Raw genomic sequence first — 116,072 nt, forward strand, 5'->3', positions numbered from 1 at the left:
ATGGTATAAACAGTAAAGAGGACCTCTTTGGACTGATCTGGTGTGGGAAAAGAACAATATAGAGCAACACAAGAAAGTAAGAATACAGTAATGCCTGCACAAGGGAGAGGAAGATAAGTACCAGGACAAGGGAGAGGGACAAGGGAGAGGAGTGAGACAAGTGCAAGGGAGACAAGTACCAGGACAAGGGAGAGGAAGACAAGTACCAGGACAAGGGAGAGGAAGACAAATACCAGGACAAGGGAGACAAGTACCAGGACAAGAGAGAGGATTGGGGCAAGGGAGAGGAGTTAGAATGTGTGGTGGGCTCAGAGAAGGGCCAGAGCTATAGGATAATACTGTAAATGGAAGCTATAGTCTATTGCATATTTCTTGTCCTGTTGCAAATGACGCCTTTACTGCAGCCATTATGTTTCTGTGTTCTTTTTTTAAATACAGTAACCTATATTCTATGAAGCTACTCTGAGATGGGTCATTCAAAAAACTGTAAACTAGCCTTGCTTCGCCTTCAATTCAAATCAATTATGTTAACAGGGAACTTTGCCATCAAATACGTAACTTATCACTGTATTTATAGGCCAAAAGTAGTTTTTTTCCGCACACTAGGACTACACCACACAATGGCGTAGGCCTATTTATTGCTGCCGCAAAATGTTTCGGAGCGTTCCCTGAGGAGGGAACACATCTTCCTTGACCACACCGATATATTTGAAGAGAGCGACGCGTAAGCTACCTGTTGGAACGATTAGGCTACCAAGAGCAGTCCTCATGGATATTTGTAACAATCAAATGTTGTTTTTTTGCTTAAGAATTCAGATTAAAGTTAAACCATTTCTTTTTTCACTCTCAGTTTTGCGCACTTCTCCAGATACAGCGTTCACTGCATGAGTAATAGCATTCCATACATTGGTTTTATTTACTACTTTGTATCCACAGCTGACGCTATTAAATATGATGTGTCGTTTGTTGCTAACTTCTTGCAGCTGTATCTCCACTTCAGAATTATTATTACGTTTTTCTGTCTTTTGTCGAGCCCTCCATCGTCTTGACCACGTCGTTTAGACATTTCTCTGAGTGTGCACACGGCCCTGCCATATCCTTTTATGGGAAATAACGGGGCGTTTACCTATGCTAAATAGGAGCAACGGGCACAAGCTTTCAATTTACGAAATATTGGGATTCGTCATTCTAAGAACACACCTGCAAACAATTCTGCTGCTTAAGAACGCTTCATGAATCACACGTAGATTTTTCTTAAGAACAAATTTAATAAATAACTTAGGAAGTTATTGGTGAATGAGGCCCATTGAGTGCAGGGGCAGAGTTCGCACAGGTGGGTAGACAGGTAACCCGTCCAATAACTCTTGAAACGAGCTTGATTTGTCATGTTTATTAGTCCCGTGACATATGTTGGGATAGATTTCAAACCTTTAGATGTATTGGTTGCTATCGAGATTTACTTCAACATTGCCTACACCTTCTAAGTTTCAGTCTCTGGATCAACAGGTGAATAACTAGCCTATTCAGGTGAACACTAGCACCGTCTATTGGAAATGTGTCATACCACAGGTCGTGAGGACAGTGTCTGATACAGGTGCCTCGTATTTTCTAACGCGTCCTAATACTGCCACCTTGTGGCAAGCATCAGGAATGACTGATGTAATTGTTCTGCTTTTCTCCACTGAACTGACCATTAAATTGGGTCACTCCATTTTATATGTATGGAAAGCCAACACATTAAAAATCACAATAGTTTATTCAATCAGCACATTCAAGAAAACCTTAGATTCTCAGATGGGAAAAATTAGTCAATGCACTACAAATATTATTTAGTTACATTTTGCACGTTTAAGAGTTATACAGGCCTTAAGCTCTTATGTGGCTTCTAACATCGACTTTGCCCCACCCAAAAACATGACAGTACACAAATGTTACCAGATTCTACACGCCCAACAGCTCAGGGCCCAGATTTAATATCTCCATCCATTCACAATTTCATTAAACTGTAAAACATTTATACCCAAGCCAAACTAAACAAACAAAACGCATATGGATATTAAGGATACAGCACTTTTTACAAAAGGTAAAATGAAATAATACAAATTGTTCAATGTACAATGTGTATCTGAACCAACAGGGACATTTCTTCTATTCACAGCAAACAGGCAGGGTTGCTAGACATTGTTTTACGCCTCTGGAAAAAAGAAAAAAATACGACAGAAATTGACTCAATATGGATATGTGTGGGCGGCTAGGACATCTTGTAGGCACCCCACAAGATGGGAGGGGTGAAGACGAGGGAATATGATGAAAGGGATAGGTTTAAGAGGGTGACGGGACTAAAATGCCCATTATTTATCAATGACGCTTTCTGGAATGTCCAAAAAGGCTCTGAAAAGCGATGAAACCAGAGTCCGTTCAAAAAATAAAATGAACAAAAATAATAGACTTGAGGTTTTAGTCATCAAACTTGATTTTCTTGCCCTGGGGTTTTCCTCCGAAACCACCACCACCACCTCGGCCACCTAAAATTAGAGAAGCAGAATGAGTTGTTAGGATCAAATTAGAAGTTTGGTTAAAACTCCCACAGGCAGGCTACTGTACTGCCAAGTAATCAGTTTTTGACCTCAGGACTTGACTATCTTTGATCGTCATGGGGTATAAGAACAATATCGTTTGCATCATATGGTCGCTGATCACCGTTTATGGAGTCGGGGTTTTCGTTCGGATTTCATTCTTACCGCCAAAGCCGCGTCCACCCCCTCGGTTGCCGCCTCTTCCGCCCCTGAATCCTCCACCACCGCCACCGCCCCGGCCAAACCCGCCCCGGCCGCCTCTTCCTCCTCCCCCGCGGCCGCCGAAACCGCCGCCGAAACCGCCACCTCCACGGCCTCCGCGGAAGCCTCCCTCGCCCTTGGGCTTGGCGTAGTCCAGGGTCACCTTGTTGCCGTCGATCTCGCCGTCCTCCATGGCTTCTTTGGCGGTCTTGCAGTCCTGCTCGTTGTCGAAGTCCACAAAGCCAAAGCTGGAAGGCGGGAGAGGGCACACAGTGAGGGAGAGGTCACTCGGCAGGGAAACAGAACCGGAGATCCGTGATTAAATTAATGCGAAGGTTACAGGAAAAACTACGACAATTAGCAAAGCATTTATGTATCACAGCAGACATAGGCAACTCCCACAGATGCAGGTGCCGGTTTGACTGTGAACGTGACTCTGCTTCTCGTGCGAATCCATACAACGTCACTGTCTGGACAGAGAGGAGCTCATGAGAAGCTGGGGGGACCCGCCCGCGTACACCAGGAGAGGAAACCACCGAGGCCTACCCTTTAGACGAGCCCGTGTCGCGGTCTGTGACTATCCTGGCGGCGACGGCGCCCTCGAACGAGTCCCTGAGCGTGCCGTCTGTGGTGTCCTCGGAGAGGCCGCGGACAAACAGTGTTTTTGTGGGGCCTGGCGAGGGAAAGAGGTCAATGTGTCAACAACATGGCGAAAAAAAACAAAAAAACACAACAGCAAAGAGTAAGAAATCCACTGCCGTGTACTAACAACAAAAGACAAACTGCCTGTACCTGAGCCCCCCCTGCCTCCGTCCTGCTTGCCTCCGCTGTTCTGGCTGTACTCCAGCCGGATTGCCCGGCCTTCGATCTCAGAGCCGTTCAGACTGTCCATGGCCTCCTTGGCTTCCTCCGCGCTTTCAAACTCCACAAAGGCAAACCTGCGCAGAAGAATGAAGAGCAGGAATTGAGAACAAAGGCCGCTAGAAAGGGATGTCCCAAAGGCCATGGAAGGCCTTGTTCCACAGCAGACATGGGCACCATCCAAACGAGTGGGCGTGCCTGTTCTACTATGATTTTGACTCTGCTTCTCGTGCGAATCCGTACAACGCCACTGATCGGGACAGAGAGGAGCTCATGAGAAGGCCTTTTGGGGGAGGCATGTTGATGAGTCAACCGAGAATTCAACAACCAATCCAAATGATCGGGAACCATAACGGGCATCGAGGAAAGCCAGTGGACCACTCACCCTTTGGGCCTGCCGTTGTTCTGTGGTACTCTGACGGCAACTGCCTTCTCAAACAAACTTTGGAGGGAGTCTTCTGTTGCGTTGTAGGAGAGGTTGTTCACCACCAGGGTCTTGCTGGCAGCTCCTGGGGCAGCTAGAAATGGGAGGATAAGAGGAGTTAGGCGTTTGAGTTACATCCACAACTTGGTTATTGAGGGTAAGGTCCAGTTCAGTACTTGACTATCTGAGATTCCTCACAGAGGTTCAGGGAGTTATGTGTTTGCATCATTTCTGGTCCTGCCAAGTGGGCCAGACTCAATTTCGGTTCAAAGACCCTTTGACGCTTCCACAACTCTTACAACAAGGATAACCCAGTGAGGTGTAGGCACACATCCTTTCCTGAAAGCGACCAGCGTCAAAAGGTGCTTGGAAAACCGAATGAAACTGGGGATTTCGAAGAGCGAAGAAAGGGGGTTTACCCGCAGGTCTGCCTCCCTTCTGGCTCTTGTCTCCTGTGTAGTCCACGATGATGGAGCGTCCCTGCACTTCCGCTCCCTGGGCCTCCTCCAGCATCTTGTCGGCAACGGCTTCCGTCTTGAACTCCACGTAGGCAATGCTGTCCAAACAAACACACACACGGAGCCCACTCAATATACAGCACAGGAACTTGACGCGGAATTTAAAGAAATACACACGTAAGCGGTGCACCGTTTATGGAAAAAAAGAATGCATACCCTCTGTTGGAGCCATTCTGTCCAGGGGGTAATCTGATATCCACTGCGTTTTCAAACACTTCTTTGAGGTCGTCGGCCGTAGCTGAAAACGGGAGGTTTTTCACGAACAGCGTCCGCGCATCCCTCTCTGTCGGGAGAGAAACGTTTGTGAGCACAGACGGCCACTGCTGCTCCAAGGCACATTGGGAGGACAAAGGGACCGGTCTCTGTGCCTTTCGTCCAGACAACTCACCTTTTTTCCCCTCCTGGGAGCTTTCTTTGCTGCGGGCCCTGTCCAGTTTCAGCTCCTGCCCCATGAATTTCTTGCCGCTCAACTCGATGGCTTTCTGCAGGTCCTCTTCAGTGGCAAAGTCGACATAGCCAAATTTCCTATAGGAGCAAGCCCAGTCAGGAATGGAGGACTGCAGTTTTTACAGTTTTGAAGAAAAAACAATGGGTTTGATAGTTGTGCCAGCGATTGAGGATAGAACCAGCAGACGATAACACACACTGGTACCGAAGACATAGCATTGGCTTTGTTCTACCTCCGTACATTCCACACATGAGTACTGAGCAACTGCATGTATGCCAAGAAATGGAGGGGGGGGGGGGGGATCGAATGACTCGAGCACGAGTTTGACACCACACCTGTCCTGGTGTCGCACATGTGGCTGACTAACCTTGACGCCCCCAGGCGGACCTCCTGGACATCCAGGTTCTTCTTGGAGAAAAAGGCACCGAGGGCCTCTTTGATCTCGTCGAAATCTTTGCTTTCGCCGTTCAAGTTTCCGACGAACAGACAGAAGCCCCCTGTGAAGATTTGTTTTGCAGGTTGAGTTTTATGGGGCTGTACATGACCGGCGAGCACTCATGAAATCTCGACAGTGTCAGATTGTATTCAAAGGTGACATCACATGAAATCAGTATTAAGTCCCTTTGTGGTCATCATACATACTGCAGTGCTGGCTACGGGCTTTGTAAAGAAGAAATTCCAGGCTTACCTTCGCCATCAGATTTGGCCTTCTTTGCGGGTGGGGTCTCCTTGTTCTCTGCCTTCCTCTTTGCAGGGGTGACCGGGGCATCTGATGAGAGAAATACTTAGGTTTCAGAACAGCACTTAACTGTACATGGCTGGTCATATTCTCAAATTGAGAGATACTGGTGTTCCAGTCTAGAAACAGATGGTTCGTTTGGCATTAACCACTAGTCTACTTGGGACACTAATCCTTGATTATCCAAAATACACTACATGCACATTACATGTTATGTGGTGTAACCTACAGCCTAGGCCGAAACATGGTGTCAACAAATTGTAAGTGTGCCAGCGATTGAGGATAGAACCAGCAGACGATAACACACTGGTACCGAAGACATAGCACTGGCTTTGTTCTACCTCCGTACATTCCACACACGAGTACTGAGCAACTGCAAGTATGGCAAGAAATGGAGGATTTGGCAACATACTGTCGACATTTCTCATTCGCAGACAACCTGACGAGGAGCAGGTCGAGTCCCGATGATGACTCACCCTCTTCCTCCTCGTCGTCATCCTCATCGTCCTCTTCGTCGTCATCCTCATCGTCGTCCTCCTCCTCTGACTCCTCCTTCGCTTTCACCATCCCGGCCTTCTTGGCCTTTGCGGCTGGCGGAGCCGGGGCGGTGTCCATCTCTTCTTCGGAATCTAGAAGGGGCACGCCAGAAGGTCAAACCACAAACCAGATCGCCGCATCGTTCCGTTTGCCGGGCCAGGCATCAGACCAATACGGTGACATCAAACTCATTCAGTATTAAGTCCCTTTTTTGTCATCACACACACGAAAAACAGACCACTGACACCATTTCAATGAAAAGGCATAATTACCCTCATCATCATCCTCTTCGTCGTCAGACTCCTCCTTGGCCGGAGTTACCTTCACGGCAGGTTTAGCAGGAGTGGCTTTTTTAGGAGGGGGGGCTTTCTCCTCTTCTGATTCATCTGCATGTGAACAAAGGCGAAAGGTCAAATCAGGCTTGGTGTGGCCACTGGAAGTATGCGTTTGTGTGTGTAGCTGGTTACACTAAAACCCCTGATCCGATTTACACCACCAAACGTTTAGTTGTGCCAGCGATTGAGGATAGAACCAGCAGACGATAACACACACTGGTACCGAAGACATAGCACTGGCTTTGTTCTACCTCCGTACATTCCACACGTGAGTACTGAGCAACTGCACGTATGCCAAGAAATGGAGGCGCCCCTGTTGGGAATATGGGTGACTTGATATGCGCAACGGATTATGCTACGGCTGCGTTCTTCACGTACCATCTTCATCGTCGTCATCCTCTTCGTCGTCAGACTCCTCCGCGGCTTTGGCGGGTGCTGCCTTAGCAGGGGTTGCCTTGGCGGGGGTCTTTTTGGCAGGGGGAGCTTCCTCTTCGGACTCTTCCTCTAAAAAGGGTGGTGTGTGGGATGGTTAAACGCCTTTGAATGCACAGTGGGGAAATGACAAAGCAGCTGAAGTGCAAAGGCACGTTTCGTCCGTCTTACCCGAATCGCCGTCGCTTTCTTCATCATCTTCGCTCTCCGCTTTCTTGGCGGCTTTTCCATTTTTGGCAGCTTTGACAGGGGTGGGCTTGGCTTTCGCTGCCGCCTTCTTGACTGCCTTTGGAGGAGGGGCCTATACGACGACAGGTGCAAAGACGCCATTTAGTCACACAAGTCTATGCTTAAGTCGGCATCATTTAAATAATGCGATACGCATGTTCATGCTTTATGAGCCTGGCTTCATTCTGTTGATGCCATGTCGTGTCTTACCACTTCCTCCTCCTCACTCTCCTCTTCGCTTGAGTCCTCTTCAACTTCCTTCGGTGGCGGTGGGGCCTTCTTTTTGGGATTTGCCTGTTTCTTCGCTGCCTGTGAGGTACAGAAAATTAGACATGTGAAATGATCCATGTGAATTCAAAAGGATACAGTGCTAAAAACCATGGCCTTAAATGGAGGAGTTTATGATAACGGTTAAGTAAAGTTATTCAGTAAAGTTTCTTAAGTTAAATTCATTTATCGTGTGTAGTTCATTTAGCAGTAGTTCTTGTACGTTTTCATGCAATCAGATACTGTATGAATAATTACGAATCAAAGACTCATCGCTGCACCTCGTGTGTGGCACGGAGCAGGCGCACAACCCACGTGGAGACCATATTGGGCCTTGTTTGCTAGCTAGCTTTCTGTCTGAATAACGACGTTAGCCAACATACTGATACAGTTACCACAAATCCTTAGGACAAACTAATTAAAGAACAAAATAATCAAAGGCGAATATTCACTAGACAACAACCTCATTGCTAACATGCTAACCGGATTAAGATTGCATTGAAGCTGGTTAGCTTGCTAGGGAAGCAAATCCTTCACTAGCATCATTACGCAATTTAGGTTCAAAATGTAATTAAACATACTAAACTACATATACAGTAAAGACAGTTAACAGGGTAAACAAAACACCCATTTAAATGTTTGCGTAGATACAGTACGCTAGGAGCTACGTAACCCTAACAGGATTAGATAGCTGGCTAGCCGACCAAGAACATGCTTGATTTGCGAACGCGCAGCATGGCCATTTTGGTCAGAACAGGATTGCAAAAGGAGGAAACATGGCTGATCAAATCTGGGTCGTGAAGAAACGATTGCGTGCATTTTCTACAGAAAATTCAAACCGTTTCACTTCAAAATTGACACAATACCGTGGGAAACTAATTCGTACAGTCTTAACTCGTAATTAGAAATAATTATACCAGGCACAAATGCATTTTTTAGCGCTTTGATCCGTATTTTGCTGCTAGCATGCGCAATGGACGAACTTAACGTGAACTTCAGATGAAAAAGACAGGATTGTAAAAACAGAACAAAGACAACGCAAACAAATACAATTCTTACCTTCGCTAATTTAACCATGATTTTTCTGTGTGGTGTTGGACGAGTAGAATAGGGTAAAAAAAAAGTATACTACGGGGATCTGCACGTGGCCCAGTCTACTCCGTGGGACACTGAGAAAGAAAGACAGATACGTAGGAGACGCGCGGGTTACTTTGCTGTCCTGCGCGTTCACGGTTCCCCGCCCACAATCATGCTCCTCCATTCACGGCACTTGCATTATCACATCGTACCCGCGCATTGGTTTCCGGCGGGTGCACGAGGAGGATATGTACTGACTGGATGTATTTAACCCGTGTACAACTGTACATATTAGTAGTAGTTAGCTTGGTAACTAGTGTTGTATATTTTGTGTTTTACCGCTGTATTCCAAGGGATGTTTACTGCACTGACTAAATCATTGATGTGAGGGTGATACGAGAATGGGGATATGTATAAACACACTGAAAGTAATCATAGCCATAGCCTACACTTAATATCTAATAATAATATCTAACTGTTTAAAGTGTCGAACTGTTCTAATATTAAAATAGTTCCGTTGTATTCAACCGTATTCTCGCATGACCCAGCTTCTTGATCACACCTATTTGAAACTTTGTAATATCCATGATGAACTGTGCGCAGCTGTTATTTTATCCACGTGGTACAGTTGAGCCGCGTGTTTATACCACCACGTGTTAATTTGACGGAGGCGCTTCAATTTGCGTCTTAACTCATGTTTTTTTTGTCATATCTATCGATATTGTGATAGAATGTCATAGATTAGATACGATTGCATGAAATTATTATTTTTTCTTTGAGGGGGGGGGGGTGTAGTAAGCCTATGTTACAATTTAAACAGTGCTGATAATAATAGACTGTTGATGAATTAGGTAAGTGCAATGCCCATGGTGTTACCTATATTTCTGACTGACTGGTAGCTAGTTTTTCGAGTTTAACAGACAAAATTAGCTTTATCTTGTTCATTCATTCATACATTAATAACAATGATCTGAATAGTGTAATTCCTAGAATTATGCCTATATTAGTTGTCTGATCACTTTTCAATGCACAGCTGTTATCACATACTGTTACAAAACAGCATGCTGTAGATGAGAATACTTAATCTTTTCATCTTGTACTATCAACAAATCAGCATAATTAAAATAACTAAAATGCAACCCATGTGGCCCCACGAGGGCGGCATTCACTCACAGATAATATGGGAGCCAACAATGCTCTCAGATTACCCACAGCCATTGAGACATATATACAAATGTAACTTTTCCTATGTCTAACCTCATACAAGCCTATTAGGAAACAAATACCATAGTTACAGTAAATGTAACCGACCTCTTATATTACAGGGCTTAATTTTGTACATTGTTTAATATGTTAGGATGTTATTTGATTAGCATAAGAATGACAGGCCTGTATCTTGATGGTTATAGTAGGCCTTCCTCTCCTCTTCCAAGCAGACACTTGTGAACTCCCTGAAACTTGGACAAGTTCAGAATGTTGTTTTTTGTAGTTGTGGAAAATGAAGATGTCCTTTTAAACGTTTGACACAACAGGCATACACAACAGTTTTTATTGTAATTATTCAAGATTAATCTGGGGCTCACAGGTCAAGCGTGTTTACCCAGGTTCAAATCATCCTGCATGTTCCTTTTCTCTTTCCCTTACATTTCCTATATCTGTCCCAGAAATATCCCTAAAATTATCTTTCAGAAAGATGTACGCTGTCTGGTTGCCTCTGGTTGATTCTTTTCATAGAGATATTTATTAGATATTTAAAATCCCCAACTTCTGCCCACCAACCCCCTCCACACCAGCAGAGCTATGCTGCAGCCCCTTGTCCCCCTCCACACCCACAGCAGCAGAGCTATGCTGCAGCTGTAGCCCAGGCTGCTGCCACAGCCCCTTCCCCTGCTACCTCTGAGCTGGGAGACATCAGGGAGATGCTACACACCTTGTGCACCAGGCTTCTATCCAGCTAAGATGTACTGTACACCTTCCCAGTTGAGAAACGGAACAACATACAGAACTATACTGTTTGTGGTAGCACTAATAGAAATAGTAGTAACCCATACAGCAGTAATATTTGCGAAAACAGTACACCTCCATAAAATACATATACATTTATTATATAGTGTTTGAATTTTTGTCTCACTATCCAGGTTCATTTTTATTGTTTTTAAATGCGTTCATTTCAGGTAAGTTGCTGGAATATACAGATTCTTCACTCCTCAACCTTTGAGCTGAAGAGTGGAAACCCTGAATTCATTAACTCTATCAAAGATATTGATTTAATTGTGCTGACAGAAACATGGTGTCAAAATAATCTGCTCACTCACTGTCTCCCAGGATACAATGAAGTCATGGTGCCCTCTATAAAACTAACTAACATACGCAAGGGCAGAACATCAGGGGGGATTTTGGTGTGGTATAAAGAAGGTCTTTGCCATCATACTTCAACAGTTAAACAGGGTAAATCCTATATCTGGTTACATTTATGCATTTAGCAGACGCTTTTATTCAAAGCGACTTCCAAGAGCGCTTTACAAAAGTGCATAGGTCACTTATCTAAACAACGAGATAGCCCCGAACATTGCGAGCAGCCAAAACAAAGCATATATTGTGAAGACCAAATAAGTGCCAAAGAGAAGAACCATAAGAGCATGCAGTTGTAGGCTGTGAATCGAAAGGCCAGAGACGCGCTTGGTGTTTGTCCCTGGCTTGGGAACCACAATTCACCTTTGGTTAGATTCTCAGGGAGATAATTGACTCGTTAATATCTGACTCAAATTTTTGACAATGTGCACAAGTAACCTGCAACCTTGAGCGCTAAACAGTTAGCCTAATGACATGAAACTCTGACGTAGGTAAAAATCGTCTGCTTGATCAGAGCACCGACCCTAAAGTATGCGTGTTCACTAATCAGTCGTTTATCTCTACTATAATATGTATTTTAACCATAGTAGACCTAGTAGGATATGTAATCGATCACTCAGAGGCTCCGGTAAATTCCTTCGGAGCGTGAAGATCCACTGTAAGTGACTCAGAGGCCTTAACTTAAAACCTACTCCAAAGTCTATGTTTATAATCAGTTACCCGCATCAACCAGACTAGATCGAAGTTTTCACCGCCGCAGCTTGATAGATACGTTTCAAGGAGAACAAGTAACTTTAAAATGCACACATTAATAGTTTATTATCTAAATAGCAAGATAATCAATACAATGATAATGAAATATCATCCAATACAAAACATACCTTCAGAGCAATGGTTAACAAAGGTATTCACAATGAGGACTAGGCGCCTAACGCACCGGAGCTGTATCGTAAACAGAACTCGAAGTGATTGGTAAAAACTTCTTCCTATATACACCCAAACCTGACTAAAAGAGGGACACTGGTCATGTGACTGAAAAGTTGTCTAATGCATACAAATTCAAATTGGATCATTAATCAAGGCTGCAGTAGACTAAGTGGTGCCCTTGCAAGACAAGGGAATATGTTAAACACATGTTGGTCTGCTGCAAGCACAAACTCTGTAAACCCCTGTACATGTACATGTTACAGTATTAAAATTATTACTAGCATGTACTACATAAAATAAGAAACAAAAGCATATCAAACATGACATTTAAAGCTGTTTAGAACCTTATTTTCAAGAACACAATTTTAATTTTAATGATAATTTCAGTCTTCCTCTGTCCACCTTCCTCTTCAACTGTTGAGACCACCTCTCCAGAGGTGTGTCATTAAGGTGTGATTGTCATTTTAGCATTCATGCGAATCAACAACTGTCCCAGACGAGTGTTTGGGTGACCAGTGACAAAGGGGCTGCCAAAACAGCCCTACACAGTTAAACAAGTTGCAATTAAACCACATGAAACTCAAAAAGTGCAAGTGTACCTGTAGAAAAACAATCAACAGTAAAAAATAGTTCACACCGAGTACAATAATTTAAATCTGTTACAACCAACCAACAAGAGCAACAAGTCTCTCAATAAGAGTCAATAAGAGGGAGAACAACGGCACTTAGGAATGCTTGCTTGACTGGACCTGATGTTAGTTTCCTCCAGGATCACAATGACTCTTATTGAGAGACTTGTTGCTCTTGTAGGTTAGTTATAACAAAGTTAACTCTTGACTCTTTGTACTCGCTGTGAAATATTTTACTGCTGATTGTTCTTCTACAGGTACAGTCTTGCATTTTTTGGGGTTCATGTTGTTTCAATTTGTAACTTGTATGACTGCATGCTCTTATGGGTCTTCCCTTTGGCACTTGTTTAGTTTTTTCACAATGTATGCTTCATGTTTTGGCTGCTTGCAGTGTTTGGGACAACCTCGTTGTTATGATCAGTGACCAATGCTCTTTTTTAGAGCTCTCTCTTGGAAGTCGCTTTGGATAAAAGCGTCTGCTAAATGCGTAAATGTTAATATAAAGAGTCATTGTGATCCTGGAAGAAACTAACAGGTTAAGGTTTGATCAAACCCTGGGCATCACTGATGGAGATCTATCTCTGTGCTATTTATATACCCCCAATAGATTCTCCTCACTTTGAAGAAGACATTTTTTGAAACTCTCCATTCTGAAATCACATATTCCCAGACCCAGGGAAACGTGCTACTAATTGGAGATCTGAATGGACGGACAGGAATCAAAAATTCGCGTCACTCATTTTGGTAGGAGTTTACATGGCGCCGGGTCCACAGGTTAAAGAGGCCCAACGCACGCTCGCCGACCAGATTCTGAGTGTGGAGCGAGCAAACCCGGATTCCCTTGTTATTGTACTCGGCGACTTTAACAAAGGTACCGTCAGCCACGAACTCCCTAAATACAGACAATTCATCAAATGCCCAACCAGAGACACCAACACTCTGGATCACTGCTACACTACAGTCAGTGGAGCCTACCACGCCGTCCCTCGCGCAGCACTGGGCCACTCTGACCATACCATGGTCCATCTGATTCCTGCATACAGGCAGAAATTAAAGCTCTGTAAACCTGTTGTGAGGACATCAAAACAGTGGACCAGTGAAGCTATGGAGGATCTGCGGGCGTGCTTGGACTGTACTGAATGGGATGTTCACGACTGCTACCAATAGTCTGGATGAACTCACTGAGGCTGTGACATCATACATCAGCTTCTGTGAGGACTGCTGTATACCAATACGCACCAGGGTGAGCCTCAACAACGACGAGCCCTGGTTCTCAGCAGAGCTGAGAAGGTTGAGGTCAGAGAAGGAGGAAGCTTTTAGGAGTGGAGATAGAGATAGATTCAAGAAGAACAGGTTTAGCAAGGCGGTGAGAGAGGCTAAACGACTGTACTCGACTGAAGCGTCAATTCTCTGCTAACGACTCTGCTTCTGCCTGGAGTGGGCTCAGGCAAATCACCAACTACAAGCCCAGAGCCCCCCACTCCACCAACGACTCCCGCCTGGCCAACGACCTGAACAAGTTCTACTGCAGATTTGAAAGACAATTGGACAGCCCTGAACTACCCCTTCCCATCCATGTGCCCCCCCCCCCCCCCACAGTGACGACTCTCTCCATTCAGGAGGTGAAGTTAACAGATTTTTCAAGAGGCAGAACCCCCGCAAAGCAGCTGGGCCAGACTCTGTCTCTCCTGCCACCCTCAAGCACTGCGCTGACCAGCTGTCTCCTGTGTTTACAAACATCTTTAACATCTCCCTGGAGACATGCCATGTGCCAGCCTGTCTCAAGTCCTCCACCATCATCCCTGTGCCCAAAAAGCCAAGGCCAACAGGACTTAATGACTACAGACCTGTCGCCCTGACCTCTGTGGTAATGAAGTCTTTTGAGCGCCTTGTGCTGGCACACCTCAAATCCTTCACAGACCCCTTTCTGGACCTACTGCAGTTTGCCTACAGAGCCAACAGGTCGGTGGATGATGCCGTTAACATGGCCTTCCATTTCACCCTACAGCATCTGGACTCCCCAGTATCCTACGCCAGGATCCTGTTTGTGGACTTCAGCTCTGCCTTCAACACCATCATCCCCGCCCTGCTACAGGACAAGGAGTTTTTCCCTGTCTTCCTTGAGGGTTTAGGTTGGTTGAGGGGCAGTTCTATGGGCGTATGTGAAGCCCTCTGTGACATACTTGCGTGTAAAAAGGGCTATACAAATACATTTGATTTGATTTGACAAGCTCTCCCAGCTGAATGTGCCCGACTCCACCTGCAGGTGGATCACAGACTTCCTGGCTGACAGGAAGCAGTGCGTTAAGCTGGGAACACAAGTCTCTGACTCCCGGTCCATCAGCACCGGATCTCCTCGGCTGGGTCCTTTCTCCTCTGCTCTTCTCCCTGCACACCAACAGCTGCACCTCGAGTCATCCGTCTGTCAAACTCTTGAAGTTTGCGGACGACACCACTCTCATTGGGCTCATCTATGACAGGGACGAGTCTGACTACAGGTGGGAAGCTGACAACCTGGTGACCTGGTGAAGCCAGAACAACTTAGAGCTCAATGCTCTTAAGACAGTGGAGATGGTTGTGGACTTCAGGAAGAATACAGCCCCACTCACCCCCATCACCCTGAGTGACTCCCCAGTCAGCACTGTGGAGTCCTTCTGCTTCCTGGGCACCATCCTCTCCCAGGACCTCAAGTGGGAACTGAACATCAGCTCCCTCACCAAAAAAGCACAACAGAGGATGTACTTCCTACGGCAGCTGAAGAAATTCAACCTGCCAAAGACAATGATGGTGCACTTCTACACAGCCATCATTGAGTCCATCCTCACTTCTTCTATCACCATCTGGTATGCTGCTGCCACTGCCAAGGACAAGAGCAGACTGCAGCGTATCATCCGTACTCATCAATCAAATGAATTCAGATCAATGTGTTATAAAAGAAAAACTCCAAACATTAGTAAGAAACAATCAAAAACAACCAAAACCCCATTGATCTCCCAATTACTTTGGAAGAATTGACCCAACAAACAAAATCTCTCAAGTCAAGGAAAGCTTGTGGTCCAGACAGCATTACTAATGAAATGCTTAAATGCAGCACCCCAGAGATGCAGGGTTCAATATTGTTTTACAGTCAGATATACAGACAATATCTGTATAAAATGCGCCTGTCATGGCTAGATGTTAGGACAAGCATCAGGCAGTAGTGACAGGATTGCATTCTACACTCTGCTTGGCCCTGTGTGAAAACAGAAATGGGTTAACAGGACCTTGTGTCAACCCACAGGAGAAAACAAAAATGAGGATTTTAGACTAGAGAATTTTTGTATTCTTGCTTTGCGCTTGACCATTTTAAAATGTAGCCTACCAATCTCTTGCATGAGATCATAAACCTTAAATTGTATTTTCTATTCAGGTGAATTTTGAGAAAGGGCTTGTCACATCAAGCACCCTTCAGCACAATTACAGCACATTATTGACTGAGTTGGGTCTTACTAGTAATCTCAACTACCTCCTGTTACAGGGTGGTGGTGGTGGACCCAAGTGCACAACACAGACATGAAAAAACAGAGGGATGGTCCAGAGGGGTTTAATGTTGGGGTGAGTGCAGAGGGGAATGATGGTGTTGGAAAACAGACAGGACGGCAGGGTAAGCTGTGCAGGTTTTGGCTGGGAGGCAAGGTTGGTGATCCTGGAAGCACAGGCAAAAAGGTCAATACAGAATATCTCCCACAAAAATTACTAGTCTTACTGTAACTGGGAGTGTACTACCGAGGGTATATTAAACTATTATCTGGCGATGAATGATGTGAAAACCAGGGTTGATAAACTGCAGGGCTGATGAGTTGATGGGAGACAGGTGTGGAGACTGAGGCAGAGGAGTGGGTGATTGGAACTGGAGAACATGGCCACACCCACAACCGGGAAACACAAACAACAATCCACCACTAGGGGGCAGAGGGCATGACACCTCCATTACCCCATTAGACCAGGGCAGCGACATTTCTGCAGAGAGGACATGGCCTACACTGTACATCTCTCCCTACATATGTAAGAGATGTGAGATGATGACCATAATCTGTTTTCTTGAGTTATTTGCTGTTCAAAGTTCTATATAATGAAATGCTTTTTGTTAGGGTACATCTATCCATCCATCCATCCATCCATCCATCATCTGCCGCTTGTCCGGGGATCGGGTCGCGGGAGCAGCGACCTAAGCAGGGAGGCCCAGACTTCCCTCTCCCCAGCCACTTCCACCAGCTCTTCCTGGGGGACCCCGATGCGTTCCCAGGCCAGCCGAGAGACATAGTCCCTCCAGCATGTCCTGGGTCTTCCCCGGGGCCTCTTCCCAGTGGGACGTGCCCGGAACACCTCACCAGGGAGGCGTCCAGGAGGCATCCTAATCAGATGCCCGAGCCACTTCAGCTGGCTCCTCTCGACGCGGAGGAGCAGCGGTTCTACTCTGAGCCCCTCCCGGATGACCGAGCTTCTCACCCTATCTCTAAGGGAGAGCCCGGACACCCTGCGGAGAAAGCTCATTTCGGCCGCTTGTATTCGCGATCTCGTTCTTTCGGTCACTACCCATAGTTCGTGACCATAGGTGAGGGTAGTAACGTAGGGTACATCTATTGTCATAATAAAGTTACAAAGTTAGGGTATATTTTTGTAAACCTACCCTCGAAGGTGCAATGATGTGGGCTACATATTAGTCCAAGGTCACATTTTGCAATGGAAAAGGTGAATTATATATTGCTGAAAGGTAAATATCTCTCAAAATTCTCAACATGTCTAATTGTTTTGGGAGATGTTTGTACATACACTAGTCGTTTTCTATTTTGCACTGCAATGTGTTTATTGTATTATTGTTTCTTAGTCCCATGTCTTACACTGACTATTCACTTATGTTCTGTGATGTGACCTCTAAGAATGGTGTTCTTCTAAAAGTAGGTTACTGCAACCTGGTGTAGACCATCACTATATGACGAAGGCTTATATAACCAATTGCAGGGGGCACATGTTTTAAAAACTGTTCATTCATCCATAAGAAAATATGTCTGGAGAACATTCTATATTTTCTTGATATAAAGAAGGCTGGAAATGGTGTAGATGTAGACCTATGTCCAATGAATCATTGTCTTGTACTGTGTGCATACGTGAACAATCTCCCATAATTTACCACAACGTCCATTCATCTGTTTTTCAAAGACATGTCTAAAATTAACTCTAAGCTGCTCTAATGGAATTCATAAATGTTATGGCTGCAGTAAATTGCTGTAATTGCAGAGGTGCGCACCTTTGGCGATAAAAACATTTGGCACGGCTTCAAAAGTGAGGCAAAGAAGAGTATTGTCAAATATTGGGCCACTAGGGGCATTGTCCTCCCTACTCTCTTCCCTACCGATGACTGATACTGTCTGCCATTCTCGGCAACATTGAGATCAATATAATACAGTCAGTGAAGTGAACAGTAGAGAGCACTGTTTAAGAATGAGCGCAATTTCAATTAATTATTTAGGCATAATCCAGAGTGTCTGCCATTTAGACAATTTCTCCAACAACTCCATAAATACATACGGTTGGGCCATTCATACTTTATCATCATTGGCCTTTAGTCTACACAGTAACAAAAAATATAGAATCAGACAGTCAATATTAACTTTTGGAATTCGCCTTTCCATGGAGGACCTAACCTGCCAGTGTCACAAAGGTCATTTTCTACATACGGGCTGATAAACGTTTGACCCCAAGTAATTGTATTTGCTGTAATTTTTGGGCTGACTGTTGTGATGAACTTAAGAGTTCAGTATATAGACAGGCTTATAAAGAGCTGACATTCTACTTGGAATAGACTACCCTCCTTGACAAGCATGAGCCCTCAGTTTCCATTTACATTAGGTCTGTTGGGCTGCAAGTGTTTCCTAGCACAGTTGCTGCCCTCTTGTGTTTCAGGGACACATTGCTAGTCTTCAAAGGTAGAGGTTTGCTGTTGATCTCTAATATATTCAGGACCTTGTGATTATTAGACCTTATCTCAAAGTGTGACTCTCAGTCTTGGGATATCCAAAAATGTTGACGGACAGATTACACTTCATTCCAGCAGGTGGTAGGTGTTTGACTGAGTCCCAGGAGTACTAATGAACATGGACAGATTATTTTACGATACATTTCTGTATGATAGCCAAGATTAGAAACCTTCCAGATGCCTGAACGTTATATTGTACTGCACTATAATTTAGCAGTCTTCACGTAAGTGGCTAGAAGGCAATTGTATTAGCACCTACTAGCAGAGAGTATAAGCCTACCACAGTTGGTCTGTCCTTCCATATTTTACTCTTAATCATAGCATATCTATCCCAATAAATAAGAACTGGGAAGAGGTCCATAAGTGCACATGGAATGTTTTTTTTTTTTTATCATTTTGAAAACATTTACAACTATTTAAGACAAAAAAAAAAGTTACAAACGGATTGACCTGCAGTTTTCATCCATTTTCCAAATGTTACATAAATAAAACTCATATTTATAAATATCTCTTTTATAAACATATAAATAGTTGTTTGTTTTTTAACATAAATACATTTATGCAGGAATGAAGTACATGAATGTACAGCAGCAGCAACAATATACAGCTTTGCAGTTTGTGTTTTTTACACCATTGTCCTCCATCTTGTAGTGTTTGGGTGTATGCGTGTGTGTTGGTCTTTTTATGTTGTACATATGGGTTTTCTAGCGCTGTTGTCTCAGTCCTCGTCAATGCTGGTCATGGTGGCTTTTCGTACCAAAAAATCCATCACTTTCCCTCAGGTGAGGACAAACTGAATCCAAGTTGTCCGAACCCATCGTCAGAACTGTCTGGAGAGAAAAGAGAGAGGAGATGTATGGTTACACCAAGAGAGCATTTATTCGTGCCTTTAAAATAGTTCTTAGTCCCCCTTCCATAAATTGTAGTGTTATGGTGTGTGCATTCATAGTCTCTGTACAAATGATATCTGCTCTACTACACGTCCACTGTCTAGCCAATGTGTTGTCAGAGGTTGTGAAACAGTGAGTTACAAACACACTCAGTGAGTCACAATGTTTGCAGGCGCCACAAACGTCACCCCCTTACAAGGATTTCACTATTACATGACCACAAGAAGGCCCCAAGGCCTCTGGCTACTGTGTGTCACCTGGCCTCCTTGGTACTTCATCCTTTCTACCTCCCCTTTAATGTGACCCTTGTAACATTCTCACAACATGAACACACAACAGTTGTCTTGACTGCGCTTAGTCTGTGTGTGTGCGCATGTCAGGTTTTAAGTCTGGGAAATCGACTCATCTTCCACCAAGAAATATAGGTCTGTAATGAAAGTCACTTGACAATGACTTTGCTGGCTATCTATGCTGTTTCATAATATGAACTTTTGCCCCTATCTAAAATAACACCAGAGGTTCATCTAGAAGATTTGATCATTTATGATGACGTGTATAGACGTCTTGACCTCATGTTGGCTTTTACAATTCTTACAGCAATCATACATCTCCAGGAAGGTTCCGTGCACTACATCTATGTGAATGTCTCCTTAAAAACAGCTGGTTCTGTCACTTCAGTTAGTTTGGGACACACAGTTCAGTTCAGGAAAGCAATGGGGCTTTTAGACACGATATAAGGAGGAAGTTACTAGTTGCAAAGTAGTTGCAACACGGTATGAAAGAGAGAGAGTGACATTTTGCCTCACTGCATGTTCATGTGACCTCATTGTCTCCACAGACAAATTAAATTAGATTATAGATAAATTCTGTTCATGGTCATTCATTTGGTTTATGACTGGACATTTGTCATGTCCTTTCTCCTGTCTGCGTTCGTTTGTCATTTATTAACTGCATTTCATCAGATACTAGGTATTGTCTAATAGCACTATTACACTATTACTTATCGTAAATGATGAATGAATAATTAGTAATCACGTGTCAGATAGTCACTACAAACTGCGATACCATTTGATTGTGTTTTCTGTGTCTATTGGTCAATTAGGCGATTTGCGGGGAAGGGACACATACCCACACTATTGGTTGCTCCATCTCCTAACAGCCCATGCCGCTAATGGTGCCTATTCTGTCCATCTTGTGTCCGAAGCATCCACTCCCGTTCCGGGACCCGGCCCCTCCTTTCTTGGTGCTCTGTTTGTGTCTCCGCCCGCTTGGCTGGTCGTTCAGCAGGCGCGCCCACATCCCCTTGGCGCGAGTGTCCATGCGCAGATCTCGAAGCAAGCGTACCCGAGAACGGACAGTCTCCAGCCTCCTCTCCTGTTCATCCGACTCCAGAAACTCCGCCAACTCTTCCCCCAGCAAACTTCTAAGAGACTAGGATACAAAAACATGATATTCCAGTTATGCAAAACCCACTTCCTTAAATAAACGACACGCAATTTATTGTTACCTGATTGAAAATATATAGACTAAGTTGAGATGCGAAGAAAAATAAACCTGCACTCGCAAACTACAAACGGAATATTTGTACATCACGTTTCAGTGTTCCCAAAATCTATATACAGGCAATCCACATAAAGCATTTTCCTTAAGCCACCTCTATCATGGATGCACAATAGTTAAACTATTAATGTCTAAACTTCATCCAAATGTTAGAACGTGAAGATACTGAAAAGGCAGAAGGCTATTTAATAAGCTAACCTTCATAGAGGTCCATCTCGGAACCGTGTAGCTACACCTATTTTCGATATAGAAAACTGTTCTTTTGAAATTGCGTCAGAAAGCAAAACAGGTGCACAATGCAATAGAGATCTTCTCGTGCAGAAAGGTAGGCTTTCAAGAAATATGTTGTCGTAAACTGTTTTTAATCCGTCTTAATTTAGTGACTGCTAGAAGGCACAAATTGGTGCTGAAACAGTGAAGCATTCAGTCGGCGTTTCACCTGTTATGTTGATGCGCCTTTGAACACTTATCAGACGAAGCAAAACATTTTCAATGCATCTTGCAACGAAAACAGTTTGTACCTACTAATGTCTTTGTTTTCTTTCATTAAAGCAACGCAGATTCCAATTTATATATGGATTTAATCGATGCCCCTTCTTTCATCCTTCTTGCCTGAGCGCATCTGCCGTGGACTGCAGGCGCACTTGGGTACCCGCGCTAAGACAAGGTCAAAATGTTGCGTAGGAAACTCTTGGATAATTTCAATACGCGATCTTTCTGGAAGCACATCTGCTTAACAAACCCTCATAATTTTATTTTTCTACATTGGACTATAGTTAAACTGTACAAAACATTACATATAATTGTGTAAAGATGACCAATTCCATCTATGTCCGAACACATCTGTTCATTCAACACACTTTGCTTGGATGACATAATGGCCATCACAAACCTTAACAACAATAGTCGTCTGATAGATTGATAACACTGGCAATCCTTTAAAAGAAAAACGTTTTGGTTTCGATGTATCGTTTAAATCAGTAAAATAGTCTCACCTTCTGTTGCGCCTGTGTTAAAGGTTTTGCCCCAGTCTTAACTGACAGCAAGGTGATAATAAGTCCACAAGCCACCAAATGCAAGAAGTTCATCCTGACAAGCTTGATAGCCTATGTGAGTCCTCTGTGGTAAAGTTCAAAATGAAACCTTATCGGCTGATAAACTTTATTTGCCCCGGCTGCTCCTTACTCCAAGCTTCTCAAGTGCTTCTCTAACTCTGTGAATTACTACTCATGGCTTTATAGCTCACTACTGGTGATGTCATGATAACCTGAGTAATGGCCCAGCCTCTTTTAGTTCTAAACCTTGCCAAATGTGCCCCCCCCCCTCACACCCCCATTGTACCTGCGTCTTGAGGAGCGCGTCATACACATGTATAATTAAATCATTCTAGTTCTGGTCATTTTTTATCAAAAAAATCGAATCAGACCAAAAAATCAAACCACCGGACCTTGGAGTGCCGCGAAACGATTGCACTAAATGTGCTATGTGTGTACTTTGAGATGCCACTAAAATGAAACGTCAGGATTAGGCTCAATATGTGATTATACAGCTCTGGAGCCAATAAGACCAAAGAAAAAATGAGAAAGTCTTGATTCTAAAGCAATTGTAGAAGACTCTATAGGACTGTACAGGAAAAAATCATTATGGACAACTCTTTTTTCATTATTATTATTATTATGGGTAGGCCTATTAAATAACTGAAATTACGATGGCACCATGATAGTGCCCGATGCTAAGCATGTTAGGCGTGTATGTCGTGTCAATTTATATAAATATATTTTTTCCAAATAGTCTACCGTAACATCTCTCAATATGGTAACACAATACAATATATCACACCCTTTTTCTCTCCGGTATTGTCAATCCAAGATATGCTCTTATTGAATATTTTTCCTGCTCAGAACTCATCAATTGGCTGCATAATATTATTTTGGGGATTTCATTTATCATGTTAGCGTATATATTTTCGATAATTTGTTTGGCTTCGTAATGATGTTTCTTGCGATGATGTTAGGCTACTTGCTTCTGCATTCACAGGGGAATAAGATTGATTTGTTTATTTCCTCATAAGCAAGTTCCAAACCTTTGATTGGTGTGTGTGCCTCTAAAAGGTTGTAAACACGCAAATAAGATCTTGGCTCATTAAAGTTGTCTGACGCAAACTCTGCATCTCCATTGTGATGGACGTGACACTTAATACTGGGTCCGGTATACTAACACGAAGCAACACCTCATGAAAAACAATAACCTGTGAAAATAGCTACATTTCAACTGTCATCTTGTCAAAACACTGGTGATGCCTCTCTCTTTAGAATAACTTGTAGCGTGGGTTTTACTTAGGTAAAAAAAAAAATGCCCGCTTGACATTAGATATTGATTATATGTTAATATATTTTTGTCTGCTTATAAATATCTTTCACAAGTTGTGTTGATGTCACCCTACACTGCCGTTGATCCAGAGGGTATTCATGAGGTATGTGAGAATTTGGAGAGGTGCGCTCCAGTAAGACGCATTCTACTGTAGCACTGTCTGTTTTGGAACACAGAGTGGCAGTATTTGCTGTCTCCTCATGTCGTCCTCTGCAGAAATAAATACATATTATCCATATGATAGGATTTTCTTTACTGTGTGATATTGTTACGTTTGACAAGAATAGATCAAAACATGTATTGACATAAGCATTCATTTTGATAAACACTCAATTAAATCTACAGAAAGGGTTATAACCTTTCCCACTACTCTCTTTCTTTCTCTCTCTGTCTGTCTTCACCTCATTTAGTTACTCATCCTCTCTCTAATTCTCACTCTCTCGTACCCTCAAACTCACATACCCAACACAAGCAGAAGTTTTTATAATGGAGACCGGAACATCATCCTTTCGCCTAATGATGAGGAAAACCTCTCACCGATAACACCTAAGGCCTAAGAATTACTCTCATTCTTGACAAGAATCAACATACATTGCCCAAAGTGACTCTAGAGGTGGATGTTGATGTCTTTAGACAGTGCTCTAGACAATGATTATGGATAGCCCTGTATGGCGATGGATTGTATACCACTGCACCTGAATACCCCAAACCTGCTAGACAAGGTTTCATTGTGCAAATGTGTAATTAGTCTGTTCGGAACCACTAAATCAGGTGTGAAAGCATCTTTGTCACTGTGGAAACACTCGACGTGGCCCACAATCATGCGTTTGCCAACAGCTCCCATCCAACCTGAGTGGGTCGTGTTCTATGGTTGTGGCATCGAGAGACTCGGTCTCAGACTAGGTCTTCAGCACAGAAAAGATAACACCGTTCTTAGCGTTAGCTGTTCGATCATGTTGATACAGTGGGAGTGAGACTCAAGACAGGTATTGAGATGTTCCAGTGATCAACTTGTGTGTTACATTCTGTTAGAAGCTGTGTTTGGAATACAGACTTTGTCACATGCTATGCTTTCTTTCATCACGAAATACATTACCTGTGAGAGTAGATATCTCCAGAAACCAACTAGCTAGCAGCGGTCTTGATAAAACATCGGCAGGCCTAACCAATAGCATGGCTCTCTTAGCAAGTGGCTGAAGTGTTAGCAATAGCCTGGCATTCAAGATGCCATTGCTGCTTGACCTTTATTGTACATGAACAAAATGCTTTGTAGTGGCAGTGGCCAATGTGTCCTCATCAACAATAAAACAAGCCACATTTTTAACTTCTACAATGCTGATCCCGATCTGGTTCTCAACTGGGACAGGTTCTCTAACTGGCACCTCGACAACCTTGCAGACCTAAAACCAGTCCATGTCCCCACAAACGGACAAGCCTTTGAAACTCTTTACCGTGAAGGAAGCTTTTCTGAACTACGTATTGAAAGCCACGAGCTGCAAACCTTCAGGAAGCTGTTGGTCGGACTGAAACTCTCTCTGCAGCTTAAAGTTCAGGAACGTTGAAGACTAATAAGTCTCAACTAACAAGGCTCAGGTCTTTGGTCTAACCCCAGACCTGAACCCCTTCAATGGAACCACTACTGCGGAGTCCAGCGCTAAAACACCACTAGACCAAGCAAACTGAGGAGATAATCAAACTTCTGTCAGAACTTGCTCAAAAGATAGCTGTTGCTTTAGAGTTCTGACCACTATACACCGGACTTACTTCCACAGGTACAAGAGAACCAATAACCCATACTTGAGGCGATATTGGAACAAGCCACATCACCCTTTCAATCCCCTGCACAGACAAGCAACACTCCACCCCCCCCCCCCCACACACACACACACACTCTTCTATAGAGGTCAGGGATAGAATACATCAGCTTGGCTTCTACTGTGTGGCAAAGCTGTTGATGTCTCAATAACTGTATAAGCTGGGGGTTTGTGACAAATATTCAGATGGGAAGACCCCTTACATCAAGTGCAAGCCTACAATGTATGCCCAGAAATGTGAGGTTTGCTGAAAGAAATCTGAGGCTTGACACCCCACCACATCGAGAACGGCATCAAAGTCTGCTGCTTCTCTCCAATGCAAGCTACAGAGAGCTGCGCAACTCAACGACACCTTCTGGCCAAGCAGCAGCAGAGTCACATTCACTGTAGACGTCCGAAGCACAAACCTTGTTGTCACAAATAGTGCAAATAGAAAGCACAGCAGAAGTATCGGAAGTGTATAGTTCTACCGTATTTCTATTGTCAAGAGTCAAAGAACAGTTTGCATTCACTAGCTGCATCACAAATTTTTCTCAGGCACGATGAACAAAAATAATACTACAGTACACTAAAATACTACAATAATACTACAGTTCAACCATAAGAACTGTATTGCTCAGGCTTGTAGCTACATTAACAAATCAATTCTATCTAGCTGTTAATGAAGGGGTAACAAAAGAGTTACAGTGCAACGATTACATCTCAATTCTTTAACAAAAGTCTGGCAATGATGTCTCAATTACAGTAGTGCCTTGTAATGTGCAGTGCTTAGTACAGAGCAGCAGAAACAACATATCTTAAATGCAACATCTATTACTCAATTAATCGTGTCCATCCCATTTATAATCTGTGATTTTTTTTTAAACCAAAATTGCTGTAATTTTTGGGAATGAAAATATTTAGAAATCAGCAAACATAAAAAATTATAATAGCCTACGCACAAGTTTCCAGATGGGTGCTTGTTGTGCAACTACATATTCCATGCTCCTTTGCAGTTTTTAATGCCATGGCTGCCACAGAGGAAGCTAGCCGTAGGAAGGATGTTTTTGTTTCCCACGCTTCGGATGGATGGAGGCCACATACAGTCTTCCTATGAACTAATGGAGGGTTTACCCGTTTCAGTGGCACCAACTGGAAAATACCACTCACACGCCGGATCCTGGTGTGAGAACCTAAGGAACATATCAGTTCTCATGGGAGACCCGTTTCATCAAGATCGTCAACAGTATACCCCCAGCTGCGTCGAGGCAAGCCAGAGGCACTTGTCAAAGTCCACGTACCTCATGCTGAGCCAAATCTTTTTGACAAAACATTTCATCCCCGGCCCTATTTTATTTTGAATTTTAACAACTGAGGGACACATTTTTTCACCATGCCGCAAGTGCGGTGTCACAAGTTTTTCTCCTTTTCTTTTTCGTATATTTAATGATGTTACAGATTTTTCCCAATGACATCATAAGGAATACTGAGAGAGCACAAGATTTGCCTTTGCTTTTTTCATTTTTTTTTGTGCTCAGTCTTCACCACAAATTGTTATCCGCTTAATTTTTAATACGTTTTTCAGCTTTCATGTGGCCTAAAAAATGGAGGAACCTAACTGGTTTACATCAGAAATCTATGCATAGGCAGGCAGGGGAGGGGCTATGAGTGTGCAGTAGTCTCCGCTGCAGTCTCAGTAAGTGTCTAAGGAAGGATTGAGTGTCTCAGTTCCTCCTCTGGGGTTTGTGCAAGACAAACTACAAGGCTGTTATGGTCCTATAAATAACAGTTTTATTACACAGGCTTATTTAATGCTTTTTGCACAGTGCTGCTCTGAAGGTTTTCGCATGTGCCAGTGACAGCCGCAGATGCAATGGTCCGGTGTGAGGGAGGCCAATGCCAGTGGTGTGTGTGTGTGTGTGTTTGTGTGTGTGTGAGAGAGAAAAAGAATGTGTGTTTGAGAAGAAGACAGAGACTGCTATATGTTGTTTTGGCAAAGATGGTGAAGTTTTTGGGCAAAACGAATATTTCAGTTGGTGCTAGCATGTAGAGTGAGAACCCTGATAATGCTGCTGTCATGATGCCAACACCGAGATATACCCAAACTAATCCCGGTGAGACAACCACGTCCCATGAGTTTATGGGTCTCCTTATTTAGGGTGACATATTAAAGACCTGATCCGATATAGGTCTAATTAACTGACTGATTGTTGCACTGAATGATTACCTTGTGCCCTTGTAGTAAGGAAGTGTTCTGTGATGGAGGCACAACATGTCAAACTAATGTTATGGAAGGACCGTAAATTTGGAATCAACCTACATGATCATGCAGAACCAGTATGCCAAATTCAAGTATTACAGTCATGTATTGTACCGTGTGAAATAAAGTGTCAAGTAAATACTATACTGAGTCATCCTGCCTGAACCTCAAAATGAACAAGCTTTTGTTAGTATTCGCAGTGTGATCTAAGCAAATGTGACACAAAATGTTATCAACGTAACATTAAATAACATATTTGGGATCTTTGTATTTTTTCTATTACTTGTATTATTGTTGCATTAGTGTACAATAATCCTCTCTCTATCTTGGCTGTCTTGCTTAACACACTCAATAGTATTTGCTGTTCCCATGCTTTGTTTTTGTTAGACATTACTTTGGTTAGAATATCCATTCAACACACACAAATGAAAGAACAGGCACTTCTTAGGTCTAAAACTATATTGTGTTTCCAGTTTGAAATTGTTTTCTAATTGACATGAGATAAAGACTGGTTTTAATCTTACCATAGATTGTGTCTGGTAGTTTTGCTACTGTAACTTCACATGTGACAAGTTACCAGTTTTGTCAATGATTATGTTCTTCATTTTCATGTCTTGTAATAATTATAAAAACTGCATTAAGTGTCATGCGATGCAATTTAGATGATCATGATGAGTTTTAAATGTAAAAGTTTATAAAACATTACTGTATCATCACTATCATTGTCACCATTATTGTTGTCAGCACGATAAGGCCTGTTAAATTAATAGTTATACCAAACAATACAACCATGCATTCCAGTGATTGCTACAGTTTCACAAAGACAAGGCGCCAATTTATTTTATACAGTCCAGAAAATGTGTCACTTGCCCCCTTTGAAATGTGGAGAAACACATGTTTTAGTGTTTGGGTGTCACTAGCTATGCTCAAACCACACTGTTTTATTTATTTATTAATCTATCACCAATATGAAACCTTGGATGACGATACCAACAAGTGTTGCACTGGAATAAAAGTGTCCTATTTTAAGTCCCAATACAGCAGTTCTGAAAAACCTTTACTAGCAAATCAATCATGGCTTTGTAGCCCATGTTAACAATCTCCTCTCTCCAGTCCAGTCCAGTCATGTAGTTCAGAATTAGCTCACACAGAACAGAATAACGGACGTAATTACAGTATCTTACACAACGTAAAATCCAATTATACAGTACGTTCCTAACCAAACAAGATTCATGGACAACGTGTTGTAAAGGTATGATTCAAGGCAAAAATACGTCAGTCTGTCGATTCACGATTCGAAAATTAAACAATAAATGTGCTTGTAATGTCTGAGAATTTTCATAGGATGTTCATTGCTCATAGAAAATGATGCAATAGCTCCAAACCTCCTCTGTGAGCTACGAATCCACAGGCTCAGATGCGTTTGGTGAGTTGGCAGTCTTGTCCATGCTCACAACAACAACAACTGTGTAAAGAGACAATAAGACGAACAAAGGCTCGCTTCATGAGTTTGATCTCATGAAATGTCCAATATACATTAAAGCAATTTTCATGGCACCATTTCTGCATTTTTTGTCAGCCAGACACTGCATATTAACTCTGCACCAACCTATTCAGTTGACGTATAGTGCAACAGTTTCAAAAGCCAGCATGCAGGAAAAGCTCTGATTTAGTAAAGTAAAATCATACTGTGCAACTATGAGGTCTTGTGACCTCAAAGTTGTCATTTTTGTGAAAGACTTGTATGACACAACTGTAAATCCACCCTTACCCTGTGACAGGGACTATAGACTAAGTCAACCTTTTACTGAGATGACAGACCAATTTGCTAACCTTGATATTACTCCTTTGACGAGATTAAGTTTCAATGTTTCACATCTCTGGAGATGGAAAAATCTGTGGAGAAGGATAATTGATAGTTTAGATTTATCATTGTAGTATAATATAATTTAATGTACAGTATTCTGTACAATTGAAGTAACTCCAAATAAATCTAATGAACTTCACAATAAACATATGAGTACAGTATACTACATTCAACATCTTTTCAGTCCTGTAACCAGCTAAGAGGCTGGACATGGGTTACGTGCTAACTATGAAGTCCTCGTTGTATATCAAATCTACAAAAATAACAGACAGACTGTGGAGATACACAATATTGCTAAACATCATGTGCCGTGAGTTTGGGTGAGGGTCTGTGACGTCAAGCTAGGTAGACCTGCGCACAGACCACACAGGTGTGTAATGACTGTTTGTGGAGGGAAACAGAATTGTTTCTTTACACTTCCCACAATTCTTGCAAAAAGTGTGTGTGTTCTGGTGTACTGTAAGTGCGTCACATGAAATGTTTAGAGTCTGGATTCAACTTGTTTGAATCCAATGGGTTTGATGTTTTGCTTTGTTTATGCATGAACATAATATTTTATTGCATTTTCAGTAAATTCCTAATTTGACTTAAATTCAATGATATACAACATGTGTGGGCAATGACAAGGCTGGGTGAATGTAAGAGCAGGCAAACAATAAAGCTCATTCACCCCTTTCATCACTCTGCCCCCTCAAATCTCAGCTGAAGCAATCCGCTAGATAGCAGTGTATTTGTGATATGTAGCTGATTCAATTATGCTCTGTTTTCACTGGGAACTCTTTCATACTGCCAGAAATAAAATTCTGTGTCACTCTCTCCATCCTTTCAAGTGACAGTTCCACCCTGCTCTGAGAGAGCACTCTAGTTGCAACATGATAGGTCAATTAGGATCTCTTGCCACCATCACTACCTAGCTTTCATGTCACCTATGGAGGACGTCTCTGTATGGATTCTGATTCATGGGTTAGGAACCTCCTGGTGGCCTTTTCCCCAGTAGGGATACACATGCATGGTAATGTATACCAGTCCATTTTCCCAAAGGTACTGTGTAATAGAATTTACATGGCATAGACTAAGGCCCATGGCTGCCACAGGCTTTAAACAGTTCCCTCTAATTGAAGGTTGAGAATTAGTTTCCTTTACCCTAATCGTAACCTTAACCATTATAAGCTAATAAACCAGAACGTGCTCTGAACCTGTGCTTGAGGTCATCTCCAACTCCCATTGCACAGTTCGATAGACACGGACAACTAAGGTTAGCGTTGGCATTCTGGTGAAGGAAGAGGCAAAAGATTGGAAGAAGCACTGCTCAGCTTAGTGGGGCCTGACGCCTCAGACAGCCTTTTACGGTAGGAAGGAGTGAAGTATCTGGAGGTTAACCACCATGCTGGGATCGCCAGTTTTATGGAGGCTCGCCCGGGACACCAATCAAACCCTGCATCTCTTGGCTGGGTGGGCCTGTTGGGGTACCGGGAGCAGTCCCATGGAAAAGCTGTTAAACTGGCTGTGGCAATGAGGATGAGGGACAAGTTTCCATCAGGTCTCCCCTGGCAACATGGAGGCTTGCACACTTCCTTGCCAAATAGACATTCCATAAGATGTGGTAGCATAACCGTTCAAAGTTGAAATCCAGTATTTCTTCAAACTACTACAGGTGCGAGTGTCCACGGCAGATTTTTCCAATCCTTTTGCGTTGACTTATCAAAGTTCTGCCAAGGTTCTCACTTGTTGTTTTTGTGTCGTCTCCATGTTGCCATGCAAACAAACTTCTTCCATTCCCTGGGCTTTGCCAGTCGTCCTTAAAGACAGCCCGGTGCTGATTGTTCCGGAATCATACGACGGAATCAAATTAGTGTCTGGTAATGGCCGTAGAGTCCATGTCTGAGGCATTATGCTGCAGGGTGTAGGCTTACACTCACTTTTCCCATCCGCTTTTCCTCGTCCTCATTTCAGAATGAGATTTTCAGCTTTTATTCATTACCACCTAATCTAGGGATTTGTCACTGAAAAAGCAAACAGACCAAAGGACAAACTGATGGAAAAAAGGGATATTTGACTGACAAAGTGCCCATAATCAATGTACTCCACCATTATTTAGCTGTCCCACCAACAACGCTTCAGTGTGGTTCTTCTAGAAGATCTACCTGATTCTCACACAGGCCAACAATTCCTTCTTCTTTTTTTAATGTGAGATACGGGAACTGAAGATGGGATTTAGCCACATCAAAGCATCTGTAACTAAAACAGTGTTCTTTGCATTTGTTTGAGAGCCTTTCTTATAATAACTGTGGTCAGAACCACTTGACAGATGATCTTTATCACAATCTGGCAACATTACACACGTTGAATGTGTAAACAGTAGCAACCAAACACTGTTTTTTTCAGTGCTGATTGTGGCTATTGTTTGGTTTGTTTTGTCCTCATTTACCCTTTTAAAACACTAAATCATTGTTAACTTTGAACTATTTTAATAAAGTCAGCACCCATTTAAAACAGCTCCCAGACTATTACTTGTGAAATGTGAAAACCTTTTTTCCCCTTCTCCCAGAGGCCCCTAGGCTTAGATATTAGATTGTGGCTTTACCTGGCACAAGCAGGGCGATATCAATCTTGTCTTGTCTGAAAGCATATATCACAATCCAGCCAAATCTTTTGATGTGTTGAAAAGCATCTCTGTAATGATTAATTCATTGCTCAACACTGAGCAAGCAGGTTTTCTGGTCTCACATATTGTGACTTGCAGAATTCACTTGGCATATGGAATTATGTAAACTGACAGAATCTTTGTTTGTTTTGCCACAGCTGAGTCAGTATTTACAAACCTTTTTTCACGTAGGTTTTGCTTAGTAGTTAATTCCTACTTTAAGAGGATTATCGGCAGATTAATATGGCAATATTGAAAGGTATTTAAAGGAATTGTATTGAATGAAATGTATTGAAATGGTGAAAAGTATACTTTTGAGTGCTGCCAGTTAGACACTGAGTACATAAGAGTTTAATTACACCTGTCAGTCAAACCTGACTGAGAAAAACTGGAAATAAGGAAATTACACCTGACCTTGATCACTGAAAGTCAATGTTATATTTGATCATATTTGTGTGATACTGATGGAAGTACATGATTATAAGGATCAAGTCATCAGTCATGAGGAAAAAGTGACAGGATAAACAAATCGAATATCCTTTTGGCTTTGCTTGGACAGGACTCAGACAGAAGTTGACAAAGTGTTTTACTGTGTTTTCCCACATATGCTGCAATCATGTACATAAAAGTGGAAGACAATAGTGTGTCTAGCTTACCTTTTAAATTTTTTAAGGTGGCATTGAGCTATATCAAAGATAAAAAATGCATTACAGTACTTCTCTGGACACTTCTATAAAGATATATTGTTATTCTTAATCCTCCACCAATTTAACGTCTGATTTATTCTCGTGTGTCTTTCCCATTAATGTGCTGTGGAATTAATCTTCGATGACCACATGTGATTCAATAAATACATTATTTCACAATATGTTCCATGAGTCATTACTTGTCCGTCCTACAATAGCTTGTACACTCAGAGCCCAGCAACCACATTTTAGGGGAAAAAAAATCTTGTGGCTCCTGAATACGTGTGTTATTAGGTTTGCCAACACAGTAAATACTTGAGGAACGGAAGGGAGACCTTTCAATGACCGGGCAAGTGGGCGGTCATGAAACTGGGACTCCTTTTTCTTTACAAGAAGTGAGACCGTCGGCATCACTTTGGGAGGGGTTTTTCCCCAAATTATTGCCTTCATTTGTCACCACATTAGCGGCTGGCTGCGGGCCTGGGAAGTCATCAGTTGATTCCTAAAACAGCATGCCAACTGTACTGCGAGATCAGCCAGTACTAGTCAGGTCTTTTTGGCGTGTGTGCGCTTGAGAGAGGCTATGTTTTCACACTGTCACCCTGGGCTAATATTAGCCAGCCCCGAAGCACCTCACTGTATAATTTTTACCTTTTTCAATTCCGTCCCCATGACATTCATTTGATTATAAGACTGCATAATGCATGTTACATTTATATTTTATTCATTTTCATTCACCAAAGCAACAAACAAATAATGTGTAGAAAATATTTTGGTGGACAGTCATGAAACTGTTTGTATTTACCAGCACTGTCACTGTATGGATAACTATAACTATAGGCATACTTCTAAATACTGTACATCTCTATTACACTTCTGAAACAGCAATGCAAGCAGACAGTTTTTATTTATTTATTATCATATTTATTTGTTTATACAGTCTAATTCTAACTTACATTCCAAAGCAGAGTCAGTAGCTTAATTTATTTAGAAATATCATTGTTTTCTACTGAATGTGTAACTGTGCACAGATATCAGAATTTTCTTCTGGATTCATAAGTGATTTGAATTGAATCCCCAACAGTTTGATCCGATAATGAATACTACCACCCTAATATCGAAACAGCTCGCTCACACCACAACACGATGCCTTCATTGACAAGGCCTCAATACGTTTTGGCTTCTGTTCCTGTGCTTGGCCCCACCCTCTAGAACCTGCTGCTGGGAAACTGTATTATCTACTTGCTTCCACCCTGAAGCTATAAATGTCCCAATTAAGCTTTGAAAAAAAAATACAGCAAACGAATTAATGAAAAAAAATGAGTATGTTACATAAATATTGTTTTGCCAAAGGCCAATGACAACTCATTTGGAACAGCAGGATGTGTTTTTGGCAGTCCATTTAACATGTCGGTCAATGTCGTTGCCTCAACGATAATTTATGTAAACGGTAATGTTTACAATAGGAGAGTTTCCTAACTTAGAGGTTGATTCAGTCATGTATGTTGAATATTAATATAGAATCAGTTTTGTGAAAGCAGTTTCTTTTTCATTTGTAAAATGCATTCATTGTAAGATAAACATATGGAGTGCCAGGCAATTAAACCTTCTCTGGCACTTCAGGGTATTGCTTCATTCACTGAAGGTTGTCAAAGTCAAAAACATTCTAAAAACTTTACACCATGTAAAAACACAACCTTTTAACAAGCAAGACCACTGTCAGCTATCATGTTGGCAACATAAAAGTTCCTGCCGATTACCATTTGAACTGATGAAATGTGTCTGTACTAAGGGCTGTTTGCTGACAGTTCTTGTTGTTTTGAAGATTGTTGCAGTAGTTCCAGTGCAATGTCACGAAACGCATCAACCTAATCAGAATATGTCAAAATATGTTTTCTATAAGCCAGAATTATCAACTTAGCCCTTACATAACCTATACAATCAAGATATTGGATGCGTGTCAAGTTACAGCTTCATCCCTATGAGCATTGAGCATGTGTGTGCACATGTGTGTGTGTGAGTGTGGGGGGGGGGGGGGGGTGAAAGGGGGAGGGACATATACATGACAATATGTGTTTGTATACTTTCTCTGGCTCGTTTTCAAGTCCCCCCTATGCAGTACACAGATAATCAAACCAGACTTGTGTCTTCAGGCTGGTTTGCTTGAGTCTCGGCATGCCACTATATGCTTCATATTAGTTAGCGTATGTGTGGATCCACAAGATCTGTCTCTGGCAGAACGCACTTGGTAAGCCTTAACTAAAGAAATCCTGTGTGGGCCAAGTAGTGGAGCGTTGTGTCAGCTGAGGTCCGCCAACGTGTTCTTGGCGGGCAGCCATGTTGCCTGGGGCTCCTGCTGTCTTCGCCCTGTTCTCTCCTGTCCCGCTGTATCCTCCCCGGGGATCTCCTCTCTGCTTCTGACTGAAAGACCCTCAGGGCCGCTCATTTCTGCACAGTCAGCATTGTTCAGTGTCAAAGCTGCTCAAACATGGCCAAGCCACCTCCCCCCTACGCCCTCAGAAAAGCTCATTTATCCGACGCCTCCAAATCGGCGTGTGTCTGTTGAAGACGGCTGTCGCTTTCACATCAAATATGTTTTTGAACATTTCACTTTGTGGTTTTCGGTGGTCCATGCAATCTGACTCTGAGGTGCAACACTGTGGCCATACTCTTATATTGATTTTCCAAAACACAATGTGGGAAGCTTTCAGTAATAAAAGCCATGAAGGGGAAACGAACACTACAGGAGATTTGATCTCCTCCTGGGTGATCTGTTTTGAGAGTCATCGGAGGTATTTGTTATGGGGGTTGTCGGCTCGGTCCAAGTAAAGGCTAGAAACCCTACTGAGCGTGTTTAGTTGGAAGAAATGCCTCAAGCATCTGACTAGTGCATATTGGCAGGGAATAAAAGGTTCAGTTTCATTAAGAGACTCTTGCAGTTTAAGCAGTGTGTCTTTGGATAAGTTAACATAAACAGCAATCTTTGGAGCAGTGTGAAGCGAAAATGAGTGTTCCTAGGGTTTGGATTGTTATGAGCACAGTGCAACTCAAGGACATTGGTTTTGTCCCCTTTTTTATGCTGTTGCCTTTGACTCTCCAGGTCAATGATACTGTTACAAAAGCGTCACCCAGCCCATTGCCACCACCCTGCCTAGCCCAGTTGCATCAAATTACCCCAGTAATGAAAGAAAAAATATATATATCTGGAGCTTGAAAGGGGAAAACCTTTTTTCTTCAAAGATGATTTTTTGGCCTTTTTGGACAAAGAGACAGGTTATTTATTGGAGAGAGAACAGAAGACATTCAGAAATGGCCCAATCCAGAATCGAATCCAGGCCACTGCATTTGGGCCTCAACCCACACGGCTTTGCTCTACCCAGTGTGTCACCAGACCTCCTCAACAATGGAAGCGTAATCAATAATACTTTTCACAAAAACAAAATGCAGAGTGAAGACCGGGCAGACAGATTTCCAACGTATGTCATTATTGTGAGTCAACAAGAGCAATTAGATGATCAAGCATCAAAAACAAACTCTCAATTTCACCAGCTGATCCTGATTAGCACTGGTTGGGAGTTGAAAGATACATTTGGATTTTGGAAAAAATACCCTGTAGCAGTCGTAAAGGGATACTTCCTTCCTAGTGGTCTGTTTGCTGTGAGTTACAAGGTCTTAATTACCTTTAAATTGTCCAAGTCCCTTCCATTTGTATTCAACATAATATGTTATGCCTATGTAAGACTTCTCATGAACTAAAAAGTACCAAATTATTCCAGTGCAGACATATTATTATACATTTGCAAAAAGAAAAAAGCAATTTTATGAAGCCAGCATCAGTTATAGAGCAGAAAACCTAGTATTTGTAATACTTCTGAGTTATAGTAGTCATAGTTAACCTAAGTAGTGGGAAATGGCAAATTTCCTGTAAATTTTTGCACAGCACATATTTTACTAATATAATTGATTTTCCGTGTCTGTGTGATAACTGATGAACCTTAAGCTGTGACAGAGGAGATGGAACCAATGATGATGATTCTTATAATTATGTGGACAAGAAATGACAAATAAACAATTACAAACTCATCAGACATCCAATGCCATAGGCTACAACTTTCTCACAGATCGGTATGCATCAATTCAGACTGACTCAGTCTTTATCAAGGAGAGGAAGTAGATCCTAAAAGTGACGCCCTTTTTGATTAACTACAAACTTTACTCAGGAAAACCACTAAGAATGGCAGGAAGTCCTTCAGTCAGAAAACAACGAGACAATTTCTTAGTCAGAGATACTGTACCAATCATAATTCAGTCCTTCTGCACAGTCATGACCCAAGTTTTTACAATAGTCATAGTGAAGTCACTAATTATGGTTGGCGTTGGCACTGCAACTTTCAATGTTTAAGAGCTTAACCTCATTGGCATTTATCAATCAACCTTTAGATGACAGTGAAATGCTAATAATGATTATAATAAGCATTAACACATTTGAAACAACACAATTCAACAAGCAACAAACGTTATTTGGAAAGAGCTGGAATACAAATATTGTGACATGATCAGATATGCACAAGATTTGAATGGGTGCAAATGCTGTGCACTGATTTATAAATAAAAAGTTAAAAGTTTCATAAACGGTTCAAATCTCATCCTAAAAAAGTTGCAATTCTTAGACAGGATTTGCAATGGTGTGAGAATATATTTGGCAAGCTATTAGCATCACTTATACCAATCAATCTTCATTCTAATCGTAAATTATACATCTACGTTTGAATCTTTGTGTTTTATCTTCATATTGTATAACTCATGTTTGATTTTTGAAATGCTTAATCAATACATTTTGCATCTGACTTAACAGGTCAAGTCATTTGACCAATCTAACCAAACAAGTTTTTGAAAATCCTTAATATAAGTAGGTATATATATTTATTATTTATTGTGTGTTATCCATGAGTATACATAATTACATATTTTATTAAAGTTCATCGTAAGAATGATTTTCTGGTTTTGTTGGTGACCAGCAAACGTGTTTGTGCAACAGATTTTATGCCGGTTTGTTGGGAGGTTAAACCGTTCGGGATTATGTCCGGAACACTGTTGAACTTTACAATGAAGGTCAATCGATGAGCTTTCAGTATTACTTTCAGTATTATTTTCTAATCCAGTCCTGCTGTGATCTGAAACATCTGACTGGACAGAAACTCAACAAGTGCTTGGTCACTCAAATCTTGGGAGTCTGATTAGACCCAACTGCAATTTCCTTCAAGTGATAAGTAGCTAACAACATACATCAATAAGGTGATGCACAAGATACATAACTAAGATGACTTTTTTCCAATAAACTTTTAGATGCTTTGTCAGTGGTGTATTTCATTACTATGAAAATGTACACGTGTATGGTAAAGTATGGTGCAGTAGTAGTAGTAATTGCAATATCAACTTAATGTTTGATGTTTATGTGTTAAAAAACTAACTCTTCAACACTTTGGCTGAAGTGAAACTTTTCCTCCCTTCTTTGCTGACCATTTCAAGGTGGTCCCCGTTTTGAGAGAGAAACGACCAATTTTTTCCCCAGTTGTTGTTCTCCGAGGACGTCTCTGCTTTGCATCAGCTCTGTTTCCACGTACCTGTTTTTGCCCTGCTTGACGTGCAGCTGTGTTGCCCTCCCCGGACTGTTACAGTGTGCACTCTGTGTGTTAATCTACTACAAAGTGCTGTGATCAACTCCAATTACATTTAGTTTGCTCTGTGTGCCCACCCCAACCGTCGCCACCGTGTAGGAGGGGGGCATCTGTTACCCTGCCAGGGTACAAACGAGACCTTCACTTTGGCTCCTTGCAGGGTGTCTGACCGGTGACTGAGCCCACATGTGGAACAGGTTATCAGTTCTGGGGGGGGGGAGGGAGTGGGTAGGGTAGTGTGCATTATTTGTTTTCATTTCTTTGGTTTTTATCATACCTATATCAAGGTTGACTGAGCCTACAAAAGCTTTTGGTAGGTGAAACGTGAACTGATGATATTTTCCTCAGTTAAAAGGAAGTGACAAATGCGCCATGTACTTCAAGCACTCAGGGAAAGTGTACCCATACACAGAGTTGACCTTGGATAAGGGAGTCATTTCCCGCTTGGGAGTGGTGTGGCTCTGATTTGGGACACAAAGGGAGTAGGAGGGTGTGCCTGTCAGTGAAGGGACAGCTCAAAGAAGCCACCAGAGTCACTTCCTGTGCTGAACCCTTCCAACAACTCTTACATGTACAACTTGTATTTATTTAGCTTCAGCTGTTAAGATTGGAGAGGTGCATTTTAAACATCTTAAATGTTTATGTTAAAGGTATAGTAAATCAACATTTTGAGTTAAGATTCAATTAAATTAAGGGCAACATTTGACATTAACTGCCATGTACCTACATAGCAATAACTGGTAACAACATTCACCATGTATTTATATTAGAACTGTTATTATTATATAAGTAAAACTCTGTATGGGGAAATTGGGCTTTCCAATAGTAAGTGGATGTTAGCATTGGTCGTTTTCGTAACACAGCCTTCAACTGCCCAGAATATTCACTCATCCCTTACACTGCTACCCAAATAAGGTGCCCTGTTAGACTGCATTACCCTAGACCACTAGCACTTACTAAAATATAAGCCTACAGGCTTTTACAATAGGTATTGCTAGTTAGATGATAGTACTAATGTAACCTTAATGTAGAGCATTGCCAAATTTTCAGTTTCAGTGGTATAGGGCAAAACTTTTAAATGTTCTTGGCTTAGGGCATTTGTTCTGCATGGTGGTTTGAAGTAACAGGAACACTTTTGGGACCAATTCTAACGATATATATTGAACAACTGAATTTGCTTGGTTTTCCTTTTGGACTTAGTAGCTATCTTAGTGACACAATTTCATTGTAGGCTAAGTTAGTATATGGGAAAGGACCTGAAAAATAAAGACATGAAGGCGTCTAACATTGAAAATCGAATAACAATGACATTGCTTTAAATGTGTACCATTCTTTAAAAAGAATGGTAATCTTCATTTCAATCAATAATAAAAGAACCCCAGTTACTTGAAATGTGTATAGTCAAAAGGTTTGATTAGAGAATGATGTAACCCAGAGTATGAAGAGGATTCCGGGCAAGTGTTTCATCCCTGGCACCCAGCTGAATGTGTTATGACGTACAGATATTCACTGAAGAAACAGATTGTCAGGCTGCATTCAACAACGATGAAGGCATGGTTTGATGGCTCTTGAAAGTACTAATAACCAGAATTCTCCCATACTTATTACAATACATTCCTTTGTGTGTGGCATGTTGAATTAGAGGGAAATTTGGTGTTTCATTTCATTAAGGAGAAAAGCATTGTGCAATTGATTATAACACTTGTGTTTGAAAAAGGCCCATCAAGTCTAGCCTTCGTCAAAGTTTTTCCTTGTACTCCTAAACTCAAAATATTCCTTCAACTTCCGGCTCACAAATGTTGACAAAATCAAAAAGTTTTTTGGGGGGTATTTCACACTGTTCCTTGAGGTCTGTGAATAGGGTGTGTGACATTGGTTGGGCTGAAAATGGCCCAGGTGCTGTCCTATGCCCCTTGGTGCTTCCTGTGAAATTGTCCCGGGGAAAAACACTGTTTTCTCCTTTTATGGTATGCTCATGAATATATAGAAGAGCTGTGCGCTGATTGGTTGGTTTTCAATGAGTGAAGCTGCGGAGCAAAAACGCAACACAGCCAACAGCACTCACTGAAACATCAAAGGTGGAGACTTGAAATAAAAACGTGCACATAAATCTATTGTGTCTACACAACACTGTTTTCAACAGATTGACTAGATATAATTTCAAATGATAACATTAGTTGTTTCCACATCTGTTGTCGAAGCAAACGTGATCGACTTAGGTGGGTAACGTTACAGTTTAGTAAACCAAACTATGTCGTGATTCAACTCAGCTTCACTTAGCTAGATATCTTGCTGAAAAATAACCTGACAAAGATCTGGACAAACATTATTCTAATGAAACACAGTCAGGAACGTGAAATAACGCGTTAGCCCCATAGACAATAAACTAAATCATCACACATTCTACCTATGCTCTTGCGTTAGCAAGCTAAACTAGTTTACATGCCTACAGTCTAGGTGTTTTCGCATTCCTTGCGAATCAGCGTTAATGAAAAGCAAATGAGCTAGAGTCTAGCTAACATTGGCTCGACGGGCATGGCTGATGTTCATCAATACCATAGAGTAGAAGATCCCTGTGCAGTTGGACCCTCACATACACATTTGCTCTAACCTTTTCACTAAGGACGGTTTTGAAAACCTGGGACAAAGTAAAGCAGGATTTGTTATGACAGCTTAAACTGTTGCTAAAAAGAGGTGCATTCCGACCTTATGTTTATCACAAATGCAAGCTGTAGTATGATTTTGTCGGTAACAGTTATTAGCAATGCTAACGTATCCTGTATCTAGCACCTGCCTTTCTCCAGTTCTTTCAAATTGATAATCTAAACAGTCGTTAGCAATAGGCTTCACTGCTATTTGTTTTCTGGCAAATTGTTCGGAAGCTTCCTTTCTAATGCCGACTACAGCTCGTCTAGCTAGAGTCATTTGCTAAATAAGGTATGTTGATGTGTTTTGAAACATATTTAGCATTCTACCTATGGTAGATAAATTAGATGTTAGAATTGCTAATAGGCTAACTGTTAGCGACAAAATCATACTTACAGTTTGCGTTTGTGATGAGCATATGGTTGGAACAGCACCTTTTTTCAGCAACAGCGGCTTAGCAAATCCTTCTTTAAATTGTCCAAGGTTTTCATTCAAAACTGTCTTGGTGAAATGGTTTGAGCAAATGAATAAATGAGTGTCGAACTTCACAGGCATCTTCTCATAGAAAAATATCAGCCAAGCCCGTGGAGTGTCTGGTTCCTTGGAAAGATTATGAAAAGTGTCAGCATTCCCAGTACAGCCTGGAACACAGCATTTACAATGGTCCATTTTCAATATACTTTAAAAACATTCAAACTTTCTCCTGTAGTTCGCGTGGAAGTACACAGAGCAGCGCGCAGCTAAACTAGTATCTGAGATCATGGGCCAGAACACCAGAGGGCTGGTCTGTATGTAAATGTTGGGGCGTGACAAATGTGATGCTATATTTGTGACGTCACAAATACAGCTTTTTAAAAACCGATCGTTTCACAGCTGCAGTTTCAAGTTTTAGATAGGAAAGATTTAAAGATTTAGATAGGAAAGAGGTGTCAATGGACTTTGAAGTTCATTGTATGTCCAATTTACCCACCGAACTGTCATTATTTAACTATGACAAGGTAAAATCGATTTTGCAATCAATGACCCCTTTAAACACTTAACAATACTATATCACTTTTAAAGAAGGAATACAGACATTTTGCCCTGACTTTTGAGACATCTTTTGAGGCATAATTTTCAAGAGATAGCACAATGTTGTGCCAGCTTCTTTGAGGATAACATCCCAAGTCCTTACTATTTCTTGGGCATAGATCACACGTTCATGGAACATACACTAGTTTGTTTGTTTGTTTGACCCAACCAATGACCAGCCACCTGGAGCTTTCTCTGCCATGTCCAAGCTTTCTCTGCCATGTCTGAGCTTCTCTCCAGGCAGTTTGCCGGGTGAGAACAAGGAGAGCCATTCCATAGAGCTTTCCCTGTGAAAAGATAACAAAGTAAAGGAGGAACACACACAAAATAAAGTAGGAACTTGTAAAAGTGCTTGGAGGAATGGTGGCACAAGAGCCTTGCTGTTTCCACCCACGCCAAACAATCACCTCTTCAAGTGTTGAGCTTTCTCTTCATCTCACCAGATTGTTCTTTTCCTTTTTGGGGAATTCCTGTTGTATATTTGTGAGAGGAATAATGTTTCTGTATGTTATATTAACACTTACTCCTATCTGTTTTGTGTCATGGTTTGATATTATATCAGTAGAAGGATTGCATCAAGATTTCCATCATTCAATTAACCTTAATTGTGTACAGTGCATGAACTCACAGACTCATTCCTTGCTAAGCAACACTGTTTTCTACAGTTCCCTTCAGTAAAAATACTTCACTTCATTTCTCAAAGAGGTCCACAATTACATTGTTCTTCAAATCCAGTATGATCCAGTATAATCCAAAGAATTGCTTACTTCATGTTAATTTATGTAGATTCTACTGATTCTACTGGTCGGCTGTGTGAGGTTCAATAGAGGCTCACAAGATTAACTTGATTAAGATAATAATTTCTCTACAAACATGAGCATAAACCATTTTGTAGTGTATGAAAAAATATGAAACAATTCAGCTTGATAAAAAATGCTTTCAAGTTGCTTTTCACCCTCGTGCAGAAATCAGAGTTTTCATTGCTTAACCATTAAGACAAGTATTACGCACACATTGTCAGTTGATTTCCATGCTACAGTTCATATGAGTGCTAAACTGATCAAGTTTTATTCCATTTCAGCGATTGATGTACCAAAAAGGAGACATATTCATAAAGTTTGAAAATGTTTTGATGTCTTTGGAAGTAACAAGATGTACTGAACCTGGAAGAGCACAGTAAAGCCCAGAACACAATTTAATATGGGAGACCACAAAAATTTGTTTAGGAGACGACCTTGCAAGCGATGCTTCACTTTTTTCCATTTGTGGCTTGTCAAGGTCAATGTTTGCATTCAAAATCAATTCAATCACATCCAAATGAAGTCTGGAAAAAAAAAAACAGGTCATTGTAGCACCTGCGACATGATATCCAACAGTTTCCTAAAAGGAACTAAACTGTCCCAGCTCGGCATTAAGTCAAATGTAGTACAGCAGCAAGTTTTAAGTTTGGATGCGTGTATGCAAAAAGGACAGGAGGGGGGACACATGTGTGAGTTATATACTGTACATTTACAAACAGACTTCTAGGGAATCTTTGCAGATGGGTGACTGCGCTGTAAATCTATTGTGCTTATTTTGGCAGAGAAACGATTTCCTTTGGCAGAGAAATTCATCCCAGGTGTGCCATTCTTGACCTCTAAGAGCTGCGTTAAAAACACCTTTAGCCTACTGTAGCGCACCACAACAGACAACAGCCACTTCAATGAGTCCATATTAAAAAAGCTGCATCTGATAAAGGATTGAAAACCAATCAATCAACACAAAAGGACAACGGTGTACCAAGATGTCTGAATAACCACAAGCCAGTTTACAGGATCGTCCAGTACTGCTACAGAGCCTCTTGGAGTTACCTCATAACTTCCGAGACTGTGCAAAGAAGTTCACGTATGTTTTAATGCTTATTACACAACCAATCAAACTTTAGGGTCTGATCAGATTTTTCCTTTTGGAAGACGTGTGCTTCAGCTCTGGACTCTTTGTCATTTCAAGACATGGACTAAAACATAAGACTTGTGTCGCCAGTGGACACTCCCATGGTTATATGAAATCCAGATTTCCATCAGATACAGGAAAAGTTAATTGCCATTAACCCATGTCATTTTGGAGACCAGATTTGCTGCGTGTGTTGCTATATGGTTCTCCAGTGAGAATGGGCCAAGCGTCATGGCTGGAGGTAGGTCAGGGTTAGGCTCCCCGAGCGATGCCAGTCTCTGCCGATCAAATGCAGCCCTGACGTGGCACCTCCAATCTTTAGATCAATCCTTCCTCTTTTGGTCTCTGTAGGCAAGGTTTATGGTTTCCACTAAAGCAAAAGCAAACCATATGTTGCAACTTGTTTCAGAACAGGACCTACAAATATTGTTACCCACATCCATCTTTGTTTCCATTTTGATCAGTACCAGAAATATATCCTCTTGTTTATGGCATGAAGTCAATATTATCCATGTCTGAGCATATTACAAACATAGATACTGAATGTTTTATTCATGAGTTTTGATAAATAAAGAACAATGGTTTAGCCCAAAACAGTGGTGCTGTTTATGGTTACCATTCTTGCCATCCCCTCACTGAGAATGACTCACTAATGTTTCTCAGTTGTGGGTTATGCTTCCTCAGTAAACTTATGAGACAATCAGCCCCCAAGTTCCTCAGCAATCAATAGGGAGGTGTGGCTGTGACCACGTCACTATGTTTTGGAATCAACAATTGTCATCTGTGTCGTCTTACTATCCGCACCCACTGTGATTTAAACCAGAGTCATGCTCTCTCTGTGTTTCCAGGATTGCCGCGCAAGCTTCCGTTCCTGTCTCAAGTTGTTGATAAGTTATGGAAAGCTTTAATGGCCTACTGTCTTTCATGAACAAAAAAAACTTGTTTTTTTTAACAGTGTTAAAAAAAAGTGTTAAAAAAAAAAGAGTTACATCTGTAAAGCCGAGTTGGGGCAGAGTTCTTATCTTGGGTTAAACGCCTGACCCGATGTACAGGAAGGGACCCATGACATGATCCCCTGTTATTAGTCCCATGACGACAATTCAACGCTTGCCATAAAGTGAGCACTGCCCCTTTCCTTCCTAACAAACCCAGACAAGTTGTTACAGGGCTATTCTACTTCGAGATTTGCGTAAAGAAGGGAGTATCTTTACTCACTTGCTCTCTTTTGAGTAGAGGAAGTGTGTCTGTGTTCAAGGAAGTGTTTGTTATTTCTTATTCAGTGACGTTTAGAACCAGACTTTAGTCTGTGATGGTATTAGCAAATGATGACAGCGAAAAGTGACCTCAGCCAAGTCTCACCCAATGTGATGGGCCACAGTTTCGGAGTGTAGCCATTCATCATGCTGTTGGATGGTTTACAATGCAAAGTGCCCTTGTGTCAATGCTTGGACATTTATTTAGAAAAGGTACATATCCAGATGATGACATCAGCTCTGGTCGACATTTTTAACAAGTGCTACATTCTTCATTGTTCCAGCAAGCTGGGAAATACAGTGTCAAAACTTGAATACCAAACTAACTCTCCTCATAGCTTTGGTTGATAAATTAATCATTAATGACAGGCCCAGCACAATATTGAAACTGATCCCAAAGTGTCAACTCTGACATAGAGCATTAAAGAAATGTAGAGGGCACATAAGATGAAAGAGGTGATTGTGTTGCAAGTGCCAGATTAACAATTCATGTAATCTTTAGTGCCAAGTCGGGGAGAAGAGAAATATTAAGCATTTTCCGAAGAATATATGTTTGTATTAACTCTGTTCACAATTCACACAGGTGAAAGGAAAACAATCATCTGGTTGCAATAAAGTCAAGCAAAGTGGGTGTTAATGTAAATGTGTTCATTCAGAAAAAGCCCTTTTCAACAGGTGTACAGTACTCAAATAAAACCACTGCCGTCACAAAGATGTATGGCAATTGTACAAATACTACATAGGATCTACATGTACCACTCTTAAAATGTATTTTGATACATGCTTTAGATGTTAACGACATACAAATGAACAGATATGTCCACTGAAGCTTGGTCACTGTAAAGTGTCATTGTGAATTAGTGTGGTGTTAAAATTTCGAAGGTTGAAGTTATTTAGATATTCTTAGTAAACCGTGTGTACAAAGATGTTTCATAAGGGTGTTACACAAAGATGGTCTTTAACACACAAACTGTAATGTCTGAAATGGGCACTAATAGAGTAATGAATGTCAAAGCATTAGGTTGTTTCAGAATGTGTAGGATGTTGTCATAATAATGACAAATTGGTCATCGTCAACAGTTATGGCGGCTGTGGTAAATTTTGGCACAAGCCATCTATATAGATGGCAACTCGGTATAACTTGCTAGGCAACCAAAAAACTTGCATCGTCAAGTCAAAAGTCCTAAGCTTACATCAGCTATATGACACGTTCATGTCAAAAGTTCATGACAGCATGACACACATTGTGTGTCAGAAACAAAAAATAATACCTTACCCTAAAAAAAAATGTAGGAGTTAGGATATCTATTGGATTGGATTGAGCGTAAAATCTAGTTGACGGTAGGTTGGATCTGTGGGAGGTCACATGTCTCAAGATCTTGCACTCATCAAAGACTCCATTTCCCAGTCATTACTGGAGTTCAATTGAGACATGGGCGATTTACTAAGGTTGGCAGTGTTGTGAGCGGTGAGATAATGTACTTGACAACCTTTCAGCACATACTGCAGTGCAACCTTTGGGAATTGTTACCTCACTTTAACATGAGTCAGTTTAGGATTCAGAAGTTTTTGTTCATTTACCTTTAACTGAAGATATACAGTAAAAAAAAAAAAGCAAAATAACATTGTAATAATTTATATTTAGAATTCTGATGCTTGTTAGCATTTCATCATTCATAAATTGAAACTCTCATGTCATGTGAAAAATGTAGTAAAATGTAGAATTGCCATCGGGTTCATGGTCTTGATAATCAAGTCAGTGCAAAATAAACTGATGTGCTTTGATGCTGCAAAATCTTTTGTTATAGTCATGTAGTTCCGAACATAGTGGTCATTATGAAATGTCATACAAGAGGGAGGGCTGTTATACTGAACATCAGCACGGCTGTGATTCGGTCATAGGTTAGAGACCACAGGTTGAGAGCTGAGGGTAACCCCAGCCGTGCTGATGTTTAGTAAAACAGCATTCCCTCGTGTAATTTTGCCAAATTTGAACAGTTCTACATGCACCATCGATCAGTTAACAGTAATAAGCAACAACAGATTAGGATTTGTTTCTTTACTTGATCATTTATTTGGCTCCACCAAAACAAATAGTTCCGCAGCTGGACTGTGACAAGACATAAACATTTTCCTCCAGCTTGCTACATTGTATTGGTCTACATCTTATCACTGGCGAAACACTTAATCTCATGTACATTTATCTGTATGTTTTCATTTTTTTGTGCAACCACTTGATATGTATTCATCTTTGCAGTGCAAAGGAAATGTAAGATGATTGTTATGTAATTAACGGTTATTAGAACCTGCGGAGTGATATATGTACAGCATGAAGTGCTGTAGTAGTCTACTTCTTGCCCAATCAAATGATTTGGTCAGAACTAACTCAACATTGGTTAACATTAAATAATTAAATAAACTTAGATTTTAAAAGCGTCTACAGAGAAAAATATGAATATCACAATAAATCACCGTGCAATAATAACATTTAAATTCCCCAACTACAGTCTAACAATGACTCGGTCTCGGTTACAGTAGTGTCTAGAACAGTATAGTGCAGTGCTTAGAACAGTGGAGCAGAAACAAAACACATGTTAAGTGCAATATCAACTTCTTAAAGGCCAAGGTACCTATGATGGCAGACATTACATATACAAGGGGGGGGGGGGGGGGTAACACCCACTGAACCAGACAACTGGTTAAGAAATAAGATCCCTAACCTGCTGACCTCCAGTCTTTGTCTGATAAAGCCCATCAAAGCTCTGTGAGGGTAAAATGGGATTTGGAGAAAAAAGAAGTGGTCTAAATTACTTCCATATCCTCCTTCTGTTTTTACCGTTTTCGATGGGGAACCCAGTGGTCAGTTCTCAAGCCCAGAGACTTCAGAGTAGACCAGCACTGAGATTAGAAAAGAGGTCTATCTTGCAGGGGTACCTTTGCCACTAGATTGATCATGACAAGACCTTCTTGCACAATAAAAGATTACCTATGAGTTCTGGCCATCACAAAATGTCCATTGTGTGACCATAAATTTAAATAGGGTCTTTCCAGACTAAAAGATTTAGGAGGGGGAGAACATATTGCTATATTCATTGCTAAGGTCATAGTAGTCCCCATTGCTTTCCTCTGATACAACACATTTTATTCAGAACAATGCCGGAACTGAACATTTGTTTCTAAAGAATTAATAGTTACCTAGGAAGGGGGTAGCCTCAAACAATATCTCGACCAAAAAGCAGTTCAGTGGAGAATTGAACTGCCTAAATGGACAAGGATGAGTCACCATGGAAAACTAGTCTGCTACATGAGGGTGGTTTTCGACGTTTCAAATCAAAAACTCAAAGTGACAGCAACATCAAGCGATAGGTGGAAGGCATTTCTGGAGAGCATGTGAGGCTGCAGCCGTACGTGACGCACAAAGTCTGGTTGTGGTCTCTGGTCCATAACAGTGTGACTGGGAAATTAAGCAGTGTTTACACCCAGTTTTCAGCCGAGCACAACCTCTGGCTCTGTCAAGGTCTGGACCCACACCCTGACCCCCCCACTCCTCCAACTCTCCAGGCTTCCCAAACCTGTTCCATTTGGCCTGGAACAATAAACATGTCTACCTGCACCTCTAGCAGAGACCTGAACAGAATGCCATGTTTATATTTTATTGTTGCCTCTCTGACACCTAAAGACCTGATGCTGTCCTGCAGTCAACATGTCTCAAACTCTTTTTCTTCAGTTCCGTCACTGAATACAGAGGTGGAACAAAAAGGGTTCAGGATTGCGCGCCAATCTTTTGCGACAGGATGTCTGTAATCCCCCAGATTTGCCTCTCCTCCTCCTCCTCTCCGTTCTCCAAGGGTTGTCGTCTGAACCAAGGCAATGGGTTTGAACTACATCACAGAACACTCTGTTTGTCTACGTGTTCATTCCTCTGGGATTCTATCAGCTTCACTTTTTAAAGTGCATCATAAATTCTCCAATGCAAAAATAACTCACCACATTTATGGCAGTTTTTTAAAATATATTTTTAAGTATAACAGCTGGTGTAGCTTCATTTGTTGGCCCGAAAGCAAAGGTTGACGGTCCATCAAAGAGTAGCTCGATAATCCTTAAAAAGGTGCTTTTGAGGTACAATATGCTTCATTGCTGAAATCAAGTGCTTTGAAAAACAATTCCCTTTAAAGTACCTTTCGATCTCTTTGAGTGACAACAAGATGCAGCTGTTGGAGACAGTAGTACCATAGATAGTTACCAAGTAATTCAGGAATGGTTCAGTGTCCTTCAAACAGTCAAAGGAATTGGAAGTGATGAAATTGTGTGTAACTAACCAAATAGACGCTCAAGTAAGACGCTTTAAACCATATCCAGTTGATAGTGAGAACTGATACATTTCCTTTATGATTTAAAAGGGGGGTGGGGAGAGGAGAGGTTACTTGTAAATGTGCTTCTGGCTAAACCAGATCAATGCAATTAGGTGGGGGGGAAATATAAGCCTGCCTTTAATTCATGTAAGGATGTGACCTCAGAGACCAACCCATTGAATGCCATGTTGAGCCACTTAACCCTAGAGAACATCAATAACAACAGTGGGCTGGTGGAGAACCTGGACTTACCACTGATAGGGAAATTAGCACTGAATCACCCAGATTTCCCTACAGACTCAGAGTAAACGATGAGAGAGAGTGAGAGAGAGAGAGAGAGAGAGAGAGAGAGAGAGAGAGTGTGTGTATGTGTGTGTTGGATTACCTAAAGAACACAGACACACAGAGAACAAGAGTGGAGCCGATTAGTCCATCGTCATGCTTGTCTGGTAAGTGAATCTATTTGATCCAAGCAACTCATCACGCAAAAGAGTCTTAGAATATCTTCTGGATCTGCAACCCTTACAAGTACTCAGTAATTTGTTCCATACCTCCTCCGAAGTAGGAAATCTGTCGTCAGACTCCCAATCTGCCTTCACTTAATTCCCAGGTAGGACTCCTCATGGCTGGCATCTACTTGGAAATTCACAGGCTACAGGTCTGTGTGTGTGTGTGCGCGCATGTGTTTGTGTGGGCGTGCGTGTCTGTGTGTGTATGTGTGTATTGTGAGGATGCTAAGGATGACCAGCAGCATCAGGGATTACACCATAACCTCATACCCACTGACCTTAAAGCCATGAGTCACTCTTGAGAAGACCCTTTGAGGTTTGCTTTGGTTCTCTTTACGTTGGACGACCAACAAGTCCGAGACGTCTGTATTTTCCACAGCACTTCAAAGTACAGTAACACTTAACATGAAGCCGTTTTACATTCCTTTCCACAAGTGTTATTAACTATAGTAATAAACTGTAATATCATGGAACGGTTTGGTGTCTTTCTATGCTTTATTAATATCTGAGTTTCTCTGTTTACCGAATGCATCTGTCGTAGGCAATAAAACAGTGAAGGCTTTAAAGGAATGGCAATTAACACAGTTATGATATCAAACATTTTACAGGCTAAGGGTTAGGGGTAAGTTTAACAGTAAGGTTAGAATTTGCTTTAAGGTGAATTCTGTAAAAAGTAAGGCAAACATGAACTTAGAAGGTGATATGCAAACAACTCTGTTGTATGGCTAAACGCAATTAAATGCTTGATCACTTAGATGTCAACCTTGACTGTATTATCTTTACGCATTCATTACAAATGGACTGAAACATACAACAATCTAGCACAATAACTATATTAGAAAATGATGACGTTGTGTCCTTGGGCAAGGCACTTCACCCTACTTGCCTCGGGGAGAATGTCCCTGTACTTACTGTAAGTCACTCAGGATAAGAACAACTGCTAAATGACAAAATGTAAATAGTCATACTTCTATTTCTGATTGATCTTCCTGTCTCAATTTTGTTTCCTTAGAATTGTCATTATGTCAGACCTTTTATATATATTTTCAAAGGATACCATTGTCTGAATAGTATGGCACGATCCTATCTGAATGGTGAGATACATGTAAGTAGATCCTGAGGTACAGATTTTCATGAATGAAATAGACGGTGCAAGCTAATACGGCACAGATGTTAAATCCATCTCTCTTGCATATGGCATTAGCATGTTTTCAACAGGTACTGTATATCATTCACTCTCTGGAGACAAGTCTATTTAAGGCCTCTTGTAATCATAGCCAGGTTTTTCTTAAATTAACTTTCCCTCTCCGATATTGCAAATATTACCAGCCTCAAGAGAGGTAGTTATGAGGGCAACTTTGGGACCTAGCTTTGTAAAAGAGGAATAGATAATGAATTGTACCAAATGCATACTGTATATCTGTGGACTGTAACAGGTGATGACATGATGAGGAGAGCTGTTAAGAGATCAGGTTACCACCAAGTGCAGAATTTGGCCCTAAACCATGTACTGAGGCGACTGTGGTTCTTTTCTATGGGTATGAATAAGTAATTTATTCCGTCTTTGGGCCACTTTGAACATCTCCCATTCACTCCACATAGATTTATATAGCTTTTTTGTTCTCCACATCTATGGAGAGTTTTGCATGCTTTGAAAAAGTAAATGGGAGATTTAACAGATGTTGCTTTTTAATCAATTGATAGGCTTGGGTATCTATCTTAAGGTTTATTTTCTTACACGTCGTAAATCTTTGAATCTTTGTGGAGGGCTTTTACTCTAAACTCAAGACGATTTCCCTCAAAATCCAGGAGAATCCATAACTAACTTGTTTTGTTGTGGGCTCAGTGGGGGTGTAAGGGGGGTCCCTATTGAGATATTTCCACTTGTAGTGTTGAAAAACATCCCCCCTCGCTTCCCTCCTCTTAAATCTAGAAGAATGTGTCTCATTCCCAAGCCCTGATGGCATTGGAGAGGTTGCAATGGCTCTATCTTTTTGCTTGTATTGTCGGCACGCACACGAACTGGACAAAACCAGTGAATTGTTAAATGTTTTTCCTTGCGCACACTGCATGCCCCTTACTTACCAATGATCGCAATCCAGCAGTTTCCGTCGCTCCTAACAGGGGATTCCGTTTTCCCCCTGCAAGCAGTTTTGTTGAAGTATGTTTACACTTTGGACAACAGTCCTAATTGAGCACAGAGCGGGGTTGCCCATGAAATTTGCATTTGAATCAAAAGACGCAGATCTCCAGCCAATGTGTGTGTGTGTGTTGAATGCTGTCCTCACAGTTACCATAACAAGTCAAATGTTATTTTTTGATAACGTTTGCTTCTCAGCAAAATGTCGGGTCAATGTATTTCAGTCAATATGGTATTATTTCAACAGTGAATAATATACATGTAATGGCTATCGACATTGGCAGGCTTTCATATGGTTTTGAAGCAGTCTTTGACTGGAGGCATTGTGGAGAGGGTTCTAGTGGTTTTCTTACAGGAAAAGACTGCCATGTTGGTTTTTATCAGTTAGCTGTATGCCAGCTGTGTAGAACTCTTTGTCTCTTCCTCTTTAATGGGCAACAGTGGCATTAGGGAAATAATGAATCACCATTTTAATTGATGTCTTTTATGGAGGAGCTTACAAAATGCTTGCTCTTTACAGGTTAATTGGTTACAGCGTCAGGAAATAGAGTTGTATCCTGCTGCTGTAAGTCCAGCAATATGGTATGCACTCTGTCCTCAATGTTTATGGAGGACAGAGTGCATTTAGAATATTTGGCTATTAATACTACTTGCCTTAGGGCATTGTATATATATATATATATATATATATATATATATATATATTTGGGGTTGAGCTTATATAAGGTGCACACACTTTAAGAGGGTCTTCCCTGTCTACAGGTGGCCTTTGTAAAATTGTTGCGAAAGAAAACCCACAATCCCCTTGGTGTCATTCTTTTTAATTGTTACCAGTAGTCTCTCTCTCTTTTTTGGGGTAACACATTAGAGCTTAGTTGCAGTCTTCATGGATTTGCTCCAGAGTTTCAACAGAAAATCCTTTTGGGTTTCAAATCTGTTTTTGATAGGAGAAGAGAAATAGTTGGGTATAAAGGGAAACAATAAAGAGTTGCCGGAAATTTGAGAATTGTGGAAAAAGAAGCAATGGGAGGTAACAAAATAACAATGGAGGCTCTCAAAATACACTAAATGTCTATAAATACACCACACCCTGTTGTCAATAAGAGTAGGTTCTCTTAAACACGTAAGGCATAAGAAGTAGTCCAATCCCTTTTCAGGATTTTTTGCAACCTCAATGAAAGAAGAGACATTGCAAACGGAGACAACACAGAAATATTGCACCGCATTATTCAGGTCCCTGCAAAGAAGGGCTAAATCATACATCATCTTATTAAAGAAAAAACCTACGACAATCCTGACATTGAGGCCTACTGAGAACTACAGTATGAGATGGGTAGGGTAGGACATGAAAAAGACAGTGAATATATTGACCTAGCCTTAGACTTATTATCTTACCACTTTACCACCAGAACCACCAGAAGTAAATAGGCTGAGAATGTAGAACAATGCCAAAAGATACAATGGCCATACACTGAGCTGTTATCTGGCACCCTTTTTTTGCATCACAGGCTCTTGTAAAGCCCCAACTCTCATACTGGATGTTAATTGCTGTTGTTTACAAGGTTGGAAACGGGACTGGATCATAAGTATATTGTATGCCATTTATATTAAGGTATTTGCTGCTGTGGTCCATTTTTGATAATTATCTGTGTTTCCCTTCTGTTTATGGAATTGATGCAGGTGTTAAAATAACAAGCTTTGTAGGCTTAGGGTTTGTGTAAAGTTTTCAGGACATTTCCGTAGAAGGTCTGACACAGTCCAAAATCATATTGTCTTTAAGCTAATTTTGCTTAAAGACAAGTGGCTACAGCGGTAAATGTAAGAAATTATCATTTCTTACATATTATCATTAAAATTGATATGAGCGCTTATGAGATTACATCGAGAACACCCTTCGCAATTCTTCTATTAAATTAAATGGTACATACTTCATTTCATATGCTGAAGATGCACACTGATGAGATCCATTTATAATGTAATTAATGAATCATTACTTCACAGCTTTGGAACCGACTAACTAAAAATGCTTCTAATCATCAAAAGCTCTGACAATTTGTAAACCTTTCCATTCCTTGAAGGGAGGATTTTCACAGGTACTGTAAATTCAGAAGCACATTCTTGGTCTTTTGAGCCAGATGCCTCTGTATTTGGGCAACAGAAAAGGCGAATCATGCATTAAGCAGTTAAAATTAATTTACCAAAACATTTGAACTTGATCAAGGTTAATTTCCTCCCGAAAGCCTCCTTTCCCCTTTACTTATCGGTGGTTGCCTAATCAAAAACATTGTACCTGTAAAACTCTAGGCCTTTCTGGTCATGGTTTTAATAATGCACTGGTGGGCCTGGTAATTCACATGAATAAGGGAGTCCTCTGCAAGTTTTCCAGCGGTGACTATGTAATTTTCCATTGGAATTCCTCAAGGCATCTGATTATAGTGGTGTTTCCCAGTGAACCCGCGGTACGGCCGAAACACTTGTTTTGTTTTGTTTTCGTTCGGGATGCTGGAAAGAATGCGTATCCAAGATAGCCTACGCCTGCCAAGGACCCTTGACGAGGCCTTGTCCTCCACAACCACTCCCAGATGCGTTTTATGAATACGTTTTCCTCATTATTTTGAGCTTTACTTGTTTGGCACAGGGATGACCATGTTCTCCAAAGCATAGAAATAAATGGTTTACTATTATGAAATGTGGGAAAGTCAAAAGCGCTAGATATGGCCTCTTTGGTTTGAGGTTTTGTTTGCAGAGCCATGTCATATTACAACACGTGTAACATGACTGATCCCAGTGAACCCAAAGAAAACAGTTGCACCCAGAACATCTCACGTTTCCTTCTTTGACAATGACAGAACAATGATGTCACATTGGCTTAAAAAAGCTTGTCTAATGAACTTGAGTTGAATATTGGATGTTAGTGGTTGGATGTCTATCAAGTCAGTAGGATTTAATGAAAGGAAGACCATTTCTGTGTTTCCTTATTGCTAGGCTACAGACTTGTGCTATTACTTTATCTTGGGGATTCGCAACATTTTTAAGTACTCATCACAACCCATAATGCTGTTCCTTTCTGAGCATGCACAGAAACAGTTAAATATTTTGTAGGCTAGGTATGAGAACTCTCAAGTTCCTATTCAACAAAGCTCACTCCAACAACCACACACACGTATGTTGAATGCTGGCCTCTACCGTGACATAGGCAGCCACAAGTTGCACCTCAGTTTATGTTCGACTCATGGCACAGCCCTACAACAAGCGGGTGAATACATGGACATTGGTTTCTCTGCATCCACGTGGAATATCCGCTCCAATACCTGTGAGTTTGAGGCAGGGACAAAATATTTCCTTGCGTGAGCGTCGTTGTACTCACTCCTGTTCCGCCAAATGCCTTGCAATAATTTCTAAGCTATTAGGTTTCTTAGCATTAAATTGTAAATTGATATTAAGTGGTGACCATCTGGATGCAGAGAATACATTCAAGAATCTCCAACACATCCACACAGCTTTTAATCTTGCTACTACCATTTAAAATCTAAAAGATTCAGACCTCCATCCATAAACAATGTCAAGATTTGTCTGTAGTGCCAAACTCAAATAAAAAAACATGCCCTGCGACCTACAACTTCAACAGGTCTGATCATATCTGACCATAGCCCATAGGTCCTGGCCTGCTTCATAAGAGGCTCTTATCCGAGTCCACTAGCGTTAGATCTACCCAGAGCAGCACTGGGGAGGGCACCACCCCTGACATGTACCAAGCAGCTACACCCTTACAAGAAACAAGGGATTAGAATCACTGGAGGTGGGGGGGTGGTTGGGTGGGGGGGGGGAGACAAAGGACGATGGACCTGATGCTGAACCAACACTGCTGTGGCAATGTGTGCAAGATTGCTGGCAGGTGGAGCCAATTGGTGAACAATGGGCCGGTCTGGGGCTTGAAGGGCCGATGATTGTTGACATATGGGGCCCCCAGAGCCCGAGAAGAAAGCAATCAGGTTGAAGGGGAGGAGGAGGCAATGAGATGGTTGTGATCGGGCGGATGCAAGAGCGGCATGATGTCAGCCTGAGTCAGCGCAACAAACGCACACACACACACACACAGACAGACACACTTTGTTTTGCATGACCTTCAGCAATGCTGATGTCATGGCCTGACTGCTATTGGGGGCACACAACTGTTTTGGCTGCCGGTGGTAGTGGGGGTCGCAATGGCACGCAACGAGATCACAGTAGACGGGCGCCATTAAGGCTGCCCTGCTCAAAGAGAATCCACGTTATACCGGGAGGTCAAGTAAGATGGGGGTTTGACTGCCGTCTCTAGTTTTGGAGCTACGTGCCCTTCAATCTGGGGGAATTCCCTCTGTTTTATTATCAAGGCTTTATGAGTTTGATTTGTGCCACTGGTTGTTCTCTGGATGAATCATCCATACTGCTGTTCTTACATTTGTGGATTAAGTACTGGGACTGGCAGGAAGAAACATGATGCGTGATAGTAATTACCATGAGAAAAAATAAGTGAAATTTGATTCCACTCATGGTGGTAGTAATTTGATTCAAATAGGGAGAAAGATAGCTGCAAGTGTATGACTAAACTGTTCAAGAAACCTGAAAGTAACAACTTTAACGACCCAGTAATTATCTTTATTATAGCTTATCCTCATGGTGGACTGTAATTGAACTCAAAACGGCAAAAGAATAAAGTAGCCTAGAGTGTGATGCTCAAACAATTTTGAAGATCTTTCTGGGAAACGCCTCGTCAAATAAATGAAATTACAGAATGAGATGCATCCATAATGAAACATTTCCAAGGGAACAGCACCTGGAGTCTCTCTGAGTCTCAGTAACGTCAAGTACCTCATCTGCAGCGCCATAATGATTTTAACACTGAGCTTTATTCCGGTTGTAACCATAGCAGAGTCTGAATTCATACAGCTGGCAATCACTTTAGAGAACGAGAGAGAGAGGAAGGGAAAGGGAGGAGAGAGAAAGGAGGGATCTACCTGTATGATAGAGATCAGTTCCCTCAAAATGACTTCAGTGCTGGACCTTTTTGGGACCGGTGAACATGTTCTAATTCCAATAGGACTTCACAAATGTCCACTGAAATATTGTCTTATTGATTTCATGTATTTTAGTCATGAAGGTGGTCCCCTACACAAAAGCAAAAGATTCGTAACAGAATAACAAACTTTTAAATGTGTTATTCTAACTGAGATGCTGCTATGCTTAGGCATGCAGATGTTGGAGTAATAAGAACAAACTGTGAATTGGTAGAGTTTGGGATTGGATCGGTAGAGGGAAAGGATTTACAAGACCAAAGGTTTTGGTGGGACTTGTAGTTGAGAAGCCAAATTATTAAAAGTCCCCTGTCCTTAACTTGCATATTTTCTTGAATATATTACACAATATGTCTCCTGGAAAAATGTAATCCTAATATTGCATTGTATAGCCATTTCTCAGGTGTTAAATAGGCCGATGGACTGGTGCCCAAAGTGAATTAAATGTTTTTATTGTATTATCAATAAGACTTCCAACCCAACTTTCAACATTCACATTACTCTTTATCTCAGACTACTACAATACATAAATTAACACATTAATAAAGATTCTGTTATTTTGGATGACAGATGGTCTGATATCAATCCAAGTATTTACATTACATCAATACTTTTTTAGTAGTTTAATGTAATGTTATTACTGTTTTAACACAGGGATAAAGTGACAATGTAAACCCACAACCTTCACTCAATATGACAAAAAAAAACTTCCATTACAAAGCAATAGAAAATGTTCTGTGGTCACATTTTCAGGACTTCATAAATGTATTCTTAGAATATGATATGGAGACTGCCGTTACACATTTTCCACAAAACTGGATCTGCATTTGTAAAATGTTTCTTTTTCTTAGTGAGAGAATGTAATCATATTCCAACTGTCTTGCACAGAACTATTTAGCCACTCCTGTTCTGTAGCTGAGCAACATGCAAACAGACCAAGCTCATTTAGGAAGCAGACAGCACCGCTATACGATACCCTTCCACTTAAGCCGTGGTCTGCTTCCCTGGCTTCCTTACACTGGAGAGTGGGGTGCAAATGGAAAGAATGAATTTACAATGTTTCATATTTTTTTATAGATATATTTCAATGTGCATGTTTTCCTAATTTGTGTTCCGCCTAATAGCATTTTCGTTTACACAGTGAAACAAAGCTCCCAAGCAGCCCACAGACTGTGGGAAAATTACATTAGAATAAAGCAATCAGTGGATTAACCCTCAGTTATGGCAGACTTGGCACTCCTAATAGTACCAATCACAACAGATGAGGAAAAATTAACATGGGTCAGTGCTATAAGATCAATGGCTGTTTCACAAGTTCTCCAGCCTCCTTCACCGGGGAATGTATAGCAGTTAAGGTTTATATGGTATCCTACAAGCCATATTTGGGCCTTTGATCTTTCAAGAGAAGGAAATGTTACCCCGACTCATACACGAGTGAAAAAAATACAGACTCCAGCTAGTGTTTATATTTGATTTTTCATTGAAAGGGAGGAGAAAAGAGAAGAAGGGGGGAAAAAAAGGTTCAGATGAACTAATATTTCAGTGAATGTAAAATCAGCTGGGTTTATTTTAAAGTAGCCCTCTATTTTTATAGTAATTTGTGCTGTTCATTTCATAATGTTAGTTTTGGATCTTTCTTGGTGAGAGTACAGAGCTGTGGTAGATTAGCCATCTGCACAGTGTAAACACAGACCTCTTCTGTTCTAAGAAAAGAACTGCAGGGATGATGTTAACGGTATCTCGCCTCAACACGTGGTGCTTGCTACATTACTCAAACGTCTGCTCTTTATGGTTGTATATGTTCTGGGCCCATGAATTATAAGAAGGAGAATGACCACTGATTGAATTGTCATTTCTCCAATGCATAAGATATGGATATCATATCAAGGTACTTCTATGGCCTAATTGCTCAGAATATGGATACAGACAGACATGGCTGGCGTTATTACCATTTTACGGGCAGAATTACCTGTTGTTGCTGTGTCACAAGACAAAAGAGAAAGCAGCTCCCATGGAGCAGAGGGAGGGCAACATGGAGACGGATGGTGAGGGCGTTAGCCGCTCAGGAGAACCCCAGAGTTTTCTCAGAGCACGCTGGCTTTATGGAGCTGCGTTTTAGGTGGTCCAGCGGAAAGTCAGAGCACTCTCAGGGTCTGCACAGTGTTGTACTCCGGCCCCCCCTCCTTCACCACCACCACCGGTAAAAAAAAAAAAAAAAAAAGACCAAATGTTTTTTTTTTTCTCTTGCGCCCTTTTTTTTCTTCTTCTTCTTTTTGACTTGTTTTCCCTCACAGCCACCTTAATGAGACATCAAAGAACCATCAGAGGCCGGGATGTGATTTGGAGCTCTGTGATGTCGCGGGCTGGAGGTTCCAGGTGCATGTGCCAGTGTTGGGCAGGCATGGACAGTATAGCGATGTCTACAAGGTTGGTGAGCCTACGAAGGCTGGGTGGGAGGTACAGATGGTGGGGGCGGTGATGGGGGCGAGATGGGGCAGGAGGCTCTAATTACCCATCTATGACACTCTGAAACTAATGAGAATGATGATAGTATTGTACGACTGAGGACCATTTTCATGGACACGTACATGTATATGCATGGCACAGTGCATATTCATTCATTTGGGGACCAGACGCCTTTTCCTTTGACATTTTGGCAATGTTAAGGATGAATGGCTCCAGACATAGTATGGTATCTAAAGTTTTTTTTTCAAGAATTCTGAAAGACTTGTGAAGCTTTGACGTGCAGTGTGAGCCTATATCTCTGGCACAACAGTTAGATGTAAAGAAAATAGATGTTTATTATTTTCAGGTTTTTTATTATTCATGTTTACACAGAGTTCCATATCAAGCCACCCTGTATTGACACACATGTTTCACTGCTAAAGGTGCAGGCACACCAACACATAATTTTCCATTCCATAATTAATAAGGCCCTGGCACATATTAGACTGTAGATTCTGACAGGTGACAGAAAAGATTGAAAGGGAAATACAGAATTGTGTTTGACATTTGATCCAATATGAACTCCAGTATTAAGACCCCTCACCTTTAGTTTTCTTTCTGCAGGGGGTGCCCATTAACCCTCTATATCTTTGTGCTTTGACACTGAATCAAGGTGAGTCACTGTTTTGTACAAATTGTGCAAGCTGAGATCTCTTTGAATTTACTACATAGAAATGTTTTCAAAGGTATTAGACAGAAATGGCTGGCGTTATTAAATTTTACGGGCAGAATGACCTGTTGTTGCTGTGTCACAAGACAAAAGAGAAAGGTATTAGACATTAGATGTTGTGGGGAGAGTTGGAACCGCACCATTGTTAATCGTAATACTTAATAGAATACTCTGAATTGAATTCTGAGCTCTGAACTCATTTAATGCAACATGAAACAAACTTCCATTACACAACCCAAGACAATGACGACCCTTTGCATATAGGAGAAAATAGGACACCAGGTCAAACTAGGAAGGCTTCATTCAAAGTGTATGTGTGCAAATACATGCACAATAACTGTACAAAGGCACAGCAGTGACATTGCTGCATCTGTCAACTTCCTCTCCTGTTCAAATCTGGCATCCACATACTGTAGCAGACAAGGTGTGCTATTTGTCTGATTGTCACCCACCACTATCTTTTCCGTTTGCTCCCTGCTGTCTGTCCACAGTGTGCTCTTCCTGGAGGTGTGTGTGGGGGGTTTGCATATGATAGCTTACCTCTGACCGCCAATCCATTGTCTACCATTGTCCTCCAACAGCTCAGGAGGATCGAGCACCTGCGGGGCGGCTTTGTTCTTCTGCCATGGCTCGATGCAAATGGCCTCCCCTTGTTCTATTTATCTCTAAATGACAACCATTAACATCTAATTAATCATCATCCGCCCTCATGAAGACCAAACTAGCTGGTGAATTGTCTGTTTTTGTTCAGCTCAAATGTTGCCCTATAACTTTTTAAGGCCTGTCTCCATCTGTCAGTTTAGTTCGGGAGACTGAATTAAGTACGCCAGTGAGGATGTTTTTGGACAATGTACTGTCTACTTTATAGCCGAATAACACAATTGTTGATAGCTCTACAGGTCATGCAACCACAGATACTTTAAATGAACACTTTGTATTTATTTGGAATGATGTCAGATGAAAAGGCATTTGGCCCATACAAAACAAAGTTCACAGCCCTCTTTCTTAATTGGTGTTGATTCCCGTTCTATACTCATGACTCCCCTATTCATGTGTTTTTCCTCACGTGGACAAACTCTCCAATTGTACCATCACAAACCACCAGCAGCAGTCCACCAACCTCCAACTCCAACCCTTCAACTAGTAGCACTCCCACTTCAGCCAAAAGCCTTACAGTTTTTTCCATTTGCTAACACACTAAAATGACATACACAGCACAATTACTTAAATTGACACACAGAGAGTGAGGGAGTCAGGTGGCTGAGCGGTTAGGGAATCGGGCTAGTAATCTGAAGGCCAGTTAGATTCCTGGCCGAGTCAAATGACGTTGTGTCCTTGGGCAAGGCACTTCACCCTACTTGCCTGGGGGGAATGTCCCTGTACTTACTGTAAGTTACGGTGGCCCACGGGTGCACACCACAGAAAGAGGCATGTGATGAGATGGATGTGGGTGCGATTCAGGGATGGATAAGGCACTCAAGGAGCTTCTTCCCTTGATGTCTGGCAAGGGAAAATATTGCCTGTGATGTGGAGGAGGCATTTTGGCCAGACCCAGCTGTGCGCCAAGATGCTCCCTAATTATTTTCACTGCCTCTTTTTCTTCTATATCTTTTTTCTACACATTTTTTCTGCAATTTTCTTTTTCAGTTTACTGTTTTTTGTGAGCATAGTTTTTTTCAGTCCAATGTAAATAAATCTGCTGTGCAGAAGAAAAAAAAAGTTTCAACGGCATTTGTGTGTCTGCAAATATTTCTGTGCATGTGAACGATCTGAAGATTTTTCTACAATTGAAACTTTTTTTGTATTATGGCAAAGCATATTAAAGTATGTGTGCCATTTTGTGCAAAAGTTTGATTTTGATAATGCCATATGTAGTTTTGATTGCAGCATTTCATTTTATATGATACATGAGGTATTTTGCAGTTTGGGTGTGTGGTTTTGTGAATTGTGTGTGGTATTTTGATAAAAACAGCCTAGTTTGCAAAATTGTGTTTTAGCAATTGGAAACAGTCCAAGTCAGCAGATCGCTAGTATCAAGATTGTAATAGGGAGTTGTGTGCCCAACTTCAAGTTGTTTCCCGCAATAAAATCATATATGGAGTAATCACTGAATACACAGAGAAAGCTGAAGATCACTTAGAACCAACTAGTGCCAGATCAGATAGGACTGTTTTTTTTTTTTACTGTGTGGAAGTAAAAGGCAAAGAGTTGGGCTTTTTCAAGTTGCAAGGAAATACTAGCATAAAAACATTGCTGCTTAATGTGTGTATCTGGTGGCAATTCCTATGAACTTCACCAGCGACCTCTGATAGAGAAAGACATTAGGAAGACAAGCTTCAAAAAGGAACTCCATTCTTATTTCCGATTAAGAGGAAGGTGGAGGGTTCTTTGATGCACAGGTGCACTCTAAGTGGCTTTTCTTAAAGGGGCCCTTCAAAATCAATTCAAGTTTCTTCACTTCCGAAAAGGTAAAGGCCAAAAAGACAGGGCTAATGTTACAGTGACACAAGTAATTCTCTACACACTTTTGGCTTTGATGTCAATGGAATCTATTTTTTGTTTGACCAATGTGACCAGGGTGAAATAAACATAATTTATCTGTCAGGCAAAGTGGAAGTTTATGTTTCAGTAAAAACCTTATGCAGACATTATGTTCCTGAAAACATCAGGACTGAATCATATTCCAGTGAATCATATTCCAATGAATCCTTTTCCAATTTGGCCATCCATTGTCAACTGTAATGGCTTCTAGACATGGCAAAGCAACCTGAGAATTCTGATATAACTTTTGTTTATATGTTTCTCACAAGACCAATGAGATTGGTGACACCATGACCTGAGTCAAGTGCCTCCTTCAGATCTTCAGAAGACCTCGAGTGACTTTTGATCTGTTAAAAAATAAATAAAAAATTCTCTCTTTTCCAAAGACACCTCTCAATTTTGTTTCAAAGAAATTAGAGCCAAGATGAATCAAAGCGGCAAAACTGAACTTTTTTCTCCAAGCCTGGGTGCTTTTGCCAATCAGCATGTGCGTGGAATGAATTATGTGATGACGTGGCAGTTATGTCTGCCAATCTATGCAAAACCGTAGGTGTGTACAAAGAGATCTATTACCCACCACCCATATACCCCAGATGCAGGAAAACAGAAACTGTAACACTATCCCAAATCTTTCTCTGCTGTGCAGCATTATGGCCATAAATCATTTCCTATGCCGTGTTTTGGAGGATTTGTAGCAATAATAGGCCGTTGCTGCCATTCACATCCTGTTCATTCAGTGCTAGCCATGGGAAAAAACCTTCTGGGTCTTAAGATTTGGTCACATTTGGTTTAATGTTGCAGTCTTACCTTGTTTTGACCTGGCTTCTAAACCTGATTATGTGTTTCTATGGGTTGCCCGCTCAAGCCGAACCCAGATAGCTTTGAAACTGCACAAGGGCTGAGCGAAACAATGTTTTGGAAGGAGTCCACATGACCTCTTTCGACCGTTTGATCTTGTTGGTTTTTTGGGAGGTTCTGCTGGTAAGGCATGAATACTGCTTGTCGAATAATATTGCCATTGTCACATCTAATATATATTTTGATTATGATTGTGTCATTTGCTGCTGGGATTTTCATTATTGTTATGTCTGTGATAGAGGGGCCTCCTTGTAAGGGTCATGTGACTGTACACTTTCTGAAAGGTCTTTTGAATTTCTCTTCTAATTCCATTGTCACCTTCTCTGACTGTAGGTCTCTTGTTTAATATAAGCTGCTGCAATTGTGAGTTTTACCTTGTCACTTAACTATGAGGCTTTGATCTCATGTCTTAATGTACTGGGTAATTATAATCACAATAAAAAGCGTTTGAATGCATTCATGTTAAATAAAACACGTCTGTCTGCTTGTCACATTGCATTCTACAATCAGCAGATGTTTTAACTAAATGATGTCGCACAGCTTAATGGATTGGCTTCTGACCCGATTCTAAGAAGAGCACATTTAAACTGTTTATGTTTAGTAGGCATCAGTTTATAAAGTTCATCATGACTTCAGAAACAGCTAAGACTCGGGCACAGCGCAGGGGAGGAATACATACCTGAATGAGTCAAAGGCGGGACTCAATTTCCGACTTCCCCGTGAATGTTCTCCCCCAGGTAATCTTTCCAACCTCTCTGCTCTCACCGGCTGATGCAAAAGCTGCCGTCGTCCGAGCCATGGATGTGTTCAGTGTTAATAGAGGATAACATCATCCATGGGCAGAATAGTCCATCAGGGTTCACCCCTTTTTATGGCCATCATAAAGGGGCTACTGCATAATTATTTCCCATGAAGCACCTGCCTAACAGGTTCCCCTTCTCAGTCTGACAGTGTGTAGGAGCCATATAACAGACAAAAGTGATGTATCACTTTCCTCTCTCGTAATAAAGAGATAATGGTTTGTATAAACAGACAGGTTCGGACACAAGACTGACTCACTGTTTTTATAATGACAAGACCATAATGGGGAACCGACGCATGTGCAGCTAAATCAACGGAGTGCTCACTGACATGTAAGAGATGACGGCAGGAGTTTCCAAGGTCCCCCACTTCTTCCGGATGACTTTTATTAACTTCCTGTGCTGTCCTCTATTGTGAAGGGCTTCCAGTGGGGGAAGTTGAGTGTGGATAAGCACATACACGGTCAATTCTGAGGTCGACCCCAAGAAAAGGAAACCTGAACCACGGGAAACTGATTCGAAGTGCATGTGTCGATGATTCAAGTGAATAAATCTCTCGGTTGCTTTTTAAATGTAATCTGTCAAAATGATTTTAAAAAAAGGATATGGCTAAACTGAGATACTAACAAACCTCAGTAAGCGATAGTTAAGCGTGAGCCTACACTCATGTCATTATAGCCAGGACTGAAGGCAGACATACTATACTAAAAAGCTGTAGCACAACAAAATAACTTAATGTACTGGACAGGAATCAAACTTTATAATTTTGGATTACAAGCATCCATCTATTTGTTGTTAGTACTGGAACTATACTGTCATCAACATGTCACAAAATCTTGTCGGGGTGTTAGACTAATGGACAAATACTTTGATTTAGAATAGCATTCTGTCCTCCTGAAAGGGTTAAGTATAGGTAGCATTGCATCTGCATGTCCAAGATCACCTCCCCTGTGTTTGATTGTCAAATTATAATCTGACAATGACAGCCACTTAGGTGCAAATTAGTTGTGAATATGTGTCTGTGTGTGTGTAAGTGTGCGAGTGTGTACAGACACTGATCTCAACCACCGTACTCCATCTGCAAGGAATCTTCCACAGGGAACTCTTCTTGTGATGTAACTACAGATGCAGCGCTGTGAAGATGTACTGACGTCAGTGACCTGAGTGTCCCTGTCTGAGGAGCAGGAGTTAAGTACCACTTAAACACGGTGAAGTCACCTGAATATTCGCTAGAAGGTTCTCTGCCAGGAATGCCAATACATATTTACTTAGATAGTAGAAGTATTCCATGTGTAGAATTGATATTTTGGTGGGGAATGCAAGGTTTAACTCAAAGTGGTACCAGGCTTTGAAGTGGGCTTGAGAAGACAAAGGCAGGTGTGGGATGGAATAGCCATGTCTGCTGTCTGTAGTGTCTTTGTAGGATAGTGTGAGTAGGCCTTTCTGCGTGGTAGAACAATGTTTGAGTGTTACTTAGGCAGGAATCTGGTGGGTCCAAGATGTTACTCAGGAGATTTGCTTTAGTTTGGTCACTTCCTACACTAAATAGTCCTCAAAATTCCAATTCCAGACAGCTCAATTTGAAGTTGTGTCTCTTTTAGGGATCACAAAGACAGCAGGCAAAAGACACTTCAAAAGGCAAATCAAAAAGATGAACGTTGACCTATTTCCCCTCCTGGTTTCTATCCCCTGAGTTTCTCACCATGGCACCATCCCTCAGCATTTGTTGGGTGTAACACGCAGTCAATCAGAGTTGCATGACCAGACCAACCCTCCATACAGAATAGATGATGCATGCCAACCATGATGATTCGGATCTGCACTGTTAAACCTGCATTATTGGATTTGTGAGAGAGAGAAAAAAAACTTGAGCCGTCTCTGTTGGGTTTTACCTCGCAATAAATGGACAGACTGATGAATGGTTAGAGACATGGAACGTCCACGCCTGGCTGTCTTATCTTGCTCTGAGAGGGAAAACCTGTGCGCCTGCCGAGTCCTTGTTTATCTCCCCCTTCCTTGTTGTTTACTTCACCGTTTCTGCAATTTACCTTGATAAAAGTGGACCTAAATGTCCACGACAGGGGTTTGTCATAGAGGCAAGTTACTTTTAATTAAACCTATGGCATCTCAACACAAGGCGTAGAGGATCTCCAAAACCTATGTTTCGAAGAACCGCCCACTCCTGAGAGATTTTGTATAATTTTAAAATCCTGACTTAAGCAGATGATACGCTGAGGAATGCATGTAAATAAGAATCTATCTTTGGGTGTATGCTACTGTTTGCTTGTAGAGCCAGCGCCCACTCCTCTCTAGATTAACTACCTTGACTCACATGGTACCCTTCAAAAGTGAAATGCCATCACCGAGGTAGTTGAAGAGGTATTTTGGTTCAGCCATTCTCTGACATCATTGAGGAGAGCGGCCTCGTTAGTTAAAGAGAGAGAGAGAGAGAGAGAGTGAGAGAGAGAGAGAGAGAGAGAGAGAGAGAGAGCAATTATCTAGTGCAATTAACCTTTAAAAGGCTGACAATCTGGAATGAGGAATAGGGAATGATCAAGAGTACAGTCAACCCACTAATATAAATCTGGTACATTTTCTTAGTCTCTCCCAAGAGATCATTGAGGTAGCTGAATGCAAGGACATGATAGGGAAGTCATTGGGAGTAGACATCCTCAACTCTCTTAGAGAACAAGAGAAGTTGGCCCAAGTTAAAACGGAACCAACATTTGTGCGAAAAATGATTGAAAGTAAACATAACAATGCGATTCATCAGTGAGCATGGAGGCTACCATTTAGCCCAGTGTATACAATTTGGCTATTTTCCATTTTGGATCGAAAAGGTCACTAATCCTCGCCCCCCAAAAAGGAGCATCAAAGCAAAACGCATGGCGTCATTTCTATAAATAACAACCCAGACCTCCATCTTTGTGTTTGCTTCAGTCAAATGGGTGAAGATCCAGGAGGTATCGCTCCCTAGGGGTCATAAATCACTCCCACCAGTCTCTGCACTGACACATGGGACAGAGAAGTAGCGTCACGGTGACGATGGCGGGGCCTATTGCTGTGAAAGGCCCCCCAGAGGAGTCAGAGAGTGTGTGTCTGTGATAAGGGTCTGGGTGCACACCAGGTCATTGTTGCCGTGTGTTGAAAGCCCCCAAATCAGTCTTTACCACCCACATTCTCATTTACTTGGAGACAAAGGGATTCTGTGTCTGAAAGTGGGTGACAGCAGGAGAGTGATTGTGTGGACATAGTGTGGGATAGGGTGTGTGCGTGTGTGTGTGTGTGTAAGGAGGGAGCTATAGTACTGGAGTGTTGAACGGTGTCCCAGTAGACTTTGAAGTATGTTATGATGAGTATGATGCTGCAAATGAGGTGTGTGTGTGCGTGCACCCCAGAATAGATGTGTGCGTGTGTTTCTGTATGTGGCTGCTCATTTCTTAATCACCCAACACAAAATAATAGCATGTGCAATCAGACTTATTTATGTATTTATGTGGTGTAAGAAAAAAACAAAAGCTGTCATTATCTTTGCTGATTGTTTTTTGCATTCAGAGGCGTCCACCCACCAGCCTGAACCACTGTGCTTTATTAAAAACCAAGCATCTACAAAATACCCCAGCCAGGGATGTAGCCTAACAGGCTTTACCGTGGTGCTATAACCCCCTCTGTGCCATACTGATTAGATGACTGGTACAATCACGTCCACAGCTGTAAATAGCCCCAATGACATGCAAATGTACCACATCAGAGGGCCGCCATTTTAAAGTGAGTTTATCCCACACCCTCATCAATAAATGCACGAAAGGATCCCCGACGTGTAAATGTTTGCCACAACTCGCTATCCATAGTCGTTTACAATGTGTTCACTGGTAGATGACACATCCTAAAATGTAATGCATTTCACTGCGTATAACAAATAAACAATTTCTCTACAGTGAGTGTAATGTATGGTTGTGAGATCAACAAGTTGCCAGTTGACTGTAATTGCCTTCGGTAGGGTTTCGGGGACCTGTTAAGATGGACCAACTGGCTACTGGCTGGTGGACCCAAATGCACTCCACAGGAGGCATGGTTGACTGGTTTATTGAAAATAAGGTTGAAGGAGAATGAAGGAGATCCGGTGTGGCAGGCAGATGGGGCAGGCAGGCTGATGAACAGGAGGATGTGGCACAGTCTATAGCAGGCAGAGAGAAAACAGAATTATTAGGAGTGTACTAAGTTATATAAACATAGTATAGGAGCCAGTACTAACAACATAGGAGAAGCATTGAACTGGTGAGGAGTGACCGGGGTTGAAATACTGTGGTGCTGATGAGGGGATGAGTTGCAGGTGTGTCAATTTCACAGGAGGGATGGAGTATGTGGCAATAAACCTGGAGCCTGGAGCCAACACCTGTGAAAAACCTGGCCCGAATCAGGCCGGGGAATTAACAGGACCCGTTTCAATGCTACTGACTGAGAGATTCATCCACTTATATCCATGGCATCACTAACAGCTAATGAAGATTGTCATGAAAGTGACAATTCACCAGTAATGGATTGCTCATAAACGGCTAGCACATTAACTATGATGATTTATTTGTTTTGATAGCAGAAAGGCTAGCGGGAAGATAAACACATTACATGCATCGGTGCGCTGTCATGGATAAACTTAGAAAAGGCAGAATTTCTTTACTTTGTGAAAGTACAGGGTAAGAACTGCCTTTCTGGAACTCTCTAGAAGGTTGTTGACCTCTTTTGCGTATCTGTGTGTGTATCAGTGAGTTTATGTGTGCATTTTTGTTTCTGTGTACTTCACCAAATCTTCTTGCTGGGTAGTCAGGAGGGCCAAGAGAGATGCAGGATAAAGCACGTACCCATAATACAACAACAAATCGAATCACGCTTATCTTCAATGTAGCTCATTGCAAACAGTTCTTCTGTTATCACTGACCAGCCAAACTGCTTATTTCAATGCCAATTACTGTGAAATCACAGCTGAAGCAAGTCTATCCCTTCTGCCAGACGTGAATGAATTAGATTGCAATGGAGAGCAGTGGGGTGTGCTGACATGCCGTAAGCCTTAAACATGTTGCCCCCCCCCTTCCCCCACACGCACACATAATGCCCAGCTGCCCAAACTGTCAAGTGCCCCATTTCCTTTACATCCATACCACGGTGGCTATTGATGCAATAAACCAGGGCCAGTTGAAGTTTGGAGTTTACCCTCTGATTACATTAGTCACTGATGTTTTTCTCTGTGTTGTTTTGAACTCTCCCACAAATCCAGATGCTAGCCATTAAGGCACAATTGTACACTGATTACCCCCCCCCAAACAGCATTGTGTTTGTGAAACAACCAGATCGGGGTAGCCTATGACAGAGTAAAAACACATGACATACAGCGTTACCCACCTTCCCTTCCCCCTGCCCTTTCTTCCCACATGGCTGCTAACGACAGGTGACGTAATCAAATGACCCCGGCGCTTATCTTTAAACGTGCTGCCATCTCAAACGGTGGGGGTCTTTGGCCGATTAGCCGCGACTCGGTTCCAGCTCCTCGGAAGTCGTGGAGGTAAACATCGTAGGGAGCCCCTCCCTGCAACAACGCCACCGCCAAAACCCCTCCCCCTGTTGCCCGCCCGGATTGTGTTGTCTCAATGCAGTTTAGATTGTTCCCGCAAATGGCTGGGAATTATATTCCAAAGAGTCAATCCATGGGGGTATATCCCGGGTAAAATATCCCGGTTGTGTCAAACAACCTTGTTTTTTAAACTCATCTTTGAGAAGACGGTCATTTGTGTTCAGTAATGTGCAGTTGTCATAATTACATTAAATGCAATGAAGCTGGCTTTAATTCATCATATTTGGCCTGCAATGACCGGTGAAAAAAAATAGCTAACAAGGACTTCCAAGAATCTGAGAGGGCATAGTAATCTCCACATAAGTGATTGGGTTTACTGGGTTTATGATTGGGAGTGCAAGCCTAGGATTTACACAGTCATACTGTACAATTAGTAACTCATGGGTAGTAACTAACTAGTAACTAATGAATAGCCCTACTCCCCTTGATTGAGGGATTTACATAAATATATTCCTCAACCCAAGCCCTTAAAGGTCCCATGACATGCTGTTTTTGGATGCTTTTATATAGGCCTTAGTGGTCCCCTAATACTGTATCTGATGTCTCTTTCCCAAAATTCAGCCTTGGTGCAGAATTACGCCACTACGATCAGTCCCACAATGAGCTTTCCTCAAGACGGCTGTTTCTGTGTCTGTAGCTTTAAATGTGATTTATGAATGATTTTTTGTAATTTATTTTCTACTATGAGGAAGAAAGAGGCGGGGCTAACTGCCATGCTTCGGTTGTTTGCAAGCCATGATGTCTCGAGGAAAAACCAATGTCACGATTGCACGGTCGTAGCTCATTTTTTCATTGGTGGGCCAAATTCTCTGTGCAGGCAAAGCAGAGAAAGAGGAGGTAACCTTTCCTATTGTGACATCACAATAGGGGGATTTTCAAAACCGAGCGTTTGAGCTCTCATTTTCTCAAAGGCGGAGAAAAATACCCAGGTGTCGGTATTGGTTTACACACATCAAAATTTCTAGCCACTGGGGGACCAAAGGCAGGCAAGGGGAACTCATATGAATGTTAAATAACCTCCTAAAGTGAGTGTCATGGGACCTTTAAAGATAGATAGATAATTTAGATAGGTAGATAAAATTGCTACATTTTGGCCAGTGTATTGAACTGAATGTGTTTGAGTTATACTATCAACAACTGTGACAAAATTCTCACATGCATACCATAGGCATTCTAAATATGTTGCTCCATGCAAGTGTGTTCTTGCTTGGGTCCCCCACAGTAAGTTCTAAGATTAGTTTAGCAAAATGTTATCAGGGTCATCTTTGGACAATGCCAACACATCTTGCCAAATATTCCAGATGCACATAATAGTAGCACAGCAACAGATATAGATCTGCACCAAAGTTTCCCTCCTTTGGAAGGTCAGTAAAAAACACCCTGATTTAGCCAAGGATGTCCTTGACAAGTGAAGGACTGTGGGGCACACTACTTTTGTTGCTTTAGTAATGAAGATGAAAGAGGAGCTTGAATTCACTTCAATTCCTTTTCCTCATGCTGTTTTGGCGTAAACGTTAACGTTATCGGTAATGCCAGCTGAAGACAGTCAGTGTAGAGTTGCGACCACGGTCTTTTCCATGTGCCTGTGTGTGTGTTCCTGTAAACCACAATGTTAGTGACCGAGTTAAATTGGTCAGACACTGAAGACTGATACCGGAACAAAGACATAGAGAGAAAGAGAGAGAGAGAGGGGGGGGGGGGGGGGTGAAAGCTCATTTTACCTCTGACCGTTGGCTGATCTCAGCCACCCAATTTGCATCAAAGGAAGACAGAGACAGAAGTTACGCAGAGAGGGGTGGGGGGAAGAGAGAGAGAGACAAGAAAAGAAAATGCGTGCGCGTGAAAGAGAAGAAACGGAAGAGAGAGAGAGAGTGAGAGAGAGAGAGAGAGAGTGAGAGAGAGAGAGAGAGTGAGAGAGAGAGAGAGAGAGAGAGAGAGAGAGAGAGAGAGAGAGAGAGAGAGAGAGAGAGAGAGAAAAGAAAGAGACAGACCAGTTTGAGATTAGGGGTTCAGGTTTACCATAACATGACCTCAGCAATTAACCGTGCCTGTCAGAGTCTCCGACCAAGACTGAGAAAAGGTTCATGCAGGAAAAATCATCCCACGTGAATTTAAGCTCCTGCATCCGACTGCCCTATCGGGTGTTTAAGGTGCCACTTTCGCCTTTCTAAAAGCAGTAAATCCCTCTTGGCGGCAGCTCTAGAAGGGTCTCAAAAAGAGGAAGTGTGGAAAGTATTAGATCATGGACTTATATCCCCAACTCTCGTCTCAACTGCAAAATGAATGAATTTTCCACGAGCCCCTAGGAACACTAAGTCAAAAGCTGGAGTGATAAGTGAAGGTCCTATAGGAGGGCCTCACCTGACAGTTTCATATTTCATAAATTATGACACATTACCGGATGAAGGAAACTGCACTGAACATAACACATAGTTAATAAGTAAACATTGGAAGCTACTGAGATGCAGGGCACACTGTGATACAGTCAACAAGTTCATTGTTTGATTGACAACTGATATTTAATGACAGAATGTTTTTTTCATAAATCTGGAGTATCTAGCCATTGATGCAGCATTCAGAATTGATCTGAACTGCGTTCTGTAAACTACAGAGTACTTGTGTAATTTCACAGCTATTAGAGGCAAAACTACGCAATTTTTTGACATTAATACTTTAATTAATCTCAGTCAACACATCTAATCTGATAAGAATGTAGGTCGATGATTAAAATTGTCTTTATTGAAGCTGGAATACTGTAAAACATAGATTCTCCATCTTTTCATCTGCTCTGCGAAGTCTATCTATATTGTTCTGAAAGGCATTTTAGGGTAAAGCCCTTACCTACTAAAAGGCTTGTCATATTGTGGTAGTATCACAGCTGCAATCCATTATTGTGGGATAGTTTTGTAAATCATTTAACACGTCATTAAACAATCTTCATTAAACCTGCTGCTGGAGCACGCAGCCTCAGCAACCACCTTTTTTAGGATGATGGACATCTTTCCACGCCAACGCTCTGGTTTTAACGGTGTCAGATGTTTCCCTGTTGCTAAAAATAACTCCTCACCTTTATGCCTTGTAAGTTGTCATCGAGAAATTGCAGGGCTAAGTATATAACATGTTGGGTGTGTACAGAGTTTGGGATAGTTGACGTTGACTGACTGTCAATGAGAGTTTTTATTGGAGTTTGGTACCTATTATGTCCAGATGGCGTTGAACAGGGTTTAACAGAATACTACAGTTTACATTCAGGCCTACTTGTTGATGTACAGTATCTACATGAAACTAAGTCTCACAGTGACTAATACCCAGTCTGAATTCTGTGGTGTGAATAGAACAATCCAGACAGCCTGAGAGCTTGTGTTTGGCCTTTTTCTCCTGCGAAGGAGGAGGTTTGCAACAGGTTCATTCAAACAATAAACAAACGGCCCTTGAAACACTGAAAAGAAAGTGAAGGAAAAGGGACGGTGAAAAAGGCCTTTAAAACCAATGATCGATGAGGTTGTCTTTCTTTAACTTCAAAGACCTGGAGGGCTGTTCTCAAACTCAGCATCAGCCTCCTTTTTGCTGCGGCCTCGCTCAGTGGTCGGGTGAGACACGTGACCTGATTTGCTCCTTGCTGAGAGTCTACCCCTGCTGTTGCCACCGAAAAGACCCAAACAATGCCACTTTCACTTGGTATGGGGCAACCGCTCAATAGCCCCCTCCACCCCATTCTCTCCGTTTCACCCCTTTTCCTTCCTCCTTTTTGGCACTCGTTTTTATTAGTTGCCAGTACTCGTGAGACGGCTTCCTAGCGTTGCTCGGAAAAAGAGATGGGAATTCTTTCTTCACCCGTCTTTTTGTATGGAGGTGCGTGCATGGAATATCTCTCGCTAATCATATCAGGGGTCATATAAACCCTGAATTTGGACTAGTAGTTTGACACTTGTTTTGTGTCAGCGCTGAGTGATGTAGCTGTATTGTTGCTCAATCACGCAGACACTAATTCAATCAAGTGAGCTACAGGACTCATTTCGGTGTGTGAGAGTTCACTCACGTCCGAGCCGTGAGGAGTTAGAGGAAAAGTACACCCTAACCAAGGATGGGAGGCCCCTTATCTGTCAACAAACTGTAACTTATGTTTGCCCACTGAATAACTTAAGGAAGACGCAGTATTCAAACTTAAAAATATTATTCATTCCCAATTTATAATTTGTCCAAAAGCCTGCTCTATCCACATTCTCTATGCTGTGCTTGAATTTTTATGTGGCTAAACGGTTCTGTTTTGACTGTAGTTATTTGAATTCATCAGCCTCGTAAAATGAATCGTAGAGCACCTCTCTACACAAACTTAATGGTTCACTCACAAGATTTATGTTTATGTGTATGAAGAGTTCAATGCGAAAAAACACATTTTAGAGTCAAATTACTTTGAACTGGATAGTGTCGAGCTGGAAACATGCCTTTTACTGTAAGTAGAAAAACACCCCATATTCACAACGTTTTCATGAAACGCTGTCAGAGACAATGATATAACAACTGAACAAATCCTCTATAGATTTTAAGGTCAAAGCATTTCTTTTCATCAACAAAGGATCGGACAATCGACATCTTTAACCTGTACCGAGCATTGGAAGGTCTTATTAAAATGGAATTAGTCAGATAAAGTTATGTCAGCCTCCTAGCACCATGCTGTTGTGGTGGGCACTTTCTGGCTGCATCATAACTGTCTGGGGAATAAGGTGTGACAGTGTCGTGTCATGGGAGGGGGTGGGTGAAATAATCATACCTCCCTGACATACAGTACCTGGCAGTCAGGGAGGCTATAAATGGAGAAGCTACATCCATGTAAATAACACAGAGAAGGGAAACTAAGAACAGATCGCTCCTCTTCCTGTCCTCATGTCCCCCTTCCACATATTTTCCTTTTCAAGTCAACTTCCAGAGGTTCTATCGTCTCTTCTACGGAACATAACTTCTCACAAACACACGGTTACTGAGCTGTGATGTTTAACCCTCCTGTTGTGATATTAATTGATACTATGTGACCAAAATGACCACCCCATTACAGCTGATTATAAATCTGTTATTAGTAGGTAATGTTGTTTTTGATTTTTCTATCAGCTTATGTTCTTAATTTAAATGTTTTTTATGGCCTGAAGGCCTCATTGACCAGAACTCATTTAGTCATTTTAGCAGACGCTCTTATCCAGAGCGACTTACAGTAACTACAGGGACATTCCCTCTGAGGCAAGTGTAGTGAAGTGCCTTGCCCAAGGACACAACTTCATTTTGCACGGCAGGGAATCAAACCGGCAACCTTCTGATTAATATCCCGATTTCCTAACTGCTCAGCCATCTGATCCCCTCATACTAGTTTGTTGCATAAAAAGAAAAACAAGAGTAATACTCATGAAACATATTCATGCAAGCTTGAACATGCACGTGGGTGTCTGGAGGGGATGAGTAATTCATCTATCTGATGAATGGACGTGTGCCTGAACTCATTTTTACAGACTGATTGCAATCTCATCAATTCATGTCTAATGACCAGCCACACAGATTTAATAATAATAATAATAATACATTTTATTTATATAGCGATTTTCAAGGCACTCAAAGTCGCTTTACAGAGTCCAGCATACATTCAGACACAGTCAAACCGGTGGTGGTACGGAAGCGTGGCTGCCAATCAGCGCCCCTCCAACCACCGCCAACATTCGTTACCAACATTCATTCACATTCATACGATGCATGTCTTTATGATGGTGGGGGAAACCGGAGTACTCGGAGGAAACCCACCCAGTTTACAATAGTTCAGATGTAACACAATGATCCAAATGTGTCTTGTTTGTTGCTCTGTGTGTGCAAAGTCATGGTAACTTCTGACAGATTAAATAAACGTTTTTGAAATAAACATTTTTCAGAGAAAACTTGTTAAACGGTAAAATTCCACCAGCACACAACAGGAGAGTTAAGAGGGTTAGGGTTAGTAAAAAATATTTGACCCAATGAATCCTAATAATCAGGGCTCACAAGTCTCACGCATTTGCCGTGAGACTTGTGCATTTCAACCATTTCTCACGCTGAGAAATAAGGAATAACTCGTCCCGCCATATACAATTAACGGACGAGGCGCAGGCATACTGAGATGGAAGTTGTCTTGAGTTATACAGAGTAGAAAGCCAATCTGAAGACTTGAGAGCCCTGCTAATGATCCCCTTCCCATGTCTGCGTCACGTGTCATGCCTTACGTAAGACACCTAACTATGCTCACATCCTGTTTGATGTTTACCTAGAGCATCTTTGCGCAACAACTCACCTGAGACCACTGTATTAGCATTGTTCCTGCTGAGTGATTCATCAACCATGATGTAAGGTGAAGGGAGACATGACATCCACTGAAGGATCTTCCAGTTACTAAGTAAGACAGGTGTCCGTTCTATTGCAAGTCCTTGCAATAACACAATATTTTTGAACAGTTACACCATTGTTTTCTTGTGGTTCATTTAAGACATGAACATTTAATCTCAGCCTATTCTCCATGAACATAACATTCACATCCGAGATTCGCAATGCTCGTTGCAAATGAGAATTCTCATTTAAACGTGGAAACGCACGGCTTGTTTTCAACGATCAGGCAGACGAATTGTGGGAGGAGCTGCGTTGGTGTTTTTCTTCTGAAAACTGGTTTTCTGGTTTCCACTTCTGAAAACGGGGTTCATGTATTACACAATGCAGGCTTGACAGTGTGGATGCTAATTGTCCTGGCACCCCCCTAACCCCCAGCAGGAGTAAAGCCCTCAGGGTATCATCACCCAACCGTTTGAGAAGTCATAGTATATAGCCTGTCAGCCAAATACAAAGGCCTTTATGAATATATGTATAGGAATTAGTGCAACCTAAGCCCACGTCAGGATGTTGAGCCAAGATTTCGTACCTTGAAGCGCTTGGAGCAAATATTCTTGGCATGTCATCATGAATCATCTTCCCTTCCAGGAATGAAGTTGGGGGTGAGGAGAGGCAAAATTTGTTAATATTGCACACATTTTATGCATACTGATATTCACTTTTAAGGGGGACATGATTTGATGAAGGCTGACAATCGCAGTAGCATGACTGGCAGAAAATGCCTTTGAGGATAAAAGGAACTGAAACATACAGAACATTGGTCTCCCTGTGTTGCATATCTACACCCCCTACAGTCTGATTTTGCGCAGGAAGTCAGCAGGAACTCTTGGGCAAGGATAACTGAAAATGGACAACTTTTACATACACTAAGGAATTGAATTTATCAACAAAGCTTTTAGAAAATGCCTTCTGGGTTTAAAAAAAAATCGTAACTAGTAGATATGCCTTATCTGTGCTCCATGTAGTTATTGGGAGCCTATGTATCATGAAGGCTAGAGTCTGGCTGTGTTTGTGGCTCTCATCCACCAATGGTGGACTTTCAAGGTTGGTGTCTGAGGGACTGTTTAACAAATCAGGGACCAAGATAGTTAGCATCGCCGACAGGGAAACGGCTCGATTCAAAAATAGAAAAACGCATCTTTTTTTCTTGCCCACTCTTTCTCTGGATTTTGCATGAGGGCGATCGAAACAAATGCATGTTGAAGGGCCCGGAATGTATGAGGCACAGGTCTGGTTTAGCATTAGAATATTCCTCCTGGTCTCAATATCTCATTAGATGGTTTCAATGCGGGAGAACTGAGGTCATACTCCAAATCAAGGCAACCAACGCCACTGAAACCTTCAAAATCTATTTATACGTGGGCTTCGGGAATGGATGAAGAAAATATTGTAAAGCCAATGAGAACAAAGAAAAAAAAACGTCCATTCATAAGTCAGAGGACTCTCCCTGCTTGGGCAAGGACACGTTTCATTTTGCTGTATGTACACAATGACCGAGTAAGAGGAAGTCAAAAATACTGGAAGCACTTGAACCAGTGGGTGTGGAGAGGATTCCAGTTTCCTGTGAAATCATCATTTGTGCAAAGACTGTTAAAGCTTGGGCCTGGGGAGCAAGGGGAGCCTCTTTACAGCCTGGTTGGTTTGAATGGTTACATTTGAACTCATTTGTATTCGACCCTGGCACATGTTAAAGGCTTGGTCTGCCATTAGGTCTAGAACAAACAATTTGTAATTTCACCGGATCTCGCAGGACCACATAGGGAAAAACGTTATCTTTGGATGAGTCCTCTTGTTGGAATTTGTATAATATCACAGGGCAATATGGTGACATTCCCTGTACTATAGGCATTAGACAGTGGTGAGAAATAGTTCTTAATGTTCCTGTAATAGCACACAGTAGGATCTTTTCTCCTCGTGAACAAGTGTGGCTAGACCCTTTTTGTTTCGAAAGGTGATGAAGTGCATTCAGTTTGAATCTCGTAATGGAGTACAGTAAAGGTGGAACCTGTAATTATTTAATTCTACTGAGGGAAAGTGCCAAAAAGTCAAGATGTGGGTTAAGATAAGAAGCCTCACATTTGCTATTTTACTTGTGTTCAGTTTTTAGACTGAACATGCTACGACAAGTCTCGTTGCTCTACAGTTTGAAAATGGCACAACATTTATTTCGGCATCACAGAGTATATTTTTATCTGATGGATTTATATATCACCGACTGTTATTAAAATCAGACCGCACTCCTTAATCTAAATACACCAGCACTTGTCAGCTAGCAATTATGGGTTTAGTGTGATTAGGGAACATCACGTCCTGTTATTCTCTGTACAATATCACCTTTGTTCTTCTGTTTTGCTTTTGCACAACATTGTGCTGAGGAAGTCTCATCACCTTTTGTCACCACATGAAAGATTGTCAGCCAATGCAACGATTGATCTCACTCATGTACTTGGGTGTGGACTAATTTTAACATTTTGACATCCGGTGATATAGCCTGGTCCTTACCAGACCCTCGTACATTTCATTTGTACAGAGGGTCCGGGATCTCTCCATTGACAAACGTTAACTTCCTTGAAGGCGGGTCCTCTGTTGAAGTTTAAAACAATTGGATCCGCCCAGAGCCACTCTGATTTGCCATAACCAATCGCAAGCGTTCGCCTTAGCCAACTCCTTCACCACTACTGTAACGGAGCTAGCTGCGGTAGCTGGAAAATCAAACTTTTCCCGAACCCCGTGGGGAGGAGGGCCACAACATCATGGCCACCAACAAAACTCAGCAAGGAATGTTCTTGCTCCGGCTTTAACCTATGGATATTCGGCAGAGTTGCCACAACCGCAGAATAGCTTCGCTTGCATCTTTCTCCGCCGCCATTACTGAACTACTCAAACCAGTGCACGACATTAACGTCATCGTTCTCAGCCACTCCCTCTGTTCGCTGATTGGACCTACAAAAAATTTGTTTCTGGAAACCGACTTCAAAGTCAAGCTCCCAGACCTACTACAGAAGCAAAATCCAAATTGAGCGGAAGTACGTAAGAGGGCAGAGCCTGGCTACCGGTGATATGCGAAATAAACAAACACTGTACAGCGGTGGTAAATAATGTTTAATAATGTGAGTTTTTTTATGGGACTAAGTGTTTACTAAAATCTGATAGGTGGCACACAGGTACACTAATGAGTACACATGCTAGGACCAGAGTGCATGGATAGGTAGGAGGGGAAGAAGTATGGTATGGTATGGTAAGGGGTAGGGGAGCTCAAGGACTCTTTATAAGCAAGCCCTCATAGAGAGGATGCTGCCAGAGGAGGGATTCTCCAGGGGTCTTCCAGCCAAAACGCCAAACCTCTCAAGAAACCTTGCCCAGGGAACCAGGAACTCCTTGCGCGTATAGGTTACCATGGAGCTAGTTTCCAGAGCTCGAGTGGAAAATGAGGTCTTTTTAATGAAACTGAGACCACACAAGAGCCCCATAGGTATTAAACTTTCCCACTAAAAGTTTATGGAGTTATTTCGGTTGCAGATTTCAATGCCCGGCCCAATTTGGCCACCCAAAAATAGCACCGTTGTAAGTTGCTTAACATGGGGCTCTCACCGTAAAAGTGTTGCCTGAAGCTGTAGGTGCCCATCAGGTAGGAGAGAGAGCGGGATCCTGAGGATATTCCACTGTGCCGACGGGTTTCCCACCCTTCAGGAAGTGAAGCTCCAGGGGTGGGTCTGCCCGTATGTCTGCCTGCCTGCCTGCCTGACTCCTCGCCTCCCTCCTGGTTGGCACCTCTCTCTCCACCTTACAGTGCACAGAGGCCGCTTCGGTCAACAATGCTGGGAACATTTCAAATGACATAATTCAACCTCTTTTCTTTCAGTTATTAGAGTTCAGGCAAAGTTTTGCATTCAGATTTATTGGAGGGTTCTTTGTAAAGTTGGAAACTAACTGACATGAGGATATCCCGTCGTAACTAATAAGAAAAGCGGGGTTTGAGTTTCACTGAGTGCTCAGCTCTAACGGGATATGTATATGTCCGGTTACTGGCAACTTTCAGCCATTAAGGGTGGAAATAACACTGAGGGATTCACCCAGCCCATCCATGATGATGGGCAGATGGGTAATTGAGTGCTATAATTATCTTTTGAACCTTTAATGAGTGTGACACAGTACTACAGCACAATCCATCACACAGAAAGAGTCAAGGACGAGACCTCGTCATCCCCCCCCCCCCCCTTCCTCTGGAAGACTGCCCAATCATGTCAGGCATCACCAGGGAATTTCTCGACGAACGTCAATGTCATCTCCTCTCGAATGGAAGCTCCCAATATGGTCGCAAGGCTTTGCACACGTCATCGTCTGAAGGCAATCTTCCAATAGTGTTCAGCTGCTGCCTATCTGCGCTGCCTCTCACAAAGTACACCAATCCAACAAGTCGCTCACTCACACAACCAGCTGCCCAAAAATGTTGACTTCCGATGACATTGCTTGTATGGATCCACATCTCGTAGGTGAGTGTGTGGGATGACTAGCATTTATTTCAGTGAGAGATGCAACTTACTGAGAGACTGAGAGGTAGTGAGGGGCTTGCTTATGTCAAAGGACCAGTAACTTTAGTAAGAGGCATCAATAGATGGGCAAAGCTGGTAAATAATGGACGATGGCAGATGGTTGGACAATCTTTCTACTGCTGCTTTATGACTATGACACAAAATGTCAAACAGAAAAACAAGCACGCTGAAAAAGAACATCTAATTTCTAGCAGCTATCCGCTGGTATTTCACAAACCTGTTCACGCAATTCTATAGCTAAAACCCAGATAACAACTGACTTTCCCAGGACGGCAATGGAAAAGTCTTTGTTGTTTGGCATTAAACATGGAAATCTGAAAGCTGTGGGATTGTTGCACGGAGCAGCCAGGCTAAGGCATGGAGGAGGAGATGAGGGCGAGGGGGAGGGGTGGTTTGCTGGATGCAAACCAACTACCTGTTGAGAGGGCTGAGTTGGGGAGATACCAAAGGGGGAGTAGCTCGGAAGCAGGCCAGGTGTACCATCCTGGGGTACCCTTTGTGTAGTGTACATATTAACACTAAAATGTTGTACCAGTTTTGTACATATTAACACGAAAAACTTTGGGTTTCATGTTTTAATTTGTAACTTGTATAACTGCATGCTCTTATGGGTCTTCCCTTTGGCACTTGTTGAATTTTTCACAATGTACGCTTCATGTTTTGGCTGCTTGCAATGTTTGGGGCTACCTCGTTGTTATGATCAGTGACCTATGCTCTTTTGTAAAGCTCTCTCTTGGAAGTCGCTTTGGATAAAAGTGTCTGCTAAATGCATAAATGTAAATGTAAATTGAGCTACTTTCAAACAGCTTACAACTAAAGCAGCATTTGATGGGGATGGATAGTATACTGAATGCCAACAGAAGATCCATACATCCATGCAAACATTTCTTGCCCTTTGTTAGCTAATCATATCAAGATTGTACTGTAATTTTGTTCTGCATTACATCTCATATAATAAGCCATTAGAACGAAGGTTTTGATGTTTTGCCACCAGTGATATACAGCCTCAATCACTGCATTCTTGATGTTGATCTAGAATCCACAGTTGTAGTTTGGAGTGTTTGGCTTTGATAAGAACGCCGTTCCAAAAGGTTCAAGGGAGCGTGGGAGAGACGCAATTAGTTCGTCTCTGGTATACTAATGTAATCATATTGAAAAAAATGATTACGCTTTGGAACATGAAAGTAAAAAAAACAAAAAAACAATGGTATATCACAAAGCAGCCCTCCAGGAAAGCAAATTATAGAGCATGACCCTCTGTGAGAATGTCTCCCACGGTGTTTGTTAAAACTCCTGTGCGTAACATTGCCTTCACAAACAAGTGGAGCGGTATTTTGGATTTGGACAGTGCCCCAGTTGCACGTAGGACTCCACCTAAAAGCAGGTTTTTCTCTGAACACCAGCCAGCTTATAGTACAACTGGAAAACCTTTTAGCAGTGTACAAACTTGCATGACTTAAAATGTGATTTACAAGGAAGAGGTTGTGCTTGTTGAATGATGCTCTCTGAAAAAAAATCTCACCTTGTTAACAATTTTGCTGATATTCCATGAGTCTGTTCACTATTGTCAGTGTTCATTGTTTACTTTAAAGGCCACTTTTTGCCCGTATTGCAAGATTTATGGCATGTCATTTCACTGAATTCCAAGAACTTGAAGGCATACGTCAAGATAAAAAAAAAAAAAATGTTTTGAAAGAAGTAGGCGCTGTCCTTCAGCACTAGTGTTTGAGCAAACCCTCCAAACCACAGCCAACACCCAACACTAAAGCCTCTTTTCCTCTTGACACAACCCTTTCTAAAGAACTGACTATCAATATGAGTAGGTCAGGCAGAATCTCACGATTGGTTCTATTGTTTGGAAAGTTCCAGACTCACCCTTGACTCGGATGATGTCATTTAGCACAAACTAGCCACTTCTGCACTTCCATAAACTCATCGTGAACCCATTGTTTGAGTTAACAGCTCCTGTTTGGGGAGGAGTGAAATGTGAATGCAAGAACATAATGGATTATCTGTTGAGTTAGCAGCTGCCCACCCAGATAATCAATCAGAGATCGACCCTGACTTTCACCTGTTCTTCCACACCCACAACTTCAAACTAGGTTTTTGGGTGGGGCAACAAGAACAGAGGAAGAACTTCTTGTCAGTGACAACATTCATCCAGGTTGGGCACAGGAAGCACAAGTGAGGCAAGAAAGCTAAAGATGGAGTAACCAAGAGGCTTTGGGAATTTCCAGCCATAGGGAAACACTGAAGACAAAAATTGGATTAACAGCAGTATTGGCATACGGAAGACATCATAACCCTCATTTGTATTATAACTATGACTATTTACAAAGCATTCATCTAGCTAATCTTATGTGAAATGACACCAACCTTTCAGTGACAGTACTTGCCAATAAAAAAATGAGGGCATAGTTTTGCCATTGGCTGAATTACGATCAACAGTTTATTATGGATATACTATCATTTGTTCAAAAAAATTTAACAATCTTTTTTTTAAGTATATTTTTTTAAGTATCTATTTTTTTTAAGGCTTAGGGAACAGTTTTGGAGCAGATACCAATTCTAAAATATAAAATAAGCAGTTTAAACAGCCATCAATTAAAGTAATGAAAAAAGGCACGTTTTTTTGCAAAATACCACTATGAGGGACCTTTTGGAAAACACCCATCATGAATTAAAGGATGAGTTTTACCTGACTGTCTTTTGTGTCTTTTTTTGGGGGGAGTGTTTGCGCAAGAAGTTTGGTTTACTGCCCCAAAGGGCAAGCCTCAAGCTGGGAAGGAATGGATTGTGTTCAAGTGAGTGACTTAGAGTTGACCCCCTAGAACTGACTGTGCCATCCCTTTGATAGAACCATCCAGTACAATGTCAGCACAGCAGGGTAAAGGCCGACCCAGTGCCTCAGAGAGGGTGACCGAGAATATACAAATGCAGAGACAAAGACATGCAGTACATACACACACACCTACACACACACCTACACACCTACACCCCTACACACACACACACACACATATGACATCAAGTCAAGCATGCAAAACACTGACAGTACACATCCACACAAAGTCTAAAAAGAAAGTAACAACAGCAACAATACATACAATAAAAACGATGTCAACCAATGCCTGCTCTTTTCTTCTTTCAAACAGATTTGACTAAACACTATTATACATTTGTCACAGGCAAAGTGAAAGATGCAACAATGGAATATTCCATCATGTCTGAACCAAGGGTCATAACAAGTAGTCACACTCAGTTATATTTGATATTGTGCATTAGTCAAAGGCTGGCCGTTGTTAGACGTCCATCATTCTATTAGAGAAAGAAAGCAGACAGTGTTTTGGGATGTTCATACCACATCAGATGCACCCATGCTGTGATTGGCCCAGGTCCAGGCTAATTTTGTCTCACTAAATAGACGCCTTCCCATTCCTTAGTCTAGCGGCCTGCCACACCTGACACCATGCAGAATCCCTAGTTCCTGAATCACACACACGCACACATGCCAACATACACACATGACATACACAGACACATTGCACAGCAGTCACGCGATTCGACACTGATGCAAATCCCGAGCTGATTCGCCACATTTTGAAATGAAGTGCGTTTATCTGACTCCAACAGGAACGTCCTTCCCCCTGCTTCTCCTAAATTCGCCCCAGACAAATTGATCCTTCTCGCTTCACCCCATCCCTTCTTCACACAGACCTGCTTCACATGTGCAGTCAGTCCTTCGCAACTCAGTTTACCACACGAGCACCACGCTCCCATGTGATGCACTTTCCTAAACCCACCTCAAGTCTATGAGCAACATGTTTGACTTCGGTTTATCTGATTCTTGCGCGCTATTTTCAGACAAGACACAAGGTGTTTATACAGATCGCATTACAGGTCAAATGATCTGTCTGATAGTCATCTGAAGGGTTTTGGGTAGCCTACTCAAATTCATCAAATTGTGCTAAAGCGAAGAACAGTGATAGCAATTTTTTGGGTCAGATTGAAATGGATATTTTGAAGTGTGTAAATAAACATGGCAGTCTATCCCCTTTAGTTCTCTCAAATATTTCAAGTATCTCAATATAATGACCATCAAACCGTTGATGACCTCAGGGCAGTGTAACTTCTATGTATGGATAGTGCTGAATGTGCTTCAATAAGATCACATTGGACACATGAACAAAGCTATAGTTTACAGTAAAGTGTCTACAAAAGGAAATCAATCTCCATCTCATTGTGTTTGACACTTCAACGCTTCTTTGAAGTGGGAAAGGTTAATTTTTGCATTTTCTTGATTTGTCCAGATAAACATTTAGACAGAGTTATGTTGAAACGCTCATAAAAGATGGTACCTTCCCGATAAGATTATAATTAAGCTGTGTCTTTGCATAGTACTCAACTTCTGAAGACTCTTTTAGATTCTTGATCAACATTTAGAACACTATATTACATGAGAGGAACCTTTTAGGAGTTGGGCAGAAAGTTTTGGAAAATAATGTGAATAACATCCTGCCCTACTTTGATGATATACTGTAAGGTGACAGTTTTTTTATGACCAATTTCCTCCAGTGGCAATGGTCTTATTTTCTTGTTATGTATTTTTGTCCACTCGTCAGTCAGCTCTTTTGTAGATGTTGCTTCTGATATGTACCTATATACATGTATTTAACAAGAACTACAAGAGCTACAATGCAAAACGGGCTGGTGCCTGTCACATATCTAATAACTTATCCTTTCTCACACCTGCTATCATGACGTTCACACTAACAGACCCCGTCCACAATGTTGAATGAAAAGGTCAGATTGCTTATCTCAATGTCTCTGTTCCTACTTTTTATAAACTTGATATGCTTATTTGCGTAGATAAAGCACAAGGCAGTGTATAATCTCGACCCACGTCCGGGAGTCTGTGTATGTAAGAGTACAGTTCTTGGAGTGTCATCGTTGCGGTTTCATTCGTCTTTTTCTCCTTCATCTGCTTTGTCTTTCCACAAAGCTTCTACAGCAAGGAAAGGGTTAGCCAGTCCATTTAGGGAAGCAACAATTTCACTTATTGCGAACAGAAAGGTGCTCATGTGCTGTGTACAGTGCACAGGTAACCAAAGGTTTTATAGGTTGTGAAAGATGACGCATGGTGGCATGGAAATATGGTCAAGATTTTATGATCTACTGCTGCAATAGATCCATCGAGCCCAAGCAGTCATGCTGGGTATTGCACAGTGTTGCTACAGATATGGTTATGGTGTCCAATCTGGGCACGGGAATTGAACCCAGTCTTGATTAGGTGAAGTCTGGTGACTTCAGTGGTTCATGGTTGTTTATGGTGTAAATGGACCAGGACTTGTAATCTACGGTTTGAAAACAAGAAAATGAAATGCTTTTTCTTCCACTGACTATCATCCAGAACCTTTACATAACCACTTACTTTTCTTTCCCAACAGAATGTGTAGGGGATTTGATGTACAGTATTGACCTCAAAATGTTGTCGGTAAAATGGAGTTGGAAATAAATGCAGTCAAAGACAGAAAATGCTAATATAAACGAAACGGTTGGTTTGTTCACTAACACATTTACAATTGTTTTAAAATGCTTATATTCAGTGGGGTTAAATATAATGTTAATCAATGTCAGCATATTACTACTTAAGTTGTATGTTGAAGACTCAGTAAAGATTTCAGTAAAGGTCAAAGGTGTTTCTCTGTGGCGTTACATGGCCTCTAATGTTCCCTCATTAAACCTGGGAGGTGGTTCATCTGACGTGAGTTCAACAATTCAGATAATCTACCTTCATCCACCACATGCTCTCTCCATGCTCTCTCTCTCTGTGTGTATCGGTCTCTCTCCTTCTGTCTCTCTCTATCTGTCTCTCTCTCTATTTGAGCTGCCTTTCCCATGTGCCGCTGATGTGGTTAGACCAACCCAATAGGGAACTACTGTGAAAACAGCTCTAGTTACCTTTGTTTCTGCCGCTATGCTCTTTACCAATTTTAACGATTGAATCGTTTGAAGTTGTGAATGAAAAATGACAATACACTAGGCATGACCCCAGACAAAAGGAAACCTGTGAGAGCGTTCACTGGCAATTACACACCGCAAAAGAATATGAAAACAGAGGGGGGAAAGGGATGAATGCCTCTGAGGAGTTGTAATCCAAAAAAAGGAAGCTGATACAAACTGTTTCTATGGTTAAAAAGGGATTTTTGGAGCCTTTAAAAAATTATACCAATTTCATGAAAGGATTGTCTCCCCTTACTAGTGAAAGTGTGCTGTGATTTAGGTTCATTTCCCAGAATGTATACTGTATATAGTACATCGTATTTAAAGTATCTTTTGTCCTGATAGTGAACATTGAAGGTTAAAAGTTCAAATAACTGTTTACTCCCTAGTCTAAACAAGTAAACAAAGAGTTGCCTTAGAACTGTATTAGGGAGGTACTTGGATGTAATACAGAAAATAGCCATCACCTAAAGATTAAAAAGGCAATGACTGGAGGCATGCACACACACATACACACACACCACTACATTCTTGCCCCTATCTCTCTCTCTCTCTCTCTCTCTCTCTCTCTCTCTCTCTCTCTCTCTCTCGTTTTCACACACACACACACACACACACACACACACACACACACACACACACACCACACACACACACACACACACGCACAGACACACTAGCTACCTAGACAATTAGAAACGTCTGCTTATTCTGCTTTGGGATTTGTAGACAGTTTATGGGCCAGATACTGCACTTAAAAAGAACCAATTTGTTTGGGTCATGAAAGAGCAGAAAAGAATGACAATAAAACCTCGCTCTACGAGGTACAGATATCCCAAGGCCTTTCCCAAAAGGATGCAGCATCTTTTCCATTTGTGAATTGTGTTCTTATACAAGACAGATTGTGTGTGTGTGTGTATGTGTGTGTGTGTGTGTAGACTGACTGAAAGACTTGACGTGTGTGTGCACGCGTGATGGTTTACAGTCAATTGTGTTGACTCTGTGTCTGTTTTTCTCTCCCTTCACCCCATCTTATCTCTTCCTCATTAGTGGGCCCACTCGGTGCTGTGGCCATGATCACCATGGGTGGGTGTCTCCCCTCTTCCTCCTATTACACCCTAATAATAGGGAACGTCTCTCTGTCCCATAAAAAGCCATGGGAGCATGCATGACTGTCTTGCAGACACCAAAGGAGAAGAGATCTAATCCTCCATTTAAGTGCTTCTCACCACAAGAGGTCGCTCTGAGGGCCCTTGTCCTGAAATTGAACGGAATGAGATTGGATGAAAAAGCCGGCTGCCTAGTTCTAGTTTTTGTCCTTTTCCCTTCATCTCTGTTGATTTTAGTGCTGTTTTGATTACTTCTGATCTCCAAGTGGAATTAGACAAAGCGTTAAAAAGTAACGCTGAATCCTTTGACGGAGGTGGCAGGGGGTAGTTCTTTCAAATTTGAGATGATCTCATAGTCTTGTGTATTCACCCCTCAAACATGGAAAAGTGTCCAACAGTTAACACAAACGCCTAAAATAAAACTCTCTGTCATGTTCAAGTGATGTCGATTCTGCCTGGCCTCTGCTCCGTGAATTTAAGATTCAACCCCCCCACACGGAATTAAGCATCCATATAAAGTGAGTGGAAATACCAACTGGATGGACCAGATGTTCCCAACGTGGAGATGACACCATGGCATCCATTTTGGGCTCCCCCATCAAAAGCCACATGTCACGCGTCTGATCTCGCTGCTCTTTGAGACAGCAGCCGCGTAAACATCTGTCGCTATATTTGAAGGATGTGCTCTGAGCTACACGGTCTTCTCTGATGCTCCCTTGTTAATAGCCTTTTCCACAGTGGCTCCTAAGCACAGTGGCTCATGCCATCTTCAGAAGGCGTGGGGGGGGAGCGGGAAAGCTTATTATGCGTCCGAGGAGGAATGAAAAGGACGCAAACCCCTCTGGCAAGAAGGTGTGTGTGCCAGCACGTATGAACAGCGCATACCTGTGTGTGTGTGTGTGTGTGTATGTGTGTGCGTGCGCAAAGGGGAGGTTGCTCTTGGAAAATCCAGACGATCGCATCCCGATTCCGTGACATTTGGCCCCCTCTGCTGCCGGCGAAAGGGCAGCGTTTGGCTCTGGGAGGATGTGGCGTGTCAGTCAGGTCGCGTCTCGGCTCTGAGGGAGGGAATGTTGGCAGCGGCTTCAAAAGCGCGTCGGCTGAGTCTTTGTCACTAAAGAGACCACAGTGGAATCATCGTGCCGGGAGAGGACAACTAAATACTTCCAGGGTGACACCTCATCTGATATATTTGCTTGTATTGTTGTGCAAAAGGCTGGTGGTATGACAGAACACCAGCAATTGAGAATGACAGAGAAGTATGTTTTTAGCAACAAAAAGCTATAAATAGTGAGGATGTTCTCAGCAAGCTGCATTCTTACCCCATGTGGTTGTTCCCTAAGTGGATTTGAAGGAAGGAAAATGTATTTTCATCAGATGTTTAAAACTGGGATTTTATTATTATGAATTCTTTTTATTATGTATATGTCTGAAACATTCAGTATGGAAAATTGAAATGAAAAGCCTTTTATGTCAACACTTCTAGTGTTGACATAGGATTCCTATACCTCCTACACCAATAACATGCCGCATGGCTTTCATGGGTTTTTCAAAGCGAGCAATAGACTCAGAGATGCTCAGAGTGCTCTTGGGTCAATGTATTAGGATAACTGAAAGCATCTCATTGAACCTCTTGACATGATCATAATGTCTACTGTAGGTCTAAGAGATCTAACTGACCCATTATCAGTTGCCAGGAAACGTTACCACTAAACCTACAGTAGGCCAAATGCTCTTCCAGCACAGGTTGGGTTTGTGAGCAAATACAAGTTCTTGTCAAACACAACCCGGCACTCGTTCCCCTGTGAAAAACCCACCCAGTCTGCCCAGCAAACCACCAGCCTCAAAGTTTATGTGAACAACCTCCATTTTGAATGGCTATTCATAACACAGTTGGTTAATAACAGGTCTCTGTGAAAAGGTTGACCAGAAACAGTTTAACAGTTCAAAAGACCACAAAGGGAGAAGTCGGGGACCCTGTGTTCTCCTTTTCCCCTTTCCTTTTGGTATACTGTTGAATACGGTCCATGAACGCTATTTATTTATTACCTTCTCCATTTTGATTATTGGGGTCATGTAGTTCAGTGTCTGTTTTTCCTGGAGGTCATTCGCTGTGGCAGTAGCTCATTTGGTGGCTGGAGAGGAAGAGGAGGGTGAAATCTAAGATGTAAGAACTAAATTGGTAGCAAATGTATAGCCCCAACATGCCCCTTAGCTTCAACATGTTTTTTTTTCTCAAAGTGAGCAATACGCTCCAAGATGCACAGGCGGCTTCTTCTGTAATAATATTTCGACAGTGGTTATAAACGCAACCGGCGCCGATTCCCAGCTTGGGCTGTTCCCACGAAAGCGCTGTGTCGGGTTGTTTTGTTTCGATTTCGTGAAGGCAGTCAGCGCAGTGGTCATAGATAACCAGACTGATCCTTTTATCACGCGCCTTCGCTTCCGCCTCCTAGCGGCAACCAGTCTCTCTCTTTATGTCTCTTTCTGTGTCTCTCCCTGCCTCTCTCTCTCCCACTCACTCTCCTGGTTATTATTGTCTGTGCATGTATGTGTGCTAGGCTTGGCTCCAGTCTCAGTGACATCAATCCTCACTCAGTTCAAACACCTGCCTCACCAGCCTTGCAGTATATAGTATCAACCCTGGTTTACCAGGAATCGCCAGGTCATTGTTGAAAACGCCTGCCTGCCTGCCCGCCCGCCCGCCTGCCTGCCTGGCCACTAGTCTAGCCCCCCCTTAACACCTTTCAAATGTCTATCACGCTGTATGTACCTGATGAGACATAGATGACGTAATAATCTGTCCATACAGGGAGATGCAGTACTGCAGTAACTGTCCAACAATGTTTTTTGGATGGCCTTTCTAACTCGCTCCTGAGAAACGCAAAAAAGAAGGTTTGGGGAAATGATTCCACTCAAGTCTCTATGATGACTTTGATAGTAACATTTTAATTTAGAAAGAGGCTATTCTCCCTCGATTTAATGTAACTATGTAGCCCATCGGGCTTAATAAAACCAATGAGGTGATGAGATTGACAAACACATTTGTTGTCGCACGAGTAGAACATATGGTCAATCCCTGTGGTTGCACATAACAGCTTTCTTCATTGTTTTCTTCAATGTCTCCTCTATCCATCTGCTTCATTAGAAGTTTGTACTTCACAAGTTTATACTTTTTTTTACTGGATCTGATTATACTCTAACACCCATGGGAGAGTTTATTAAAACATGATTCATCATCATTTAAGTTTGTACTAGTTTGTACAAGATATTCGGTACCTCATACATCATTGATTCCCTGCCATTCCTTGTTTTCTCTCTCGACAGGTGCTGTCTTTTGAAGTCAAAGGGGTTGAGAGATATTTTTGACAAATTTGATAAATCCACCCTCTGGACTATAGGCGTCTGGTTGGGAAGGAGATATGCCATGTCGTACTCCCTGGGCTGTGATAAGCAATCGTCAATGTTCTTGTCAGGATGTTGCAGACTATGCTCAGAGACCCAACCCAGCCAGCCAATCATAATTAATGGCACTATTGTAAACATTTGTCATCCTCCAGCCTGACTGAACAATAGGAGTCAGGTGGCTGAGCGGTTAGGGAATCGGGCTAGTCATCTGACGGTCGCCAGTTCGATTCCTGGCTGTGCCAAAATGATGTTGTGTCCTTGGGCAAGGCACTTCACCCTACTTGCCTCGGGGGGAATCTCCCTGTACTTACTGTAAGTCGCTCTGGATAAGAGCGTCTGCTAAATGACTACGTGTAAATGGAACAATACAGAAGGCCACTTTGTTTCCAAACTCCTACGACTCCAACTTTGTTCATGTTGTGAAGATCTCTCGAGGTGTTTTGGCAGGGGGGAGAGACACAGGAAGCAAGCTCTGGCTTTCGTCAAACTTCACGGGTAATGGCGTCGTCAGCGTGGCGCTTGGCGGCGTGCGAGGGGTAATTAAGTTGACGGCTGCTACGGCCTCCCCCCGCCTGCCCTTCGGCCTCCGCGGTGAGCCAGCCTGTTGGATCCTGCCTGGGCTACGCGCTGCAAGCCCCTCAGGGCATGTTTCTCAACCCAACCCACCTGGGAGAAACCAAGCAGTGACTGAGACCCACTGAGTCACAAACACACACTCACACACACACACAGAGAGATACTCTGGTGTCTATGCCTGCATTGTAGCCGAGCGTGAGGGTAGGAGAACGTGCGCGTGTCAACGTCTGCGTCCACAACGACATGATCTGCGTGCTGCTCTGTGTTGATTCAATTCCCCAGTAGGCTGCATTTGCCAAGTGAGATCGATGTTTGACATAGACAGTGCCACTGAAGAGCTGTGCCAAGTATCGTTGTTTCCATGCTTGTCTGGCATCTCAAACGGATTATCAGACAGCTTGTTCAAACGCTTCAAAGGAAGGCATGTCTTCACTCAGTCATTAACACGGGGACAGTTTTAGTAAAAAAGTTTTGATCAAGGCGTGCATACGTAATACATATTCACTATGTTGTACTGTGACAGATTTTTGTTAGACGTTTGTGTGACAAGACCACTAGGGGGCGTAAAAGACCTTTAAATCAATGTGGTGTTCCGAAGGAATATTTTTTTCAAATGGCCAGTTCAGAATTACATCTTTTGTTAAATCAGGATTAAAAAAAGGGGATGGCTGTGCAATAAGCTTCAAATTTCAATTGTACTGTAAAAAAAAAAAAATATTTTCCTGTTCCTTCAAGCCCTGCAGTGGCTCTGGAGGACTACAAAACTGTAATTTATTACCTGGTGTATGAATCCAGCACAGTCAATATCAACCCTTACATGACATATTTAAGACCTAAAGTTGAACTGCATCACAGGAGCTTCTTGTGTTTTGTTTTGTTTCCTTTCTTCAAGATCTCTTTTCTCAAACCAGTAATGTGTTTCCAGTTAAGCCAGCACTGTGGTTTGGACAAAGGGTTAATTAAATACAGTGTTAGCCAGATGCAGATGGAAAGTGTTGTCAGATGTGTGGCCCCCCTAGACATGCTCTCATTCTGTCTGTGACTGGGTTGGTTTTCAGGGCATGAAGGACCGAACCTGCACTGAGCACGGATGACCAAGCACATGTCCAGGCTGTATCTCCGTGGCTGTGACCGTAGCTTACTTGCGTCCTCTCCTCCTTCACAAGTCTCCGTCGTTTGCTTCTGTGAAAGAGAACATGGCGTTCGAGTTCAAGTCTTTTATTGTCAGATGCACAGAACAACACCGGGTCAGACTGGGCACTGAAATTCTTAGGACAAGACAACGCAAAGCAACCTGACACAACATAACATATAAGTACACAGAACATAGATTACATCTATGATAAGCAAAAATGTAGTAAACCTTCTAATATACAATATTCAATACAATATACTAAACCTCTAAATACACATAATAACATAACTAACCTTATAAACCTACACTAACCCAAGACAAGTGAAGTAAAATAGTGGAATATTGCGAAATAGAGAAAATGGTGACAGTCTTACTGGTCAAATAAGAATTCAGGCGTTCACAGACTGACATCGTCAACGGTATTTCTGATTGAGTGAGCGAACATGTCTGGATGTTTTACTGCGCGACATCCACCTGCTTGAATGCTAATTGAACCTCAACTTAGACCTTTGATCGCCCAACACTGCACCGATAATACCACACCACCGCCACAAACAAACACAAACACGCCATATTTCCTCCTGCCTTTATACACGTGTCAGACTGTGTTCATTTTCACATTTGTCAGACCATCTGACCATCTGCTTGCACAGAGTCAAGCAGGCAGTGTACCCAGGTTACCCTACTGATCCCTCTGAACATGTGGGATGGAAACACAGATAAGACACACCATGCTGACACTCATTGACCTATGAATCTTGCACTCAACACCCATATGTAACACTTTACTGGTCAAAAACAAATAAAAGCTAACCTTTGCCTGAGTAGAACTACCTGTTATTGAACTGCAAATTGTTGAACTCGCCTGTTCATGTGTAACTGTGGCAGCACACCCAGACAGATAATCAGGCATAATCAGGTGTAAACAGTTAGATGATCATGTTCCACACTTTATGCTGGGGACACACCACAGGATAATCGGACCGATTTTGGCCCTTCCGACAATTCTAGGTAACATCTGTCCCGATTATCTTGATGGTTCCGCAGATTTTATCAGATGTTCCCTTGGTGTGAGGTGTGTTAAAAGTGACCACACACTGTAGGAGCAAAACGGCTAAATCTAGGATTTTTTGTCCTCATGTTTGTGGTCTCTCACAGTCTCACAATCTTATAAGATTTAAAACATTGTATAGTGTGTCCCCAGCATTAGTTTATTTTTGGTATAGACAATCTTGACAAACCATATATTTTTTTATGTATCATTTGAAGTGGAGAAACTGATGTGTGGTAAGTACCCATTGTGTAATACGGACATGTATGCCTATTGGTATTGAATTTCAAAATATTACAAAAATCCCGAAATGCAGTGATAGCAATTGTTGGAGGAAACTGAAAAGACTACTGTGTTTTCTCCTCTGGAGCAAAGCCAATGTGATTTCCCAAAATCTGTTGGTACATTATGCCAGGGTGTCCTCATCCAGGGGTGAAGAGATAAAGGGAAATGCAGAAATGAAGAACTACAGCTGGTGTACTGTGGTGCCACTGTGTCATTGCTAATATCAAAGGACTTGTCAGGTTGTAAGGCAGGAAAGTACATTAGGGAAGAAGTCAAAAGAATGAAAACAATATTCACAGGTTGCTTTCATTCTGTTCTGCAAGAAACCTCAAATAAATCTGCGCTTCATCGCTTCAAAAGTAGTCTGAGATTGTCCCGCCCACTTTCTGATAATGATACTTTCTGATAACATCCAATCAGTGGCCATCACAATTTGCCACTTGCCTTTTCTATAATGTTATTGGAGGATGGCTGATTAGCTAAATTGCCATGGGTTTACGAGTAGACCGAGATGCAGTACAAAGCAACACAGGATGACAGGATCAAATCAGAGGTATTTAATGACAGGGTAGGGGACTGAGGAAGGCAGGACAAGAGGCTAAGCAGGGAAGGCAGGCAGGTGGGAACTGGGGAGAGGAAGCATGAACACAAAACAAACGATCTGGCGGTGAGTGGATGGAGAACCAGGGTACCTACGCTGCAGGGTGATGATGAGCCACAGGTGTGAAAGTTGGTCAGGTGGTGCAGAAGACGTGTACTGGAATCACAGGAGCCTGGAGCCAAGCCTATCCTCATGCGTACACAGAGACCGACAGGGGAGGACTGGAAACACAATGGAAGAGGAAAACACGAGCGGAATAACTCGAGGCACAGTCGAGACCGTGACATATACATGCACCACCATGGCACAATCAGTATTAGTGTCTTTGTTTTGTATGTTTTGAATTGTAGGTGTTTTGCTGATATTAGTTAAGAATGTTGAGAACTGTGCAGATACTGTACTGTTGGTGTGTTCCAGCGTCACAAAATGTAACTGTCTAATAACTGACTATAACAACTGACTTTCCACACCTGTCTGACATCCTTGGGAATTAAATCCTTTTACGTTTACTTTTTACACTCACGTTGTTACACATCCGGCACAGACACTGTGACAAAGTATGAGGAGGATTGCCAAGGGTCGATGATTTACAAAACAGTTTATTAAATGACTGAAGACACGTCCAGCAACATAACCAATGATGTGTCAGTCAGTAGATTGGCTGTGTAGGTGGGTGGTGAGGGAGTGAGTGAGTCTGTAACCAGGGTGGAGAAACAAACAGTCCAAAATGCAAACAAATAAAACATGTGGCTTGGAGAAGGGTCTCCTAGATGTCTGTGACCAGTGTTCTTTGAAAAAGGAAGGAACACATCGGGTCCGAAGACACAGGGTCACACACATAATGTTTCTGTCAGTGTTTAAAGCTCAGGTCTTCAAGACATCAAAATCTGTAATGGAACCGATCTAGACCTTTATGAATGACCTGCATTTTGCCCCAGATGTATTTAGAAGAAGCAGGCCATTGTTTTATCGACTTCATGTTTGTCCACAATGATGCTACTGTGAAATATAATTTGTCTAGTTTAAAACAAGACTCCCATTTTCAGTTCATGATCTCGTGCTGAGCTTTGTGAGTGTCTTATTGATAGCTGTTGATAGATCAGCTCAAAGCTTGGTCTATATTTCCAAGCAAATCATGTCTACAATGATCTGATACCATGCTAATTTTGACGGGAACATTATGATGCCCTCAAAACTTTGAGCAAACCTTCAAATGTTCTGTGTAACATGCAGTAAAGGTCACATACTCGATCTCTTGCACAGAACATATTGCAGTTCTATTCACATGGTATTTAGGGTAATGTCATTTAATCTCCAATCCATCTCATGTGTGAATCTCTGTATATTACTTTTAAAGGCCACAGCCTACAATGGGCACTTGTATTTGTGTAACCAGACGGCCATGCTCGTCACAGTCTGCCTAAGGTGATGCTACATAGACTGCTCAGCTGCCAGTGAAAACCAATACCGCCGTTCATACAGAGGTCTTTTTGATATCTAAGGACACTACTGAATGTCTGGTGCCGGTATTGGTTTATTATTCATCTCCCAGACCCTTAGCAACGGAATAAATATACATTTTTAGATTCTGCTGAAGAATCACTTCCTCGTTTTTTCCCCCTGTATGTTGGTGAGTCACTAAACTGTGATGGTAGTGCATCTGTTGCTGGGTTCATCCTTCTCCATATTGTTGTTGTAAGAACATTTTGGCCCCTGCCACACAAAGAGGGGTTGTGTAGTTGTTCAGAACCATTTTGGGATCTAAGGAGGACGTCAGGAATGTGTTCTATATAAAAAAAGCAAAATGGATTCTCACTGATAAAATAAAAGTCAAGTATCGGCAATATTTAACTTCATGTCCATGCTTACACCTGTCACTTATGTGGGTCTAAATAAAAGCTACTCTTAAAAGTCAGCCTTTGTTGAGGGCCTTGTTTTGCAGAATGTGAATGGAAGACAAATTCAATTCTCTTTCATATTGCCTCAACATCTAAGGACATTATATCTGCATACAAATGTAGGCAAACCAATTTAAATCGGTGCAGAAAAATGACTGTATGTGCCTGTCAGGCCTCTGGATGAAATACTGTTTGAACCACTCCGCGTTACATTATCTAGCATCCATCTCCATGTTTCTGCGCCTACTTACTCCTGCAGCAGGTCGTGCCAGGTGAAATAACTACAGCATGTGTTTCCGATGAGACTGTGATATGAATGTCTTGACTATCTAGCTAGCCAACATCCGCCTTCTATTTCTCATTCAATGTTTCTCACCATTTATTTATGCCTGTGCGGATAAAAAGGACTGTTTGATGTGTGGGAGACATGAGGTGAGTGAAAAGATTTACCTGTGTGGGAGGAGGAAAGAAGTCATGTTTGCATGTGTGCCAGTTCCAACTTTTTCTTTCCCCACTAGGACGCCCATTAAACCGCCACCTCGTATGCTAATTTGTTTCTGACTCCGTAGTTCCAGATAAGGTTGTTTTTCGGCATAATTGTTGGTTTCACATATCTGTACACAATCCCATTGTATTCGGAAGTGGTACTGCTGAGAGTGAGTGCATTGTCTCTCATGTGCGTCTGTGTGTCTTTCACTCCTTTTACAAGTCAACACAACCCTAAAAGATCCAAGTTAAAGCCCCAATCCGAGGAAACCATTTGACAGGCTTGTGTCCATAAAGAAGGAAGACAACCCTTTGATTTGGAGCCGTGCTGCCTGAGAGAAATGGACTGGAGACTCTCAAAGCAGTGGGAGAAGGCTGTGTAGAATGTATGGAAGTACTAGAGAGGTGAGTGGTGCTTGTTCCCCCCCCTCCTTTTTTTTCTTCTTCTCTTTCCCAGTAAAACAAAGGATGCATAGGCTATAATGAGGAAGTTGTGGTGTGTGTGTGTGGGGGGGGGCTGTTTTACGTCAGTCATTTATTACTCCTCTGCTCCCTAGAGGTGAGAACTTTGCCAGCCATTGTTTTGGAGAAAGCCTTAAGCAGCCAGCTTGTAGGATTTTGTGTTTTAGAATTTACAGGAAGGATTCAAGTACAGGGCAGACAGAGAGAGAGGGAGAGAGAGAGAGAAGGAGAGTGGGATTCACACCCCGAACACCAAGGCCCTGGGACAGAGAAGATGAAGCGTCTGATGTGCTCCCTTCTTCTAATTGGATGCTGCTGCTCCACAGTGGAAAGCTCAGGTAAGTTTTTAAATTAATTACTGCTTTTTTATCTGAGAGATTTTTATAGCTTTTAGTTTAGTCAACAATGACCACATACAAACGTGCTCACACCCAGGATTACATGGAGTGACTATAGTGGCCTCTTCATAGTAATACATTACAAAATGTGACGTCACGCTGAGGAATACAATGTAGTTTGTTAAACCTCACATGTACAATGCACAAGCTTAACCACCTGTGTAAAATTGTGTTCAGTCTTTGTACTTTTACTTCACTTATTATCATTGAGGCACTGAAAACAAAACGCTAACCATGGCTACTTTTGCCACTGTACCATTATTAGGATCAAGTAACCCTATATATTTTCTTTATGGGAACCAGTAACTTCAGTTTATTGCCTGCTGCTTCTCAAGCTGCACATTGTTTGATCTCTGAATAATAATCTCGCACCAGTGCTGCTGGTTCTGTGAGGGACCTTGCCTCTCTGTGTCGCTTTTATAATTGTCCCCCAATCAAGCACTCCTGCAGCTATAAAAGAATCCCCTTTTACGAGCAGCCTGCCAAGGGTAGCACTGGTCTTAAGAAGAAAGCTCAGCACAGCTGCGTGTAAAGTTACGTGTTACGTCATCAACGCTCCCCACTCATTCTACTTATTGATCCAGATTTATGGGATAGTTCACTGTCTATTTGAGTGGATGTGAGTAACTCCCTGCACCATAGATGTGACCAAGCCAAAATAGATCAACGACATCATGGTCTGAGTTAGATTGGCTGATTATTCTATCAGTTCTCTGTCTTTAAGTTACTGTCAATGTCTGTCTCTCACTTCTTTCTTTTGTTCTTTTTCTTTTACCCTCCTCGTTTCGGTCTCTTTTTCCTTCCCTCTCAATCTGTCCTCAAGTCTTACTCCCGATAAACACACAATTTCACTCTTTCGGCCTCTAAGTTCTCTCCTCTTTGCTCTCCTGCAGTCTCTTCCATCTCTATCTCTTCAAACTGGTCTTGCAATCAAGATCAAAAGACAGGAAGAGGGATATGCCCTCTCTTTGAGAAGGGGGGATGTGTGGTCTGCACCACCCACATCTCTGGTCTGACAACCTGCACCTAAACATTCTCTGAGCTATAATCTAGAAACATAATCTGTTCCAACCACTATAATTCACACAAGCTATCCAACAGACGCCAGTTTGTTGGAAGCTGTGAAATACAGGATGTACATTTGGGCCCACTTTCTGCAGGGTGTATGGAGTATCTCTTGAAGCAACTACTGTAAGATGTTTGATGTGTGAGTTTGCAGTTTTGGGTTTCCGTAGGAGTACACTCCTGTCACAGATACGGACTTGAGTGGAGGACGTTTTTGCTTCGTCGTGGTGGGTTAAATTCATGAGCCATCGAAGTCACACAAAAAAATCCCTCCTGACTAAAAAGACGACCATAATAACCTCCAGCTATTTGGATTTAAGAACAGTTACCTTTGCCGACATAAGCCAGCCTTTCTCCTCCGACTGAGCAATCCTGACAATGGACAGACATGTCTCCACAAGCTTGGAGGCTCGCGTGTCTGCTCTGGTATTTGGGTCTGCATGGTGCGGCCACGTTATGGAAGGCCCCTGTCCAAGAAGCCCCTCCGATTCCCCCGTTTTATTATCTTGATCACGTGACTACAATGACCACAACCCACCACTCTCCACTGATGACTCACTGGCACTGGCAGAAAAGTAGAGCTACCACAGAAGTTGTCTACTATGACTAACGGCAGTCTTGCTCCCTACTGTTTCAGGAAAATCATATTTTCCATAGGTTTATAGAAAATGAAGATCTGGATGATATATGATGAACACTGCAGTGATGCATTGGGATTTAAATCCATTTGGGTGTACTTTAAAAAAGTATTAGATGTTGGCCTCTAACTGAGCAATCCTGGCTTCATTTTGTTTTAAACAACAGTTGTTGTGTTTGTGTGAAATAAAATGAACAAGATGTGTAAACCACAGGCGATCTCGACTACCTCACAAATGAAAAATGCTTGCTTCCCCGACAAAAAGGAGTCAAGAGGTGTTTTTTTACAGGCATATACATTGAGTTAGTGAAGAAAATAGAAATATGACCCTAGCATGAAATCCAGGGCACATCATGACTCAATCATAATATAACAGAGAATAAAACTGTCCGACCCTTTTTACTCACTAAAATCCTTTTTCCAGGGGGGAACAAAGAAATGAAAAAGCAGTGATTGTGATTTGCATTGTGTCAAATGCCAACACAAATTGGGCAGCCAATTCTTTTTTCTCAGTCGAATCAACTGGTGCATAAAAATACCCATTAGAGCATTTCCCACATCAAAGGGTATTTCAATTTCTATAATTCACAATTTTTGAGAAAGCGACAAAAGAGAGGGAGAGAAAATGAAACCAGCCTTTTAAAACAAACGGGGAGGGTACATTGCAAATGAAAAACGAAAGAGAAGAGAGATCACTTCTACGTGTGGGGAACTAGACTCGAGTTTGTGTGGTCCTTGCTTGCCCCCCAATTTTCTCATCCTTTCCCTCTCTCTATTTTGCTCTCTCTCCCCTTTTCTAAGCCTATGAGCTGGCTGTGGCCTTTGCCGGCAACACACCCTAAGATTTAAAAGGCTGGGCTGAAGGTTTGGGGAGGCACACTCTCTTTTTCTCTCTCTCTCTCTCTCTCTCTCTCTCTCTCTCTCTCGTGCTAAGTGTTGGGTGTGGAAGCTCCTTTTCGCCCAGGCTCCAGGGTAGGGATGCAGGTGTCACAGAGCTGGGCCCCCAGGCTGTGGATGCTCCTTCTGGGCTTTCTGCTGCTCTCTTCTGGGGGCCTTGCGGAGGACCAAGGTGAGGAAACAGCAAGGCCATTGTCCCTGGTTGTAACATTAGAACAGTGTGGGTGAACGGACTGAAGGATGGGCTGACACAGGTGAACCTTTTGGGGCGGTGAGTAAGTGGTCAGGTGTGTGTGTGTGAAGAGGTTGTGTATCTGTGTGTAGTTTGTAGGGGGAGGGAATGTATGTGTTTAACTGTGTGTGTGTGACTGACCAGTGTGTGTTTCAGACCCAGCTTGTGTAAAGTGTTATGACGCGCTGGGATGGATGGACTGTTTGTCTTTCCGTTGTTTTGGTGTGCAGCGTGGTGGAATGTTCTTTTCTATTTCCTGTTAAACCGTCTTCCAGTCCACCCACAGTATCCCAGTCAAGGTGTCTTTATTTCGCTAACCTTTTTCCCGACGGCTCCTCAGATCCGTTCCGCATAGCTTGAAGCCACGCTGTTTCATAGGTGCCAAACCAAGAAGCACGGCTGTCCAACTTGACACTGCTTTTCTTTTTTTTTCTTGTTCTTTTCACTGTCTGTCTGTCTGTCTGTGTGTGGTATCGAGCAGCAGAGCAAGAGAAGGAGCCGGCGTACTGGAACTCTCAGGCCAAGGAGACCCTACAGGCAGCGCTAAAGCTCCGCCCACGGGCACACCGTGCCAAGAACATCATCCTCTTCCTGGGGGACGGTAAAGAGCCGGAACCGTTCAACATACGATAACCAGATGGTGCTCATGTAGAGCATGGCATTGTCTGGAACTGTGCATTTTCCCCCTGCCTCACAATATGATGTGTACTTACAGCTTAATCAAAATCAACAGATATGCGTTTACTGTAATGTGTTAGCTGTCCAGCACAGGCACGTGTCCAATGGATGTTTTGAAATTGTTTAAAACGGTTCAATGACTCTGACTGAGACATTGCTCAATGAAGGGATGTATCAGAACGATGGGTCTTCTCAGTCCATTGGTGGTAAAGAGAAACCTGTTTCATCTTGAGGTCCAATTTATATACTTTTGAATAGTTATATTAGTCATATGAAAAGGTGCAGTATAAATGACCGGTGTGGTGGTAATATGCTGTTAGACATTCACTTCTTTCATTGCTTGTTTAATGTTTTTCACCTTGGCTTCAGAACCAATGAAGGTTGAAGCAGACTTCCTTCAAGTCTAAACTACCCATGGCTTATAGGAGTTCAGCTGCAACGAAGTACATTTGTCGACTCATTTGTCAATCAGGAATGGGGGTGTCCACGGTGTCAGCCGCGCGAATCCTGAGGGGCCAGATGGAGGGCCACCTGGGGGAGGAGACAGTGCTGGCCATGGACAGCTTCCCTTACCTGGCCCTCTCTAAGGTGGGATCCCCTCTGAGCCCTTGGGTTAGATTAGATTCAGATGTTTTTGTCATTATTTAAAAAAACGACAAAACAATGAAAAACAGTTGGCAAAAACATGAATAACCGTAAAGATAACCACAATAAGGTTAAATTTAGGTTGTTTGATAATGGCACAAGAGGGACTGAGGGAAGCTGTGTGTAGAAATCAAATGGTGTAGGGCCACCTCGAGGTGGATGTGTGTGTGTGTTTTTTGTGTGAGTGTGCTTGACATGGTTTTCTAACTTGACATGCTGTATCTTGTCTCATTCCTCCTTGTTTCAGCTCTGTAAAGTCCTCTTTGTGCAGCATGGGAAAGTCTTTTTTGGTTTGTTTATGTTTTTGCAATAGAAACAATTTGGGTATTATGGTGGAGTGAGATTAGGTGTTTGGTCAAAAAAAGGTTTGTGACACAGCATAATCTTTAGTTTTCAGATTTCAGTCACAAAATATGGGCATGCAAACTTGGTCTTGACTAGTCTAAGTTCCTTTCCACCAGTAGTTTCAATCAAATTCTAACAATTATTTACATTACTTTATCCTTTTTAAAATTGTACATTTGATGAAGAAGCTGTTCTTGAGGATTCCAACTGAAATGGACAGCAGACCTCATAGGTTTGCAATAATGTTCTAATGCTTTTTGTGATTTGTGTTTTGCTTCCCAGACGTACAGCGTAGATAAGCAGGTAGCGGACAGTGCAAGCACGGCTACAGCGTACCACTGTGGGGTGAAGGCGAACGCTAAAACGCTGGGCCTCAGTGCTAATGCGGTAGCCTATGAGTGCAACACTACCTTTGGCAATGAAGTATTCTCTGTATTACGGCGTGCCAAAGCCCAAGGTATGGTGTACTTTAGCACACTGTCAATAACGCACACTAATCTGATAATAACGGACATACTGTGAGAGTATGCAATAGAAAATAGAAATTTGCTAGAACATAACTACAGATACAGTTTGGCACCTGGCAACTTGGTCCTTTGGCAGTGATGCACATTCACACGACTACAACCATAATTAGAGATACGATAATGAATGTTTGATTTTCTTCTGGCTGACACGCACTCTTTGTCAGCCTGTCCTTGACTGACAGTCATTATAAGGAAGTGCATTAAGTGATAGTGTGATTACACTATCATCTCCTAGAGCACCGCTCTAAACTCATCTCATCCCTGATATAGTTGGAAATCAATCACAAGATTACAATGGATGGACTTTAGGGTCACAGACATATCTCTGCCGGCTATCAGGGATTGTATGGGTGTGGTGCATGTATGTGTGTGTGTGTTGTGCACGTGTGTGTTTTGCCTTTTAAGAGTTTGGTGTTTCCTCACAGGTAAGTCCGTTGGCATCGTGACCACTACGCGCGTCCAGCACGCATCCCCTGCAGCCGCCTATGCACACTCCGTGAGCCGCAGCTGGTACAGTGATGCCGACATGCCCTCCAGTGCCCGCCGACAGGGCTGCGTCGACATCGCCACCCAGTTGGTCACCAACATTGATATTGACGTAAGATTCTTCTTAGTTTTTTGTCTCGCTTTCGCTACATCGCACCCACACACACACATTCACACAGAGAGAGAGAGGATCACATTTAAATAAATAAAGCAGACTGGTTGGTTATTAGTTATCATTTCGGCTATTTCCTGTACTTTCCCTCTACTGTTGACTATTTTCAGCTTCTTACGATATCCTTGCCCTGATAGGTGGTACTGGGTGGGGGGAGGATGTACATGACTCCTAAAGGAACTCCAGATCCAGAGTACCCTACCTCTTCTTCAAGGAAAGGAGATCGCAAGGACAAGAGGAATCTCATTGATGTCTGGCTGAATGCCCAAAAGGTAAGCTTCTATTTGATTCTCCATATCGTAAAAACTTGATACTGCAGCCTTTCTCAGATATGTGTCCTTTTCAGAACAAGAAATCACAGTATGTTTGGCATAGAAAACAGTTTGACGAGGTCAATGTGAAAACAACAGACCGGCTCATGGGTATAGTACTTATTATGTACTGGAAACTCATACTTGCATGCCTTTACAATCTGCAGTCAGAAGAAATATCTCCACAACCAGACATTCAAAATGTAAAATTCAATGAAAGGTTTCATCTTGCCTCTCAAGGTCTCTTCGAGCCCAAAGACATGCGCTTTGAGGTGTTCCGGAACATCTCTCGAGACCCCTCCATCGTGGAGATGACAGAGAAGGCCATCCAGATTCTCAGCAAGAACCCTAGAGGCTACTTCCTGTTTGTGGAAGATGAGTACTATTTACACTAGTGTATAGTCGGTACTAGTATACTGCCCAATACTATACTAGTGTACTACTTAAAATGCTCTAAGCGTAATGGAAGACAATTGTACTCCACGTTTTAGTCATAATTTTTCAGAGTAGATTCATTTAATACTGACTTGACATTGATGTGGGTGTTTTTTTTCCAAGAGGGAGAATCGACCACGGGCATCACGATGGCATTGCCAAGCTTGCACTAACTGAGACGGTGATGTTTGACCAAGCAATCAGGCGAGCCTCGCGCCTCACCAGGGAGTCTGACACGCTCACCGTTGTTACGGCGGATCACTCGCATGTTTTCACCTTCGGAGGAAACACCCAACGTGGGAACCCCATCTTTGGTATGGCCCATGACACAGCGGCATAAAGGAAGTGAAGTGATTACTAAATAAGTGACACGGTCATATAAAATCCCAGTTGAGGGTCATCTTCTTACACAAACTTGGTGAACATTATCTTCACAAGCCAAGAAATATTTGACAATGCTGAAATCAAGTCAGTTTTTTTTCTCGTGGAAGATTTGGTTGCTGAAATGAGGTCACCTCATCTGTAGACCTTGCCTTGAAAAGAGACGTTTAAGGAAATGTTTCAAACCTGACCCATTTAAAGAAAAAAATTTGCAAATCACGTTCAAGCAATATGATATTAGAGGGAGTGTGTCATTGTATCAGCAAGGCTGTGACTTGGTTGAAGGTAAGAGGCCACAAGCCAAATGTTGAAGATAAGTTGAGCTGATCTTAAGCAGTAACGCACTACCTTGAGTGTGATATTGCTTAAATAAGATGTCATTAGTTAACAAGCCGACAACAGATAATCTACACAAAATAGTTCCGCCACTAGACTGGGACTGGACTTGCCAAGCAGCACAAACATTTTTCTGCACTCTGTTAATGTAAGCGGAGAGATGCATGTTTAGTTAAAAGCAGTGCTGTTATGGCGAAATATCGTGGAATGCCTCTTGTCCAAAGCAAATTACTTGGTCAAAACTAACTGTTGGATACATTGTGTACATATCGTAGAGAATATTTGCTTTAATGGGACAAAGATGGTAAAGATCAACAGGAAATGTTAGGGAGAGAGAAGGGGGAGGACATGAAGGATTGGGCCAGGGCTGGATTCGAACCCAAGTCTCCGCACACTTCACCGGTGAGCCAACTATACAGTATTTAAGGGGCAGGTAAGGCCAAGAAGCAAAGCAATCTTTTTTTGTTGTGTCTCTTTGCTGAGGTATACGGAGCCCCTAAAGCATTGGCGGAACCAGACTTTTATATATGGGGTGGCCAAGGGGTGGCCGGGGCTACTTCAGGGGGTCCACAGACCAAGACTGAAAATGTGTGTGTAGCCTGGCATCCAAGCAGTGTAAATTATTCATATGATTGCTGATGAGAAATAGGAATTAAAATGCACTTAAGCCTGAGTTCTTCAGTGTGGCCTAGTATGGTCCACTTGGGTGAATCAAATTATACATTCACTATGAATCTACTGTGTCTCTACATCTGAATTGACACTAATTTCTTTCTTACACACACTGTAGTGTAGGCTACTCACTCCTGTTTGCTCAACTTTTTGAAGTGTGCTATCTCACCTTTTCTTTTAATGTTTGAAGTGAACACTAAGCAAAAATAACATGTAGGCTTACACATCCAATTACCCACATTTGAGTCCAATCTCAAACTTAAACATATTCCCATATTATCTACAATCAACTACTAGATCATGGCAAGCCCTACTCTGAAATACGTATTTCAAACAGGCATTATACAATAGCAAACAAGGTAGATCTGACTGCAACGTTAATATTTTGTAACGTTAATAAATTGATAAGGCATCTCATCAAGGAATCTTAGCAGTTAAAGTACAAAAATAGTAGGGACCCACACCAAAAGACGTGTGTTATGTTAGGCTGTTAGTTGTTTACCAGCAGTGGCGGTTCTAGACAAATTTTCCTGGGGGGCCAAGGGGGGACCAGTGTTTAATCAGAGGGGCACATTCAAAACTAATTATATTCAAACATTAAATACTTTAATTTTGCTTTACATTAAAATCATACAAACGGCTCTGACTCTCCCTCCTCCAGCTCCTCAGCTCTCTCAATACCTTAATATGTTTCGCTAACCTTTTTATTTACTGGGGGAAAAAAGGCTGCAATGTCCCTTCCTCATTTCATGATGACTACCAGAAGGAGAAAAAACGTGTAAAAAATCAATAAATATTCAGTCAGCTCAGGGGGGCCACAGGGGGGGGGCAGGTATTTTTTACAGGGGCACTAGCCCCTGTAGGCCCCCGTGTAAAACCGCCCCTGTTTACCAGTAGTGTTCGCGGGGTACGAAATGCCAATCAACCTGCTGGTTGGAGAAGGGGTATGGAGGGGGGTCGGGCAGGGGGGTTGGAGCTTTCGAAGTCAATCGTGCGTGTCCACTGCAGCGACGCGAATCGCTTGCCATCGCTCGCCTTCCCACAGTTCACCACGCTCGAGGGCGTTTCAAACAGATGAATGTAGAATGTAGTTAGTTCTTTAAAATCACTGTTGTAGTTGTCATGGCCAACTGTGCAGACTTGGGTTTACGTACTTGCAACATCGATCAAAATACAACTTGTATACAAAATACAAAACTTTAATAGACATACACGTTGACCTGTGTAAAAAACGTTTCCTCAGTCTCTGCTTATCTGTCGATACGATAGTGAGTTCCAGCCGGGCTAGCTAGCTAGCTAGTTACTACAAAATGAAGTAACGTAATGTCACTAGACTGATTAAGAAAGTACAAACACCAACAACTTCGGCAACCTTGCGCCATGCATTGTTTTTTTTAATTAACATGTCTGGACAAATACAGCTATGTATCGTACAGGACTGGGTAAGCAGTCACACAAACTATTAGTTTTTCCTCCACCTTGAAACCTAGAAAACTAGAAACGTTTACCATGGTTGCTACGTTACCGGAAACAAGAAAACACTCCGATTGGCCATCGCTAGCGAAAATCGCTCCTCATTTGCATAAAGTTGAGAAAATCTCAACTCTGCCGTCTTGTCGCTACCCACAATGCACCACGCAAGCGATTCGCCTGGCTCCATAGAAAATGAATGGAAAACATGTCGCTCGCATCGCTGCAGTGGACACACACTGTTACTGTGCGTTCACACTGCAGCGACGCGAATCGCTTGCCATCGCTCGCCTTCCCACAGTTCACCACGCCCGGGGGCGTTTCAAACAGATTCAATTAGAATGTAGTTCTTTAAAGTCACTTTTGTAGTTGTAATGGCCAAGTGTGCAGACTTGGGTTTACGTACTCGTAACATCGACAACTTACAACTTGTATACAAAACTGTTTAATAGACATACACGTTGACATGTGTAAAAAAACATTTTATTATATTACTCAAAGTCTCTGCTAATCTGTCGATACGATAGGGAGTTCCAACTGGGCTAGCTAGCTAGTTACCACAGAACGAAGTTGTGTAATGTCACTAGACTGAATTAGAAAGTACAAGCATCAACAACTTCAGCAACCTTGCGCCATGCATCGTTTAAAAAAAAATATATATCTCTGTACAAATACAGGTATGTATTGTACAGGACTGGGTAAGCGGCCACACAAACGATTAGTTTCTCCTTCACCTTGAAACCTAGACAGCTGGAAATGTTTGCCATGGTTGCTACGTTACGAGAAACAAGAAATCACTCCGATTGGCCATCGCTAGCGAAAATCGCTTCTCATTTGCATAAAGTTGAGAACATCTCAACTCTGTCGCGTCGCGTCTCTACCCACAATGCACCACGCAAGCGATTCGCCTGGCTCCATAGAAAATGAATGGAAAACATGTTGTCGCTCGCATCGCGTCGCTGCAGTGGACACGCACTGTAACGGTGCGTTCACACTGCAGCGACGCGATGCGAGCGACAATATGTTTCCCATTCATTTTGCATTGTGGGTAGCGACGCTACGCGATTCAAGCGATTCGAGTTGAGATTTTCTCAACTTTATGCTAATGAGGAACGATTTTCGCTAGCGATGGCCAATCGGAGTGTTTTCTTGTTTCTCGTAACGTAGAAACCATGGTAAACATTTCTAGCTGACTAGGTTTCAAGCTGGAGGAGAAACTAATCGTTTGTGTGGCTGCTTACCCAGTCCTGTACGATACATATCTGTATTCGTAGAGAGATGTTAATACAAAAAAACGATGCATGGCGCAAGGTTTTCCGAAGTTGTGGGTGCTTGTCCTTTCAAATTCAGTTTAGTCACATTACGTAACTTCGTTCTTTCCTAACTAGTTAGCTAGCCGGGCTAGAACTCCCTATCGTATCGGCAGATTAGCAGAGATTGAGGAATATAGTAAAACGTTTTTTTACACATGTCAACGTGTATGTCTACAGTATTAAACAGTTTTATATTTTGTAAACAAGTTGTATTTTGATCGATGTTGCAACTACGTAAACCCAAGTCAGCACACTTGGCCATGACAACTACAACAATGACTTTAGAGAACTATATTCTACATTAATCTGTTTGAAACGCACCCGAGCGTGGTGAACTGTGGGAAGGCAAGCGATGGCAAGCGATTCGCGTCGCTGCAGTGGACACGCACTGTTAGACCTGGTTGGTTTAGCGTCTGGGTTTCACAAGAGACGGTTACTATTGTTTCGTGGGCTACCTTTCTTTTATTTAGCGAGGACTAGGGCCAAACAGCTGTTTGGCTTATTGTGCCTGTGGACCGTGTGGTTAAACGTAATCTTATGCCTGGGCGATAGTTCCTGTCTGACCTAGTCAAGTCATTACAATATATTTTAAATGGTGAAATGATACTGTTGTTGTTTTAAAAGTGTGCTATATAAATGAAAATGGAAAAAAACGAAATTGAATTAACTACACCAGAAACTGCGCTGTGAGCTAGGCCTACTAGTGCTAAGTGCTAAACAAAAACAGAGACAGCTCTCTTATCTGAATCTCTTATGGAACCAAATTGCCAATATGCATCTTTTTCTATGGCTCTGCGGCCCAGCAACTCAACTTTCATAACATTTTGTTCAGGAAGCCTCTACCCCAATGCTAAACCTTAAAACGATAACAGTATGATGCTCTTGTTTTAAGGGACATGAAGAAAAAAAAATCTGGTGCGCACGAGAAACTTTCTGGTCTTTCAAATTGTATCACGACCCGGGGTATCGCTGGCACAGTTGATGGCAGCAGCAATATGCTGCAACTCGCACAGTTTTTATTGGTGATCCACCGGCCACCAAATAATGTGGTTTTCGAGCCTCCACCTCGCCTACAAGTAACAGTGTCTGAGAAGATACTTTCTCGTGCGCACCAGAAACTTTCTCGTGCGCACCAGAAAGTATCTCGTGCGCAAAGTATCACGTGCACACCAGAAAGTATCTTGTGCGCACCAGAAAGTATTTTGTGCGCACCAGAAAGTATCTTGTGCGCACCAGAAAGTATCTTGTGCGCACCAGAAAGTATCTTGTGCGCACCAGAAAGTATCTTGTGCGCACCAGAAAGTATCTTGTGCGCACCAGAAAGTATCTTGTGCGCACCAGAAAGTATCTTGTGCGCACCAGAAAGTATCTTGTGCGCACCAGAATTGTTTTTTCTTCTTCATGTCCCTTTAGGGCACATGTGTCAAACTCCGGTCCTCGAGGGCCGCTGTCCTGCATGTTTTAGATGTTTCCCTGCTCGAACACACCTGATTCAATTAAATGGGTTGTTATAACGACCATTCATTAGAATCAGGTGAGCTGTATAAGGGAAACATCTAAAACATCAAGGATAGCGGCCCTCGAGGACCGGAGTTTGACACCCCTGCTTTAGGGGCTCCGTAGAAGTAAGCATGTCGACTAAAATGTCTACGATTCAACCGACACCCACAAACATTGAGCGTTTCTTTTCAGGTCTGGCACCAAAGCAAGCGGACGACAAGATGCCGTTTACAAGCATCCTGTATGCCAACGGTCCTGGTTATGTGCATGTGAACGGTACCCGAGGAAACATCACTTTGGTAGATTACTGTGAGTAATGGGTGGGGATGTCATATGACTCAGCGCTGTCTTATCACCAGTTTTAATCTCCAATGTTGTGGGTCAGGGATAGACTGGGAGTAAAGATTGGCCCTGGACTTTGAACCAGACCGGCCCACCAGAACCGGCCACCACAGCTGCCCTGCCAATGCACGCAATTCATGATGATGACATCAAACACAGAAAGACCTTTACGTTTCTTAGCCTGATTTTTCCATCGTTATATAGTCTCTACGAGCTAGCTTTCGATCTGTCAGTGTCACTGTGGTGTGTAAGCGAGACAATGTTGCATAGACGTTCATTTGGAATTGACCAACCGGCCTGGGGGAAAGGGGGGCCAGACAAACGTGTTGCTAAAATTCTGCAAACATTTTTATTAGTCGTAAAAAAAAAAAAAAGGCCAGCGGCCCTCCGGCCCAAAAGTGCTTCGGCCCACCGGGAATTCTCCCGGTGCTCCCAATGGCCAATCCGCTACTGTCGTGGGTTATGGTACTACAGTTTACGACTGTGAATGGTCTGTGTATCTGTTTTTGTTGCCCAGTATGTGCCCTTAAACTATTTACATCATGAGCAACCCTCCCTCTCCTCAGATGATGAGGAGTACATGCAGCAGGCTGCTGTACCCCTGGACTCTGAGACCCACGGAGGGGAGGATGTGGCCATTTATGCCAAGGGCCCCATGGCCCACCTTTTCCACGGGGTCAAAGAGCAGAACTACGTGGCCCACGTCATGGCCTACGCCGCGTGTCTGAAACCCTACACCGACTGCCCCCCCAAGCCACCCTCGTCCGAGGGACACGCGCACTCCTTCTCCAAGATACTTCTCAGTCTCGGCGTCCTCCTGTTGCTCCTGTTTAGATGACTGCGCACACACACGCACTAACGCACATACACACGCGCGCTCTCTGCCTTGCACGCACGGCTCAATGTGGGAGTGTTTCTTTACAAAAAGGTACTCTTATACAATCAATTGTGAAATGGAAGTTCCAGTGTATCATTCATCTTTAATTGATGAATGACTAGCAGATGACTGAGAAGTGTGTCTGGTTAACAGACAACAACATTTTAATCATCACATGGCACATTACTGCAGTACACTTCTCCCATCTGTATCATTGAAACTTATTTTCCAAGATAATGATCTTAGTAGTTGATCAGGTGGACCTGCATCAGAGCACATATCACATTGTTTTTGTTCGGAAATGTTTTTAAACACTTGCTCATAACTGTTTCACAAAGCACAGTTTACAAGAGAAAAATCATGTTTACCTCAGCATTGCAGAAGGTTGACTAACTTTTTTTTACGGTCTTTGACGCTTGTGTGCTGACCTGTGTCACCAACTTCATGAAGCTGTCTTCTTCAGATTGTACATGCATATATATGCCAATTAGCTTTATACTCCTTTTCTATGTGGTTGTTTTTTTTATTAATGTATTTTGTATGAACATATTTACGGTGTATTTTTATACCATTTGTTACCGAATGTTTGAGTGTGTATAAAATGTAAAAACAAAAACATTGTTGGCATCCTGATTCCAAAAATGTATTTAGTTTACTCAAGGTATTCCTCAGGCTACATTATTAATTCAGAAACATTTCCTGACTAGACCATCTTTTATGAGCAGTAATAGAGTACAGAGTACAGATAATCAGCAGTATATACAATTTATAATGTGAATTTGCAATGACAGGAACTCCTGATTTAATGGTTGATTGCTCTGGATAAGTGTTGGCGTGCTTTATCATCTGAGTCAGGCATCATAAACAAAACACCAAATGTCATAAATGTATTCTGATGCACACAGTTACCGAAGAAAGGTCAACTACTTTGTTAAGAATTTAGCACCCTTGCAGTTTACTCAACGTATTCCTCAGGCTACATTACTAATTCAGAAACCTTTCCTGCCTAGACCATCTTTTATGAGCAGTAATAGAATACAGAGTACAGATTATTATCTAATCAGCAGTATATACAATTTAATATGAATTTGCAACAACATGAACTCCTGGTTCAATGGTTTAATGGTTGATTGTTCTGGATAAGTGTTGGAGTGCTTTAACATCTGAGTCAGGCATCATAAAGAAGAACCAAATGTCATAAAGAGAAAAAAAAAACATGGAGCCAATAGAATATCTCATTGTGCAAGCTTGACATTTCCTGGTCACAAATATGCAAACTGAATCTGCAGATACTGAAATCTTATAGTAAATAGGCCAACGTGTGTTACCAATGTGTCTGTGAAAGCTGTATGTTAAGATAATGACAATCAGAACAAATTAGTGTGCCACACCAACAATCATACTTGATTTTTACAATAAAACATAATACAATTGCTTTAACGAATGTATTTTAGTTTACATGCAATACATTTTTAAACGTTTTTTGACTAAAAGAAGATATACAGAAATTGAGAATAATAGACAATGAGAATGAATTCATAGTTAATAAGTCAAGTTATTAACTATGTTAATAAACTAAGTTATGAACTCATAGATAACTTAAGTTATCTGACATACAGCAATTTGGTGTGATCTCTTACCTCTGTTACCACCAGTTGTTGTTATCTTTCATTTTCCCAGAAAAAGTGTACAGTATTTTATGGAGCACATTTTTAACAATGCACTAACTAGCTGACTCTGCAGACTCCCATTGGCAACCTTCTTTCTGTATTACTTTAACGAACACATGAACACCTTTATTGGGAGATGTCACTTTAAATTCAACAGAGGCCACACAAAATTGAATTCATGCCAGATATTCACAATTGTCAAGCAAAGTATCTTACATATAATCGTAATATGGTAAAAGAATGTCCAAAATGCATGTAGGTTTGCTTACAATGCTTAATCTGTGTCTGTCAATCCATGTAGTTGGACAGCCTGTACAGTTTTCTTACTACACCAATACTTCCATCAATGCATTTGTGAAGGGTGAATGAAGTATGATTGTAGACGGAGTGGTTATGCCCTATAAAATTATGTTTTGTCATGTCTTTTCATTGTCCAATTGTTCATATTTATCACCTTGTGTGTAATGGGATTGCTGGATGTGTGTATGTGTGCATGCGTACGTTTGCTCTTTTGAACATTTCATTTATGTAATATACATTTAATTTACATATTTATGTAACATTTGTGTAAATATATATGTATATATATTTTTTCATTTTATTAAAATATTGCAGAGGTTTTGTCCAAAGCAATTTACAAAGCAGTGCACAAAGTACAGCAGAAGATCAAGAATCAGAAGTGCATGGTTCCAGTATTATTTTGGTGGTCGGGTCAAGGAACGATCTGTTTGTACTTGCCACAGTGCAAAGTAACCACATCCATCCTCCAGACACACTGAACAATACCAATAGTAACTAGAGAGGGTACAATTTCTGGGGAAATTGAGGGTGTGCTAGCTTGCATCGGTTGCAGGTGGGTCCGTCCCCTTAAGTTTTTCCGTTCTAGTGATATTTTCAAGCATATTTAAGAACTCCCTTTGAAACAAGCGAGCCCCCTTTGAAAAAAGCTACTGTAACAGTGTTGTCACCGGGGCAGTATTTCAGATGGAATCGCAATTCAAACAGTACCGTCTGCTATGCCCCCAAAAACGTAAATAAGTTTGACATTAATTTACGGTGAAATGGCTAATTCAAAAGAAGTTTGCTACAAGCAAGCTAGCTGTTGTTACTTGCCAAACGTCACTGAGGGGATTGTTTGAAAGCGCCAGGAATGAGAATGTTTCTTTTGACAAAGTTTGGGCTGTGGCATTGAAGACAGCGACGCACCACACAAGCTTGAGTTTAAATACATCATTTAATGTGGCATTAATTACCGTACATGCAAGTCTTGATTTGCTTAAATGTACATGTGCTGCTAGTACACCATGGCACGATACTCACTGTGCAACAGCATATCTATGCACGTTGTATCCATGCGTCGTTGCTGATGTGGTGACGTAGCTAACCCTGAGTACCCTTCGTTGACTAAAGGCACTTGCTGCCACAAAAACGTTGTAACCTCCTAAACCGTGCAACGGAAGGTGAATAAAAATACCAGCAACTCAATCGAGACCAAGAGGAAACTTTTGACACTTAGGATGTCTATGTAGTCCAAATATTGACTGAGGCTTAGGGGGGCAAAAATGATTATAATATATATATGTGAGATAACAATGGTTGTGCTCGCCGAAGGCGTGACAACAATATATATGTGCAACATCAAACACGTTTGTGGGTGCAGTCTCTTGTCAGACAGTGGAAAAACAGCATCTCAAATACAACGTTCAGAGAAGAGCCAAATTTGCCAGTATCACAAAAGTAACGTATTGCTAAATGCTGCTTTTGGTGCCCTTATGCTAGCTAAAAGAATAGTTAGTTGAGGTCAAGTTTGAAGAAGTCAGTCTTGAGACCATGTCGGAAGAACGGTAGGGACAAGGAGTTTAACAGAGAGTTCATTCCCCCGACTGTGGAGGACTGAAGAAGCACTGCATTGGAAGAGTGCAAGGACCCTTTTGTGAGTGAGGTGCCTGAGTCGGTGTGTGCAGCTGGACAATGTCCTTGAGGTACGCGTCCTGTTGGACGCAGCGTGACAGGGTGTCAGGGTTTTGTACCTGATTCTCACGGTGACCAACAGCAAGCAGAGTGACCTCAATAAGGAGAAGCTGTATGTGAGGACTTGGGGTGATTGAAGAAGCTACATTCTGGGTGACCGGGAGGCAGGGCTGAAGGACGAAGAGGGCCTGGAGGACAACCGGGAGGCAAGGCGGAAGGACTTTGTCACTCAGGGGGTCGATGATGTAGGATGGGCCGCTCTGGAGGGCGACAGTGACAGCTTGGTTACGCTGGAGTCAGGGGCCAAGACAGTTTCAGAATCAGGTTTAAATTTGGTTTATTTGCCATGTAGGTTTGCACATACACAGAGTTTACTGTGGCAGGAAGGTGCAAACAATAAACATGTACGCATCTTAAATTAAAAGTAGAAAAATACAATAGTTTAACTAATTCGAAGAACTAAACAATGTCAAAATTTAA

The 116,072-nt window shown here is 42.0% G+C and overlaps 3 protein-coding genes, 1 long non-coding RNA gene and 4 other non-coding genes across 9 annotated transcripts; 1 reads left to right on the top strand and 7 right to left on the bottom strand.

Moving 5' to 3' along the window:
* Positions 1-1,737: 1,737 nt before the first annotated feature.
* On the bottom strand, positions 1,738-8,780 carry nucleolin (nucleolin multifunctional protein). Its single transcript, XM_084675882.1, has 16 exons — positions 8,626-8,780; positions 7,510-7,608; positions 7,243-7,372; positions 7,018-7,143; positions 6,577-6,690; positions 6,244-6,396; positions 5,717-5,797; positions 5,396-5,525; positions 4,969-5,105; positions 4,737-4,863; positions 4,482-4,618; positions 4,024-4,156; positions 3,570-3,715; positions 3,324-3,450; positions 2,742-3,025; positions 1,738-2,525 (listed from the first exon to the last, which is right to left on the bottom strand). The coding sequence occupies exons 1-16, from the start codon at positions 8,641-8,643 to the stop codon at positions 2,458-2,460; spliced, it is 2,010 nt and encodes a 669-aa protein (XP_084532008.1). The 5' UTR covers positions 8,644-8,780; the 3' UTR covers positions 1,738-2,457.
* Positions 3,147-3,275, bottom strand: LOC146254735 (small nucleolar RNA SNORA75). Its single transcript, XR_014731587.1, has one exon. It is a non-coding gene; the product is annotated as a small nucleolar RNA SNORA75 (small nucleolar RNA).
* Positions 5,180-5,317, bottom strand: LOC146254736 (small nucleolar RNA SNORA57). Its single transcript, XR_014731591.1, has one exon. It is a non-coding gene; the product is annotated as a small nucleolar RNA SNORA57 (small nucleolar RNA).
* Positions 6,030-6,165, bottom strand: LOC146254737 (small nucleolar RNA SNORA57). Its single transcript, XR_014731590.1, has one exon. It is a non-coding gene; the product is annotated as a small nucleolar RNA SNORA57 (small nucleolar RNA).
* Positions 6,810-6,947, bottom strand: LOC146254738 (small nucleolar RNA SNORA57). The gene has a single exon (XR_014731588.1). It is a non-coding gene; the product is annotated as a small nucleolar RNA SNORA57 (small nucleolar RNA).
* A 10,243-nt stretch (positions 8,781-19,023) lies between the features above and the next one.
* nppc (natriuretic peptide C) lies at positions 19,024-22,198 on the bottom strand. Its single transcript, XM_084676168.1, has 3 exons — positions 22,013-22,198; positions 20,586-20,888; positions 19,024-19,397 (listed from the first exon to the last, which is right to left on the bottom strand). Exons 1-2 carry the CDS (start codon positions 22,103-22,105, stop codon positions 20,610-20,612), a joined length of 372 nt encoding a protein of 123 aa, XP_084532294.1. The 5' UTR covers positions 22,106-22,198; the 3' UTR covers positions 19,024-19,397; positions 20,586-20,609.
* Positions 22,199-68,185: 45,987 nt separating this feature from the next.
* Positions 68,186-93,920, bottom strand: LOC146254740 (uncharacterized). 2 transcript variants are annotated; one of them, XR_014731526.1, is made up of 4 exons: positions 93,824-93,920; positions 93,390-93,493; positions 90,380-90,465; positions 68,186-68,823 (listed from the first exon to the last, which is right to left on the bottom strand). It is a non-coding gene; the product is annotated as an uncharacterized LOC146254740 (long non-coding RNA). The 2 variants fall into 2 exon arrangements; XR_014731527.1 differs by having other exon boundaries at positions 93,390-93,496.
* Positions 93,921-97,882: 3,962 nt separating this feature from the next.
* Positions 97,883-114,099, top strand: alpi.1 (alkaline phosphatase, intestinal, tandem duplicate 1). Its single transcript, XM_084675638.1, has 12 exons — positions 97,883-98,175; positions 98,400-98,570; positions 101,943-102,062; positions 102,612-102,727; positions 103,412-103,586; positions 104,082-104,254; positions 104,452-104,586; positions 104,661-104,736; positions 104,866-105,000; positions 105,183-105,374; positions 110,925-111,041; positions 111,641-114,099. Exons 2-12 carry the CDS (start codon positions 98,507-98,509, stop codon positions 111,910-111,912), a joined length of 1,575 nt encoding a protein of 524 aa, XP_084531764.1. The 5' UTR covers positions 97,883-98,175; positions 98,400-98,506; the 3' UTR covers positions 111,913-114,099.
* Positions 114,100-116,072: the final 1,973 nt, after the last annotated feature.

The sequence above is a fragment of the Hypomesus nipponensis genome, chromosome 16, assembly GCF_054491055.1.
Source record: "Hypomesus nipponensis isolate SF chromosome 16, ASM5449105v1, whole genome shotgun sequence".
NCBI classification, from domain to species: domain Eukaryota; kingdom Metazoa; phylum Chordata; class Actinopteri; order Osmeriformes; family Osmeridae; genus Hypomesus; species Hypomesus nipponensis.

Bases quoted from the DNA above. Each gene is read 5' to 3' on its own strand.
- nucleolin (XM_084675882.1), bottom strand. The intron at 5,798-6,243 runs GTGAGTCATCAT...TTCTCTCATCAG, and splicing joins TGACGACGAGGAGGAAGAGG to ATGCCCCGGTCACCCCTGCA. The intron at 4,864-4,968 runs GTGAGTTGTCTG...CTCTCCCGACAG, and splicing joins CTCCCAGGAGGGGAAAAAAG to AGAGGGATGCGCGGACGCTG.
- alpi.1 (XM_084675638.1), top strand. From the start codon at position 98,507: ATGAAGCGTCTGATGTGCTCCCTTCTTCTAATTGGATGCTGCTGCTCC. The intron at 104,255-104,451 runs GTAAGATTCTTC...TTGCCCTGATAG, and splicing joins TCACCAACATTGATATTGAC to GTGGTACTGGGTGGGGGGAG. The intron at 111,042-111,640 runs GTGAGTAATGGG...CCCTCTCCTCAG, and splicing joins CATCACTTTGGTAGATTACT to ATGATGAGGAGTACATGCAG.
- nppc (XM_084676168.1), bottom strand. From the start codon at position 22,105: ATGAACTTCTTGCATTTGGTGGCTTGTGGACTTATTATCACCTTGCTG. The intron at 20,889-22,012 runs GTGAGACTATTT...TTTGTATCCTAG, and splicing joins TAACACAGGCGCAACAGAAG to TCTCTTAGAAGTTTGCTGGG.